Source organism: Amblyomma americanum, chromosome 7 (assembly GCF_052857255.1).
Source record: "Amblyomma americanum isolate KBUSLIRL-KWMA chromosome 7, ASM5285725v1, whole genome shotgun sequence".
Lineage (NCBI taxonomy): Eukaryota > Metazoa > Arthropoda > Arachnida > Ixodida > Ixodidae > Amblyomma > Amblyomma americanum.
The window spans coordinates 20,546,473-20,668,368 of record NC_135503.1 but is presented as its reverse complement, the minus strand read 5'-3'; the positions used below and the strand labels follow the sequence as shown (position 1 = coordinate 20,668,368).

The window sequence follows — 121,896 nt, the reverse complement described above, 5'->3', positions numbered from 1 at the left end:
TGACCCATGGAGCCGGTTGTGCGCCTTAACATTTGTGAAAATGGTCTTTGTAAAGTTGTCAATGCCAATGAACTCTATGAACACTGTCGGCTAAATTGTGATGTTTGGTTTTTGAGGAAAGGAAATGGCACAGTAATAATAATAATAATTGGTTTTTGGGGAAAGGAAATGGTGCAGTATCTGTCTCATATATCTGTGGACCCCCCCCCCCCACCCGCCCGTAAAGAAAGGGATAAAGGAGGGAGTGAAAGAGGAAAGGAAGAGGTGCCGTAGTGGAGGGCTCCAGAATATCGACCACCTGGGGATCTTTAAGGTCAGTGCGCACAGCACAGGAAACTGAAAATTGAAAGTTGCATTTTGAGGAAAGGCGCTGCTCGATGCTACTAGTGGCGCATGCGCAGTTGTGACTATGGAGCGAGAGAGAAAAATGTGCCGTATGTCCTCACTCCTCCTCGCGCATGCGCAGCACGGCTCTCCAGGAATCGCGAAACTGCTCAACCTGCGGCCAGCAAAGCTTTCGCTGTAAAAGCCAGAGCGACCGGGTGCTTTGGGTCACGTGAGTACATCTCACCAATCTTGTGTCGTCTGCACGCCGTTGGTACACAACGGCAGGCGCCGGTCGCCCTGTTTCAGGCGGCGAAGCGACTATATGACAAGAGTTTTGATGTTCTGCTGAAGTTCCGCATTAGCTTCAATCCAACAGAATTGATCAGTATATCGAGCCTCGAAACGTTTCTTCGCGGTTCATGGCAGCAGCTACCCAACGCAGTAATGTCGATGAGCTCACCAGTGACTTCTGCAAATAAATAAAAGGCTTAGCACGAAGCGCCTTGTACAGTGTATGTTGCGCCTGCATTTTGGACGATACTTGCGGCTACGTTTGTGCTGTGCCAATGTGACGTTGGTGTTTATCAGTGCGTGCAGCGCAAAAACCTGTGGGTGCAAGTGGAATGTCTTCGTGGTTGATAGTGGATGTCAGCTAGCGAACTTTTTTGGTGGTGACCACACTGATCAAGCTCGAATGTCACACTGAGGTACCTACCGACCAGACCCCTCGAGGCGTCTGGTCGTTCACAACGATCGTTGTGAACGAATGCACTGAGTGTGGAATATGGATGGGCTTTGACGAAAAGGTATGATGAGCAAATAAAATGCGCCGAACGTTGCTATCGCTCGGACTCAACCAAAAGGCTGTCAGGGTCTACTTCATTCATGTGACCGCTCTTCTTTCACTCCCTCCTTTACCCTTCTCTTACGGCGCGGTTCAGGTGTCCAACGATATATGAGACAGATGCTGCGCCATTTCCTTTCCCCCCAAAAAACCAATTATTATTATTATTATTAAGTATCAGAGCGAAACGCAACCTGGAAGGAGGTTCCACGGGAACCGGTTCTCCAAGCAGCAGAGCGAAACGCTACCTTGAAGGTGATCGCCACGGGAGGATACTGGAGAGTGGCTAGCAGCCTAATGCGCCACCTGCCAATAATAATTGGTTTTTTGTGGAAAGGAAAATGGCGCAGTATCGGTCTCCTATATCGTTGGACACCTCAACCGCGCCGTAAGGGAACGGATAAGGGAGGGAGTGAAAGAAAGGAAGAAGGAGGTGCCGTAGTGGAGGGCTCCGGAATAATTTCGACCACCTGGGGATCTTTAACGTGCACTGACATCGCACAGCACACGAGCGCCTTAGCGTTTTTCCTCCATAAAAACGCAGCCGCCGCGGTCGGGTTCGAACCCGGGAACTCCTGATCCGCCACCTGCCAGCCGTGATGATTTTTTTAATTGGTTTTTGGGGAAAGGAAATGGCGCAGTATCTGTCTCATATATCGTTGGACACCTGAACCATGCCGTAAGGGAAGGGATAAAGGAGGGAGTGAAAGAAGGAAGAAGAGCTGCCGTAGTGGAGGGCTCCGGAATTTCGACCACCTGGGGATCTTTAACGTGCACTGACATCGCACAGCACACGAGCGCCTTAGCGTTTTTCCTCCATAAAAACGCAACCGCCGCGGTCGGGTTCGAACCCGGGAACTCCGGATCAGTAGTCGAGCGCCCTAACCACTGAGCCACCGTGGCGGGTTGTGATGATCTGCACTTTCGCATTATCGGCTATTCTAATCGTCTCAATTGTTTAGGGAAGGAGGGCCATGCTGCCAACGCAGCAAAAACTATTGCGCGCCCATGTCCTGGTCGAGGTCTCAAGTGGATAAGTTGAAGTTGCAGCTCGGTCACTATGGCTGTTACCAACGCGTGGGTAATGTGGACAACGGACTAGTGTGGTACAGCAGGAGGAGCGGCCTAGCTCTCCCATATTGGGGTACGGGGGAGATATGAAATTACGTTGGAGGTAGTGCGGGGATTGGGTGCGTGGCGCATGTACAGGTCCAATATGTGTGAGAGGAGAACCTACGACTACCGTGCAAGCCTGCGAAAGTTCTCTACGGAACCAACCCCTAAAGATACCATCTGGACTCCAGGCCATCAGGGTCTTCGAGGGAATGAGGCTGCATACGCGACTGCCCGAGCTCTCATTTTCCGGGTACCTCATATCGACTCTGATACTTCGGATGTGGGGCAACCTTTATTCCGCTTTTGTGAAATTCTGAAATACTATCACCACGAACATCAACGGTACCCATCCCTGGCAAAAAGACTTGGGAAAGCAGACGAACGCGTGCTCCTCTGACTTTTACGAATACTCTTGTATGCCCGGCTATAATGAAACATTTCAACCCTAAGGTCACTGGCCGGTGCTCGCACTGTGGGTAGGTGGCTGACACCTACAACATGGCGTGGGCCTGCCAGCAGAACACAGCTCTTTCCCGATACCACCACCCTACTCAAGAGAGCTGGGAGGCTGCCTTGCTCCTCCAGGCCCAGCGGCTGCCTTCGTCCAGAGGGCCCGGACGGCGGCTTCTACCGATGAAGAATAAATGGTTTTCACCACCACCACCTTCGCCAGGTTCTCGCCTATAGCTTGAGCATAATATCTCTGCCATTTCTTCTCACCGGGAAAAGCAAAAAGTCTGGAAGTTTTTTTTCTTTGTCACTTATGAGCAACGCTGTACTTATAGCTACTTTATACTACCGATCCACTTAATGGGACTTGACAGTGCACAGTGTGTCGTCTGATACGGCTACAGCCTGCTGAAAGTTGACGAAGAAGAGGGAAACGCGCAATGGGTGGCGTGGCGAGCTCTGTTGGCGAAGATAGCGTTGAATCTGGCACCCGGCGTTTGATCTCGGCTGGTGACGACGCGCTGCCTTCGGTCGGGGAATCCTTCGTTCCCGACAGCGACGACGACTGCTGCAGGAGGCGCTGCGATTACCATCACCACCACCACTACCCGCACTGCCAGAGCAGCTCCCTTCCGGCTGCAGTGAAGACCGAGGTCGGTATTATTTGCTCAAAGATTACAGGTATGGTGTATTAAACGAAGAATCACACGTTAGCCAGAGGTTCACAGCCTCAGGGGCATTTTCGAAGTGGTGCTGTGGTTGCGTAACACCTCGAAACTAGGTGGCCCGAGGGATGACCAAGTGCAATACTGGACTGATTTCAATCACGTGAGGGTCTTTAAAGGGACTCAATAAATGTGCGGTATGCCAGGGATGTTTAAGGTCGCTGTTTCACGAATATCCTACAGCAACAATGTTTAAATGCGTTTTGTAAAATAGCTACTTGTCAAAATTTGAATTTCAGCGACTTCGCGCCTTTGCCTCGTATTTTTTCCGCGCTCAAAGGTCTTCTCCTTTGCCGGCGTCACAAGGCCCCACCACTCGGTTGCACCGCTGGCTGTCCCCCGCTGGTGCGACGCGGCTGACTGGCCGTGTGACGTCTGAAAGAACCTAACCAATAGCCATCTCTGAACAGAAGTACGGAGGAGCTAGCATGATACTGAGGAGGGCACAAGCATGGAGTAATCGCCGTAAGCGCTCGCGCGCGGTTATGTGTTCTGTGCTGCGGGTTAGCCATGGTGTTATGAAACACAACGTAGGGATTGAGCAGCTTAAATTATTCTCGGAAGGTGTTCCAGAGCCCCTTAAATGTGTGCTAATATCGCACAACACGTCGGTTATTTTGCATTTCGCCTCCAGCTAAACACAGTACCAGGGCCAGGATTCGATCCCACTACCTTTGGCTCTGCAGTCGAATGTCATAACCACAGCGTCAGTTGCTGGTGTGGTGTGCGGCGCCCGGCGGCATATTATTCCAGTCGCCGGGTCTCCTGTTGGGAGTAGAGGTGCAGTAGATCTGGCGCACCACACGAATGTTCTAGGCGATGCCTAAAAAACGGCTTCCAAAAGCGCAGTGTGTATAGCGCATGTTCCCAACCGCCAGGAGGCCAGTGCTTCCCGACCTGCCGCTGGGTCAGGCTCGCGTCTTCTACTGTCCGTGTCTTCTCCTCCAACACCAATCGCCGTGGGCGGCCGGACGTTGCTGCCCCGACGCTGTGCCGCCGCAGTTTCGGACAAGTGTCCTGCGCTCTCCGCCAGTGGTACCGCTGCAGCATGGCGCCATCTGCAGGCACACGAAGTAAGAGTAAGGCCGTTATAGAATGTGTACCTCACTGCACGAAATGCTGTAGCTGATCCGGGGCCTGTGGTACGGGCTGCATAGATAGCTTGCACGTGACGATCTACGCGGGAGCCATGATAATGCACCACGCATAGCTTGCACCAACCATCCAAGGTGATGGTGGCGGCGGTAGGCGGACTAGACAAACGCGAGCATCTTCGCCGCCTTCCTTGTCCACCATAGTGGTGGGCACTGCGCAGTCGCTGCAAACCACAGTAAAAAAAGTCTGTAACGTTCATACACGGTGCCCATCGTCCTGGTGATCCCATTTCAGCGCTTTTGATCTTTTGGAATGCAATTCGAGCCGCACACGGCTGAGAGTTCCTGTTCTTCTAAACAAAGAGGCGATGAGTGGCTGCTGTTCGCGACTTTTACTTTTTAGCAGTGTAAATGACAGTGTAGTAACAGTGTAAAGATTTTGACGAGGCCTTATTCGTGATCGCAGCGCTACGTGCTTATAATATGTATAATGTCATAGTTCTCGCCGTTCATGAAGCAACTGGCCTGACCATCCGGCTGTCTGACGGCTGTGAAGAAATTTCGGAACTGTCTGTCACAAGTTCGAACTCTTGTGCAAGATTTTCCGCAAGGGCTAACGCGACTAAATCTGCCCAACGTACTGAAATGCCAGAGCAGACTAGGAACCAGCAGTATACGTACGCACAGTCACCAGTGCCATTCACACTCTTGATGGCGGTGTGCCTGTGCCGGGAACCATGAACACTTATAGAAGATAGATAGATAGATAGATAGATAGATAGATAGATAGATAGATAGATAGATAGATAGATAGATAGATAGATAGATAGATAGATAGATAGATAGATAGATAGATAGATAGATAGATAGATAGATAGATAGATAGATAGATAGATAGATAAAGAGGAGGAGGGAAAGGCAGGGATGTTAACCAGAAAGGGGTTCCGGTTGGCTACCCTGCACTGGGGAAGAGGGATTAGGGGACTAAAAGGAGGAAGAGAGAAGGGAAAAAGGCATAACACACTTATAGAAACTTAGAAAAACTTCACTGCACAGCGAAACCTTCAGCACCATGCATGGGCGCGCGTACTGCCCCTGAGGTAAAAACTTAATCGACCGAGTGGAGTTTTGGCTTCCGACATAAGACAGACGATATCGTAGATTTGAGGGTGAGCACTAAAGCGCTGATAACTTAGGAGCAAAATAAGACAGATGACATAACAGAGAAGCGCGTCCTCTGTCTCCTTCTGCCCTGGTTTACAGCTTCTCTCGGCATTACGCTACTCTCAGATCTGCGATCATCAACTAGTGCCAACCGCAGCGGTGGCCTAGTCGCTTGAACATTCGCCTCGCATGCGGGAGGTGCAGGGTTCGATCCCCAGTGCCGCCGGGCACCCACCGGTGATACAATGAGTGCAAGCTTTCCTCTGCCTGGTGCTCGACATCTCTAAGGTGAAATGCTTGGAAAATGGGTCTGGACCCTACCTTGAGTCGAAGAAAAACCTTCTGCCATGGCGCTCCGGCCACAAATGCCCTTGCGCCATAAAAATTCATCATGATCATCATCAACTAGCGCCGCGTACGAATCTTATTAATAGGTGATGTTTTCGTGCGCACTAGCCGGGCGCGTGAATAATAAACAGTAGCTCCTTGAGGCAGGGACCTAGTGCAGGGCTTCAAAGGACATGTGTGGGGATCTTGCATGCACGGAGACCACATGCATATTCCTGCTAAGGCGATGGCTCAGCCACTAAATTTCTTCCTCACTAGCGTTCCTGTATGCGGTCCACATGAAAGAACATCTGCATGTCCCTTTAGGTGCAGCAGACCTCCAACTCAGTCGTAGGCGGTGGTGCCACACTAGCCGTGCCGTCGACTCCCACGGGCGTGGTCAGCCTGCGGCAGCTGTGGCTGTTCGCGTGCAGTCTACTCTTCGCTGGCGCCGCACTATCCCTGGTGTCTGCCGCACTGGCCGTGGTCTCCTGGCGCCTCCTGCACGAGCCGACGGGAGGAATCGAGCTGGCGCGCAACGCGTCCGCCGTGGGGCGCGCGGTGTACGCCGTAGACAACAGGCGCACGACGGCCGTAGTCGAAGCTTCACTGGCGCCGGCTGGTGAGAACGTGCGGGGCAGCCAAGAGGACAACGCGACCAGGACGCCGCTGTTCACTGCGCCCGGGTGCGCGTCGCCGTTCACTGGAGACGATCTGGCGCTGCCTGTAGCATAGCGACGTGGACATCGAAGAGCTATCGTCATCGATGCACAGCAAGCAGTGTTCGGAATACGCCTCAGGACGACCTCGACCGCTGCTTTTCATTGTACACATATTCTTCTGTATTCTCTGCAGGTATCTCTTCAAGGTGACTAGAGACAAGCATTTCTTTCCTTGAATTAGCGCCGGCCACGCTAAAGCGACAGCCTTGTATGATATGCTGTGTGTTCGATTAAAAAAATTGAAGGACGAATGCGGTAGTCGGTAATGCGAAATGTGAGCGCAGCTCTTCATATGCCACCTGCCACCACTGGCAGGTGGCGTACGCGGAACACTGATAGCCACCCGCCGGGACCTTCGCGTGGCAGCCGCCTTCCGGTTGTCGATTCCTGCGCTCTCGCCGTGGCTTGGTGGCGTTTCGCTCTGCTACTGCCTGCCACGCGCCAGCTCTCACACGGCTACACACGTCACCTGTCACGTGGTGTGTTACGCCGACAACGTCGACGTCGCGGAACACGCTCACAAAAAAATACGGAACGGTCAGACATCTGATACGACAGCTCTGCAAAACCACATGGATTTACACCTTATTAGCGATGCTTTTACTATACTGAATGCTTTTTTTTAAAAAAATACTGAATGCTTTTACTCTAAGTCGAGGCTTCCCGCTTGCGACTGAGATTTTCTGGAGGGTGAACTTGGGCAGAGGTGCGTTAGAGGGTTGCGTTGGGTGAGTGGGCAGTCTCCTAGCTAGGGTGGTGGAGAGGTGGCTGGTGGTTCTGTACGGCAGCTGGCTTATTATCCGCTGTGTCTTTCAATTCGATTTTTCCGTCGAGTTTTTGTTCCGCTGCTGCGTGGATTTCTAGTGAGTGGACACCATGTGGAGATAAGTAGGTTCATTCCAGACAGGTGTAAAAAGGGAGTAAGCTGTCATCTATCTAGCGCACTCCATTTTATGAAAGGGGGTGGTATAGAGGACCGTCTACCCCCTTTTTAGTCCCGTATAGGCGTATTCGTGTTTAGGGTGTATGTTGGCGGTGAATGGCGCTCCTTAAGGGGGGGGGGGGGTGGAGGGTACAGTAGCAGTGCCTTCGCAGTAAAAAATAAAAACATGATGTCACAGCTTTGATGCGTTTATTCTTTTGGTAAACGCATTGGTGCCCCCCGGCATGGGAAGTACCCGTGCTCATCCTACGGTGCGCACGTACTGATTCCAGAAAGCAAGCAGGTCATCGACGACATGCGCAGGGAGTGCTGCCCCTTCGGTGTTGCGAAGGCATGCCTGTGAGCCCGAGAGAAAAAAAAAACTTTTTTTTTTGCCGGCGGCAATTCATCTTCATTCACCGTTAAAGACCTCAAATTACTTCTTCTTTGCACTGGGTGCGTTCATGCTATATACGAGTACAAAAAATGCGGTTTAATTCGTGCTACGCCTAGATTACTGCACTGCTGGAATGAATGCATTCTGTTCAGTTTTTTTTTATCTCAATCTTACAGAAGCAATTCCGCACAAAAAAGGACTAACTAAAGAAACCGTTATGCACTGTTTTGGTAATCCGCTGCTGTGGCTTAGTGGTTAGGGCGCTCAGCTACTGATCCTGAGTACCCGGGTTCGAACCCGACCGCGGCGGCTGTGTTTCGATGGCGGCGAAACGCAGAAGGCGCCCCTGTGCTACGTGATGTCAGTGCACGTTAAAGACGGTAATAATAATAATAATAATAATAATAATAATAATAATAATAATAATAATAATAATAATAATAATAATAATAATAATAATAATAATAACAATAATAATAATAATAACAACAATAATAATAACAATAATATTAACAATAATATTAACAATAATAATAATAATAATAATAATAATAATAATAATAATAATAATAATGTTTTTTTTGGGAAAGGAAATGGCGCAGCATCTGTCTTATATATCGTTGGACACCTGAACCGTGCCGTAAGGGAAGGGATAAAGGAGGGAGTTAAAGAAGAAAGGAAGAAAGAGGTGCCGTAGTGGAGGGCTCCGGAATAATTTCGACCACCTGGGAATCTTTAACGGGCACTGACATATCGCACAGCACACGGGCGCCTTAGCGTTTTCCCTCCATAAAAACGCAGCCGGCACGGTCGGGTTCTAACCAGGGAACCCCGGATCAGCAGCCGAGCGCTCTAACCACTGAGCCACCGCGGCAGGTAGTTAAAGATGCCCAGGTGGTCTAAATTATTCCGGAGCCCTCCACTACGGCACTACTTTCACTCCTTCCTTCCCTTACGGCGCGGTTCAGGTGTCCGCCGAGATGTGAGACAGATACTCTGCCGTTTCCTTTCCCCAACAACCAATTTAATTTTAACTGTTTTCGTTACATCAGCTGTAAGCACCCACTTTCCAATAATGTCAGCGTTCCATGTGAGGTCAATAATAATAATAATTGGTTTTGGGGGAAAGTAAATGGCGCAGTATCTGTCTCATATATCGTTGGACACCTGAACCGCGCCGTAAGGGAAGGAATAAAGGAGGGAGTGAAAGAAGAAAGGAAGAAGAGGTGCCGTAGTGGAGGGCTCCGGAATAATTTCGACCACCTGGGGATCTTTAACGTGCACTGACATCGCACAGCACACGGGCGCCTTAGCGTTTTTCCTCCATAAAAACGCAGCCGCCGCGGTCGGGTTCGAACCAGTCGGGCGGATGCAAGTAACAAAGACGCTAGCGTTGCTTAGTGAGTATATATATAGACTTTTCCTGCAATCTACGAGCCAGCCACTCACACAAACTATCACACAAGATGAGAACGAACGCGGACACTACAAACACGTGCAACCACGGGAATTAGCACTTGCGGGGAAGGCTCTGATAGCGTGCTCGAACCAAAAAGAGAACAAACACATCACTAAGAAAGAAAGGCTGCGTGTTCCAGAAGGAGAAAAAGCTGCAGCGTTTTCATCGGGTTTCTGTGTGGTCACCTCGCGCGGATATTGTGCATTAATATTCGGATAAAATTCATCTCTCGCATGATGTATTTTACATAAAACTTCGCTTTCCTCATTGTGATTGACTGCGTACGAAATTAGCGCCAGTTTTTTCACCAACGCTCTTGTTAGTGTCGCACTAATTGCGAACTATTACATGAGCAAGTGCTCTTTGAGTGAGATACAAGACTTGCATTCCAGGTGGCAGGTGGCTATTGGAGATATCTGCTGCTGCAGCAGCCGGCCTCACCACTTCGGCAGACGTCGTTGATGCTACTCGCGCCTATTCTTTCAACGCTTTCTTTGGAATAATCTCTTTCTGCAAGCTCTTTTGTCAGCGTGCGGCAATGATAATATCTCTCTTGGAGCCAGTCGTCAGGCCCGTATACTTTCCTTCTGTTCCTTCGATCTCAGCAGCAGCAGCAGTCACGTGACAGCAGCAGCAGCGCCGTCGGCTCCCACCGGCACAAATTGCCTCAACGCGCCGCGCTTCCGCTACCCATACTGTTACCTAAAAGGTGTGGGTTCGAATCCTAAACAAACCTATACCTTTCCGCGAGAGTTTCCGTTCTAAGACAGCCGGAGAAATTAAGGGAGGTGAAAATGTATACCGTTAAATTATACATCAGAGGCTGGGGCGTCCGAGCTTACGTGCCGACGACTTCATGGGGGCGATGGAGTGGCTCCGGAGTTGGGCTCGAGCGGTTGCTGGCAGAAGCTGCACGCCGTCGGGCTTCGGCGCTGAAGGCCCTCTTGGCGAACGATGTCGTCCTGAGCGTGCCTCTTCCGTACTGCTTCTCGATTTTTATATCCTCTTCTCCACACTCCCTAGGGGGAGGACGCCCACGCCGGAGGGGAAGGAGGGGGGGCTAGGGCTTTCACTTGGGCGCACAAACATACCACCGCACTTATTGTCTCGCCCCCCTCACGTGTTGAGTCCGAGGGAAAGAAGGTTGTCTTCGCGGTAGCGCATAGCGTCGGCTGTGGTACGGCGCGCTCTGGCCCGCTGACAGTTCCCTTGTCCTGGAATGTGCCCGGGAGGGCCGCCCCTGAAACCGCCACGCCAATTGGGGAGGATAAAGCCTGTTTCCCCGCGGCGGCGGCGGCGGGTCCGGTTGGGTCCGGTTGGGCTTAAATCCCTTCGTTCTGGTTGTCACTCTCAACGAGCATGGCTGGGTAATTGATGATGCCTGTCATCTGGGTCTCCGTCTACGCCGCGCCGTCGAACGTGGAACCTCGTAGCACACACAAGGAATGTCACACTCGCTCACCCTCCAGAAGAATGTTCTCCGAACATTTGAGTCCCTGCAGCTCCCCTTGTCTTTCTGAATCGCCTCGCACAGTGCGTCCGACAAAACACTTTTCGCTGCACTCAACACCACTGCACAACACCATATGCCTCCGCTGTCATAACTGGCGTCTCCAGGGGCAGCACTGATCTTCTTTTACAGATAAACATGAAACTCAGCACCCAAGCCTCTCCTTTCTAGTCCAAACTGGAAGAAATAAATTTACCACAGTTACAAAGGAGCTCCCACTTCTAGCACGATCACGGCACAGACAAAATATAGATAACGAAAGGAAGTAGGGCAGGTTCTGCATGCGCTCCGCATGCTCTCCTGTGAAGGTGTTACTTAATGACAGAAAGGTTTAACTACTAACTCCGATAACTTAACACATACGCATATAGCAATGTTATGAGCTGCGGCATTACACAATTCTGACCAGTTCACAACTCCGCTCTGTTTACACCATTAGTCCGACTTAGCTTTCCGATTTCGCAGCGGATATCGGCCTTCATGAGTCATACTAAGTAAGTCTGTGACCCTTTGTCTGCTTTGGGACTCGCGAGGGCTCGTGGCAGGAGCCTCTCCTGGCGTTTTCTGCGCGGCAACCTCGCGCGCTTCTTCTTCTAGCAATGCATGAAGTAAATCCGGTGGCATTCTGGCCGTCACCTCTGGCGCCTGCCGAACAAATGCAGGAGAGGGCGTTTCTTGCGAACTATCTGCGCGCTCCGCTTCACTTCTGCCCCCATCAAAATCCGCGCTTTCCCTTTCCTCATTTCGTGAATACTGAACCTGTGCCGACTTGAGGCGATTTGCGTGTATCCTTATCAAGCGCCGGTTCACGTCTCGGACTCTGAAGTTTACCGGAGAAAGCTTCTCGACAACCTCGCACGGTCCTCTCCACTTCGTCTGGAACTTACGAGCTAGCCCAATCTGCCTTTGGCAGTTTTCAATGTACACGCTGTCCCCCACATTAAACGGCGCGTCTCTAGCACTGCGATCGTGCACCTCCTTCCTGCGCTTCGCCGCTTTCTTTAAGGCCTCCTTTGCGATGTCCCTCGCCACTTGCAAGCGCGATTCTAGCTCCACCTTATAGTCGTCCAGTGAAGCGTATGGGACACGACGGGGGCCCTCTGGCACTTCACTAGGCTGGTCCGGGTCTCGGCCGTAGAGAAGAAAGAATGGCGATTCGCCCGTGCTCTCGTGTGCTGCGGAATTGTAGGCAAACATTGCATACGGGAGCCACAAGTCCCAGTCCCGCTGGTCGCGCGAAACAAAATGCGACAGGAACCCGGCCACGGTTTGGTTCAGTCGCTCCACCGCGCCGTTGCAAGCCGGATGGTACGGTGTTGTCTGCTTCTTAGCGATCTTAAGCAGCTCGCAAACTCTCCTCATTAGCTGCGACACGAAGTTCGTTCCCCGATCTGTCAAGAGTTGCCTCGGGGGTCCATGTCGGAGCACGATCTGTTCGACAAATGCTCTTGCAACCGTGTCTGCCTTCTGATCTGGGAGTGCTACCGCTTCCGCGTATTTTGAAAGGTGATCGACAAATACTAAAATGTACTTGTTTCCGGAAGTGGTCGTGGGCAATGGGCCCATTATGTCCATACCTGTCCGCTCGAAGGGAGCCGAAACCTCAGAGAACGGCTGAATTGGAGCTGGTCTTCGTCCCTTGGGTGTTTTTCTTTCGAGACAGGAATGACACTTCGCACAGTAGTCTCTAACATCCTGTCGCATGCCACTCCAAAAGTACAAACGCTCCACACACCTGCGTGTCTTCGCTACGCCAAAATGACCGGCGCATGGCGCATCGTGAAACGCGCGAAGAACCCTTTCTGTCCACGACCGAGGTATGACGACTCTCTCCCAAGCGGTTTTCTCTGGTCTCCCTTTCCTGGTTGGCCTCGTGCGCCGACACAGGGTGCCGTCTTTGTCAATGAAATAACTTAGCTGTTCGGGGTGAGACGGTGCGCCCTCTAAGCTTTCGATTATTCGCTTCAGGTCAGGATCTTTGCACTGCTCTGTGCGTAATTCGGCGGGGTTGACTACGGGGACAAACTCATCTATAGCTGCCACGGCAGCTGTGCGGCTGAGTGCATCAGCATTCAGATGTGTCTTTCCTGACTTGTGCTGAACTTCAAAGAAGTATTCCTGCAGGTGTAGATTCCATCTAGCGAGTCGCGAGCTAGGGTCCCTGACACTCATCACCCATTTCAGAGGATGGCAGTCTGTGACTAGCTTGAATTTGCGGCCGTAAAGGTAGCATCTGAAGTGCTTTACTGCCCAGACAACGGCGAGGCACTCCCTTTCCGTAGCTCCGTACTTTTGCTCTGTGGGGCTCAGCTGTCGGCTAGCAAAAGCAACGGGATGTTCTTTGCCCTCGATAACCTGAGATAGCACGGCACCAACTGCGAACTTTGACGCCTCTGTGGCCATAACGAAGGGCAAATTAAAATCCGGGTGGCGCAACAGCGGTGCACTCATTAGCTTCCTTTTCAGGGCCCCAAAAGCATTCTCCGCGTTTTCGTCCCAGCGAAAGGCGACATTTTTGGCTGTTAAGGCGGTGAGCGGCTTAGCGAGCTTGGCGAACTCCTCTATGTGCCTTCGGTAGTAACCGATCAGGCCGAGAAACTGCCGGACCTGGCGGACGCTAGTCGGGGATGGAAAATCCGAGACACACCTTAGTTTCTCAGGTTCCGGTCGCACGCCGTCAGCTGAAACAACGTGCCCGAGGTATTTCACCTCGTTTTTGAGGAATTGGCACTTAGAGGGCTTCAGCTTGAGACCCGCTCCTCTTAGTCGCACCAAAACCTGCTCAATATCGCGCAAATGGTTCTCAAAACTGTCACTGTATATGATAATGTCATCCATATACACGAAGCACAGCCTCCCCAGAAGACCTGCCAGGATAACATCAGCGGTTCTCTGCCAGACAGCAGGGCTGTTGGCCAGACCCATCGGCATTCTTTTCCATTCATAGTGCCCTGAGGGCGTGTTGAATGCCGTTTTCTCGGCATCTGCCGGATTCATTGCTATCTGCCAGAATCCCGCCGCCATGTCCACTACCGTGAAGTACCTGGCAGAGCCCAGCTGAGAAAGCGTCTCCTGTATATTGGGGATGGGGTATGGATCGATGCGAGTTACGGCATTTAGTTTGCGGTAGTCCACTACCAATCGATACGAGCCATCTGGCTTTTCCACCAATAGTGCTGGTGCTCCCCAGGGTGACTTTGAGTGTTCGACAATGCCGCGATCAATCAGGTCCTGCACCTGCCGCTCCATCTCCTCACGTTGGGAGTAAGGAATCCTGTACGCACGCTGGTAAACGGGCGATGAAGTGCCGGTTTCTATCCTGTGCTTTATAACGCCACAGCAGCCCAAATCCAGGTTGGACGCGGCGAATACTTCCGAGTAGTCGTTCAGCAAACCAGCCAGAGCCTCCCTCTCCCTGGATTTTACGTGAGAAAGATCGAACGACACCTTTGGAGCAGCCGAAGGACTAGCGTGCTCTACAGTTGCGAGTACCGTATCGGTGGGCTCACGTTTCTCTATCGCAGAGGTGAAGAAAGCCAATGTTTTGTACTTGGGAAGGCTCAGTGGCTGCTGGCTACAGTTAACCACCCGTAGGGGCACTCTGTGGGCGTCATTAACTGTCACGAGGCACGCGGCTGCCTTCAGGCCATTGCTGAGAGAGTCGACCGGCTCAAGCACTCCCACGGCGCCGCTTTCTACATCTGAAGGCACAAACGCGTACAAAATGTGCTCCGACCAAGGAAGGACGACCGCCTCATCGACCAGCCTGACGGCAACCCGCGAATATACCTTCTCCAATGATCCCACTGTTTGACGGGTGTCAATATCGGTAATGCGAATCTCAGCCCCTCTCCTGTTCAAAAACGGAACTTTTGATCCGCCCGCATTAACCTCTTCCTCAGAGAATGAGACTACTACCTTCCCTTTTCTCAAAAAATCCTGCCCTAATATACCTGACACTCCGTTTGGCAGAGACACCGTGTCTGGGCATACGTAGCAGGGGTGCTCCAATGCAATTCCGCCGAGAGAGAAGTGTAACCGGTAGAGTCCACTTATGCCAAGAGGATCCCCCGTTATGCCTACAAATTTGGTTGCCATACCACCAGACGCTTCCAACACCTCGCGGTCCCCCTTCCTTCGAAGCGTGTTAAAACTGCTCTCCTTAAGCAATGTCACCTTTGACCCCGTATCTATCAACAATTCCATGCAACAACCATTTAACTTGCAACGCACAACAGGGCATGCCTCGTCGGCCACACAAACTACCACCACCTCATCATCCACTGCTCCCTCCCCACGCTCCTCAGGCTGGGGAGGACTATCTAGTTTTTTGTCTCGGTATCTGGAGCCCCGCTGTAGGCTTGCTTAGGGCGTGTCTCGCCTGCTCCTCTTTGTGGCTCCCCACGGCGCACGTTTTGGCAGAACCTGGCGATGTGTCCGCGACCCTGGCAAGCGAAGCACACGATTTCTTCAAAATCTCGCATACCGCGCCTGTAGCTTTGTGGCGGTGTCCGGTTTCCAGCGAATGGGCGCTGTTGAGCGCGCGCTTCAACCTGGCATTCTACCTGCTGAGATAGCAGCTGTTCTAAGCGATCTAACCGCTCTGTCAAGAGAGCAACCTCAGGGTTGAGCACCGCTCTCTCTATGACGCGTACTCTCGCTGCGGCTGTCGTTAACGCCTCATTTTGTTCCTCATCCAATGCAGCCTCCACGGCTTGGTCGAAATTGCTCGGCTTGCGCGAGAGCACGAACCGGCGCACGGGGTCTTGCAGACCAGCCACGAACAAAGCGGTCATTTCCTCTTTAAGTATATCCTCCGCGTATTTCTTCTTAAGCTGGTCTCCTTCCTCCTCCCTGCTTAACGTATCGCGCGCTAAGCGCTGAAGCCGCGACGCAAACGTTCGCACGTCCTCCCCTACCATCTGTCCGGCGTCACGGAACCTCTGTACTCGCACGTGACGTGGTTCAGTGTCAAAATGCTCAAACGCGAGCTTCTTAAATTCTGCAAATGATTTTGTGGATTTTACCTTTTCGTCTCGCCATGCAAAATCATGAGCAGCTCCTGCCATCTTACACCTCGCCATTCCCAGCATTTGAGCATCGGACCATCCTCCCATTTTCCCAATCTCTTCTAGCATGGAAAAGAAATCGCAGATTGGAACCCCTGTCTTATCTCCCGTAAACGTCGGAATGACGCTTCCTAATGCCAGCATGCTTGCTCCGAGCGACGGCTGTGGAGTGGGAGCTCCCTCAGATACAGACATTTTTTTTTCTCAAGCCCTCCAGTGCCTCAAGCCTCTCAAATGGGGGTAAAAGTCCCACAATCAGTCCCGTGATTCCCTTTTGATTACAATTTTGAAGTCATGAATGTCACAGCATTCAGAGGACATTTGCTTTTGAGACCCCACTTCTGACACCAGTGTGATGACCCCTATAATGCGCAGGTCCACACGGGACGGAGAGGCAAAGAGACACCGTATGGCTCAGTTTAAACAGATATATTCAATAATTACACATGATTAAGATTATACATCAGAGGCTGGGGCGTCCGAGCTTACGTGCCGACGACTTCATGGGGGCGATGGAGTGGCTCCGGAGTTGGGCTCGAGCGGTTGCTGGCAGAAGCTGCACGCCGTCGGGCTTCGGCGCTGAAGGCCCTCTTGGCGAACGATGTCGTCCTGAGCGTGCCTCTTCCGTACTGCTTCTCGATTTTTATATCCTCTTCTCCACACTCCCTAGGGGGAGGACGCCCACGCCGGAGGGGAAGGAGGGGGGGCTAGGGCTTTCACTTGGGCGCACAAACATACCACCGCACTTATTGTCTCGCCCCCCTCACGTGTTGAGTCCGAGGGAAAGAAGGTTGTCTTCGCGGTAGCGCATAGCGTCGGCTGTGGTACGGCGCGCTCTGGCCCGCTGACAGTTCCCTTGTCCTGGAATGTGCCCGGGAGGGCCGCCCCTGAAACCGCCACGCCAATTGGGGAGGATAAAGCCTGTTTCCCCGCGGCGGCGGCGGCGGGTCCGGTTGGGTCCGGTTGGGCTTAAATCCCTTCGTTCTGGTTGTCACTCTCAACGAGCATGGCTGGGTAATTGATGATGCCTGTCATCTGGGTCTCCGTCTACGCCGCGCCGTCGAACGTGGAACCTCGTAGCACACACAAGGAATGTCACACTCCTTATTTAGACCGGCAGAGGTTATTTAACGTGTACTGGCATCGCACAGTAGACGTACTCGCGTCCGTCCGTTACATTTTAGGTCACGTGACCTTGTGTCACGTGATCTCTCTGCCACGCTCGCGCCAGCTGCTCTTCTCTGTCGTGAAATGAATTCAAGCGCGGAAAATTCAAATCAGTGCAATGAGTCGCAAACGGCTTTCGCCTCCCGCAGTGAAGAGATATCAAAGTGCCTCCAACGAATTTTTTGTATATACGACCGCTGCTGCCGGGATCGAATCCGCGACCTTAGGATCAACAGCCGAAAGCCAAAGCCACTGAGCCAGCGCGGCGAGTCAAAACAAATGCAATTTCTATGGAGGCGAAATTCTAGAGGCCCGTGTACTGTGCGACGTCAGTGCACGTTAAAGAACCCCAGGTGGTCAAAATTTCCGGAGCCTTTCACTACGGCGTCCCTCATACCCTGAGTCGCTTTGGGACGTTAAACCCAAATAAACCGACAAAACCAGTTGATTATTTCATGCAACGCCACACTCGTAAACTTACCAAAGGAACTTTACTTTCTGGTTATTCGTTTGATATTCATGAAATAGACATTTTTCGTCTTCTTGTCATCATTAGAGAAACACTGTAGTCGGAAATAACGACAAGGTGAACTTACAAGTATGTCGCCTATGGCCTGGGATTGTTCTGGGCTGACGTCCTCAGACACGTAGTGCAGGTAAGCCTGCATCAGAAGTGAGACGAAGGGTTGACCAGGTTAATTGCTCGTCTTTCTGCAGCAGTTTTGCCTAGTGCGAATGCAGCTACGCAGCCTTGTTACAGCGTTTTATTTGTGTCGAATGACCATGACAGCTCTCTTCCTTTTGAACACAACGGTTGGTGAATGCGACGAGGAATGTAGGCACGAGTTCCGTACATGCGGGAGCCGTGTGTTTCAACGCAGTTGTAAATGACGTTCTATGTTATAAAAAAAAAACATGCTTTCGGACAGTCGCAGGAACTCGGTCATTTAGTTCCTTGGAATCGAACAGCGCGAAAGGCAGAAGACAGGAAAATGCGGACAAGAGCCAGCGCCTACTCAAAGTTCCGCACTTTGGTTGGACGTAGTTCCTGTGCATGCTCCTCTAAAGCGCACCGGCTGGAGATATAGTGAGGCCCAGAGCTGGACAGGCTCGCGCAAACGGCGAATGCACACCAACTTTACGGGAAGGCGGGTGATGAGTGTGTCTCGCAAGTGAAGCCTATAGTGCGAGTGCCTGCTGCAGTCTGAGTCACCCAACCCTGATCCTCATAAGCGCGACTTCCACCTCGGCACGGGCTAGGCCACGGGGGAACGTCATCACCTGAAGTTTTTTTGTGTTTCGGTGTTCGTTATTGTCAATACGATGTTGAAATCAAACACGTTAATGTATGACGGTGGCGACGGAGTTGAGGCGGTGAAGCAGGCCACTGAACATTCCTGGCTATATCTGTTCAGAACACCAAGTTGGGCCCACTTTAATTTGGTGAGATCTAAGCAGAGAGATGTCGACTCTGCTGCAGCATGACACGCGGCTGAAACTGACACATCGAAACAGGTGAATGACACGTAGGCCGGCAGTAAAAATCACGATGCGGGCCAGGAAGTAGAAGTCGAGGGATAGCGGCGGCAAAAAAAATCCCCCTTTTCCCCATTTCCTACAACTCCCTTCCAGTAGAGCAACAGTTACACACAGGGTGATGCAGGAGGTTTCATGTCTTTAAAGCAAGATGTCTCGTTTGGCGCCCGCTGGCTATGGCCACAAAGAGAAGTGGAGACCTCAGTAGCCTAGGTGCTGGCATAATGATGAAACAGGGAGAGAGATGGCCATCCTGCCTGAAAGGGCCATGTTGAAGCACGCGGGCGCAAAAGTCGAGGAATGCGAACGTTTGATCTCAGTTGCACTAATTCCTACGGAGAAAGAATTGGCTACAGTAATGCCAGTAAGACGTGACGAAGCAGCAGCTACGAGTCCCCGCATCGATTGGGCAAGGCAAGCTTTTGCGAGGTTTGTGCTGCTTTCGCACCACTTTGTACGACGAGTTGATGTGTGCGTGCTCGTGTGATGGTCCTGTAGATTCCCGACCGACGGCTTCCAGCCGATCCCACGTTGATTAAACGCCAACCTGAATTGCCCATTATAATGAGAAGTGCAGAGCTTCGCTCTACATAGCACAGAACTGTAGTCCTTAGTGCTTTGGCAGTACTGCCACTCAAGGAGTAACGAAAAAGCGTGGAAAAATACTTACAAAGCTTAGGTGACAAAATGAATGTAAGACGATACGGTAGGAAGCAGCAAGGACCGGAGAAGCACTTTGAGTTGACGGTACTCTTCAGAGCGAATGAGGAGGTTCCAGGGGAATAGAAACGTAGGTAAAGGATGTTACACTTGTGGACTGACCGGTGACGTCAGCAAGTTCACAAACATGATGTGAGTGCGGCTAGCGTAGGATAAGCGTGGCTGGAGGTCTTTGCTAGAAGCATTTACTGGGGCAGTGGACTTTACTTGGCTGGTAATGCTGACACTGTCAATTCTCGGTTTTTCTTGCACCTGAGGGAACAAAGTGTGAACTGCCAGGCACTTCGCGGGGCACTTTTGCGGCTGGGTTTTCGAGTTGCAGCCCTCGAGAAAGAGGAGTAGCTATTGTTAGAAAAACAAACAAAAAAATTCTCCAACAAACATCTGTAGATTTGGGCCTGCGTGAGAGCTAGCTACATTACACACAGTGATAGCCTGGTCCAGTAGAGCAGAGCAGATTTTAATAAAAGGTAGTGTAGAGGGACAGAGACTCAGTCCCCTACAAATTAACGGAGCGCGACGCGGACGAAGCGAACAGGCAGGGAACCAGGAATCAACTGCTTCATTCCACTCCGCACGTGGCCCACCACGTAGCCAGGGCGAGCGCATGTCACGAGCCGAAGCGGCGCAGCACTGCTGATGATGATGATAGGGCCGCTACAGGTAGGGTTGATCAGAAATTCGGGCCCAGAAGAGGAATATTTCTCCAACTGCAAAGTTTCTGAGAAAGCTGTATAGCTTTTCTTTGCATCCGTGTGACAGCAATTAAGGTTATGACAAACAGTAACAACTCATTCGATAGTAGTAGCTTACAGTTACTGTACCTTGTTAATGAGCGCCAGGTTCCAGCAGTCGAAGATCTGCAAGCGAATAACAAAGGAACGACGTGAAATATGCCCACCGATACTTTAACTGCACAGACAAGCATATATCTGTTGCAAGATTCGGGTTACCTCCAGCGCCGTATCGGCTTTTGTCGACTGTACGCACGTGTTGTGGATTCTGCAGAATATATCCAACCCCTGAAAGGGAATAGAACATAGTCAATAACAGAAGCTGTTCGACGTGGTGCTAAAGACAATAAGGATGAAAAGATTCATCAGCTACAACTCTGCATGCTGACTGCGAACCTGGGGGCGCACTTTTCTACTTGACCGCCTCGGCGAAAGCTGCGGTTCGAACGAAGCTTTTCGCTTGCAAAGCGGAGAAAGTTGTGCTCTACCGACCGATGAGGGATTGGGAAGGGAAGATAAAGGACAAGTGGCACAGTAAGACCGGAATGAAACGCGAACAGAGCCTTTGAACTAAAAAAATATATATTTTAGCTGCGTGCTTTCAGCTGCAGTATGCAGCCAGCCTGATTCATGTTTCAGGGTAAAGGATCTAAAGTGATCTAACCATTTCTAAATGGGTATCTCGCTGCAAAGCAAAAAAGAACGCCATTCTCGTATGTATGTTCGCGTTTCAGTTCGGCCTGACTGTACATATCGTGGTCATGTGCCATTTCTTCAGAAACAACAACAACAACAACAACAACAACAACAACAACAACAACAACAACAACAACAACAACAACAACAACAACAACAACAACAACAACAACAACAACAACAACAACAACAACAACAACAACAACAACAACAACAACAACAACACCACCACCAACAACACCACCACCAACAACAACAACAACAACAACAACGACGACGACGACGACGGCGACGACGACGACAACAAAGGCAACAACATGGCTCAGAGTTGGTTCACAGTATTCTGTACGGAAGGGGAATGTGAAATTTAAATGTTTTCGGTCAACGCACTGATAAATTATGCTTTAAAAATATATACTAATTTCTAAGTCTTTTCATATTTACGACACTGCCGCGTATTTAGGACACCTATATGACTATGCATGTTTTTTTTTCCTTTCGGCTGTGACAGAAAAATTCTTGGACAGCCTTTTGTAAGGCCACTCCCTCAGGTAGTAGTTCTCTGGCGTTATCTACGAGTATAGCAAGCAATCACATGTTCATAGAGCTTTTGTGACAACTGATATTCGTTTCCGAGTCAGCAGTGTTGCTCGTACTTGTTCGTTTGGATGGTTTGTGCGTCGATTTATTGTTTGCTAGTTCTTTTCACATGACAACGCGCAGTGAAGTGGGCTGTGCTCTCTCTACCCGTGACACTCCCTGTGGTTACTCCTCACTTTGAAGAGTTGGTAACATGGTGGGTATACACGTGCCTGAAAAACCATGGTTCGATCTTTGCTCTCCTCAAGCCGTTCATGTTAGAGCATCGGAAAGGCCAACAAGTTCGACGACCATTTCGTGGCTCAATTCAACTGTAATTTTTGTTTTCCAGCACAATCAAGAAGAGTGCAGCGGATACTGACACGTGTACGCTTTTGGATGGTGCGAAACAGGCGCAAATAAAACGAGATTTAACTCAAAGCTGACCCGCTGCAGTGGCTCAGTGGTTAGGGCGCTCGGCTACTGATCCGGAGTTCCCGGGTTCGAACCCGACCGCGGTGGCTGCGTCTTTATGGAGGCAAAACGCCAAGGCGCCCGTGTGCTGTGCGATGTCAGTGCACGTTAAATATCCCCAGGTGGTCGAAATTATTTCGGAGACCTCCACTGCGGCACCTCTTCCTTCCTTTCTTCTTTCACTCCTTCCTTTACCCCTTCCCTTACGGCGCGGTTCAGGTGTCCGCCGATATGTGAGACAGATACTGCGCCATTTCCTTCCCCCCATAAAAAAAAAAACGATTTTCGTTTTCAACTCAAAGCTAATTGATATGTAGAGAACGGCATAGCGCACATCTTGCAATTGGCCTCTTCGCAGTTGTCGGAGGACGGTGTAAACTTCCTTCTTGCATTGGCTCAGTATTTTTCCGAACTTTGCCTTTATCTCCAACAGCCTCTTTCCCTGAGCTGCAAAAGAGCGAAGGCGAAAGAGCGCGGGTTATTATATTTGTCTACAGTCACATGGCAAAAATCGAGGGAAAGAAGTGCACGATATAATGCAGCGAATATAGATCTGATCCCCTGCAGCTGGGTACTAAAATACAGAATACAATATGTCCTCAGCGATAGGCTTTCGACCAAAATCTTCTACCTCAGCTGTTGTCCGCACACTCACAAAAAGGATAAATTCCGCGTTATACACTTATAAAAAATTGTCTATAGATAGTCTATAGACTTTACTCTATTGCCCTCCTGTAGATATTTATTTTTGTCTATTCATAATCAATAGACTCTCTATAGACAAAGTTTACTAAAAGTGTGTCCATAAATCTATAGATTGTCTATAGACTGTTTATAGGATTTGTATTGCCAATAGACTGTTGTCTAGGATTTGTTTATAGTCTATAGACTTTATAGACAGAAGTCTATGGACAGTCTATAGACTGTCTAAAGAAGCTTATGTAAGGAAATAACAACAAGCTCATTTCTGTTATTTTCTCGGTCAGAAAAAGGCGTTCTACACTGCTGATCCCTGCATCCTATCACAAAAATGGAAACACTATGGCTTCCGTGGCAAGGCTTATTAATTCCTGTCAAGCTACATGAAACAGCGCCATCCGGTAGTTGCAGTTAATAATCCCACGCCATCCTCCGATTAGATACATACAGGTGTACCTTAGGACTCAATACTAGGACCATTATTGCTTTCATCATGTGTGAATGATTTACCGGCGCACAAGATAAATGATTAATGATTAACCATCCGTTCAACATACGTATCCGTGTACGCCTATGAAAAAGCCGTAGTAATCACAGGCGACCATATTGAAGGAATTGAGACCAGAGGCAATGCAGAGCCACCTAACGTATCTCAACGACTTATGCAAAATAAACTAACTGTGAATGTTAAAAAAGCCATATACTAACCTCGTTATAACGAAGCAGTTTATAACGAAATAATGGATATAACGAAGGAATGACGATTTCCCCTTGGAAGGCCGGTAAACACGGTGTGTGACGAAGTAATCGCCGGGCCCCTTCAACTTCGTTACAACGAAGTTAAACTGTACATAGTAACTCATTCTTGCCATAGATCAACCAACCTAGCCAAATAAAAAAAAATTCTGAGGGCACTTAAGTCTGCTTACGTGCAGGAATGCGAAAACATGGCTTTCTAGAACGCGAGTTTTTTTCCGCGGCGGCAGTACGCGTTGTATTTTTGAAAATTTTTAATTTTGATATCTTTTTCTTATGTCTTTATTTATTTTTCTTTGTATTTTTATTTTCCCGATTTTTAGTTTATATTCAATTTTTCTTTCATATTTTATAGTTGATTTATTTTTTACTTTCATTCATTTCTAATGTTCGACTTTTATTGTTTTATTTTTATGTTATTTATTTCAGTTTTAATGACGTAATTTGATTGACAGGTGACGGGGACACTCCCTGTGGACAAACTCTTCCTGCGGACTCATGAGGCAAGTAAAGCTTTCGCCTTAATAAACGACTGTCATTTGGAAAGTGTTTGCTCATTCCAGTACCTTGCCATAATGATAGATGGCCACTTGTATTGATGGCAAAAACAAAACAGCACAAACTTGACGGGATACGCGAGAGAAGGAAGACACCACATGCGCTGACTCGCAACTGAGGGTTTTATGAGAAGAACCACGAGGAACTGCGCACATCACGGTCGCTCGGGAATAGCAGCCTGGGTCGCACAAGGCCCACCGCTGGGAGCACCTGCCATCGCAGGGCAGTGGCGCATCGCTTAACCGCTGCACCACTGCCACAGGAGGGGCATGATGACTCCCAGGGATCTATGATTGTAAATTAGAGAATGACCTTCTGCATACATGGAAATTAGTCTATTATGCTATCGTGTCATACCCTTACGGTGGAGCTTAGGTTGTCCGCTCCAAATTTTTGAGTCAGAACCTTCCATCAAGATCAGATAATCATCAACGTGTCTGAACGCTCTCAGAAGAATAGTCCTCCAGCATGTATGCGATATTATCCGTTTACGTTTTATGCACTGTTTCTTTCCCTATTTATTATTATGGTTTTGTTGCATCACATTTAATACAGATGCCCGTTTACGCGCACGCTTGAACTGGACCCAGTTACTAGCCATCGACTACGGGACCAACAGTTCGTTTGAACCTTTTTTGTATTTTATGAAGACGTAAATAAATTTTGAATTGAATTGAATTACAGATTGCTTCTTAGCCTGGAAATAACTAAGGCGGGTCTGATCATCATCCTTACAGGTTCAATCGAAGCCACGTGTTAGTTATATTTTGCGCCAGTTTTATGAAGCCATTTATTGTCGTCGCTGTAACTTTTAATCGAGGAGAAACTCGCTGCTGAAACACATACTCAATTTCGTGGCATCATAGTTGAACTTAAGTGGAGAAAATAGGCTTAGGCGAGGCACTTGCCTCCTAGAACGAAATAAGCGATGATAGTTTTAAATTTAAAGAAACAGACCAGATTTAAGTGGAGGAAAACAAAAATAAAAAGAATCAAACTTAACCAGGAACAGAATAAAGCCAATAATAAAGTGGGGAAATAAATGCCCATACACTGCGGCTGCAGCCGGTCCAGGACAGGTCTAGTTCTAGAAAACTAGGGATGCCTCTGTCCTTGTTTGGACGCAATGTAACATGATATATAATAATGATGATCAGAGTGAAATAGTTTTCGATAAATTTGACACACTCAGAGAACAGGAAAATTACATCGTGTTTACAACTATCACCTGGGATGAAAATCAGCTTGAAGGCAACTGCACGTGGTTTCGACAGTAATAGTAATATTACAATTTCTTGCGCAGGTGTCTAGCGTTGACTTGTCATCTGCTTAAATTACGTCCCAAGAAAGGAATTGTATACGCAGTTTGATTGCCTCTAAGTACTTCTTTTGGCATGTACACTGACCAAGCATTTTAAGGATGTCGCGGTGGCTCAGTGGTTAGGGCGCTCGACTACTGATCCGGAGTTCCCGGGTTCGAACCCGACCGCGGCGGCTGCGTTTTTATGGAGGAAAAACGCTAAGGCGCCCGTGTGCTGTGCGATGCCAGTGCACGTTAAAGATCCCCAGGTGGTCGAAATTATTCCGGAGCCCTCCACTACGGCACCTCTTGTTCCTTTCTTCTTTCACTCCCTCCTTTATCCCTTCCTTTACGGCGCGGTTCAGGTGTCCAACGATATATGAGACAGATACTGCGCCATTTCCTTTCCCCCAAAAAACCAATTATTATTATTAAGGATGTCGCTATTCTTCAGTAAGCGAAGGGAGCAGCTCACTCACAAACTTGAAATGGTTTGCAGCAAAGGACATCACTTCCGAGAGTCACAATCAGGAGCGTCAGCGCCTTCCATTGCGCCTTGCTCACCATCCTGCTTGTGTGCCGGACGTTGTTTTGCAGTAGAGAGCCGCCCAGAGCGCTAGCCTCGGGCCTATTAATTTCTTCTCTCAATATTTTTGTCTGGGCCGACGCCGAAAATAAACAGAGAAAGTTTCTGCCGCGTTGCAATAAATTGCCGCTCCTGACCAAATATGAGCCTTGATAAATAGCAGTGACCTGACAGCACCTCAGCGCAGACATTTTTCGCTTCGCATATTTATGCGAACAGCAACATATGTTTAAGTGAGAGGGGAAGCTTGACGTGAGAGGTCAGCTGTAGCAGATTTGAGAACACGGTGAGAAAACAGTCGCTGGCCTGCAGGCGTTCTCGATGAACAAAATAAAAAAAGGTTGATTTTCGTAGTTAATAATAATAATTGGTTTTTTGGGGAAAGGAAATGGCGCAGTATCTGTCTCATACATCGTTGGACACCTGAACCGCGCCGTAAGGGAAGGGATAAGGAGGGAGTGAAAGAAGAAAAGAAGAGAGAGGTGCCGTAGTGGAGGGCTCCGGAATAATTTCCACCAACTGGGGATCTTTGACGTGCACTGACATCGCACAGCACACGGGCGCCTTAGCGTTTTTCCTCCATAAAAACGCAGCCGCCGCGGTCGGGTTCGAACCCGGGAACTCCGGATCAGTAGTCGAGCGCCCTAACCACTGAGCCACCGCGGCGGGGCTTGCGTAGTTGGGCGAAATGCGAATTATGTGCACTAGTAGTTCGGTTTTCACTTCGGCTCCGGTGTTCAGATCCAGATCCAGTGTTCTTGGATGGCATTTAATTGTTCGGGTAGCGATAATGGGTTAATGTCTATATATGCGGATTTCGTCAATCTACATTCACAGATCTTTGGGAGTCCTCATGCCACTCCTGGCGCAGTGGTGCCGCGGTCAAGCGATGTACCACTGCCCTTCTATGGAATGTGCTGCCATCGGTGGGAGGTGGAAGTCACAAAGCGGGCTTCAGGCAAACAGACACATAAACAGACAAACACACAACGGTTAGATGCGGGCAATGGCCACTATGAGTGTTAGCGCACTAAAAACAAAGCTCACGAGTCAGCATTCCTCTATTAACCCTGTGATGTCCTTCTTATCACATGTGATGAGGAGCGTGGAAACGTGAATAATTTTTATTTTCTGCTCGCGGTACAATATGAATTGGTAACATACTTGAAGAAACGGCATTTTGCAACACATTTTTAAAGCAAGGTCAGAGCGTCGGCTGCCGGAAATGCGCAAGCCCTCACGAAAGATAAATTCGTGCAGAATCTAACCTCAATGGCTAAACAGCATACAATTTTAGTGGTCGTAATTCTGCACTGGCGGATGATAAACATCTAAGTTTGCTCCTGATTTACTGTATCTGCTTGCGCACACATCGGGGCCAGTTTTATCGACCTTGGACATTTAAAATTCAACAAACTAGATCGTTTATTATGCCGCTATCACCTTTGTCTCGGTAAATCTACTAGTTTTTTTTTTACATTTCTACAATGAAGTTAGCAAATGTGACGGAATCTTGGGACATTATAACCGTTATCCGGCATTTTCAGGGATTAACCTGCTGCAAGGCGCAATCAGATAGTCATTTAAGCACTTCCTGGCTCCAGGTTTCAACGAACGCGCCTTTCTTTCATGACCTTGGTTCGGACTACGGATTTATCTTTTGTAACGCGACAGCGTTAAGGAGCTCGTGTCGCAGAAAAGCCGGTGCCGTCGGCGTCTTTGGCCGTGAGCGAAAAATGGTGCATTTCGGTGGACACCTGAACCGCGCCGTAAGGGAAGGGATTTTAACGCGACAGCGCAAGGATTGATTGATTGGTTGATGGATTGATTGATCGATTTATCAATTGATTGGTCATTGATTGATTGATCGATCGATTTTTTCCCAGTGGCCTGCCTTTGTCTCCTTACTAACGCGATAGCGCTAAAGGCACCATTCCCCGGAAAATTCGGCGTTGGCGTTGTGAGTGAAAAGTCACGAGCATGGCTCTGGCAGACGATCTCCAGAGAGCAACTATAGGAGGCAGGTGGGGCCCCTGGTCACATGACCTTGTGGAATCACCGCAACCTGCCCATCGGATAGTGAGCAAACCTCCAACCGTGGCAGGTGTCAGTTAAATCAATGATTAGTCACAGCAACCTGTGCCGCACAAGGCCCACCGCTGGGAGCACCTGCCATCGTAGGGCAGCGGCGCATCGCTTAACCGCTGCACCACTGCGCCTGGAGGGGTGTATGAGGACTCCCCAAGGGTCTATGAATGTAAAGAATGGACGTCTGCATATATGGCAATGAACCCATTACGCGCCATCGCGTCGCACCCTTAAGGCGGAGCTGAAGTGTCCCCTCCAATTTTTCTTTTTGCTGATTTCGCCCATCATCTGTGCCTTCTTTTTTTGCCCACCCCAGCTTCTTTTAATGTGATAGCGTTACAAGGACCACGAAGGCGAAAATTGTCCGACGTCAGTGTATGTGTGAAACCTGCAACGGCTGCGTTTTTATGGAGGAAAAACGCTAAGGCGCCCGTGTGCTGTGCGATGTCAGTGCACGTTAAAGATCCCCAGGTGGTCGAAATTATTCCGGAGCCCTCCACTACGGCACCTCTCTCTTCCTTTCTTCTTTCACTCCCTCCTTTAGCCCTTCCCTTACGGCGCGGTTCAGGTGTCCAACGATATATGAGACAGATACTGCGCCATTTCATTTCCCCAAAAACCAATTATTATTATTATTAACTGTGGCAGGTGCGGTTGAGGGTGATTTCCTTCTCTCCACATGCCTCCAGCCAACCACCCACCTCTCCGCCCTCTCCAGTTTTAGGGGAGAGGGGGAGACACCGGACTAATAAGGACTTAGCAGAAACGAAAATGACTAAGAATGACCCAGCAAAAATGGATAAAAGTACTGATTACGAATAGAAATGGAATAAGAACAGAATCAGAAATGGAATAAAATGAGGATTGGACTTTATTTTCTCCGCATCAAGCCAATTATACACTCTTATCTTTTTTTTTACTTATGGCTCAGCACGCGTTCGTCACCGCTCTGCTGTGGACGCTTGACCTCCACCCTCCACATTTCCGCAGCTTGCGAGTCCTCGTTCCACGCGGCCTCCAAAGCGATGTCATTGTATTGCTATAGGGATGACAAGAAGCCAGGTGCGCAGCAGCCATCACGTAGTTAGCGCTGCTGGCGCAGAACACGGTTAACAGAAAGATATGGAAAAGGCCTTTGTGCTGCAGTAGGCGTAAATGAGCGCATGATGATGACTGCGACTACGAAGAGGACACAACGTTCGGCCATGCCGTTGACGAAGATTTTGTGCGCTTCGATTTGTATACGAAGTGCTTTTCTCCGGACCTGCCGCGGTGGCTCAGTGGTTAGGGCGCTCGGCTACTGATCCGGAGTAGCCGGGCTCGAACCCGACCGCGGCGGCAACGGCGGCGAACCGCAAAAGCGCCCGTGTGCTGTGCGATGACAGCGCACGCTAAAGATCCCCAGGTGGTCAGAATTATTCCGGAGTCCTCCACTACGGCACCTCTCTCTTCCTTTCTTCTTTGACTCTGCACGTTAAAGATCCCCAGGTGGTCGAAATGATTCCGGAGCCCTCCACTACGGTACCTGTTCCTTTCTTCTTTCACTTCCACCTTTATCCCATCCCTTACGGCGCGGTTCAGGTGTCCAACGATATATGAGACAGATACTGCGCCATTTCCTTTCCCCTAAAACCAGTTATTATAATTTTTTCTAGCGATAGCTACATTACGGTAGCACTTCGAGCCTTCAGCGTGGCGACGCGCCACCATGTGAAGCTGCTCCGCACCACGTGACAGCGTGGCGGCGCAGCCACAGCGCGCCGCCACGCTGTCACGTGGTTGGTCACGTGGTGCGGAGCAGGGTGGCTGCGCCGCCACGTTCTCACGTGGTTGGTCACGTGGTGCGGAGCAGCTGCCGGCGGCGCGGCGCCGTGGCTGATCACGTGTTTCGTCACGTGGTTGGTCACGTGAACAAGTTCCACTCGGCCAGCTGTAGCTATCGCGCCACTGCAGGTTTGACCAGAGCTAAACCACCGCCATTTTTTTTTCTCCAGATTAAGGTCTTCTGAAGGAACTCTTCCTTTAACTATACAGCGGATGCGACACAGTCAGTGCTGCTTATTTTCACATAATGCAGCCCCAAAGGGGCTATAGCAGGAGTGAAGGAACAGAAAATAACGCACATATTAATTGAATACAGCGAAGCAAGAAAGTGATAGTAAAATATGTGCATAGCACTAGCGAAATGGAACAAAACCACCGTGCCAACTATTTGCAAGGACACAGAAAAATTCGTTTAAGTGGAAGGGCACGAGCAGTGCCTTACAGTGAGTTTCAATAATCAATATGAGGAAAAAACTATTTGAAAGCATTACGAGAAATTCGGGACTGCGCCCGGCCAGTTCGCTGAGCCTAGCGGCCTATAGAGGTTCAGTGCCTGCCACTCGGTCAATTTCGTTTTTTTTTCTGGTATAAACGCGCAGCTCAACGAAAGAGACGAGAAAACAAAACGAGGTACACAGCACAAGCGCTGCTTTGTCGTCTCTTTCCTAGTGTAGTGTACTAAACTCTAGTTTTCTAGTGTACTAGAAGCGCTCGTCCCGAATTCCTTGTAATGGTTTTGTATTTGGTTCGATGTTAGGCTCGTGATGTCTTCTCGTTAATGACTGTTTAGCAAAAGCTTTGCTTATACAGTTGAACCTCGTTATCACGAAGTTGAAAGGGCCCGGTGATTTCTACTCCTGCAGGAGCGCTTTGGTCGCCATTTTTAATGCAGAAGCGAAGCAAGCCAGCGTCGATAGTGCCTTCTTCTGCCCGGCGGAAAGCGGAAAGTCATAGTTTATAAGTTATAATTCATAAAATGCATGCATACAGTTGTAAGGAATATTAGAGGGAAAAAAAAGTTTGCAGTTTTTTCTATTGGTTATTGCCTAATTATGCGTGACAAGCAGCCTATATTTTTTTTTCGGTTTTCTAACTAGTTTTCCTTTTTGGCGCATAATATCGGAAAAACAGTCTGAAATTTACTGGTGAAAAAAAACAGACTATTCGCAATGTTGAGCAAGAAGTTTGTTCTCCCTCGTATTTCTCATGACCGTAAGCTTACATTTTGTCTTCGTTGTGTCAGGTCTCACGAAGCCCCCTTTCTGCTTCCTCGCCTACCTTTATGCATCTGTGTGGCCGCACAAGTGCACCTATACAAAGGTCAGACTACACCTGCTCTGCACCTGCGCTCACGCTCTGGGCAAGTACAGCTGTACGTACGCTGAATGTCGTCAAATGGGCCAATGTCCTTAATAAGGGTAGCTCAGTAATACGCGGACTACACTGGAAGGCCGCATCAAAGTATAGCTCACCTGGGCAACAGAGGCAGCCATTTATTTGCATAGAGCCTCAAAGAATGCACTCATGCCTCTATGTGAACTCCGTTAAGAGAAGCACAACCGAAAGGCACGTGCTGCTAAAACACCTTCGCACAACAGGCTTGCGCTGCAGTGTTTAACGCATTCGTATCATTGAGCACGCATTCGTCACGTTGAAGGCATTGTAACGAGTTGTACGCTGGTCGGATGTTTTAGGGGAAACCCCCAAGGTGGAATAGATTTGTAATAAGGGAGTAATTACTCTTTGGCATCCACCCATGCGCAGCCATACGGCTACAAAGAAAAGCTATACAGCTTTCTCATAAACGTCGTAGTCAAAGAAAAATTCGTCCTGGTCCGGGGGTTCGAACCCCCGGACCACCGCTTCACCAGAGCAGTCGCTCTGCCAACTGAGCTAACCGGGACGGCAGGCTTATGGTAGGGCGAGAGCGAATTGATCAATAACTCGAAGTGGGAACAGTGTTGGTCAAATGTTTTAGGGGAATCCCCTATGGTGGAGTAGATTTGTAATAAGGGAGTAATTACTCTTTGGCATCCACCCAAACGCAGGCCAAAAGTATGGAGGCAAAAGTGCTGCACAAAAGTATGGGGACGGCTGAGTGTTATGAAGATCGGGGCAAGATCGCATGCTAAGAAATCGCATTTTAGTGTGGAACATTGCGTACCGTTATCCTTCAAATACTGTCCGAGTGGCACGTGTGTTCATCTTTTCCGCTTAATTTTCTATGACGTGATCGAAGAACCCGGGCCTACATACGCCGTTATACTGTAAGCGAGAAGAAATTTTCTTTCATCTCAATATTTTGCGTTCTTGTTCCGAACTGTAGTGGAATAGCTTGCTCGCCTCCAACATTTGCGATTTTCGACCATGTGAAGCGGGAAGGGGAACGTTATGCTAAATACTTGGCGTTGCTTTACGTGGTCGCACGCACACACCCTCTACTCCCTCCTTCCCAGCAACATACGCACAAGCCAGCACACGTGCAAGTCTGCTACCTTGGCCTCTGATTCGACCCTGTGCCCTTCCCTTTCAAAATTGGTCTGTAGACTGTCTGTAGACCTCTTATAGACTTTATTGCCTTCCAGTAGGTATTTCCTTTTGTCTATTCATAGTCTATAGACTGTCTATCGACAAAAGTCTACTAAAAGTATATGGCCATAAGTGTCTATAAATTGTCTACAGACTGTCTATGGGGTCTGTATTGCCTATAGATTGGTCATAGAATTTGTCTGTAAAAAGTCTATAGACGTTATAGACAAAACTGTATGAACAGCCTACAGACTTTCTAGAGGAATTCTTGTACGGTTAACGCTGAGCATAATCACCCTACACAGAGCACAGACTCACGCGCGAAGAAGGACGATCACGACCCGGCTCTCCTGTTATTGCGCGTGGCTTTTCCGCCGTTTGGAGCCCTGTACAAGCACCCTGCGTGGCACACGCAGGCGAACAGACGGCAACCCGTGTCGCCCGGGGCGGCAAGGCCGTTCTGCGGCGCGCTGTAATGGCCAACTGCCAATTGTGCAATGATGGTGAAGTAGCTAACGTTATACTTCTTTTCTGAACAGATAAGCGACACTTGCTATGTCCAGTGCACGGCGCCTATTTTTTTGAGGTGTAGGTGGCCCTAATGACACGTTCCATATGAGCCGCTAATATAGAATTATGGAAATATGAAGTCCGTGTAATATGAAAAAGCGTATGGAAATCTATATGCTCTTCACAACATTTCTGTATGGTGGCCATAAACTTTTGATATGATTTCTATATAGTATGCATGACGTCTTGTGAAGTCCGAAAGCTCCCATATGCGCTTTCTATATAATCCACATCGACTCCGTATCGACTCCATTTACTCCGTATGACTTCATATATATAGCCGCCGCGGTGGCTGAGTGGTTATGGCGCTCGGCTGCTGGCCCGAAAGACGCGGGTTCGATCCCGGCCGCGGTGGTCGAATTTCGATGGAGGCGAAATTCTAGAGGCACGTGTGCTGTGCGATGTCAGTGCACGTTAAAGAACCCCAGGTGGTCGAAATTTCCGGAGCCCTTCACTACGGCGTCCCTCATAGCCTTAGTCGCTTTGGGACGTTAAACCCCGATAAACTAAACTGACTCCATATAATTCATATAGAAACATGGAAAAATGACATTCGTCATATGGAAAAATTCAGTACGGGAGCCCTTTCCAAGTGCAGGTCATGGAGTCGTGCCTTGATAGCTCTTGTTACGAGGGGCTGGACAGCTTCCAGCAAGTATATTACTATACGTCGCGTCATCCACGCAAAATTATTCCGGCTGGGTGAAGAGCCGTCGCCTCGGAGGCCAGAGATGTCCTTTCTTCCTTGTTCTCATCCAAAAGCGAGGGCAGCCCAGCGAGTGTACGTAGCGAGGTCGTCGATGGCTTGCATGGAGGTATTCAGGGTGGCTGCTCGAGCGACGCAGAACTGCAGCACACACGAAAGAAGGATGAAAAAAAAAACCAAATACAGGAAAAGAACTGTTAGTGATGATAATTTTAATGGTGCAAGGGCAGCCGTGATCAAAGAGCGCCACGACACAAGGGGCTCTGGTCTGCACAATATGGGTTTCGTTTATTGTTTATTAAGGTTTAACGTCCCAAAGCGGCTCGGGCTATGAGGGACGCCGTAGTGAAGGGCTCCGGATAATTTCGACCATCTGGGGTTCTTTAACGTGCACTGACATCGCATGGTACACGGGCCTCAAGGATTTATTTTGTTGTGGTCCCGGGTTCGAACCCCGGACTCCAGGACGAATTTTTCTTTAATTCCGAAGTTTCTGGGAAAGCTGTATGGCTTTCCTTTGTAGCCGTATGGCTGCGCTTAGGTCGATTCCAATGAGTAATTACTCCCTTATTACAGATGTCCACCTTGGGGGATTACCCTAAACATTTGACCCACAGGTGATTTCAATGTTAAACGCATTCTTTTTAATGGACTCAGTATCGGTACTTTACGGAAAAAGGTTATAATTTGCGAGTGCTAACTTTCAGCTATGATTTATTCTGAGAAAATCTCTACATGATGTCTATCCACGGATTTTATCGATTAAGGATAACACGTCACGCGAAAACTTCATGCTCAATCAGCATCAAATTTTAAGTAGCAAAATTATTACCTCCAAATTATATAGACGTCCCTCAAGCGCTAACTAGAAGCACCTATTTATTAGCGCTTTCATTCAATGCTCGTTATTTCGATCCAAGACAAACGTTTTTCGCCAATATTTACGTCAAGACTTCAAGAAAGCCGATTCGTTAGATTTCCAACGCAAAAATACCAGCGGCAAATTTTTTACAGGCGCAAAATTTTGTACATAGTGCAGCAGTGGCCGAGAATCTTAATATCGAAATAACAGAATTCGTCAAACACTGCGGGATCGTAGAATCACCTTCGGCTCCGTCGCTGCACACTGCAGAAATTCATTAAAAAAGTTACATTACTACGGGCGACAAAATCTACCTGCATGAAAATGGCAGGGGACTTGTTTATAGTACCAAGCCCATTCTTTTAAGAAGTACATTTACTGAGTTCATTAGTTCGCCTACAAAACAGCTCTGTTTGTGACATGAGGGATGTTAATTTAGCATGAAACAGTGAAATCGCTGGTAGGTGCAACTCACTTTTAGAAGAAGCTACAAGTTCGCTTTGCCTGCAATTGTGTACACGGTACCTTAAAGGGTTAAAAACGGCTCCTTGCGGGATGTGTAACGTGCAGAACAGCGCGGCACTGCATCATCGCTGGAAACTAGGGCCTTTATGTTATTTTTTCTTATCTTTTGGTTTAACTAACCTCGAAACAACACAAGAAATATTCCCCAATGCAACAACAAAAACATCACGAGGACCAAGAAAAATGAAAGGAAGACAATGTCATTGCAGAAAGCGGTGAAGCGTTCGCTGTTGTATAGTTTGGCTATGCTCAAACCAGTTCGCTTGGACAGCTCAACACGAGCACGTACAGTTGGGGACAAAAGTCTCTGAACCGCATGCTCCGTAAACGAAGCCGATAGCTCCATTATTAGCCGCCAGGTGGAGCTGAAAGAGCAGGATTTTAACTTTAACCTCCACAAGTGTGGTCTCCAGCCGGTGGCTTATAATAGAGCTATCGCCTTCATTTACGGAGGATGCGGTCCAGAAACTTTTGTCCCCAACTGTACAACGGAAAATGACAATTTCGACGGCTGTGTCATTTTGATTTTCGAAATAAGAAAAAAATATCACAGTACTCGCTTTCTCTACGCCGATTTCTGCTAACGCTCCAACAGTCGTCCGCCGCTATGGACGAGGGTGGCACTGGTGACCACTCTCAAGATAAGCTTACGCGTAACACAAATAGCCCCGAAAGTAGAAGGTTGAACAGACGCCACCGTAGCTCAGTTGGGAGAGACCGGACGCGAAGTTCGGAGGTCGTCGGTTCGGATCCCACCAATGGCATGTAATTGCTCTGTCGTCTACTTTCTAATCTCTTATCTCTAATTCATAAAATGATTACGCCATAAATTTCTCACTGATTGACGCTACAAATGAAAATATAGAAGCATTCCCCTCTGCTTTCGTTGGTTTCAGTGACTGTTAGCTTTCTTAATATGTACGTCTTAACGGGACCCTAATTTTCCCAACCTTATCTGCTCATTTCACTTTAAGGTTATTCCATTTGACCCCCGATTTCGGAACCCTATTGGTTCTTTGGATGCGGTCTGCAGATATGATTTGAATTGATTTTAACAAGCACAATAAGTGAATTAAGTGCTTTAAGATCGGGAGGTTTGTGTGACATACCCAAAAATTCTGGGCAAAAGCATTTTTGAGCGGGAAAGAGCTTATGTACGCAATTTTTTTTATACATTGTAAGATTTCATTGTAACAATCAATATATCCGCAGATCTCCCGTCGGCAAGCTTGAATTTTTTTGCTGTTAACGTTTTTTTGCTATCGTCAAAAGCGTTCTTCATTGGTGTTCTATGGCAGCTTTAACTTCTCCATGCAAGGAATGTAAAAACTTTAAAACAAAGAAATTGCTACGCATCGACAGAATGGGTCATTGCCTTCAATATTTCCATGAGTACCTTACAATTTTCCAATACTCAAAATTTTTGTCCAAAAATGTTGAACATGTTCATTTCGGTGGCTTCTTGCTGCTATTGTTTCGAGAAGAGAGGCACGAAATTCAATAACTGTCGCGAGCGGCTCATCTCTATGCAATAAAATAAAAGCCGCGCAAGCGAAGGGAGTCCACTAAAAACTGTGCTTATTTATCGAGCTTAGTTATTGCTTCATTAAGTTGACTTCGGTGTGAAAACAATAGCACACCCGTGTGCGCACACACATCTGCAAGGTTGAGAAGCTTTTGTTACAACGGCCGTTATGTCGTTATGAACCTAGTATGGCGCAACGCGCAACATAGTGACGTATCCGCGTGGCCACCTTCGTCTAAGAATGCCAAGCATGACTTGGCAACTACTGCCCATAGATGTCCAGACATGTCAGGCGTGTGATTGTGAATACCTTATTCGACAGAAGGACAACATAGATAACAGCAGAGATTCTGGGCTCAGTTTACCAAAATATCTTACTAGGAGCAATGTTAAGCAATGAGTTTTACCATTCCGTCAACCATCTTTTTTCTGGCTTCATCAGATATGTTGAGATGCGTGTAGAACAATCCAGTCTGTATCGAAAAAAAAATCCTTTTAGTCATGCAATGTTTCTGCTCCAACTTTTTAAAGGGATCCCACTAGAGCGAAATCCCCAGTTTTCATCTTTTTTTTTTTTGTTGAAAGATGCAGACCTTCAGCTACCACAGCAGCGCACTATACAGCGCTAGACCGTCTAGAGTAGCTGAATAAATTTTGACTTTGAGGCTTAGTTTAGCCTTCAGAAAGCAAGAAGATGCTGCTTTTCAATCATCTAAACTTCACACGAGATCGCGCAAACCCGCTAGGCCTCGTTGTTTCGTACAAGAAAATTATATCACGTTGCTGAAGGTTTTGACAGCTGCCACCTTTTGAGTCAGTTCGTTTTTATAAACCATTCACTAAAACCAGCATACATTCAGCTCTTCTCAGTATAGAAATATAGTCGTCGGGAGCACTCACTGGAAGCCCTACGGATGATTCGTTTCAGTGCCTGGTATTTGAGATATGCGGTATGCTGTATCAGCGGACACCTGAACCGCGCCGTAAGGGTAGGGATAAAAGAGGGATTGAAAGAAGAAAGGAAGAAGGAGGGGCCGTAGTAGAGGGCTCCGGAAATATTTAGACCACCTGGGGATCTCTAACGTGCACTGACATCGCACACCATACGGGCGCCTTAGCGTTGTGCCTCCATAAAAACGCAGCCGCCACAGTCAGTCGAGCCCGGCTACTCCGGATCAGTAGCCGAGCGCTCCAACCACTGAGCCACCGCGGCGGTTATGCTGTAAGATTACCGTTTCGAATTGTAATGCAAAGAAAGAAATTTTAGCTCGTAAACATAACTGTCGCTGTCAACGAGCTGCTTCCATATGTTGGAGAAGATAATGCTGCTGTCGAAGACAGATCAGTCACCAAGAACACCGCGTTTTACTATTGTACATACTTTCGGTTTTAGATGAATTGCTTTAGGCTTCAGCAAAAGCCAAAACGTGGTAGCCGTTTCATGGTGTCTTGCTGGAGACCACGGCGGTTTTGATGAAGAAACGACGCTCAGAGCACATTCGTGCAAGGGAAATAGGTAGAGCGCAGGTATACGTTGAATATACGCGACAGATTTAAAAATCCTGTGCTTCTGGCTCCAGCAGACCCGCCGCGGTGGCTCAGTGGTTAGGGTGCTCGACTACTGATCCGGAGTTCCCGGGTTCGAACCCGACCGCGGCGGCTGCGTTTTTATGGAGGAAAAACGCTAAGGCGCCCGTGTGCTGTGCGATGTCAGTGCACGTTAAAGATCCCCAGGTGGTCGAAATTATTCCGGAGCCCTCCACTACGGCACCTAATTCTTCCTTTCTTCTTTCAGTCGCTCCTTTATCTCTTCCCTTGCGACGCGGTTCAGGTGTCCAACGATATATGAGACAGATACTGCGCCATTTCCTTTCCCCCCCAAAAAACCAATTATTATTATTATTACTCCAGCAGATTGTTCGCGGAAAAAATTAAAACTCCTTCATCACTTTGGCCGCTCGCCTACTACGAAGTACTATGCTTTATCGATGCAAGCGCTCTCATGCTCTGAATGCCAAATAACAAAAACTGTTGTCATTATCGCAGTTCTTGGTACTTTATGCACAATGCAATAAAAAACCAAGGTAGTTCACTCTGCTTTTAATTTGTTTGTTGTGCCACTTGTTTCAAAATTTTAGATCAACAATCTAACATGGAAACTGGCGTCGGCTGCTCGGTGCTAGATGAGTACTAAAAATTTTGCGCTTACCCGATCCATGGCTGCACCAAATCCACAGGCTAAAAGCTGCAAAGAAATTGACAAAAAAATTGAAAAGTGTGCTTTCGGAACAGTGTACCCTACTCCCAGCCTAAAAGTGTCGAATACGAATAGGTCAGTCCTGGCCAAAGCTGCAACAACGTGATTCGTGTGGATCGTTTGGTATAACGAGGTTGCGACCTATGTGCCTATACGCAGCATTGACATTCTACAAATTTCATGAATTTGGAGCAGCACCCGCTGAGCGAGCTAAGATGTTTGTCATTCTTGATCACTCCCGACCCACGGATCAGTCAGAATAGACTTTTATCTTTATAGCCTTGGTAAATGTTACGCCGGCATAGATAATGTGATATAGTCAAATAAATAATAGTTCAGTGCTTTCAATACCCGTGGACTTCGATTGGCTGTGCAGTTTTAAACTGAGCGAATGAACTCTGCACTGCTCCCTCAGTGTCTACGCCATGGTTGAACAAGTGTCTTATGATTGAATGTCACCCGTACCTGCCGCGGAGTCTGCTGTGGTATGGAATCTCGGCACGAGTTGTAGTAATGGCAGATGATGGCCACAACCTGCGGGAAAGGATCGATCGACCAATCAATCAATCAATCAATCAATCAAACAATCAATCAATCAATCAATCAATCAATCAATCAATCAATCAATCAATCAATCAATCAATCAATCAATCAATCAATCAATCAACATGCCGCACCTACTGCGTTTAAAATCCCCCTGATATCACAGTACTAGACAATGAGGCATTATAGCATCAGTAATACACCAAGCATTTTGAAGTGTTCTGGAAGCAGCATGAGCTCCAATTGATAGAACACAGAGAAAGGAGGAAAAATATAACTTCAGCATTGCCACAGTGGGTAGGTGTAAGCACCAGCGAAGCTGATGCAACCTCTTCATCTGGTGTGCTACCCACAAAATGGAGACTGGTGACAGGTGGTAAAACTGAAACCATCACAAGAGCACACCAAGCGTGAAAGACAAGAGCATGTGTTAGAATGGGCAAGAAATAGAAAGAAAAATAAAAGTGCCGCCCGCGGAAAGGCAAGGACAATAGGAGCATGCAGGAGGTGCGGGATTCAATGCCCAGTGCCGCCGGATAGCCACCGCTAATGCAATAGGTACAAGCTTGCTCCTGGCCTGGTGCTCGGCTTCTCGGGGCTGAAATGCTTGGAAAGTGAGCCTTTGACACCACCTTATGTTTAGACATATACCTTGTGCCATGGCGCTCTTTGGCCAAAGCTTCCTCTTCGTCATTAAAATTCAACACCATCATCATCAAGTACAAGAAGAGTCCAAACGAAAAATATAACAACATTTAGTCGTTAAGCTGTTCAGTTTGCTGTTGAAGCCAAACAGTAAGGTATGTAGAAGGGATGTACAATACATGTCTCGAGGTCTTTGCGCAAGATAAGTCACCAGGGGCAGTAAGATGGGAATAAGATAGAATTTTTTTTTTTTTGCTGAAAGAGGCAGGCGAGTGGGATGAGGGTTGGACTCAGTGGGTTAACGTCCATATATGCAGAATTCGTCATTATTTACTTAACATTCATATATGGCGGCGAGTCCCTCATACCACTACCAGTGCAGTGGCGTAGCGGCTAAGAGATGCGCCATCGGGTAGTAACTCGGGTTGCAGGGCAACGGCACAAAATAGTAAGTAAAGTACGTCAAGGTTCTTCGTCGGGGCTGGTGAGCGTATGAGTGCTTTTTGACTAAAAAATCAGCCACAGCCGCGATGCTACACGCATCCTTTTCAGAAGGGAGTCAGCTGCCTTCCTACCACATCCTAGCAAAGCCAGCGGGCGAACAGGGACCAACCGGGTGGCGATTACCGTTGGGAACTGTTTTGGAGGGAACAGCTTGGCCGAAGCTTCAAGGTGTTTCTTGCATAGCTGCATGAGCCGCCCGAAAGTCGCCTTGGCTTCCATCAGTCTTCTTCTGTTAGCTGCACAGTGCCAGGAAGGAAGATAAGTTATACCATATTCGCTGAGCCGCCGCCGCGGTGGCTGAGTGGTTATGGCGCTCGGCTGCTGGCCCGAAAGACGTGGGTTCGATCCCGGCCGCGGCGGCCGAATTTCGGTGGAGGCGAAATTCTAGAGGCCCGTGTACTGTGCGATGTCAGTGCACGTTAAAGAACCCCAGGTGGACGAAATTTCCGGAGCTCTTCACTACGGCGTCTCTCATAGCCTGAGTCGCTTTGGGATGTTAAACCCCCATAAACCATAAACCAAACCATATTCGCTGAGCCGACACGGCAGTAACAGCGGGAGAACGACGACAGCTAAGATGAAACAAAGCACCTGTTTGCGTAACTCGTTAAAAGCCAGAGATTGTCTCTGCCCTACCTTGCCTTGATAACGATGTCCGATCAATATGGGTGCTTCTTATTGCGAGGTGAAGTTGCTGGATTACAGTTGTCTGTTTATTCACTTTTAGTGTAAAAATCTCGAACGCATCTCTCAGCTCCAGTGCTTTGTTTTTTTATTTATTTACATCGCGAAAGCTTGGAAAGAAGCACATAAGTTGGAGGAAGCCAAGGATCGACTTCTACATAGTATTCGCCGGTAGCTATCAGCAAGTGCCTGGAAGTACAAGGTGCCTGCTTCCGAGGTCTTATTCCGCAACGATTCTTCACCACAAGTCATTGTTCTGCCTGTTTACCAATTATCGCAGCCACTTTTCAAGTTAAGGCTGGTAGCCAGGCATCAATAGATGTTGCCGGCTGTGATAAAAGAGGCGATGCCTGCGGATGGAAAAGAGGCAGCAGGAAAAAGCATTGAAAGAATCACTAAAAAATTGGAGGGGAAACTTAAGCTCCGTGCACCATAAGTGTTTGACGTGATAGAGTACTGAGTTAATTCCCATATATGCAGAAGGTAATTCTCTACTTTAGATTCATGGATCTCTGGGAGTCCTCATACCACTCCTGGCGCAGTGGTGCAGCGGTTAAGCGATGCGCCACTGCCCTGGAATAGCAGGTGGTGCTATTGGTGGGCTTTGTGCGGCCAAGGTTGCTCTTTCCGAGCGACCAATCATTAATTTAACTGCCACCTGTCATGGCGTGCAGTATGCTCACTATCTGGTGAGCAGGTTGTGATGACGCTGCAAGGTCACGTGACCTAGGTGGCCCGCTTGCCTCCTAGGTTGTTCTCTGGGCACCACCTGCCAGAGCCATGTCCGTGATTTGTCGCTCACAACGCCGACACCGGATTACGTGGACAACGGGGCCTTAAACGCTATCGCGTTAAGATGTGAAACCCATTGTTGCCCTTTTTCGATAGGTGACAGAGCGGAAGGGCTGTTTCTTGAAATGAAGCGAAACTCCCCGATTACCGCACCGAGATATGATCGGCTGTGCCGTCTCAAGGACGAAGTAAATATAAGATAGGAAGCGAATATATTTGCTATGTGTGCCTGAAAGACACGGATGAATTTCAATACTACAGGAAAGCGGGGACGCCGTGAGCGTTATCAGCAACCTTTGATTGAAATAAAAATCACGCTCATATATGCATAACTGTTCCCATGACTCTAACCGTCACACGACCCCTACAAACAGTTGCATCTCGCTTAAGAACCGAGCGGTTATCGTCCACTAACATCAAAAACGCATTCCTGTTCTTTCAAACGATTCTTTTTCTCTCTTTGCTACTGTTTGGGTCGTGTCGCGAGCTACCGGCAAGGCAGAATTGACAAGCGACAAGACGTATATAGCCATATGCTACAGTCGCGAGTGACAACGTTAGCCCAATGACGTCACCGGAGCGTCGACAACCGCAGCGCGCGACTGGTGCGGCGTCGTGCTTTGCAAACACACATGACCCTTTTGATGTCGGCGTGTTCGTAACCGCAGTGCCGAGCGTTTTTATCTGGCGCTCCGGCCGTTCGTCACTGGTGCTAATCACTGCACGATAAAGCCCGAAATGGTTGGTATAGACCTTTTCACTGTTCACAGCTTGGTTGAGCACTCGTGGGTGTTGGACTGTGCAGCGCATGCGCAGTAGATGCCTGTATGAAACCCGCCAATCAGAATTCTGCTGCCACAGTCCAGTGGTAATTAGGCTGCCCCCAAAAATGCAAACGTGAAAAGGTCTATAGGAATATTATGCTTAGGGTCCCAAAGTGACGCATGGGTTAGGTTATGAGGGACATCGTGCTAGACAGCTACGGATAAATTCCGATCACCTGGGGTTTCTTAAAGGGGCAGTGAGGACGAATAAAGGTTAGCCTGCATCGCTAGGGCACCCCGCTGTAATCGCAGAGACCACTTTTACAGAAAGCGGAGCTTTTATACAAGCTAGAGAAGTCCCGACTACGAAACACAGATGTCGCTATCATCGGCAGATTTCACAAGTAAACTGCATGCGTTGACATTTCGCCCAAAAAGTCGCGCAACAATGTAGCAAGGAGTGGGGTCCATTTGTGAGAGAAAAAGGTTAAGAAAAGAGAATCTCACGGATGTGGAAACCACTGCAGCCCGATGCTTCGCGGTGTAAAAACGCAGCCACCAAGAAGAGCAGAAGAACGAAGAACACTGCCGACGCATGACGCATGGTTGAGGGCGGAGTGAGTGACAGAGCCGAGTTTTTTGCAGAACTACGTTGGAAGAGTTCAGCTATCGGCAGCTGTGAAGTTCCACCCCACTTTAGCCTTGCGCACCGCACTGCTATACCTGCTCTGAGAGGTAACAGGACTGCTGTTCGCTAGACGCAGCGCCGGCTGCGCTCGTGTTCGTACTCGCAAAAAAGTAAGTTTTAATACTTCGAAGGACTGGAAGGAAGGCGACGTCCCAACTACCCTCCAAGCCACCTCATCAAGTATTTTTCTTTTTTCTTGGTGGAAATTAAGGGCATGGTAGCGGCAAGAATTGATCTGGCCTTCGCACCTGTCACTGGAGTAGATACACGTTTTTCAACCTTCATTGTTTGATACAAGAGAGCACCAACACTGCCTGGCCCCGAAAGGTCCGTGTTTACACAGCCCTCCGCGAAACGAGGCGACGGCAGCAAAAATTCGAAATAAGTAACCCTCGACCCTCTCATCAAGTCTAATTAAACGTGGGGCTGTAGATAAAGCTTGATTTGGAGAAAGAGAAAAAGATATGTTTTTAATGAGAAGGTGTTCTTTAACTGTGGCTAGAGATGAGACATACGCAAGATGGACGCATGAAAAACGTAACGTGTGCAATAGGCACAATTGCACACTCGCGTATAAGGTTTGTAGGTCGCGCAGGCGAAAATGTCTGTAGAGTACAGTACCTGCAGTGTCGTTGTTCTGCCCGGCCGCATGACGCTCTCCTCTTCCGTTTCCCAATTGGGGATAGAGACACTGGGAAGCCTATCAGTGACTCTAAATGGGTCAATAGCGTCGCGCCGCCTCTCGTTCACGGCGCCAAGATACCCTCGAACAGGCACTTCTACCAGCTTTTCAGAGTTCTGTGCATTTCCTATCGACCGGAGTATTTTCATCAATAGTGAAAAACTGTCTGCATTAGTGAAAAGTGGTAGCGTTTTAACGTAGCTAAACCGAGCAGAGTTACGAGAGCGTGTGTTTAGCCTGGTTGGCTCATGGTTTTGCTTTGCTGGGTCGTCGGCATGCCTGACGACAATATTAGACTCGGGTTAACTTTTGATCAAGGTTAAGCTGATCTGATCTGTTTGCGCCGCAGATGGAAGTTGATGAAGAAGACGACGTGCAATGTACAAAAAGTATGGTGGGGCAGCCAAAAAAGAATGTTAACCAATAGGCCCCTGCCTGTGCCACTACGTATAACAGACCAACGTGCAATGTACAGCGCGAGAGTGTGTTGCAGTTTAACACGAGGCGCGATCGCCTGCGGGAATAGCATAGTGCACAGCGAAGCTGATCTGTTCGCGCGGCCGCGGGTTCGAAACCCAGTCACGGCAATATTTATTTTATTTCTGCAGGGCCTGTTGCTATGCTAGGTTTGTTGAAGGTCACTCTCCCATTGGTTACAGCTTGCGCGACGGTTCTCCAAACTAACCCGAGCTTACCCGAGTTACTTCGAGGCTTCACACTAGATTCTGGGTTGGAACCGCGTTAAGTGGTACTTTGGCACTAAAAAAAACTTGAGGGAACACTTAAGCCCCGCTTTAAGTGTTTGACGCGATAGCGTTAATAGCTTAATGTCCATACATGAGGAATTGGTCATTGTCGACTTTTCATTCATAAATCCCTGGTAGTCCTCATACCACTCCAGACGCAGTGGTTCAGCGGTTAAGCGATGCGCCACTGCCCTGCGATGGCAGGTGTATCCACTGCTGGGACTTCTGCGACCCAGGTTGCTCTCCCCGAGCAACCTCTCGCGACCAGTTACTAATTTAAGTGCCACCTGGGCCGTTGCTCACAGTCCGGTGGGCAGGTTGTGATGGCGCCTCAAGATCACCTGACCTAGGTGTCAGACCTTCCACCCCGTGTTGTTTCTCTGGGGATATTTCGTGGATTTTTCGCTCGCGGTCAGTGACGCCGACGACGACGCCGGCTTTTCTGCGACAAGAGCACCTTAATAACGCTGTCGCATTAGAAGAGTAATGACTTGGCACAATTGGTAATGTTGCTTAGATTACATAAAAGAAAAAGCAGCAAAAAAGAAGAATACAATCTGCACAAAGCGACGAAGACAAAGGATGCGAATGATCTCCCCATGGGTGTATGCCATGTTTACTGATGTAAACAACAACAACGACGGCGACGACAACAACATATCCTGCTCAGACTGCTCGACTGCTCGAATAAAAATGGTTTAAACATTAGCTCTAAAAGGTCAAAAGCTATGCTGCTGTTCGGTTTATGGGGGTTTAACGTCCCAAAGCAACTCAGGCTATGAGAGACGCCGTAGTGAAGGGCTCCAGAAATTTGGACCACCTGGGGTTCTTTAACGTGCACTGACATCGCACAGTACACGGTTCTTTAGTATTTCGACTCCATCGAAATTCGACCTCCGCGGCCGGGATCGAACCCGCATCTTTCGGGCCAGCAGCCGAGCGCCGTAACCACTCAGCCGCCGCGGCGGCCTGAAAGCTATGCTGCTCGAACCAAAAATAAGCACGTAAGCTTGACTAAGAGGCTATCAAATTAAATGGAATGCTGCATCTCCTCCGCCGGATTTCTCTAAGACAGGTGGTGCCACGTCCACTACCACCCGACTCCTTACACGCTCTGTGCTCCAGCCAAGATTGATATACCAGCCCAGTTCCATCACTTGACACGCGCCGAGTGGGATCGCTTGAAATCAATCAATTGACCAGCAATGCGTGTTTTTTATGGGCCTCCCCCGTCCTAACCACATTCATGCCCTCCAGGCCGAGGCGTAATTAAAAACGCGTGATGAATTTATTCACCGGCGTCGCCAAACTCGGTGCATAAAATTCCGCACTATCCCTGAAGCCGCAGCTCTTGCAAAGTATGTGGAAGACAGCTCTGTGTCTCCCGTATTTGCCTGCCCTTCACGACCGCCTTGACTTTATCAGCAGGTTACGGACAATCGACCTATGACCCCATAAACAAACCATCCGTTAGCCACTCCTTATAAAAATGGTCTATAGGTAGCCTATAGACTTCTTGTAGACTCTATATCCTTCCTATAGATATTTCTTTTTGTATATTCATAGACTATAGACTGTCTATAGACAAAAGTCTACTAAAAGTGTATGGCCATAAATCTATGGTTTGTCTAAAGACTGTCTATAGGATTTGTATTGTCTATAGACTGTTCTCTAGGGTTCGTCTATAGAGAGTCTATACACTGCATAGACAGAACTCTATGGACAGTCGATAGACTGTGTAAAGAAGTTCTTGTAAGGGACCTGAGTGAACGAGTAGGCCTGCTGTTGTCCGAGTCAATTTCTTCTTCAAAATTTTCGTTTTTGCTCAGTCATTCTTCGTGCGGCGTCTCCCTCGTCTCCCATACAGGTGGAGACGGAAAAGGGGAGAGGGGAAATCTACCAAAACACCACCTAGCAGGCGGAGGCTTCACACAGACGCCGACGACGCCAGAGTGTTTTCGCTTTCATGGCCCTCCTAGTGCTTTCGCATTGAAAGTAGATGATTACCAGTGATCAGTTACAGAAAAAAGTAATTGAATTAGCCAGAACGCTGCCGTTTAAAAATTGATTAATTACAGAATTAAAAGGTAATGCAATTGATAACAATTAAGTAACCAATTACTTGTAAAGAGTTATGTGCAACTCTGGGCGTACGACGCTGCGTGACATCTTTGTTACTGACCAGTTTTCATAAAATTATTTACTCATATTTTGTTGTTCTCGCGTAAATCATGCTGGTAAGAATGCGGAGCGCGTATTGTATTGAGTCTCAGTATAAAATAAATAAAACAGTGGTTGCTATTTTGTAAGTAGCATACCACACTTTAATTTTAACAAGCCATAGCTCTTGCTATTCTGTTCGGAGAATATTGTTTTGTATCTGCGACGTCACTGCCGCCACAATGATTCCCTGACCTAGTCAAGCTGTGCAGACAATTTTTTTCCTAAGAGGCCATCAGCATTGTACAGAGGGTTGAAAATAAACTTGATTTGATTTGAACACCAAGTCATAAAAAGAAATTAGTCATTAGATTTTTTTTTTCAGGATATTTCTCCTAAAAAAGATTGCAAAATTGACAGGTTTATTCATGCAGCCCTCAATGATCTGATTGAGTACGATTACTAAATGCGAAATTACTGAAGCAATTCTCTTACTTGATTGCTGAACGCGCCGGAATGAAAACTCCATAAAAGAGGGTGGTGCAGCTTCTCTGGCTTCATTCATTATTATTCTGGCAAAACCACGTCTCAAAATGGCCGGTTCCTGCTGGTCATCTCGTCAACGAATTAATGTTTATTATGCATCCAAATTGTGCAAGGCTTCTGTAGTGTGTGTGGTATACTATGCCGCAAAACGTTTGTCTATGATTCGGATAGACAAATGAATATGGGGAGGTAGGTGGGCCACTAAGTTGGCTGGTACCGAGGAAAACATGCAGAATAACTAGGTCAGTACACAGAGGCCTTATTTTATTAAGACCTGTGACGTAGGTAGCAAATGATTAAGCCGATTAGCAGAGGATAAGCCGATTAGGCGATCCAGTTGACGATTACCGGATGACCAAGATCTGCCGCACGCCGTCGCTTGTGCATAATCTGTGTGCCGACTCCAGACAAACCGGAAGCCAACTTTCACCGATAAGACTGCTTCCCCGTTTTTGCTCCTTAGTCCTAATGAAATTCACACGAAAATACAACTACTGCGTTTTGATGATTATGAATTTTTATGGCGCAAGGGCACCTGCGGCCGAAGAGCGCCATGACACAAGGTTTCTTTTTCTTTTACTCAACGTGGAGTCAAAGACCCATTTCTCAAGAATTTCAACCTAAATAAGCCGAGTACTAGGCAGGGGAACGCTTGTACCCATTATATCACCGGTGAGTACCCGGCGGCATTGGTGATCGAACCCTGCACCATGCGTTTTGAATGTCCTGTACTTATATACACTGACGGAAGTAGCGACTGGAATTTCAAGTGCACGGGCATTTCGACGTTCATGTTTTGCGTGCCTCTAAAGTTTCGAAATTTTCTTGCCTAATTACAATAAATAGCTAGTTCAAAATGTCAGCATGGAGCACGAGTGGGCACTTATCGGCGTCTAACATCGTAATTTCGCGCAAGAACCGTTATCACGAATCGGCTTTTAGGCCATCAAAATTACCCGGGCGCCCTGTCAAAACTGTGGCACCCAAGTATAGACGTCCAAGTAAGCGCTCCGAAGAGAGATGCAGTTTTTTCAACCGCTGTTGCCGGCCACCCTCTCCGCGTACTTAAACACTATACGCGACTGAGATCAGCAGATAGCGTCCTGCTTAATTTCTCTTTAGCATACCTGCGAAAACTTCGGTCTAATCAAGAGTTATCGACTCATGACTGGCAGTTTGGGAGCGTTTTTCTTCGGTATATTTCAAAGCGGCTACTCGTACCCCCCCAGTGCTTTTTGCCAAGTGTAAATACCATCGCTGATACGTGCCAGTGGTGGAAGTAAACGTTGGTACAAGCTGTTCGCTGTAAGCTATACGGCGTGCAAGCGATTTGCGGCACACAGTTTTACTTGTGTACACTCTAAACAGAAAGCAGCAAAAGGGAGTAAGTTGTCCTCTAACACAGTACTCCCTTTTGTAAAAGGGTGTGCGCTAGAGGACAGTTTACTCCCTTTTTACTCCAATAAAGGTGTAATCGTGTTTAGAGTGTAGATTTCACGATGCCCGCACTGACCAGAAACATCGCGCATGCCAGCGCCGATTGCGGGACTTTATTATTTGTTTATTTTTAGGCTCCAAAGAAATTGCGGAAGCAAGATCTGCTAGAGGCCTGACACCGCGATAGTTTCTGCCAATATGCATTGCTATCGAACTTTTGTTGGCGCATGACATGTGGGCAACTAGATGAAAAAAAAAAATGAGACTTCGTCCCGAAGTCCTTATATGCCGTGTACAAGGATGACGCTTTCGTTGTGACTAAATGTTTATTTATTGATTTTATTGCACGAAGCGTCTTGGAGCCCCGGCCCACATGAAGGGCTTCTGAGCAGTGCTCACAGCCATCACAATTTATCAAAGGAGTGCCGCAAGGCAAAAAACAAAACTGCGCAGATATTGGGCGACGGCAGGATTATTCCACTCTGCGTGTATACATAGAGCCAAAAGATTGCAATGCTTGAAACATACGAAGTAAAAATCTGGAGAAAAGACAGAGATAGAAACTCTCAGTTTACGCTCTCGAGATATGATCGTGTTTCATGATGCATACCGAATGTTTCCTGAAATGTTACTTTAAGTTCGCATGAAGCACTCCGCGACGCGGGGCCCTCGGCTCTCTGGAGAGACTTCAAGCGTAGAGAGCGTGCTCGCGGAGTCTCGTCGAGTCAGGCTCTCTGGTGCGTGACGTCATGAACCGTCAGTTTTCACTCACGCTCAATTCTGTGTGTGTGTTTTTAAAATTTTTTATAGAATCGAGGGGAGCTTGCTGGCGGCTAATATAATGTCATGCGTCAAGTGATTCGACAGATAATGATGGTGCTTGGAGTCGTTCGAAACTTATGATGTTCCCTTCGGAGACGGTTTATGTTATACTATGAAGAAAAATCTGAAAATTTGCGTGTGTATACTTAGAACCCGCTATTTTACAAAAATAACATGAATAAATGAAAACCTTTAGGAATACACGCACGCCGGACACTTCCATGCTCACGGAGACACAGCCTTATTTAAAGAAAACACATTTTTCCCCAAATAATTAAATTATTTTATTTGTAATTCCAAACTGCACAGTTGCAGTGTCGTTTAGTAAAACATTCCACCGTGTGTGAGAAGAAATAAGTGACAGCCCCGGACAGCACTTCCTAGGCGCGCCGTGCAACTTGGCGGTATCCATCTCTGTTTCTTGGTTTGGGAAAAACGATTCTTATTTCTAGACACGAAATGGCGGCACGGATTTCAAATGTAACCAGCATCACTGACGTCCTGAAGACAACGCTAGAGGCTTCGAGCAAAAATGTGAAAAGTGGCGTCCACAAACGTGGATACCCTGTCAAAGGGGGATATGAATATGCCTGGGCACGGCACTGTTGTAAAGCAGTCCGAAAACTTGCAGTAAATAAATATATGGTTAGCACTAAGGTCAGGACCGTTCAAAGCATCCACGGAGATGTGAAAGGAATCTCTCTGTGGGGAGAAGCATGCTTTCTTTCTTGGTCAAGCCTACGATCACAGAGATATAGATGGACAGATAAAGAGGAGGAGGGAAAGACAGGGATGTTAACCAGAAAGGGGTTCCGGTTGGCTACCCTGCACTGGGGAAGAGGGATTAGAGGACTAAAAGGAGGAAGAGAGAACGGAAAAAGGCATAACACACACACACACGCACAACGCTGTCACAATTTGTCACTCAATCCAGTCGCTCTCAAGTAGGCAAAGAGTGCCTTGTATGCCTTGAGGGCAGTCGACTGCTGTGGCCACGGACCGAGGATCTTTTGCTCTGTTAATGGGCGAGGATCGAGGCGGTCCAGGGCACAGCACAGTATATGTCTTGCACTTGCAAATGCAGGGCACTCACAGAGAAGATGAGCGATGGTCTCCTCACAACCACAGCTCTCACAGGCAGGGCTGTCGGCCATCCCCATCCGGAAAGCATAGTGGTTGGTAAATGCAACACCGATCCATAAACGGCATAACAGATCACAGAGAAACCTACGTTCATGCTATACTCTTACGTGCAGGTAGTTATGTTGGTGCCACGCGCCAAGGTAGCACAAAAGCTGTGGCGAGCGAAGTCGCGGGTTTGATTCCCTGCCACGGCGGCTGCATTTCGATGGAGGATAAGTTCAAAAATGTCGTCGAGCTTATATTTCGTTGTGCACTGAAAGAACTACGGTCGGTAGAAATTAAACCAGAGCTATACGCTACAACGTGTCATAGGCCACAGCGTTGCTGTGACGCTTCAAACCGAATTAAAAATATTTTATTAGTTACAAAAAAATATTCCAAGATGTGAAGAATGTGGGCAAGGGTCGGAAAATCATGACTTTGGAGGAACCCTTGCCAGTTCGGTAGATCATAACAAATAATAACCGCCGATGCAGGGTATTTGGTTTGAATTAAATAAAAAAAGAAACGAAAGAGCAAGAACAGATTCGAATTCGATAAAAAGGACAGGAGTATTAAGAATATAAAGTTTGCAACGCGAAAAATTTTTGTTTTATTAGAAAGGTGCCACGAAGAGGCAATCTTCATTGAAAAAGGCGATGTATTCCGGAATGAAATGACAAGAAAAGATGCAGTCATTTTTTCATAGTTTTTATACAAAATTTTGGAAGCGAAAAACTGTTTTCAGCTGCAAACCCACTGAAATTGTTCAGATAACCGTTTTACAGCTTTACGTCCTACAACATATAAAACGAGGAATATCTTCGCTTATCATAATTCTTTGTCATGTCTATCATATAGAAAAGTCATTAGTGTGAAAAAAAAAAACTTCCTCGTCTGTGTCATTTAGTCGGATGTTTCAATTCCAGATGCCGTCACTCACGCATGAGTGAACTACTCACGTTTCGTCATGCGAAGTGTGCGCTGTCGGCACGTGCAAATACGTATGGATGCCGCATCATCTTCAAGTGCTATAATCAACCCTGACATTCTTGCTCCGTTTTGATTATTCTGAGGAATTACAGAGCGGAAAAGCACAAAACAGCCACAAGCGATCTTCCATTTCAGTAGAACTCGGCGACAGGAAGCGTGCTAATCACTAGTGTCATTCCTTAGGAATAACGCCAACAGTGAAGATAAAGCAACGAGTAATCAAACGAGCGACATGCAAGCAACAAAAGGAACGCGCATGCCCACTGCACAACCGTTTCTTTTCACTAATACGCACAGAAACACTTCGACGTGGTTACGAAAGCACGGCGAATCAAGGTGTCAGTGCCCCTTCGCCACAGCTCGATCACCATGTCCGTTCACGTATTCCTGAAGGCGGTACTGTTCCTGATGAATTTCATCTACTGGTTCTTCGGATGCACGACCTTGCTCATGGGTGTATACCTGTTCACGGTCAAAGTGCGCATACTACGTCGTTACATCGACCTGACCTTCGACCCCGCCGTCTTCTTCATCGTTGTCGGCTGCCTCGTCTTCCTCATAGCCGGACTCGGCTGCGTCGGAGCTATTCGCGAAAACACGCGCCTCCTGCGCCTGTACGGCTTCTTCCTGTCGGGCATTGTGGTCACCGCAGTCCTGGTAGCCATGCTCGGCTTCCTCTGGTCCACCTACAGTCCGCCCAGGAGCTCGCGCCTCGAGAGCATTCTGCGGCGAGCCATAGTCATCTACCGGGACGACCCGGACATGGAACACCTCATCAACACGCTGCAGTCTTCACTGCGTTGCTGCGGCATCTCGTCCCGCGGCTACATGGACTGGCAGCAGAACCCCTACTTCAACTGCACGGTGTGGAACCCCAGCCGCGAGCGGTGCGGCGTGCCGTACTCCTGCTGCCGGAATCCGGGCCGCCTGCCGAACGTCATGTGCGGCTACGGTCTGACGGACACGAAAAAGAAACCGCTCGAATCGGTCGAGCGCGTGATATACACGGAAGGTTGTTTGCGGGCGGTGGCTAACATGATGCGAGAGAACTCTGTGCTAGTCAGCGTGCTGTCCGCGGTGACCGTGGGATCTCTGACGGTGGGCATCGCTGGTGCGTGGCTTTTGACGCAGTCTATAACGGCGGCCAGGAGGGCCGCGCTCCAGGGGAACGCGGCCGCTCCTCATGCTCCTCGCCGGGAGTCTGCAGTGTGAGGCGAAGGAAGACTTACGAAAAAAAAAAAAACGAAGGCGGCTCATTGCTGTTCGCGCCTTTTGTGTCCCTGAGGTGTGTACATGATTTTAATCATGCGTTAATGTTCATAGTTTTAGTGCATTTTATGTTTCCGGCTTAACAGTTATCTTAACAGTTTGTTTTGAAAAGCAGTGACTGTTCCTGTGCGCGCCAAACGAATGCATGGATATGTCGCAGGCAGTTCGTGTCAAAGGCGGAACATTCTATCAGTTTATTTCGGGCTTTGAGTTAAATCTAAAAAAAAATTCTTACTTTTATTGGACCGTGGCTATCGGGACGGCAGTAACAATATGGTTACGCCGAAGCGTCGTGATCTGTTAATTGTTTGTGCCGCTTTCTTTTTTTTCTTACTGATACAGCAAGTTAGGCATTATCGTTGCTGGCTTATAGCCCAGTACTTTTAGTTGAGGTTGGATCTTTCTTCAGCATTCCAGAATTTTAGAAATGCTGTTTGTCAGCTACCGCCTTTCTGCCAATTTGATACTGCTGGTCAGGTATGAAAATGATCAATAAAATAATGATAAAGTACGCAAGGCTCTTGGCACGTTTTTCTGCCGAACAATTCTGCGCTTATTCACGACACAATCGGCACATGTTGTGTTCATTTTATACCTTCGCTTCTGAAGCGGTTCCTTTTGGACATCGAAAGGGCCTGTTATATGTGCGCTGTGACCCGTTTAACCGCGTCATTAGGCGACATTCCGAACATTACAAGGTGAAAATCTCTTTTGAAGTCGATTGTTCAACCACGCCATTGACGTTTTTGACACGTCTTCAAACATGCCTCTAAAAGCCACTATACACAGTAAAAAGAAAACACTTATGCCCCTGGAAGACCGCACAAACGGTAGCATATCCGTGGTTTTCTACAGCTCTTTTTTTCATCGGTGTTTCAAAAAACTGCATTAGACTTCAAGGAGGACCACAACATTTTCACGGGAATTTCTTCGCCGCTGCTAAATGACCCGTGAATGATTTCGAGCAGGACGAAGTCTCGCTTCCGCAAACGTATTGAAAGCGAAAACCCCTGGAATGCTGCTTTAACATTAAGCCTCGTTGTCGCCTGAAATTCTGCTGAGGTTTTCAACTTCTTTTTGCTTTCGTGTGAACATGGGATAGCGGAAAGCTATTGGTAAGTTTGTTTAAGTCCAAGTTCTGAGCAGACGTGCTGAACGCTTTTCTTTTTCTTCTGCCGAGTTAATGCCTTGCGGTGAAGAATGCCGTCAGCTGCAACAGTGACGTGCCTGTTGTAGTCACGAAAAATAAAATTCTGAAAACAAACAGGAACAAGTTCCTCGTCCGGTATTTGCTCTGCAACTGAGTCAGGTTAAAAAAAATGTAGCATATAACAATCATTGATATTTTGTTGAGCTTTCCGTTCGTGGTCAGTTAGGCGTAGAGCTCGAAACATCCCACGTATAACCAATGCGAACATGTCAATTTTGCGTACTTACAGCAATTTTTTGCGTGTTTGCTAGTTCCGCTTAGCCTTCATAAAAGAAACTGGTGAGAATGCTAAAGGGTTAACGCGGTTTTCCGTAAAACTAGAACGGAAATCTCTTGAAAGACTTTATTAGCAATGTCGGACCCGGAAGGCCCTGATGTTGAGCTGAAAGGGAAAGTCTGCGAATCGGGGAGTTTTCGTCACAGGTCACTGACGCCTGGCTGTTAATGCGGCGATTTTTTTTTTTTGGTCGCTGTGGTTGGAAGCGTTCACCCGTGAGTTTGGACGCCTTGTATGCTTTCAGCTTATGACGGTGACCCTTCGGGAGGCTACGCGCAAGAAAAATGATGTGTGGGGTTTAACGTCCCGAAGCGACGCACGTGGGTGGACGGGTGTGGGTGTGGGGGGCTGTGAGGGACGCCGTAGTGGAGGGCTTCAGGTTAATTCAGAACACCCGAGAATCTTTAACGTGCTCTGTCATCGAACGACACAGGGGCGTTTCTGAATTTCGCTTACAAAGAAATGCGATCACCACGGTCAGGATTCGATCTCATGACCTTGAGATCGTCAGGATTCGATCTCATGACCTTGAGATCAGCAGCCGAGCGCTAAAGCCACTGAGCCACCACGACGGATATGAAAGTAAAAAAATAGATCAAGCTTTAATACGTTAGTTGTCGGGATGCAGCCTCCAAAGGTGAATTGCCTGCCGCCGCGGTAGCTCAGCGGTTATGGCGCTCGGCTGCTGGCCCGAAAGACGCGGGTTCGATCCCTGTCGAGGAGGTCCCATTTCGATTGGGGAAGATATTCTAGAGACCTGTGCACTGTTCGATGTCAGTGCACGTTAAAGAACCCTAGCTAGTCGAAACTTCCGGAGCCCTTCATTACGGCGTCCTCCATAGCATGAGTTGCTTTGGGACGTTAAACCCACATAAACCATAACCGAAACCAAAGCTGAATTGCGAGCAGAGTTACGTGATTGACAGAAACATTTATTGTGAGTTAGCATGGACGAAATGGCGTTGCCTTTTCCTTATGAACGCTCGATAACCTATTCGTTGCACCTGGAGTAACGGAGGCCATGACGGTGTTCTACAGATAGTTTCTGCAATGCATGTTGGAGGAGGTTGCGATAAGTGGATTTGGTAAAGTGCTGGTCTCAAGCACGGCGGCCAATTTCACATCAGTGCAGTACATCTATACCGGCGACATTAGTGCCGGCTTCCACAGGGCCCTGTGCCCGATGGATATTTATTTTCAGTGCGTAGCTGTTTGTAGTTCTCGTGACGAGTGTGAGCATAACTGCAGCATCAGGTCGTAATGTACACGAATTATCCCTCGACATAAATAGCATGACTCGAAATAAGCGGCTGGCGTTTCAATCTTTCGTTAGAGCCTTATGCGTACCATGAGTGTGGGATTCTTCCTGCCTCTTTGACATTTTTTAAAAATAGCTTTGTTACCCAGCCAAAAAACGCAACTGACACAATCTCGGCCGCTTCTTTCGTAAAAACGTAGTCTCAACTTTTTTTTTTTAACTTTCTATCCCCTGAATTCCTTCCGCCTTTCGCGACTTCTGCCTCATGCCACACTTCTCGAAAAAAAAAAAGTTTTGCGATGCAGTATGCCGAAATTCGGTACCTAAATTTCTGCGCAGTTTAGCCGGCGCTGTGCAGGCGAGGTCTGCAAGCTTGTGGCCGCCTTCTTCTCCTTTGTCTTCTCACAATAATTTCAGCCTTCCTTTCAGGGGTACAGACACAAAAGTTCGAACTCAAACAAACGATAAAATCAATGACGTCAATGAGCACTTCAGCGCTGCCACCGACCGAGACCGAAATGGCTGGTACAAAATCATTTGTAATTGGCTATTTGGTGTTTTGGGCTCATTTTCATGATTACTAGGCCGGTAGGCCTCTTTCAAGGCAGAAATAAAAAGAACACACACACCGACAAAAAAGCTTTGTGTCTCCACCCTTTCATTTAAATTTCTGCCGCATAGTTAGAAAGCAGGCAACTGTTAATGACCGGTCCTATTTTTTTCTATATTAGTCATTTAGAGCGTCTGACATCCCGCACGTTTCTCGAGTACCATACCATGCGACTCCTACGTGCCGTAAGGATAGCTTCTCCGCACACAAGTTGTTCCGACAGGTAAGCTGACTTAACTACTTTCGATACCTTCGGACGTAATTTTCCATGCGGGGTAGTATGCGTGCCGCAAGGCACAATTTTGATGAATTGTCTGCCATGATGAAAACAATTCCACCTAACGTCGTATTTTATTACATTGAGCCTATATTAATGTGACGGCCTCGCACTGCGGAACAGATAACCAACTACAAACTACTTCCGTGCAGTCTGCATTATATGCCAGTGCGTAGTATTAACGTCTTGAAAGGCAGCTTGTGCTTAATGCAGCGATATAGACAATACAGTGTGTAACTATCGTTGTTATTGTTTTAAACAAGCCCTTATGCATTCGTTCGTTACTTCAGTAGTAAGCAGTCGTGCGGTAGTAACGGTGACGTAGCGTCTACGCCATGTCTACGTCGAGTTCTTGCCTATTCTCGGCGCCTCAGCTTTTTATTCCCGGTAATATCGCACTTTCCATGCGAGGTTGGTCAGTCGTACGCATGAGGAACGCGGTCGCCAAGAGCAGGCACAGCTACAGACATTTAATGCATGTGACGGCTGTGGGTTAGGTAAATGGTCGTCACTGCTGAAGTTGCAAAAGAAGAACACTGTGGCGATACCTAATCAGTTTTATAAACCACTTGAAATGGCTGATGCTGAATGCTTAAATTTACACCGTTAAATGGGTTGAAGAGCGCGTAAATCTTAATAAAATTACACTCTTCAATGGAACGTGGAACATCTGCTGGTTTAGCTAAACAAATACCATAGTGATTCCGCGACCCCGTCATACATTCTCATGCCATCACACGCCTCAATGCGCGGGAACATCAAAGTTCGGGGCACATGTACCCATGCTTCAAAAAACGGCAACCAATCAGGAGGTTGATCCAGCGCAGCATGAACCTCCCGCACCAAGGTTCACTGTTCTCGGAGGAGAGAGGGTGTTTTGTAGCGATGGCTGCACTACGCCCCCTCTTCGAGCCTTCAGCGTGGCCACCGTGGCCACCCCTGGTCACGTGGATGATCACGTGGTGCGGAGCAGCTGCTGCTGCTGGCGGCGCGACGCGCCGACGAAACCGTGCTGCAACAGCTGCGCGCATGCGCCGTGTCAAGTGGGACGAAGATGGAGAAGGAACGCCCAGCGAAACGGAATGGAATGGGAGTGGAACTGGCCTGATGTAGCTATCGCGTCACTCCAGGTTTAAACAGAGCTAAACCACCGCCAGTTTTTTCATGCGATTAATAATTAAAAAGTTCGCCGATACCCGAGTCTTTGGAGGCGCCGGCTTCGCACCTAGAAGGCAAGAATTCAAACTCCACCTTAGAGTGTGCCTTTAAGCCTTTATTTTATTATCGTGATCACGAGTTTTCTACCGGCGTGGATGTACAGACTGTCGGGCAAAAATATGTGGACAAGGGAGATGAAAATGTAGCCGTTAAACGCATGTCTGCATTAAAAAAACACAATCATGCTCTATTGAAAGAAAACACTGCATTTTTTAATAGCTTAGTTTTTTTTTTTTGAAAGGGCACCTGAAGTTCGTCATATCTATATTTAACTTTTTATGTTGATTTCTAAGCATTATCCCGTGCAAAAATTTCAGAGGTGGAGCAATGAGCTGTTTGTTCTAAAAACTCCATAGACAAGATGCTCGAACCAATACTGTTGCTGCGTGGGCTATAGCTAATTTTTCGATGAGTTCGAAGCTTTTTGCGCGGTTCAGACTTAATAATAATAATAATTGGTTTTTTGGGGAAAGGAAATGGCGCAGTATCTGTCTCATATATCGTTGGACACCTGAACCGCGCCGTAAGGGAAGGGATAAAGGAGGGAGTGAAAGAAGAAAGGAAGAAGAGGTGCCGTAGTGGAGGGCTCCGGAATAATTTCGACCACCTGGGGATCTTTAGCGTGCACTGACATCGCACAGCACACGGGCGCCTTAGCGTTTTTCCTCCATAAAAACGCAGCCGCCGCGGTCGGATTCGAACCCGGGAACTCCGCGAATTCGTATTTGAAAGTGCACTGTTGAGATAAGTGTGCTCAAAAGTATCGCAGATTTGGAGACAGCTTCATCATTATTTTGGTCAACAGACTGTTCAGTTTGTTAGGACGAAGTGATAGACCGTCGGTTGGCGAAGGAGGTAGGCCCCATTTGGCCTAGTGAGCAAATCTTGATTCACAATGGTCCCGCGAAGGGTTCGCACGAGCTCTTATTTCTAATCTTTTTCTCTTCTTAAAAGCTATTCAGCGAACACGACAATTTGATCCAAAAACTACAAGAAAATAAAGAAACGATGCATTCAGCAGAGTCACTCTGCGTCTTTAGCTCCTGAGAACATTGGCGAGCCTCACGCATGGGTCGGATCACCGTTACAAATTAATAATGCCCTGTTGTCACTGCTCGAACATATATATTGATTGCGAGAACGCACGATGTAACGATACACATTTGTTTCGTAGCCTCACACCAGGTTAAAAAACGTAGCAACAAATCATATCCGCATCGATGTTTTGCTTTCGTATGACGTGACATCTTGTGCCTTCGACATCACAAACGTTCTAAAAAGTTGCATGGCTTTTGCACATATTGACACAAATAATTGGTCATATTTATGGTTAAATGACACTGCTAATTACCAAATAAAACCACATCTTTTCCTACAAATATATAGTAGAAAGCCTCTTACAAGTTCAGTCATGCAGTCGTGAAGGAACAAGTAAGACATACCTCAGCTTAATAATCGATTTCGTTACATGCAACAGAACCGAACCAAACTACAACCACACGGGTTGCAGCATCAAAGCAACCCTCATTGAACAAGCCAAGCGTATCACGGCGCAAACATTTCTAGCCAAATACGAACGTTGAACATTCGAATGTTGACGGTAGCAGAACACACGAAGTGGCTCGGCTGATATTTGCAAGGAAGGAGAAAATAAATAATAAAAAAGAAAACGCGTTTCTTTGGCAATGCTGTCCAAGACAGACGATGGCGACAGGTGGATACGGGAAGTTGTTTTCGTTTTGTTTTTGTCTAGAGCCGTCGGCTCAAGGTGTCTTCTATGGTTTGGCCGTCCGCGAGGTCACTGACCTCCGACCATTGACTGCGGAGGCAGCGTGGGATAACTTCTCTTCCGGCGTACAACGAACGAGCGCATTTTGGCTGCTGGCAAAGGAACAACCTCGGCTCACACATCTCCATACAATTCCCGGCTGTCTCCCGAGTGCCCGTGTTTCCTCAGAGCGTTCTTGCCTGTCGCATCTAGAAAGCTCCAGCTGTCCGCCCAGGCGTAATTAGCCTGTGGTCGTAGCGGAAAGGCTCGCCACCTGGAGCTGCAAGTACAACTGCTTCCTCACTGTGTGCCGCCACGTTAATCCTTCAACTCACTGCTTTATCTTCTGCCTGAATGGTATTTGTAAATTTTTGGAGGTATCTACAAAGTTCGAGACTTGTGCAGAATTAAAAGCAGTTGAGTTGCAAATATTCTAGTTAGGTTTTTTTTATGCCAGGCCCTCTTATACCTTTATGCGCCACTGTGAATGTACGTCGTAAATAACATGAACGTTATGAACGGGGATCAATTTTATTAGTCTGGATCAAATAATCATTCACAGATGTTCAAAGTTTCTCTTCATTAGTTCTATAAATATTATAGAACAAAAGTAAGTGCGTGTGTATCAGGTAACTACAAATAATTATGACCGAGTTTCGATTAAGCCTGAATGCTATGATACCTTGGAACATGTAAAGTGATACACTCTGCACACTGCTCTCGTATGTTTTTTCTACCCGCTATAAATTTCCTAATTCCAGGTCATCTTGCCGTTCTTTCTTTGTATTTGTTCACGCAGACCACGTGATTCTGACGTAGTCAGTCTGAACAAGACAAAAACGCCCATCAATTTTGCTGCTGTCTAGCTGACTTCCGAGTCACGCCAGTCACGACGGATAACTTTTAAGTACAGCCCTTGGTTTGCTTAGATGGCGTAGAGCGCCCCGAACGCATTCATGAAATGGAAGTACCTTCTCACCTGTTTCTAATGCTTTTTCGTGCTGCTTCCTGTTTACATATTACGTGTTCGATGTGCAGCCCCCTTATCGCTGGGTTCAGCTCTTTGGCAATCAGCTCGTTGTTTTTCGCACTCGCACCACATTCGCGTAAACCATAGAACTGAAAAAAAAATATTTCAGATCTTTACAAGTAATGCAAACATTAACTGCGGTGCTGCTGATAAGAAAAAAATAGGATTCAAACCTGCACCGCATAATATATCCCTAGTAATGCCATAGGAAACAAAAAGTGATTTTTGAGATGCTGTTGGAATCCATCTCTGTAGTTGGTGCGACTTCGACTTAAAAAGAAATGACCTGCTCCAGAGTAAGAATCAAGTAGCGAGCAACATAGGGTGCATCGATAGCTGCGAAGTAAAGAGCAACATAGGGTGCATCTATAGCTGCGAGGTAAAGAGCAACATTTTCACAAAAGCCACAGAAAGTATGCTTTGTGTGATTGCACCTGAACAACAAGAATTCTGCATAAACCTGAAAATTCTTTTGGTAAGTAGCACTGAATACTGAATATATTAGGCATGCCTGCCTGCCTGCCTGCCTGCCTGCCTGCCTGCCTGCCTGCCTGCCTGCCTGCCTTTCCTGTCTTGCATATATATATATATATAGTGAAAAGGTCAGAACTGGTTCGATTATCTAGGTTTATTCACCAACGGTTTCAGACAATGGACCGTCCTTCATCAGGGTTAAGTCGCATGAATACACAGATGTGCGCATTTACGGTCATAAATGCAGAGGGAGATTCTTGCTTAGGTATTCTCGGCGAAAATCCAACCCTCTCAGCTCTGCTGCATGTCTGTCACCTCTGTATTTTAACTAGCTTTTTTAACTTGTTTCACATCCATTCTCCTTTCCCCTTAGTGGACGCCGACACAGAGAGAGAGAGAGAAGTGCCTCCTCTCCCTCTGCATTTAGGACCGTAAATGCGCACATCTGTGTATTCATTCGACTTAACCCTGATGAAGGACGGTCCACCGTCTGGAACCGTTGGTGAATAAACCTAGATAATCGAACCAGTTGTGACCTTTTCACTGTGCAAGTTTTCACTGGCCCGTTGAGCAACCCTGACTGCTTCCACTATATATATATATATATATATATATATATATATATATATATATATATATATATATATATATATATATATATATATATATATATATATATATATATATATATATATATATATATATATATATATATATATATATATATGCACCGGGAGGTTCTTGCTTTTCCTTAATCCTCTCTCTCTCCCTCTCTATATCTTTTCGTTTTTTGGCAAATTAATAAAAGGTTTGCAACAAGAAGATTTCTGGGACGAATGACCAAGTGTGTGATTGTTCTCACATTCGGTGAGGACACTCGTTGAATGAATTAGCTTAAGCGGGTCATCCATCACGTACGCAATGGAATTCGACTTCTTGGTGAATTGTAGCGAGGGACACGCGGCGTGCAACAAGACAACGCAGGACACGTTTAGATGGGGCTGCGGCAACACGCAACATGGCAAACTCGATTGTTGAAATATACATGGTGCCGCGGTTTCCGAAGTACCTGTATGTCCCAAGAAACCGACGAAGTACATGAGGGATGCGTAGATGAAAGATAAGCAAATTAACGCAAGGTTGTTAGTGGTAACGAGGGGAGAGGTGGGCGGGACTTGGAGCAGCCATGAGAGAAAAACAAATTTAAATACACCGGAAAAGCAGTTCTTTGTCTTGCTAACGCCGAGTTCCTCCAGTCTTCAGCAATTGCCGTCTCTGTGAGGCTTACTTGCATGTTGAAGAAAAGGTAACGAAGAAAAGCAAAAAGAAGGAAAAGTAAGCCCATCCTTTTGCAACCGAAGCAGCTGCACGGTGAATTGAAAGGCTGCCATTTGCTGCTTTGCCGTCATCGCCTAGGAGTTCTGCCGCTCGCGGACGACCTCTTACCTTTTCTTTCGCACTGCCGGCTGCGTCAGCTTCAAGCATGAAAATAAAAGAGAGGAGGACGCGAAGGTAAACGATTCTAGTCAAGGAACTGCGGTTCTACCTGCGCCGCTGCCGCTATTTCAGGCAGTCAGTCGGAAAAGCCCTGGAATAATAAAAATAAAACAAGAGGCAGAAATTCTTTTAAGTTTACAGATAGGAATGAACTAAAATTGTTACACCGGCTTTATTGAGGGACGTTCGGTGTTCCAGGTGTACCGTTTTTTTTTTATTACCGCAAACAGATGAAAGTGACTCAAGAGGGACACGTTTTGTCCATGCGCTTGAAAAGTAAGTTCGCAATGTACGCTTCTGCAGGGGAAACGCGTGATTGTTGTTGCTGCTTGACAGCCGCTAACAATATTGAGGGCGGGAACTGCCTGTGGCAGCTATAAACTTGCTTGCAAGAACCCTCTCGTTTTTGCTCTCTACTGGCGCTGTCTTTATTCTCTACTGGAAACGACCATGTTGTTTTTGGGTGGGAGATAATTTTGAAAACACTCAATTTGGAAGTCAGAACAATATTCAATACGTCATTTCCTGTTGAATCTGTGAGCACTGCCAGCATCGTGTAGAGCATGCTTAATGCGCCGTACTTCCGCAACTTCAGTCGTTCGTCACGACTAGACTACTAATTTTCGTCCGGAGTTCTGAAGGGGTTCTCAGTGTATAAAAGAAAAAAAAATAGTAATAAAATATGCGATTTAATTTTGAGAAGCGGCACATGGATTATGAGGGATATCGTAATGAAGGGCTTCGGATTGACATCGACCACGTGTTTTGTTTTTTTTTTTTCGCCTTGAGTTTCGCCTCCACCGAAACGCGCCCACAGTGGCCGGGATCGAATCCATGTCCCCGGGCTTGGCAGTCGAGAGCCCTAACCACGCAAACGCCACAGTGGGGCGAAGAAAATAATAATAAACAAAAACTACACACTTGAATATGTAGTGCGAAACCCAGACTTGGGTCCGCTTATGATTCGATATCAAAAAACTAATTGCCTTTGTCAGAGATTTGCTATACAAACGAGGAACGTGATGTTCAAGTTTTGGTTCTAACGGCGCTAGAAATGAAAAATAAAAAATCCCGCTTCATGGTTCGTGGCTTGAAAAGGGCGCGTGGGAGATATTTATTGAAGTCCGGCAGCAGCGGAGTTCCCGGGGGATGTGAGGGCTGGACTGAAGCCAATTACCTCACAATGCAGCCGGCACGGTACAGGAACACGCTATGCTTCTGAAATCCTAAGAACACGATGCCTGCTTTCAGCGAGAAGCGAGGACATGCACTCAGTATGATCGAGCCTTCATTTCCAGCTTCTTGATGTAAAAGGGTTCTTGAAGCAGCCGAGAGTGGACGCGTTTTCCTGTTCACTGCGTTCGACTGATTCCGCGTATAGTACGCTTACCTGCAGGCGCCTGAAGTGGGCGGTGAGTCCCAAAGAGAGCAGCGCTCGTACGAGTCTCGAGGCCTCCATTTAGTGCGCCCTCGTGGGTTCAGACGTTCTTTGAGTGCGCACCTTCAAGTAGCGCGTTGCTGCTAGTTATAACAAGTTTTCTGTCGATTTCGACTGCTCCTTTATTAGTGTTCTCAGCGTGGGCGCTTGCGTGTGCGGGCTGCTGCTTCTGTTGCTGGATGCTTCAAGTCTTGTACGTGTTTTATTTGCGTGTTTGTGTTTCATTTCTCAGGTCAAGTCAGAGTCTTCTTAGTTGCCCGGTACCCAGGAATTCATTCAAGGCGAACATGGAGCGTATGGTTGGGCGGACAGGTATTGTAGCAGAGTGTTTACGATATGCGGAGGGAGTTTCTGAGATTCGAATGCATTTAGTGCAGTCCGACAGCGTGAACGTATGGTGACGGCGGGCGACAAGTGATAGTGAAGGGTAATCGCTTCTGCTATGGCCAAAGTCTCTGCGTCGGTTGGGGAGGACACTTCTCTGTGGAAATGTGTAGAGGTGCTCCGAGGGCCGACGACTGCCGTAACAGCTTTGTGCTGGAGGGTATGGGCGCCGGTGTAAAATCTATGGGGACGCTTAAATTAACTTAAGAGTGGAATACGCTAGATAACAGGTATGCCACAGCTTCTGTTGGAACTTCTGTGTTTTTGCGTCAGCTTCTCTGCTTTGTCCGCGCATCAAACAGCATATTCGGGCTGCTAGCTGCAGTCGGTGTGCTGTGCTCATGAGCCGGTGGGTAGCGCCTGACGACGTCACAAGGTCACGTGGTCTGCATTGACTAATTATTAATTCAATTTCCACCTGCCACAATGGGTAGCTTGCTCACAATCTGGTGGCCATGTTACCACCTGCTACGGTGGACAGGTTGTGATGACGTCGCACGGTCCCATGACCTCTCTCCACCACCCAGAGAATTCCTTGACCGGGCGGTGGATTTTGCATTGACGTGAACTCTAATGTCATCGCATGAATGAGCGCACCGGTTTTCATTATGTCTTGTTAAACCAAAGCGAATTTCAGTTTGTGCCGTTTGACTACAACGCGAACAAGCTAGCAAACGATCGTGATGACGTCTATCTTGGGTGTCCCTGAGTAGCTTAAGCGGTGCCATAGTATACAACGGTTAGCCATCGATACGCTAATCCGCCGAAATAGTTGCCGATACTGGCTTTCTTTGTGGGTACTACCGCACGCATCTGCCTACATTTTTTTTTTAAGGTATCGGTTTGTGTCCATGCGTTGGATGTGTTCCGCCGCTTATTTGGTCGCCGCGCCAAATGAACCTGGGACAACCAGTACCTCCCGCAGTTTGTTCATTCGGCTTTTACATCATTCCATCCGAGCCGGTGAGTCACTCCCGAAGAAGGCACTTTGGTTCTTCCGACTGGCAGCTCTTCGGGGTACAGCGGGCTCTGTCCTCTTACCGCCGTTTCTAGATCAGGGTATAGCTGTGAAACCGAAAGCGCCTTCAATGCCAGAAAAGTGGGACCCGGCAGTTATGCGAAAGGGACGGCGCTGTGATCGAACTGGTCGCGTCATCTCATCACGCCATAATGTAAACTGTGCTCAGAGCGTCATCGGACACAAAATTCTCAACGTTGCTTTAGAGCTGTATGATGCGGTCACGAAGGCTTTTTTGGCACATTGGGTTGCGATGCCACAGAAGTAATTAAAACTCATTTTGCTTTATCTACCTCGGTAGAGTATTTTATTTGAAACGTTCGTTGCCAACGCAATTTACACCTACTTTTTTTGCCAAAAACAAATAAAAATGCCATACTAATTAAATATGAGCGAAATATTTCCGCCAGAAATACTTCCTTGAATAAACTATTTTAAAATACAAGGAATATAATGATGTTATTAGAGAGGTATCTAATGAACCTGGTACAAATAACCAGCTAAAAACCTGCCTGCCACGGTATTGAATAGTTGAAGAAGTTTTGTCGATTACACATGTCCGCTCTTACTGGACTGTTGAATCGCGTTCCAGCGCTATGTGGCCGTGCACAGAAGAACGAACGGTCATCCTTTGCTTCCTTAGCAGGTAAGCTGCCCAAGACTACTCTAGCAGCTTCGCTGTTCCCCCATGCTGACCACGTGGTCTGGTCTCAGTGCGTCACTAGCGACGCTTTCGGGAAATGTGACCAGAGGCAAAGTTACCCCTTACAAAATTTTCTTTGGGCAGTCTATAGACTGTCGATAGACACTTGTCAATACTCTATAGAATTTCTATAGACAAATACTATAAACTACTGTAGAGGCAATACAAACCCTACATACAGTCTATAAGCAATCTATAGATTTATGGCCGTATACTTAGGTAATTTTTTCTATAGACAGTCTATTGACTAATGAAGACCCACCATGAAACCATGAACACCATGAAAGGAAATACCCACAGAAAAGGCAAGAGTCTATTTGAAGACTATAGATAGTCTATGGGTAATTTTTATGAGGGTCGTAGCGCGTTCGCCAACTTTCCATAACTAAAGAAACGTTGCTTATTACTCAAGATGTGACTAAAGAAACGGCCAGCCCTAACGTACGTTTTTAGTTTTCGCTTATTCTTTTTTGTTTTATGCGTGTTTTCCAGTCAGTGCGCTTTTAACTTAGATAAGAGCAGACTGCTTCCCTCACGTCTAGGCTTAGATTGAGCACTCCCGGCACTTGCCTTGCTTTTCACAAAATCGGAGATGACAGCGACAGGCGTGCTGGCATTAGTCAACCTGACGCCTCGGTTTCCTACTCACCGATCTGTCTTCGCGCGTGCAGCTATTTTTAGCCCCAGTGTGAGGACAGGAAAAGGGCAGCAAAATAAATGCCGGAATGGCGTTCTTGGCGACGGGGTCTTCATCTGAGCCAAGGTAATACTACCGTTTGTTTAGATTTATACTTGCCTGTAACTAAATTGGTCTGACGTCTGTTTAATTTGTTTTCAGAGGTGTGTTACTATAAGAGGTGCGTTACTATAAGCCACAATTTGTTGGACCACAGCGTCGAGGGTAACAGCGTTTTGGAAATTCTAAAAACTGATATGGATATTACTTACGGTGAGCTACAGGCCTCTCAATAATTAAGGAGCCTACTAATAATACTTGAAAAGTTAGCTATTCAATATTAATTAACCAGCCATCTAGTCAGCACGTCTTAGCTTCGATATACTACACCGCTGACAATGCTATACCAAAAAAAGCGGTCTTCTAACTCGAAAAGCCTAATTTTAAAAATTATTTTAAAAAGTCTTCGGTGAAGCACCCTGTATAGAGTGCCTCCATGCTAGAGCCTTCTCTGGAAAATCGTGGCACGTTCTACGTGGTTTACGATTTCATTGTACGAGCTGTAGTTAGGAGGTAACTAGCACACGCCTATCGCGCTGTCATTACTTTCCGTTCACAACGCTCATCGTATTCTCCCTCCCTTTGCTCTCCGTTTTACCTTTCCCCTACCCCCAACCCCCCTTCCTTTTTAGTTTCTTGAAGCCTCTCCCCCTCCGTCATAACAGGCACGCTAAACTGCTCTTACAGAGCACTTCCTTCAAACACAGATAGTGTCCAGCGGGCAGACCGAAGGACCGCACAACGCTTTCTTCGCAAAATGCTGACATGGCAGCGCTTAGAATGATGAGGTGCGTTTATATCGCCGCCGCTGCGCCGGGGAATGTTGCCTCTTTCCGGAAGAACCAGAAGGGGGGCCTCCGGATACTGCGTCGCCTGTGCCTGCTTATAGCTTCTTCCATAGTTTCCTTTTTGTACCGCTCTTTGATCAAGCCTCGACAGAGCGTTTTCTAGACGCTGAGGATGGCTGGCTCGCGCGAAGGAAAAAACAAGAAGCCCAAACGTGGACGCGGAGAATTGCCAGTGTCACGTCCAGAAAAACGGCACTGTGCCCCTAACAGTAACGGTTCCTAATGTGGAAAAAAGAGCAATTTTAATCTTGTTTTACGAGCTGGAGGGAACCAGGCTAAGCACGTCTCTATAACCGAGTTGTTGCGCGGCCCTCTGTTAGGTTGCATTCATAAAGACAGAGAACGCGAGAGAGAGATAGAAAGAGAGAGAGAGATAACAGCGGTTGAATGGGCTTGAAAGAAGTGATTGGAGTGCAATAAGCGGGTCACGTACAGCTTGACGAGTGGTTCGGAGGAAACAGGATAAAGAAATTATTCCATTCTCACTGCCGTGCGATTTTGTCGGAAACGCGTATGTAGCGAAGGCTTGATATCTAGTCGCAGACAGTGCGTTTATATACCATCGTCTTCAGCGGACTTTGTGGGTTTCTTTTTCCCTTATGGATTACGCGCCACTCACATGGCAGTTAGCATGCAAAAGAAATTACAATAACGACTAAGAAAGTGTTATTTAATAGTTAAATTTACACGGAAATTGTCTTTTCTTCATTTACCTCAAAAGCCTCGAGTACGGAGCATGATAGATGGTCATGAGAGTTACATAACGATGCTCTGGATTGTGTTCTAGAAATGAATAGGGTTTATTTGATGCACGGCGTCCAGCGGGAGAACACAGCAGTCTCGCCGTATCTTGTTTATTCACGTGTTAACTTTGCAGCGATTAGAAACCCGGAGGTCGTGCCTGCTTGCGTAACATGCACCCAGCATAACTCCTTTAATGGAGGTCAGGGGTTGTTGTGGGGAACCTCCATGTGTTTCTACAGTCTAAGTACAGGGTTGGTGAAAAGTTCCCATGCCACAGGGCCTGCTTTTCAGCGGCGTATTCTGCCATTTATGATAGCAATAAAGCTATCAAGGTTCACAGAGGTGAGAATAATACTTCTCCTATAACCTACAGACGTTTTGGGATTCCGGGGTGTCATAACTGCCCGACTACAGTGCTCGAAAGCAGATCCTGTGGCCTAGGAACGTTTGACCGACTCTACTTATACTTTCTCTACGCCCTAGCAACGCAATTGTGTCAACAGCCAAGAAGCGATGCAAGTGATGTACAGTGTGCATGGTGACCCTGAATTGAACTGTTTATGTAGCTAAAGGAAAAAGTGTGGTACCGAAGTTTCATTCAATAGATGCTGTCCAGAACATTTCAACAAATGTGCCGTCAGATCGCCGTTTGCAGGCTTTTGCCGTCCGCGTATGCTAGTATACATTGTATTCACTGCGCAAAAAGCTTACGTATCACATGACTCCAGTAAAGAAAATAAATAAAAATATCCGTGAAATTGTCCATGGCCTCGAGGTGGCTTGCAACGGCAATCGTCGAGAACGAAATTTCCTTTTTTTTGTTTGTTGCCGACATTAAGCGAAAATGATTGGTCTCCTTTACCGAAAGCCGATGGCGACTCTTTTATATCACACTACAGTAACAGGAAGCTTTCGGACAGAGGTTATTGCAGCCATTCACCGCACTCCGTTTTTCACTTTACACCTCTGCAATCTAAAAAGCGGCCGAACTGTGAAGAGCAGGTGACACCAATACGCTTCACATTTAAAGTGTTCAGTGGGGCATCAATAAATCGATAAGTACTTCGGTACCGGCGAACGTTCTTACAGCGCATCAATGGACTCGTTACGCCGCAGACCGTAAGCTATAAAAGCAATTTAGCATCGTTTTAGTTCGTCCCGGTTTCTATATCGCATCGATGGCAGAATTCAACGCACGTTACTGGATCGCTGCAGCATTGATAGTGTTAAAATAGTCGGCGCCTTGGTGTCGAAGACAGCGCACATTCGCGCGCTACATTGTGACCCCCTTCCTGTGTGTAGGTTTAGGACTGGAGCCGAATGAATTTCCGTATCGAAGACAGCAGTACAAGGCCGCTGAAGCTGCGCCACGAGATTGTTGTACCTAGAGCTTCGTTTTGGTCTGCTGTCAACGGTGACTGAACGGACCTAGACTGCAGAACAAACGAAGGGTAAAACCTTTCCTGAGACGTTGTCTGGCGTTGATCTAGGCTATGATGTGATAGCTATTAAGGGCCCAGTGTGGTTTATTAGATCGATCCCTGGAGCTGCGCGAGCTCTATTGTGGCCCACAGTGGGACATCAACCCTTCATTTTTTTTCGTGGTCTTTGCTTCGGTGTTGGCTTGTGTGGCGTAACTAAAAACGTCTTTAATGATTTAATTAATGGATTCGAGAGATGGGAAAACGAGGCAAAAAATGGCGCAGAGCTCCTTGCCTGAAAGCAGGCTGTCCAAACACTCCTTCCGTTTGTATGCTTGGATGCTGAACCATGATGCGAGTGCAGCAGCTATGCCGAAGTGGTGAACCTGCCAAGCTACTCCATAGTGGGTGTTATCCATTCACTTTGTGTTCACCCGAGCATCGTTCTGATAGCAGAGGAAGAGAGGAAGCCCGTTACTGGGGCCTATCGGCAATGCTTCCTTTTTCTTCGCGCTGGTCCATCGCATGACGCGATTCTGCCTTACAAAATTTTCTATAGACAGTCCGTAGACTGTCTATAGACTAGTCTATCAAGCCTACAGACTTTCTATAAACAAATCCTATAGACTAGTCTATAGATTTATGGCCACACAATTCTAGCAGACTTGTCTATTGTATAGCCACAACTCTACAGATCGTCTAATAGACACAGGTCTATGGACGATCTATAGACTTTTGGCCATACAGTTCCTGTAGATTTCTGTCTATAGACAAAAGTCTACTAGTCCAGTAGACATAAGTCTACAGACAAATTACATACGTATATGGCCTGGCAGTGGAATAGACCTTTGTCTATAGACAGTCTGTATACCTTTGTCTAATAAACCTTTAGTAGACCATCGTCTATAGGCAGACAGTCTACAACCATTGAAAAAGGTCACCACACGACACGGTCTTCACAAACGAGATGCCGGTCAATATACTTACAAATTTAGTTTATTTCCGAGCTATCCAGGCTGGGAATATGCGATCATCATCAGGCTGACAACGCCCGTTGAAGGGCAAAGGCCTCTTCTGTGTCTCTCCGATTAACCCTGTCTTTTACCAACTGCGGCCACCGTATCCACAGCAAAATTCTTAAACTCATCCGCCCACCTTCTGCCGCCCACTGCTATGCTTGCCTTCCCTTGGAATCCACTCCGTTACCCTTAAGGAGCAGCGGTTATCTTGCCTTCGCAGTACATGCCCTGCCTAAGCCCACTTCTTCCTCTTGATTTCGACTAGGATGTCATTAACCCGCGTTTGTTCCCTCACCCGCTCTGCCCGCTCTGCCCGCTTCCGGTCTCTTAACGTTACACCTATCATTTTTCTTTCCATAGCTCGCTGCGTTGTCGTTATCTTAAGCTGATCGGAACAGAATACTCATACATCAGCACGCGCTCTCAGAAACAAGCGGGTTGCAGCGCATCCATGCCGCGCTCATTATCAGAAAAATTGGCGGTGGCTTAGCTCTGGTTAAACCTGGAGTGACGCGATAGCTACAGCTGGCCGAGTGGAACTTGCTCAGTCGAAATGCAAAGTCGGTCTTTCGCCACTCCGTTTCGCTGGGCGTTCCTCCCTCATCTTCGTCCCGCTTGACACGGCGCATGCGCACCGCTGTTGCAGCTCGGATTCGCCGCGGCGCGCCGCGCCACCGGCAGCAGATGCTCCGCACTACGTGACCAACCACGTGACTAGCCACGTGACCGTGGCGGCGCCGCCACGGTCACGTGCCGCCGCCACGCTGAAGGCTCGAAATGCTACTGTAATGTGGCTATCGCTACAAAAACTGAAACAGCACGTAGTGGCTGCAGCCGCACCGTTTCAAAAGCAGACGTGAGCTTGAGACAACATACGCATTACTGTCACGATGAAACACCCTTTCAAATTCATCTAGTTTTTCCTTCAAGTGAAGCTCGAAGAGAACAGTAAAGAGGTGGTTCTTGCATGCAGGCAACCTAACCTAACGCTGCTAGAAAAATCAACGAAAGCAACGATCGCGCTCAAAGTAGGAACTATTTCAATGAAATAATTAACGTCTTCATCAACCGGCGCAGCCATAATAACACAGCGCGAGCTGAATTGCATTCGTGGCGCAAATAAGCACCGTGATTACATTGACGTTTTCATAGTGCAGCAGTCTGAGATCAGAAACGCATACTCTGCCTCTCGCACAAATGCTATTGGAGAAATTTGTGCAAGCGTGAGCGGGGTTCATGAACTAGCCCCACGGAACGGAGTGCCATCTCTCGTCGAGACCACCTTCGCTAAGCTTTCAAAATGAAGTTCCCGCAGGCCGGCGGCGGTGGCCAAAGGCTCGGATAACAGGGATGGACGAATCCATACGCGAGCAACGAGAACAAGCAATGCACACTTGTCAATGAACAGACTCCATGGTCAGGACAGGCGATAACATAAAGATTAAAAAATAAATATAATCCACCTCAGAACGTGATGTGCGTTTCCGGATGTGCCAAGCAAATCGAGCTCACACGGAGCTAACCAAAGCGTAGCTCCATTTCGGCCGTCGTTCACTGACGAAGCGATATCTCCGGCCGCGCATACCTTGCAACGCGATAAAGCCAGTAGACAGCTCGCGAGGAGCGGCTTGCCATCTCCGGTTTCGCACCGGCTGCCTTTCCGCGCGTTATCAAAGACATAGCGGCCCAGAGATAAGCGGCATAGTCCAGAACACGATGGCTTCCGCTGCTTATAACGCTGTTTAAAAACCAGGATAGGACGTTTGTCGATGCGCACATAATCTGTTCTGCACACACAGCTCTGCTTAGAGTGGTTTAGTAAACCGAACGAATAAAAAATAATCGTGTAGACTTACCGCAAGTGGACGATGAAGTTGGATTTCGATGAAAACGGAATCCACGAGAGAGCACGCCGAAGACACCGACCGCGCACACAGTTGCTTGCAGCCGAATGATTTTCCGCCGTCTCGTGGTAAAATGGGTAAAACGTGATTCAGAAACTCATTTCACGGTCGTATCTTTACCGCTCGCACTCGTGCCGAGTACAGCTTGATCTGGTGTCCAAGACCACAGAGGGCAATTGGTTTATATGTTGAAATTTTCCACTTCCACTTTAAAAAATCTTGTTTTCGCAAAAACAAAACCGAAACCTTTCTGCTTTGTCCACACGCACCGCATCTCCCACCGAATAGTAGGTGGCACACTTTTCAAATAATAATTAAAAAGTGGCATAGCATAACGTTTTTTTGCATGTGCTTGTTTAGAAAACTGGTATGGGCGACATCAGCGTGTCATCAGCTCCGAAGTAGCAGGTGTATGGGGAGGAACTAAAGAAACTGGCTTTGCGATTGCTGCGTCGAAACACTTTTTCACGATAATGCCAACAGCAAAGGTATAAATGACAGATGTTAATCGCGCAGATGACTGTGCTTTTTGAGTCTCTCCTAGCGGTGTTTCTAAGACATGAGCACATCCTTGGATTCTCACATCCGTGTTTCCCCTTTAATTTGCGGACGTTTTAAAGAGAAGTGTAGAATCGCTGATAATAATAATAATAATAATAATAATAATAATAATAATAATAATAATAATAATAATAATAATAATAATAATAATAATAATAATTGGTTTTGGGGGAAAGGAAATGGCGCAGTATCTCTCATATATCGTTGGACACCTGAACCGCGCCGTAAGGGAAGGGATAAAGGAGGGAGTGAAAGAAGAAACGAAGAAAGAGGTGCCGTAGTGGAGGGCTCCGGAATAATTTCACCACCTGGGGATCTTTGTTTATGAATTAAGCGTGGCGGACAGTAACGATCGAAAGATGGAATGGAATTGTCTGGAGCGATTCCTTCAAGGGTGAGCGTGTTAGTTTGATAATACAGTTTGCGGGCACCCTTACTTCAGAATGGATGCCTTTCCTTGCTTTACCTGTTAGCCTTAGATATTATTGAATTGTGTACGCAATATACGTCACGGCACAACGAAAAGGAGCTTTTTAAGGCTTCTAAAAACAACATAGAGGAGGGGGTCGCATCGTCCTCACTGAATATTTTTTTTAATTCCCGAAATAGCGAAGGAGGTGGAAGATTCTAGCCATAGTTGCGGTCACCGATACAGTTCCCATCAGCATGCAGGGCAAAAAGAAATTGACATTGTTCTAGACTTAGTCGAAAGACAGTGCATAGATTGCCAGAAAATATGAAATTGGGGTTGTTATAGACTGACCTATAGACTATAGACTATCTATACTATAGATAGTCTGTACTACAAAACTGTTAACGACTTTAGTCTACAGATCGTCTACAGGTCGTCTATAGACGGAAAGACATTAAGACTGTTATAGACTTAGCCTATAGATAGTCCATAGAATGTCTATAGCCAAATGAAAATTAAGGCCTTATAGACTTATTCTATAGTCTGTAAAGTCTACATAGACAAGGTAACATTCGGCCTATCATAGACTTCAGCCCATAGACAGTCTATAGAACATCTATATCAAAAAGTAAATTAAGGCGGTTATATTTTAGTCTATAGATGGTTTATAGACTCTATAGATGAAAGGAAATTAAGTTAGTTCTAGTGTTCAGTCTATAAACTGTCTAGATAGTCTGTAGACGACATGAAATTACAACGGTTATATACTTCAGTGTATATATAGTCTATAGGAAAAAATAAATTAAGGCGATTATAGATTTCAGTCTATAAATAGTCTATAGACTATCTATAGACAAAAGGAAATTAAGGCAGTTATAAATTATAGTCTATAGATAGTCTATAGACCAGCTATAGACTAAGGCAAATTAGTGCTGTTATATACTTTAGTCTATAGACAAAATGAAATTAAGGCGGTTATAGACCAGTCTGTAAACGAAAGGAAATTAAGGCGGTTATAGGCTTGTCTATAGACGGTCTATAGACTGTCTATAGACAAAGGGAAATAAAGTCGGTTATAGACCTTAGTCTATAGATAATCTATAGGCCGTCTATAGACCAAGGAAAATTAGGGCCGTTGTATACTTTATTCTATAGACCGTCTATAGACAAAAGGAAATTAAGGCGGTTATAGACTTTCGACTATAGATAGTCTACAGACTATCTATAGAAAAAAGAAATTAAGGTGGTTATATACTTTTGTCTCTAGATGGTCTATAGACTGTCTATAGACAGATGGAAAAGTCTAAAGGATGTCTACAGAGTCTATAAAAAGCGTATAGAAATATATGTAAACCATTTTTATACGGGCTAGTCGAACTATTGTTTCATTAGCTGTATCGTATGGCTTCGAGGATTCAAATTTATCGCAAATCGGCAGCTAAACTGTGTTCGTTCATAGAAACCTAATCGTAAGGCTTAACTACAAAGTTACACTTCAATTAGAGACCTCGAATAGGACAAATGGGACAAACTGACCCTGATGGGTGAAAATAATTTCTGTGTTCCGAGGCAATGCGCAGCCGCAATGGAATATTTTTGCCAGAAAGCCCCTTCCACACTAGACACAGAACGATTCGTATATATAAATGAAACCTGTAAGATACTCTTTCAATGTTATTGTTAATTCACCGTCAAGGATACTATTTCGAAGTTATTGTTAATTCACCGTCAAAGTTACTATTTCACAGTTATTGTTTATTCACCGTGAAAGACACGAACTTAATGAATTAAAGTCGTGCCGCCAGTGACCTGCCCCGAATAACTTTAGATGGCAGAGAGAGAGAGGTAGAGAAGAGACAGAAAGAAGGAAAACTTTGAGGACCCTTATAACGCATTAAGAATGGAATGCGATAGCATTCGAGATCTCCATTGCTGATATTTCAATTGGTGCTACTTTGGTGTTTGTGTGTTTTGTGTAATGGGCATCCTTCGCTAGCCGAAGCCAAGAACTGGTTGTAAGCGTTTTTACCCGCCATTTTTTATTGTTCTATATTTTAAAGATTTGTCATGTGGCATAAGAAGAGGCTGTCGACAATTGCGTCTCTTTCTTCTCTCCTCCTTCTCTTTCTTTATTCTGTTTCTTCCGTGGGCAAGCTGTGATGACGTCACAAGGTCACGTGACCTCTATCAGCTAATTTCGTGTCACACGTCGCCATTCTTACGGAATTTGTACTCTAATGCTATCCCAATAAAAACTGTTCTTGAGGAGCCCTCATGCAAAATTTCTACCTTCACACATTTTCCGTCGGAACTATTTATCTCGGAACTATAGACCCCTTTCTGCTATCCTGCTGCCGCTTCTCCTCTCTAACGAGGGGTCTGCTAGAAATGCCGCTTCACCACACGACCTGGCTTTGTCTACTGGGATTGTTCTTCCTTTAAAGCTTCTGCGTTTGAACCCAGTAACAAGAATGCGTATTCTGCCATACGCAGCTACTGATCCGGAGTTCCCGGGTTCGATCCCGACCGCGGCGGCTGCGTTTTTATGGAGGAAAAACGCTAAGGCGCCCGTGTGCTGTGCGATGTCAGTGCACGTTAAAGATCCCCAGGTGGTCGAAATTATTCCGGAGCCCTCCACTACGGCACCCCTTTCTTCCTTTCGTCTTTCGCTCCCTCCTTTATCCCTTCCCTTACGGCGCGGTTCAGGTGTCCAACGATATATGAGACAGATACTGCGCCATTTCCTTTCCACCAAAAACCAATTATTATTATTATTATTAATAAGCAGCTTTCCTTTAGATTCAAAACAGCTCCGTTCCGAAAAGTTTCCTTTATTTCTATTTCTGCTAGAATTCATGCCTTCATGATTCATTCATGATATCTTCCTATTTTTTTCCAATATCCCTCAAAAGAAAAGTATATAACAGTTTTATCATACCGGTACTCACCTATGGGGCAAAAATGTGGAGACTAACGAAAAGGCGTGATCTTAAATTAAGGACAACGCAGCGTGCTATGGAAAAAAAAAATGATTGTTGCAACTTTAGGACACCATAAGAAAGCACAATGGGTCAGGAAGCAAACGCGAGTTAATGACATCCTAGTCGAAATCAAGAGGAATAAATGGGCTTGGGCAGGGCATGTAATACGCAGGCAAGATAACCTCTGGTTGGTGAGGGTAACGGACTGGACTCCAAGTGAAAGCAAGCGTGGCAGGGCATAGCAAAGTTAGGTGGGTGGATGAAATCAAGAAGTTTGCGGGGATAAGGTGGCCGTGTATGGCCCAGGACAGGGATGATAGGAGAGCTATGGTAGAGACCTTTGTCCCGCAGTGGGCGCAGTTAGCCTGATGATGATCATTTCTTGCATGCGAAACCTTCTTCCTACCTTTGAATTATAGTCATATATCTCACAGAAATCAATTTCTTAATTACATTGATAAGTATGCCTTCTGCTTTTGAATAAGTGGTCGCAAAATATTTTTAACCTCCAGCTAGTTACGATCGGTGTCTGGGCCCATCGCCCACATAGGTCCGCGCGATTCCTCACTTAACGTGGCCAGTTGTGCTGTCTGGGCACCGACGTCCGTAAGGAACATAGATGGAGCCTATAGAGTTCCTTATATTGCTTTGACGTGACGTCGGAAGTTTTGCGTTGGTAAGTATGCATGCGTACGCGTGTGTGTGCCCATAACTGTTGAATATTGGACAAAAAGGATAAAAGAGGAAAGCATATTGCACTTCTTTAAGCAGAAATGCCTGTAGCGGATATATCGACACATTTTTTTTTGTCCTCGAAATTTTGTGCATGGTTAGAAGTGTGCGCCATCTGCGGCAGTGGGCGCACTCAAGGAGAGGGCGGTAGAGGTGCGGTAAAGTTTTTGCTATAATTTACCCTTATAAACTATCAACAACACGTCCGTCATAATAAACCGTATGGTGCCGACGTGGAAGTAGTTGCACACGTTACAGCATCGAAAGCATACACGTACAGCCTTTGTCAAAAGTTTAGAGCCCAGTGGGTTGGCTTTTGTGCCACACTGTGTGGCTTGTAATGTCTCCCCAGTGTTCTAAATCTCCTGACGGTAAGGAGATATCAGGTCTTGTCCCCTCCAATCGGTAGGACTTCCAGAAATGCTACAGGAGCCACATAATATGGCTTAGAAGCAAACCTCCTGGGCTCTAAACTTTTGACAAAGACTGTACCTGCCGCAGATTTTCATCCATACCAGCAGACGATGCACTGCGCCTTTCTTTTCTTCCATCTGCTTTTCTTGGTGTTATGTGTTCGTGTTTTACGATGGCTATGAATGTGAAACAGGCAGCATTTTACTGCAGCGTCTGGTTGATCGCAGTTAGCAAAGCGGTCATCTCGATTGCCCATGCGTGAAATGAAGCTGTCAAGACTGCGAATCGCCACTGGGGCACGGCCGCCGCAGGTCGCCGACCAAGAATGGGGCGCAGAGAGTAGGTGGGGCAGCTCGCGCAATTACGGCCTTTGTAAGCGCCACAGGAGCATTTATCGACTACGTGCAGCTCATAGCAATCGCGGTGCTACGATGAGCACGTCGCTGAGCTCTCAGTCTCTTCCTGTATCGCGCTGTCGCTCAGACTCATGAATACATCTCGGGTGCCTGCCCCGAAGAGCCCAATGCACGTTCTGGGCCGGGTATCGAGGTGCGGTTCATGTATGAAAGCAATCTCCCGCCAAGATTGGACGGCAATGAAGAAGCTCCGTCAAGTCAAGCGCACACTTGCTGTATGTTTACTATGGAGACCAGTCTGGCAACTTGGGCAGTGTTTACTGGCCAGTCCATGGATGTACTCATCCAAGGGCCAGTCATTGCACTCGGAGAGCTGACCTCGATTTGCCCACCAAGAACAAACAGGTGCCAGCCAAAAAAAAAAAAATCACTGGGTATGGAGATATATCTACATGTTAATGACGAATCAACGCAGCGTGCTTTCAAATCACCGCATTTTGGCCGTTTTTAATTTCTCCTTACCGCGCAAGCAGATATTTGTTTCTTACAAGCTGAACAATGCAAAGTATTGGGAAGCAGTTCACGCAGTGTGGGTACGCGTGGAGCCATCGCATATACTATAATATTTAGCTAAACCAAACCATTACCTAAACAATGGCGGGCACGTGCTACCAAGGCGCGTGGAATCAATGCAAAAGCAATCAGCTCTTTTACCATCAACTGTAAACGGAAGCGCGAATACGCCTCTTAAAAGGCGTCTCTTCTGTTTCGTTTTCAGACGACGCAGACAAGCTGCCGAGCGTTTTCCGGGTCGTGAGTTCCCAGGAAGGGAGCGGATTTCACGTGACCCAGATACCTTTAACACAAGACACGTAGAGTCCGGTGGAGACAAAATGCACAAAGAAGAAGAAAAAAGGACAAAGGAAAGCGTTTTCCCATTACAAGTAGTGAGTAATCGATCGCTGATGCTACTGTGGCCACGACGCCGTAGCTGCTTCGAGGCATCGCATAGGTTGCATGAACCCATTTTTCGACTCGGTCACAGTACATCGCCAGCTTGGTCTCGGAAAAACCGTGCAACAGCAAAAGAGCTGGAGCTTGAATCCCCTAATAAAGGGACAAATTCACGAAGCTCCTAAGGCGCAAGTATAGGGACCGTTGTCGCCGTTCGCGTTGGCTGGGGGTGTACGGTGGGAAGATGGCTGGTGCTTCTGAAGGGTGGAGGCTACATTTCCGAAGGCTACGGCCGCAAAACGCCGGCTACTTCCGCCGTAAAAAGCTGTTACCACAACGACGTGCCTTGCTGCATTGGGAATAGTTACACACATTCCTAGCGCTGACAGCTAGATATGAAATTTTTTGCCAAATCGACACGAACAGGATGATAAACTTAAACTGACAAAAAGGATGATAACCACCCTCCGGTTATGCCGACTATTACTACTACTGCTACTACTACTACGACGACGACGACGCCAAATCCAGGAGGAGGGCCTTTAACAGCTGTCGCTGTAAAACGAACACAGTCTTCGTAGCTTCATTCAGGGTGTTATCATTGCATTAATAGTTTCATAAACCATGTAGCACTAGATCAACGGTCGTACCCTTGGGGTAAATGGGGATAAATTATTTCATGCTCCACTGCTGTGTGCATGCGCTCAGGAGCCATTGATAATACTGGAGCATTGGATTTGAAACATGAAAATTGCGCAGGAGAGCAGACACGAAGGAGAGGTATACACGACGCGTGCAGGTCCTTTCTGCGTTGATCTAATATACTGCGCCTTATTGTCTCGTCTCCTGCGCAGTTTTCATTTCTCAAATCGAATTCTACGTTCCGTACGGATCTGTAGTCGTCTGCACGTTTTCTCGGGAATCAGGCGCATTGAGGCCCGGAGCACCGGCCTCAACTAGAACGTGGAAAGCCACGGCTCCCGGGCTTTGATAAGTGTTCCAAGACGTATCGCGTGTCCTCAGCGAGGCACAGCCTCCGTCTGCGTCCCCAGAGCCCGAATGCTCGTCAGTACACGCGCGGTGCGGCCGCGGAAGGCGCTTTACCTCAAACAGGTTTGCGCGCACCGCTCGACCCTAAACGCTCGCCGCGCGCGGTGGCCTCTCGGGGAAGCACGTCCCACGCGCCGGGGCGCGCTAATGGATAAAGCTTCGTTTACGGCTCTCGCCGCTAATTGCGCCGCCGCTCGACCCGGACCAGTCTAGGTGGCGCTGCCTGGTCCCGCGGGGCGGTGTTGGCCGCTCGCACGTGAGCAAACGTCGCCCCGCCCACCCCGGAGCAGATATTGACGGCTACGCCTATATGTGCGCGGCAGACCCCTCTCATGCATGCTTGGCTGTTCCCAAGGAGGAAGAAAAGGCCTTTGAGACGTGGTTATGTGTGTGTGTAAAGGGGGGGGGGGGCGCAATTTCTCATCTCTTTCTGTTCGACGAGCGCGCGCAACTCAGTGCTCAGGACGAGTGCTGTGATTGTTCTCGGTGATGAAGTGTGGCACGAGCTACTTTTCGCGTAGCGTAGTTGCGGCGGCGCTTCGCTTTGTGCCAACTCCGTGGCCGAGCGTACGCGCGTATAATGAGTGCACCAGAAGCTGCTCCTAAAGCAATCATAGCGCGTGTTACTAATGGCTCATACCTGCATGCGCGATGGAATCGCGGCTCCATGCAGAAATGGGCAGCCTGGCGCCGGTGCTTCGTACGTTTCATGCTTGTCAAAGCAACAAACGAGCGCGCGAGGATCATTGCTTTGGAGGGGCTGCTTAAAGATGAAGTTGTGCGCTCATCTGCTGCAGCCTGGCGGACGTGAGCCCAAAGAAAGTGGTCGAGTAATGTATAGAGCGACGCTCTTGGGCCAAGCGTTTACTTTGTTGAACTGCCCAGAGGAGAATGCTTCCTTTTTATTTCACTGAAGCTATTTTCAAAGCGATAGCTTTAAGGGTGGTCCCATTCTGCAGAAAATTCACCGGCGTCTGCTGTAGTTGGGGAATAATCCCGATTGGTTGAAAACGTGGTTACGTCACACATGAAGTGGCGGATTCGAAATGTGATTAAAGCGTTAGAAAACTGCTGACTAGAAGACCACGGCCTGACTCAAATGTCATTAAGACAAGTAAGTAAATAAGGTAAATAAACTGTGCTTAGAGAAAATTAGAGTACTTAGTCAGGAATCGAACCCTTATCCATTAGGTTGTGTCAGACACGCTACCCATAGGCCACGCAGGAACATTTTTTTACTTTATTGCATACACGTATAACAAATTCATAGATTAATAGCCTTACTTAACTAGGCCGCATCCTACGAACCCGTCATAACATAGTCACACCAGCCACCTGCAGGCTATCACTCCGCCAGAACTTAACATTTCCGGGATACACCGACATGCATCGAGTAAAGACAGCCAGACAGGAGGTCGGCCCTGCGAAGCATATACCCCCCGCACCAAAGCACAATGCTCTCTGAACAGACACTTCGATGAGCGCGGCAGCTTCGCGTGGCGATCTATTACGCGGCTCTCCCACAGGCGTTTAGTAAACAGTCCCATGAGCACAAAAAGATCACTTTGAATCTTAGAACGTTCCATTGTAGACAGTAATCTTATTGTATAGGGCGTGATCTCAGTGTCCTTTTCAAGAGCCCGTTGAAGAGCCACCCCCGCCCCCCTCCCCCCAAGAAAAAAAAAAAGGCGGCATCACAACGAAACACAAAGCAATGTAAATAGCCTCTGCTGCTGACACAAGCGGCATTACCCTGACCATGGCACAAATGTCCTTTCAGCACGAAACCGCGTTTTGACATGTAACGTCGACAAGTTTAAAAAAGAAAGTCTTTGCGGGCAGTTTAAGACACATTCGTTCAGCTTGGTTAAAACGGGGTGTCAGCGCTGTCGCGTTCTACCCTTAAAGACATAGCTTAAGCGTTCTCCAGTTGTTTTAATGACCTTAACTGCGTTCAACAAATAAAGAAGGCAGGAAAGCTTTGGAAGAGCCGAACACTGAAGTCTGCGCTTTCCTACGACGAATGAACGGTTTATCCTAGGTACGAGAGGCCTTGTACAAACGTTAGATATTCAGGTGACGCTGCCTTATCTCTGTATACGAATGCTGCGTAGCTTTCGAGGAGGAAGCAGAGAGAAGAGAGGCAGAATTAATTAACGTATTTTGCCGATAATGACATCCGCAGGCTACGTAACTGTTTAAACGTTGAAGCTCCCAGCAGTCCGGAGGATACGGCTACATCACTACAGACACATCCACACCCCCCAGTCTACCGATATCTTTTTCGACAGCGTTGACCCTACGCTTGGGGAGACGGGGCTAAACTCACCGAAAGAGAAGCATGCCTAGCTTTCGTGGACGGATGGATGGATGGATAAGGCTGAACCCTTTAAATCAGGCGGTAGCTCAAGCCAGCTAGCCATGACTCGTAAAATTTTACTCTTCTCTTGATTTGAGCCACCAATCAGATAATCTGAGGACATCCTGCAGCTTGCGCCATCTGTTGGCCGCTAGTGTAGCTCAGTAGGGAATAGTTTAAACTTGCAATTTTGAGAAAACTAGCGAGTCTCGTGACATTCTGCGCGAACTTGGTGATTATTATAGCTGATACTTTATCCTATAAATCTAACTTAAAAATTGCTTCCGGCGCTCATACCAGCTATTTTCGACCACATTTAAAAACCAATGGGATGCACCGAAAATTCGAAATTCCCGCTGTGATTTTTAATGTTCAGCGCCGCGCATCACATGGTGGCAACCGCGCAAACTAGGGCCGTTTCTCCAGATTTCCTGGGCTTGAAATTTGGAAAGTTCATTTTATTGCGTAAACAGAACGTGCCCGTGATTATTGACTACCAGTAGAAAATCAAAACAGAGAACGTCCGCAGTGCATCTAGCGAATGGCGTTTACTCCCGTGTCTCCTAAATATTTGAATAGCGCCTGCATGGAATATTAAGCTGACGTAAGTCACGTAAGTTGAGACCGTGGTTCTGGAATCTCGGCCTTCGTTACGGCGGCGTCCCTGACTGAACGTAAGGTGCGGACTAAAGTCCGGAAAATGCAGTATGAGGATACCAAGTGCGAAAATTGGCCTTGACGCCAGTGCATACGGTGCGCTCACGTCGGTTTGCGCTGAGCGCGGTTTATTTGGCCACCGGTTGCCGTTCATCGCGCGCCGCAACTCGCAGTGCGCGCACAGGATCTTTACGCACCCGGCCGGTCGTAAATTGTGGGCCGCGCCATGCCGCTGCGCCGCGCCTCCGACGACCCCGGTGTATTCGTTATGCGACGGCCCCCTTCCGCACTCGCCGGCAGCGGCGGACCGCTTGGCTCGGGTCTTCCAGGAGCGCGTGAATTGCCGGTGTGCTCTGTGTCGTATTCTACCGGGTTCGGGAGAAGTATGTTCCCTGTCCATAGACCATGCGTGCGCGCTCGGGCAAGCGGATGCGATGCTTTTGTACACGGAAGGCACACTGGGTGGCAGGTTCGCTAACGAGTGCGCACCTGGGTAATTGCGCAAGCAACGCGCTGCAGGCACAGCAGCCAGCACTTGAATCTCATTTTGTGCACCTCTTCCAGCTCGTTTCCCAATTTGCTTCAGCATCGCTATACGGATGCTGAGGCGGGGCTTTGCTATAGCACAGCCCTCAGTGTTCAAGGAGAGGTCGTTCTTTTTCCGCAGTTCGTGCTGTTGTAGTTGCCGGTATAGGTTTGAGGCAGGAATGCAAGGCGATCTTTCAGCGCCTTTGTAAGGCAGGTAGTGCTAGTTGTAGACAGCACTGTCATGAAAAACAAAAAAGAATAAAAGAATAAAAACCGGACAAGCTCTGTGAGTAGGAGAAACAAGAAGGCGGTTGAAGGGTATTGTGTAAGTTTTAAGTGCGAGAGTGACTGGCAGATTTTCTCCACGAAAACTAGCGATCACTGCGTGCATGCATGGCCGGAGCAGTCGCCGCATCGCTGGAGGAAAGAAAATGGTATACAACACAGTTAGGTGCCAAACTTGAGATCAAAGGAAGGGATTATTATTTTCTTAACCCTTTGCAACATGAGTACGTTTCCATTATGCCTTCTTACAGCTTTGCAACAGGCCTCATACCCATACAGCATTACAACATAACCCACGCAACGCGCTCTGTTGTGAATTTGTGACAGTCACTGCTGCCTTTCCGAACCGATATAATCGATAGAAGACATAAGGAGTTAAACACGTTTCATGGAAATGTGCATGCTCGATAACGTCTAGTCTCGAGCCCTAGGCCACTCGCAAGTGACGAAAAGGAACTACGCGGGGCTCCGTTCCAGTGCTGTAGAGGCAGGTGTGGCGACTATTCTACGCATACTCAGCGAGTAATGCTCTGGTTACTATGGGTCGGCCAACCAAACAAAGAGTCTTGTGCGATCAGTTATGGAGCTACTATCAAACTGTGGCTTGTGAAATGAAATCCTTGAAAAAAAAATACAGCCGTTTCCCTTAAGGGGTATACAAAGAGTAGTCAGTGCTAGCTGGTTCGGGAAATGGTTAACACAACGGTGACGTCACGCATAACTACCACTGAACTGTCAGTGAACAAACAAAATAGCCTTAGTAATCCACAATTGATTGGGGTGTTTCGCGGATGAGCTAGGGGAAGTGTACTCTGCATCAGGACCTGGGATAACCCGTTCGGTTCGTAATTGGTCGCGCTCGTTGGCTTTAGGGTGCAATCTAGGCTATAGAAAGGCCGTAGGGTGTTCGTACCCGAACCGGTAACTTTCTATTATAGCTAACAAACGTTTACGCGGGTCCCGTGTACTGTGCGATGTCAGTGCACGTTAAAAAACCCCAGGTGGTCAAAATTGTCCGGAGCCCTCCACTACGGCGTTCCTCACAGCTTGAGTCGCTTGGGGACATTAAAACCCGTAAACCAAACCAAACAAAACCAAAGCCCAGGAGCTGTAGTTACGCCTGCGCCTGGTCTATAGCGCGCCGCGGAAGGTACAGCGCTGGCGTCTCCAGTCGAACGAACAAGTACAAAACAAAGGCCAACAGAGGACAAGCACTGTCCTGTGGGGATCTTTGCTTTGTGTACTTGGCTCTTTACACTTAATACGCTCACAGTACATCGCAGCACGTTTCGAACTAGCTCAACTATCCGTTTTCCAGCCATGTGCTTGACGCCAGGTAGCAGCATCGCAGTGGCGACCAATGATATGGACGGCGTAGGAAACGGCCGAATCCGTGCCTCTCCTCCTCTAGCTTTACTGGTTGAAACAACAACAACAACAACAACAACAACAACAACAACAACAACAACAACAACAACAACAACAACAACAACAACAACAACAACAACAACAACAACAACAACGACGACGACGACGACGACGACGACGACAACAACAACGATAATAATAATAATAATAATAATAATAATAATAATAATAATAATAATAATAATAATAATAATAATAATAATAATAATAATAATAATAATAATAATAATAATAATAATAATAGGTTTTGGTGGAAAGGAAATGGCGCAGCATCTGTCTCATATATCTTTGGACACCAGAACCGCGCCTTAAGGGAAGGGATGAAGGAGGGAGCGAAAGAAGAAAGGAAGAAAGAGGTGCCGTAGTGGATGGTTCCGGAATAATTTCGACCACCTGAGGATATTTAACGTGCACTGACATGGCTGAAAACAAACCGCCAATTTCCACAGAAGACACGCATGTGACAGATGGCGGGAGCTGTCAACGACACCTGCACCTTCGCTGGCGCAGTTGGCGCCTTGCGGAACGGGATCGCGCCTGCCTCTCCCACGTCATTTTGTCTTCAACCAGTTTTCAAGAGACGAATTCTCGCCCCTCCCCAAACATCGCCATATTTGTGAAAAAGATGGATTATGGGATGCATTAACGTTGCTATTTATTTCTAGTTGGAGGTAAATGATTTAAGTTCAAGAAGTTTCGACATGCTGCACATGAAAAAAAAAATGGCTTTTGATTTTTTAGGACATCAAAAGTCGCAGTATCTGTCTCACATCTCGGCGGAAACCTGATCTGCGTCGTAAGGGAAAGGATAAAGTAGGGACAGAAAGAAGAAAGGAAGAAAGAGGTGCCGTAGTGGAAGGCTCCGGAACAATTTCGACCACCTGGGCACCTTTTAACGTGCACTGACATCGAACAGCACACGGGCGCCTTTTGCGTTTCGCCTCCATTGAAACGCGGCCGCCGCGGCGGGTTCGAACCCGGGAACGAAAACCATTTTCTGCCGGAACAGTTGGCGACACGGCTTGCGCGCGACGCTGTCCCACCGACGTCAACACTCGCGCATTCTCGGTGCTGCGTGTCGCTTTCAAATACATTCCTTTACCGCGCAGTTAATGCGCTGGCCCCAATTTGTGAGAACGGCTCAAGCGGCCAATCCAGAGATTGCAAGCTTGCCCAAGCGTAACTATTTCCCCTCCCAAGTCCTGAACCACGAACTCTTCCTATATGGCGTATTGCGGTGAATGGAATAGTGCGCGCGCTGATTAATCTTCCCGGCCTTTGTTTTGCTCTGTAGCCCCTCCCACCGATTCCACCAGCCCCCTATGAGCCCAGTAATTCTTGCGCGCTGCATAACCACAAGGGGCGGCAGTATTCATGATGGTGTCCAGTACACCCCGTACTCGCACGTTCTGAGTTCATTAGTTAGTTTTGCTCTTGCTTAACAGCTGCCGACGCGGGAGACAAGTGAGACATCAAGGTTGGTTACCGGGCGCTCATGATTAGGTCGAGACGCCATTTAATTAACTTTGCCTGCGAGAATATTAAGCTCGCGACTGCGTAAGAAAGCAGGGTCACCTTTCTCCTCTTTGTTTCGCGTAGGCTGTAGATCACTTTGAAAAATTGTCCAAGCGTCGATTAGTTTCCTGGTGGAGACCGCTGGCGTGGCTCGCGATAATTACTGCTGTCTTCAAAATTAATGGGCCAAAGTTGACAAACTAAGTAGCAAGACAGCCGGTGCATTACGCCGCACTCTATGAGGAAGAGATTCCCACGTGCCTCTGAGGAGACAGGGGACGTCGCCGCTGTTGTCTCTTTCTTGCACCCTAAACACAAATAAGCCTTATATGGGACTTAAAAGGGCGTAAGCTGATCTCTAGCGCATTCCTTTTTAGGGACAAGGTATGCTGCCCAAGTTCCCCAGCAGATTTCGGTCACTAAATATACGGAAAGCTCGCTCTTGGAAACGGAAGCATGTTACCGCTCCAAAATGTAAAAAAAAAAAGTTGATGCAGTTAGCAATGGGAGGAAGCTTTAAACGAGGCACCAGAGCTCTTTCTTTAGGTTAGCAAACAAAGGAGGTTGAAATCTCAGTTAAAATTTTTGTAACTTCTAGAACGTTCCATGTCTTGAAGAGGAAATTTGTTTCTGTTGCCAACCGTGAGTGTTCCGTATTTTTAATGACGGAAATCTACCCCAGGGCTTCGGCAGCGTACCCTGCCCCTAAAAAGAATGCGCGTAAGAGGACGGCTTACTCCCTTTTTATTCCTTTCGTGCCTACAGTGTGGTGCTCTGTTCGGCCCATGAGTGTCTGTGATCCTTCTTGCGACATGTGCACGCGCGTGCGCATGTGCTGCACTCTAAGTACGAATACGCCTATATGGGAGTAAAAAGTGAGTAAAACTGTCCTCTAGAGCACTCCCTTTCATGAAAGGGAGTGAGCTAGAGGACAGTTTACACCCTTTTTACTCCTTTCTGCTCAGAGTGTAAGTGTTGCTTCGGGGACCTACGCTACTTGTAAAAGGCTGAGTGTTCTCGACAGGCTGGCTGCTCCGGTCCGTTTGAATGCAACACTACTTACAACACAGAGCGTGGCAAAAGCTTGTTTCTCTTCCTTCCCACTTCAGCTTATAATATAGCGAGGAGCAGCCTCTTAATAAGCTTCATAGGAAATTCCACGTTTGCTTCTTCGGTGAGCAGTGGCGCTTACACGTTCACAAACATTGTTCGCCTTACAAAACGGTTGTGGGGATCCGGAGCAGCGGCCACTGTACCTCAAGGTGACGAGCACCCTACGCGATGTGCCGAGGTGAAGTCGCAGGGGTATAGCCTGTCTCGTTCTCCTCTGCTTCAGTTTCTGAGTAATGTGAAACTGTTATTAAACTAAATTATTTCCCCAGGGGAATTAAAGCCGTAATATTTCCTGGTGCTTCCCTCTGTTTCATAAACATGACCACTCGTTTCATCGATTACAGATGCGAAGCGCAGTCTCCGCTAAAAAGCAGCGGCCATAGAAGCCAGCGCGACGGAGGTCGCGGTGAGAGCAATGCACCCTGGCCAATCTCCCGCCTGTGATTGGTTTGGTTTTGGTTTATGGGGGTTTTAACGTCCCAAAGCGACTCAGGCTATGAGAGACGCCGTAGTGAAGGGCTCCGGAAATTTCGACGACCTTGAGTTCTTTAGCGTGCACTGACATCGCACAGTACACGGGCCTCTAGAATTTCGCCTCCATCGAAATTCGACCGCCGCGGCCGGGATCGAACCCGCGTCTTTTGGGCCAGCAGCCGAGCGCCGTAACCACTCAGCCACCGCGGCGGCTCTCTTCCGCCTTGAGTATGTGCCGTTAAGCTTGAGGACATTATCATCATCAGGTGATCAGTAGCGCACCTGATTGCATGTCGTCGAGCAGACGCATGCTCACAGTGAGCAGAAAAAAAATTCTTTGGAACATTCAGTTTCGTGCAAAAAAGAAAACTTACGACAAGGACGACAACGAAAGGAACACGAACAACATGAACAATACCGACAAAAAGACAAAGAAAAAGCAGCATGAACAAGAACGGCAACCAAGACATCAGAAAAGGCGAGGGCGACAAAAACAGCGCTGACTACGACGGCAAAACAAGAGGACAAAGCAGGAGAATCAATAACGACGACCACAACAGCAAGAACAGCAACAAGGATAACGACGGAGACAAAAACAACAGCAGCGAACGACGACAAAGATAGCAACAAGAAAATCAGAAACAGCAAAAGTTGGAAGCGCAACAACATTAACAGCAGCAATGACAAGCCCAGCAGCAACAGTCGAATATACGATAAATAAACAAAGCTGAAAAAAAAAACGTGTTACGGTGCGAGAACAATTATATATAAACTGGTTTTTCGGTGTTAGGAATGCAAGTAACTATCCTAGAACGACAATGTAACTGATATCAAAGAAGGCGTCAAATATATATACAAGAGGTCAAATTCACAAAGCAATCCGCTCGTAAGAATTGTTCGCGACTGGCCACCGCTTGGCTCTCGTATACTCTGTTGCCTTTCAATGTCAGCGCGCTGCAAAGACAATAGCGAACTGTTTTCTCGAAACATCTGCCTAGTTCGTTTGACCCTAATTAGCCGGTGTCCGCGAGCTAACCAAGGCTTCAATAATCACTTGGCTGCTGCAACGCGGTACGAGTAACGGTGTTCTCGGAAGAGAGCGATGTTTTGTCCAGCGCAACCGCCTCTTCTTGCTTCTCCTCCAAGTTCCTGCGTCGTCTTACGGGACGTGGGTGGTACATGTATCCGGGTGGTACATGTGGGTGGTACATGTATCCTTCACCGCCGCTCACTTTGGCTCCTGCCACGCTCTGCGGGTTCTGATTCTGTTTCCGCAGGGAAAGTTTTTCCCGAGCGACGACGAATATCGGCGACGAACACCAGTTCAGTGGCGAGTCTTTGTCGTGGGCGGATGCGCTTGCCTGGGTTGGCACTGTAGCACCCTGTGCGTGGGCGCCGCTGAGAAATATCTCTCATAATTCCCGCTGTCGTCTTCCCTTGCTTCCGGGTGGCTTCTGCGCTTGCCGCCGGTGCGTAGTGCCGTGCTCGAAAGCTTCGGTTCCACGGGCTCTCTTTGGTAACTGCGCAGTGAATATCGGGTGGCGGGTTGTCCGCTGCTTTTTTAATCTTCGCGGCTTAGCCCGTGTTTTTATGCAAAGCGTGCCGCTATTGTTTTGCTCATAACGCAGCGAGACTCCACTCACTCACTCACTCACTCACTCACTCACTCACTCACTCACTCACTCACTCACTCACTCTCACTCACTCACTCACTCACTCACTCACTCACTCACTCACTCACTCACTCACTCACTCACTCACTCACTCACTAATTTACCCGAGTAGCTTACCCGAGTGCCCGAGCTTACCCATGTAGCTCTGGTTAGCTCAGGTTGGTTCGGAATGCAAACAAGGTGATAAGATTCTTGCTCGGAGTTGGTACGTCTGAAGTAGTGCTTTCGTACTAATATTTTTTATATTAAATAATGCCTGAAAATTTATTCCGAGGAGGAAGTCATTGAAGAGAGAAGATTGACGCTACCATATATGACATTTATTTCTATTTTATTGAAAAACTACGGTGCCTTTTTTTTTCTCCCTTTATGTTGTTGCGGCATATTCACTTTAGTGTCATTCGAGTTGGTTTCTCAACTGGCTTCATGGTTTTCGCGACAGAAAAGGAGCGCAAAAAGATATAACAGCGTGTAAACGATAAGGATGAAAGTGTGCATTGTACGTTACCGATTTATTTATTATTTTTCTGTCCTTTTGCCGGAACGCGAGAAGCTCTAGCAAAAACGTGCACATGCTTCGCCTCATTAGCTGCGCCCCAACTTTCCGACAACATAAATTTAATATTTCTAATATGATCCAAACTTAATTTATTTTATATCTCCCTTCTTGGTCTTATTTGTCACCTCCACGCAATGAGGCATACCTAAAACCGCAGGGTATATTTTAATATACGTGATGTACGCCAGCATGCACCCGACTCAGCGCTTGCAGAAGCCGGCTCTATGCATGATACCATGCTGTACTGCTATTTTGTTTCTCGCAAGGAATTGATGGATGCTTGCGCAAGAGGGCGGTCTATGCCTGTAATACATTCAGTCTGGAAGTCTGCACATTGAGAGAAAAAAATATGTGGGGGTTAAAACTGTTTTCGTATCACGTTCAAGGGACGACACTGTGGCGTTGACGTGGCGGTTGACGTCGTTGGCCTAGCTGTGACCCCGCGTGGTGTGTTGCAAGCTGATAGCGTTGCCATTCAAGCTTTCACCCCGGCGTTTGGCAGTGTGAAGGATAGCTTTTCTATGCAGAAAAGAGAGTGATAGAGTTGATTTGAATATAAAAATTGCTACATACCCTGGTTACTAACGGTGTACTCTGCGTACAAAAACTTAAATTCTTGAACTGGTCATTCAGGAGCGTAACAATATATGAAGAAGGGTAAAATTTTATATCACAGGCGTTCACATGAGAATGATGACCTGAATCTGCATAAAAAAAATGCCTATTCTAAATTAGAAAAAAATCTAGCTACACGCTGCGAACGCCAGCTGTAAGTTCTCCAGAATTGTACAGAAGTGAGCAGGCATGTCTAAAGCGCTCGAGCTGTGGTCGACGGAGAAAAAGATGCTAAATTTTAGAGGGGGTTATAGTTTCTCAGCAGTAGCCTTACTTTGTGCCGCTACCTGCGACGTAATATCTTTTTGGAAGGTAATACCATCTCGACTATTTTCTGCTCTGCCTTCTGTTTTGGCTTTATGCGTGCTCCGAATGTTCTCTGCGTCACAAAGTGGTTATAAATAAGAACCCAGAGAAAAAGAAGAAACGAAGATTTCTGTGCCTGACACGTGTTTAGTTGGGCGTTAAAGCGCGTTGCTAGTCAGCGCTTGTGTCGCTCTCATCTATCATTTCTCCTTCGCCATTTCCTGTTGCGCATTCTGCACCAACGGACCCAAATTAGCACACTTGTAAAAAATACATACTGCCTCTTATTCTGGGCACCCGAGGTCTCACTGTCTCGCTCTCACTGCTCAGCGCAATCGATCACCCCACCCCACAGGACCTCGATCCTACCACGGCGTTTCCCGCAGCCGTAGAGCGCAGGAACTCCGGGCTTGAGCGATTGGGCACAACTGGCTCTCGTCTTTGTCTAAGCAGGGGGCAACGGCCTTCGACGATTGTCGAGTGCTTTTGGACAGACTGCGCGATGCGTTCTCTAAATCTTTGGTTGTAAGTACCTATTCAGCCGGTTTTGAGCTAGGCATGGAAAGCACGCAACGGCGTGAAAACATGAGGGCAAGGCAAACGCAGTTTCGTTGGGTTCGAGACGGCGGTTTGTGAAAAGAGATCCGGGTTATAACTTTGTTTATTCATGTTATCTGATAAGAGGAACAACAAAACTAGGCTGCACATGCTGACTGGATCACTCACTCACTCATTCACTAACGCACGCACTCAAGCACGCACGCACGCACGCACTCACCCACCCACACTCACTCAGTCTCACTCACGCACTCACGCACGCACGCACGCACGCACTCGCTCACTCACTTACTCACACTCACTCAGTCTCACTAACCCACTCACTCACACTCTCTCACTCACTCACCCACTCGCACTCTCTCTCACTCACTCACTCAGTCTCACTCACTCACTCACTCACTCACCCACCCACTCACTCACTCACTCACTCACTCACTCACTCACTCACTCACTCACTCACTCGCCCACTCACTCGCCCACTCACTGCCCTCATTCACTCACTCGCCCACCGCACTCACTCACTCGCCCACTACACTCACTCACTCGCCCACTTCACTCACTCACTCGCCCACTTCACTCACTCACTCGCCCACTGCACTCACTCACTCGCCCACCCACTCACTCACTCGCCCACCGCACTCACTCACTCGCCCACTACACTCACTCACTCGCCCACTTCACTCACTCACTCGCCCACTACACTCACTCACTCGCCCACTTCACTCACTCACTCGCCCACCCACTCACTCACTCACTCACTCACTGACTTGCACTCACTCACTCACTCACTCACTCACTCACTCACTCACTCACTCACTCACTCACTCACTCACTCACTCACTGATAAACACCGCCCAGTCTGACCTCCCAGTCCAACCCGTGGAAGGTGAGTGCAGAACGTAGCGAGGACGCACCGAGGGGGTCTGTCCCATTCTGAAGGAGCAGCACGTAAGCCTTCCTGCCAGCTCTGGCAACCCCTTACAGCGGCCTCTTACTGCTGACCAGGGCGCCCCTCTCCCCAAGGGCATCGCTGCCAAAGCCCCTAGCGCTCGCACACTCGCTGAAAAGCGGCCATTCCACTTCAGCTCAAGTGGGGGCGCAGCTTGGGCGCACTCGTGTTACTGTTGTCTTTAACTCATTTCAACAGAAAAAAAGGCAGACGCCGACCAAAGGTTTTTGTCAAAACAGACGTTTCGGCTTCCATACGGAAGCCTTGTTCACCTTTGTTTTTTCTGTTGAAAAGAGTTACTTACTACCAGACCAGACGAGATTTCGTCAGACCTTAGATTTCATACTGTTGTCTTTCTTAAGACGTAGTGCATTTTATAAAACATTCGTCTTTCACTGCCGCATTTCCCCGGCGTTTTCCCCGTGACCTGTCAGGTGGTGGGCAGTGCAAACCAAAAAACTGCGCATTTATTAATCGCAAACTGGCAACCTTCGCCGTCCCACCGAAGGATGTAGGTAAAGCAATTAGTCCCGGCCGTAGCGTACCAAGCAAACATCGACGAAAGACTTCTCACGTATGGCCAAGAACTGCGCCCGTTCCTGGAAAATGGGCTGTCTTCTCTCTGGGAAAGCGTCTCTTGCGATGACACGACCGGGCCTGCTCGATGGCACGACTGCCTCGACTCTGCTTGCCGCGCTTAATCAGCGCAGTCATCCATCTCGCACAGGAGCCAAACCGATGGGAATCGCCGGAGGCCGCCTTCCTGTCTCCTGCAGCGTCGTCCGGAAAACGCACAGCAGCACCTAATAGATGGTAAGGACGCCAAGCACCATTCTCTACCATTCCACACTCCATTTGGAGGCATCGTCAGGCGAGCATTCACTTACGCTAGGGGGGGGGGGGGGGGGGGGGGGGGGGGGTTAGTGCTGCATGCAATTGAGGTTCGCTGACCCGCACGAAAAATAAGCATGAACAAAAAAAAAAACTCATATGTGATTGAAGCGTTTTTAGGTGGGGTTAGCGTTTGCAGATAATAAGAATCCTGTTGCAGGTTCTTTGAGATCATGAATGGAAGTTTACGAATACTCCTAAGAGAAAAGTGTACAACAGATGTATCATACCGGTGCTCACCTACGGGGCAGAAACGTGGAGTCTAGGGAAAAGGGTTCAGCTTAAGTTAAGGAAAACGCAGCGAGCTACGGAATGATAAATGATAGGAGTAACGTTAAGAGACCCGAAGCGGGCGGAGTGGGTGAGGGAACAAACACGGGTAAATGACATCCTAGCCGAAATCAAGATGAAGAAATGGGCTTGGGCAGGGCACGTAATGCGAAGGCAAGATAACCGCTGGTCCTTAAGGGTAACGGAGTGGATTCCAAGAGAAAGTAAGCGCAGCAGGGGGCGGCAGAAGGTTAGGTGGGTGGATGAGATTAAGAAGTTTTCAGGCAAAGGGTGGATGCAGCTGGCAAAGGATAGGGTTAATTGGAGAGACATGGGAGAGGCCTTTGTCTTGCAGTGGGCGTTGTCGGGCTGACAATGATTATGATGAGGATGATGATGCGTCGAGAGCCGCTGATGCACGTGTTATCGATAGACATCGTCGTTGTGTTCATTGTTGACTGTTCGCCTCAGCATCATCCTCCAGTGAGGGCGCCGTGTGACTGACGTTACGCAGGGGTGACCCTACACGCGCAGTGACTTCTCAGCACAGGTGCGAAAAAACGCGGTGATGTCAAAGACTAAGTCTCCTCTTTGTAAGGGTTTGAGAATATTCAAACATCTTTTTTTGAACAAGCACTATTTGATTGGCTAAGGTTGATCAACCTTAGCTATGAGCCAAATAGAAAAAAACAAAACTACTTCTTCTACCTGATGGCTCGGCGAATCGAATACCAGGATATTTGATTCATCGAGCCATCAAATAGAAGTAGTTTTGTTTATTCTAGTTGGCTCATAGCTAAGGTTCAAAATTGTTCGAAACGACTCGAATAATTGGCACGAAGTCCGAGTAAGAGCCGCGGCATGTTTCTTCGACGCTTGTTAAAGTAACAGAAACCGCACCGACGCCGCATAGCGTGGTGCGATGATCGGTACGCATGGTACGGAGCGGCTTTCAGAGCGGGTTGTGTGGCAGCGTTCACAATTCTCATACATGACCTCCGAGATCGAACGATCGACAGGGCTCACTTAGGTTCAGTAAACCCTGCCCTGATGCCCGATTTCGGAGGCAATGGCTCATCGTAGCCTTCGTCCGTCACATGTAATGAGACCCCGTAGAGCTAGTTCATTTTCTTTCGTCTTCAACAGAAAAATGCGATTTTCATACTCGTATAACTCGTCAGTCATCGTTTTAATATCCTCACAACGTGTTCCTGCACCCTAGTGGAGATCACTATATCTCTCTCTCTATATATCTATATATATATGTATCTATATATATGTGTCTATATATATATCTATATCTGTATCCATATCTATATATCTATATATTATAGCTATATCTGCATAAGTTATAGCGCCTTACCGCAGTCTCGCAGCTAGCACTTCGCTCTTAGCACTATTGTTCACTTTGTGCGATTATTCGCAAAAGTAGTAGCGAATATTTCTAAAAATATTCGGTTCGTAGTCGCTTTGGTTGTATTACTATTCCATTCGTAATCGATTCGGTAGCAATGTTACACTATTCGGATTCGATTCGGTTTCGAAAGAATACTATTCGCGCACCCGTACCGATCTGATGCTCGGCTAAGCAATAATGAAAACTGCATTTCTGAAACCGTTGGAACGAACCCCGCTGCATTCATGCTTAGATATAGTAAACGCGCTCTCGTTTTTCTTAAACCGGGAATAATTTCGACCACTTGGGGATCTTTAACGGGCACTGACATCGCACAGCGCCCGTGTGCTGTGCGATGTCAGTGCACGTTAAAGATCCCCAGGTGGTCAAAATTATTCCGGAGCCCTCCACTACGGCACCTCTCTCTTCCTTTCTTCTTTCACTCCCTCCTTTATCCCTTCACTTACGGCGCGGTTCAGGTGTCCAACGATATATGAGACAGATACTGCGCCGTTTCCTTTCCCCCAAAACCATTATTATTATTATTATTATTATTATTATTATTATTATTATTATTATTATTATTATTATTATTATTATTATTATTATTTCAAGGAATGCTCCATAATTTCACACTGAACGTGCATTGTGCCGACAAGATTAGTAATGCGCTTACACTAAACTCATTCAGTAAACCGTCTCTAAACGCATCACTGTAAACCAAATGCACGCACGCTCATGCAAGCGTTAGTATAGGAGCTTCAAGTGTTAAAATAATGACAGGGTGAAGGTTTAAACGGTGTTTAGACAAGCCTTTAACGCGATAGCGTTAAGGCTTCAGTTGTGCAGGAAATCTGGTGTCGTTGCTGTGCGATGTCAGTGCACGTTAAAGATCCCCAGGTGGTCGAAATTATTCCGGAGCCCTCCGCTACGGCACCTCCTTCTTCCCTTCTTCTTTCACTCCCTCCCTTGTCCCTTCCCTTACGGCGCGGCTCAGGTGTCCAACGATATATGAGACAGATACTGCGCCATTTCCTTTCCCCCAAAACCAGTTATTATTATTATTATTATTATTATTATTATTATTATTATTATTATTATTATTATTATTATTATTATTATTATTATTATTATTATTATTATTATTATTATTATTATTATTATTATTATCATCATCATCATCGGCATTGTGAGCGAAAAATTCCCAGAGAAGAAACCTAGGAGGCAGGTGGACCCCCTAGGTCACGTGACCTTGTGGCGTCATCACAACCTGCCCACAGGATTGTGAGCCAACTGACCACAGTGGCAGGTGGCAGTTCAATTAATAATTGGTCGCTGGGTCGCACAAGCCTCACCAGTGGCCCCAACAGGTGGCAGGTGTCGCCACCGGTGGGACATGGGAGACCTCGGTTGCTCTTCCAGAGCAACCTCTCGCGATGAATCATTAATTTACCTGCCACCTGCCACGATGATCAGTTGGCTCACAATCCGGTGGGCAGGTCGTGATGACACCGCAAGGTCAGCGGCGGCGCGAACAGATCAGCTTAGATGACCAGTGCACGAGAGCGCTACACAGCGCGCATCATAGCCTTAGTTGTTGCTTTTGTGCCACTATACTCCGTTTAACTATCGCCGCAGCTGATCACGCCTCGTGTTAAACTGCAGCACACACACTCGCGCTTCTTTGCCAACCAGGCTAAACACACGCTTTCGCGCGTCTACTCTGTTGAACTACGTTCAAACAATACCACTTTTCTGGCTCACGGCCAACAACGCCGACGTCGACGCCGGCTTTCCCGCAACACGTTCAAGAGAAACAAACCAGCGAAAAAAAAAAACTCAGGACCAGGAGAACACATACACAGACTGTGGCCGGTCTGTGTCTGTCTTCTCCTGGTCAGACAGTCTGTGTGTCTTCTCCTTGTCCTGCGTCTTTTTTCACTGGTTTGTTTCTATTTAACATGCACCAACTCGCCCAGCAATTCACGCTTCTTTCTGCAACACGGGACGCTTAACGATATCACGTTAAAATTCTGCCAAGCTTTTTCATGTATTTGATGATATGGATGCGTTAATGTTTTGTATTTTAAACATTTTGCAGTTTTACGTCTGAAATGAGACCCGCAAGGCAGAAAAAAAGAAAAGAAAACGTCACACGGGTTGGGTCACTAGAACACACCGGAGCACTCAAGCGTCATAAAAGGTCGTGGTGCAGGCGCTGACCGTGCTACTCCTTCCGGATGGCCGCGAGGGTGAATGAAGCTCGTCCTTTCGCCCGACTCCGCGGGGTGTCGTCCGAGGCTGCAGTTCTTAATCAGCGCCGGTCATCCATCTCCGGCCGAGGCCAAATCTGAGCCCAGCTCCGAGGCCTGGGCTCCGGCCGAGGAACTCGCAAGGCCAGCGCTTCCTCTCCCAACGCCTTGTCCGGCGAGCACGTGCCGTCCAGCGCCGAGCTGGTGGCGCAATTTGGGCCCAGCTTCAATTTATTTTCCCCCGGTGGACGGCTCTGTCCACCAACCGGAGTCGGTTGCAGCCAAGTTGACGGCCGCAATCTTAAGTTGCCATTATTCTTCACTCAACGGCGCTAAAGCAGAGCTAGCGAAGACGACGGGGGCAACTTGTGTCAGAGTTGCAGCTTTCTTCAGGTCGAGGAATCCGCCTGAAAGAGTGCCGCAGAGTCGGTTTCTGAGTCGGCATTGTCGTTAAACATGGGTGGTGCTTGAAGTGTGAGTAATACGTTGAGGAATAACAGTGACAGAGGTTGCCCGTAGTTATTTTGGCACCTAGAATAGCGAGAGGAAGCGGGGATGATGCACTGATCGGATTGTGATCAAAGTAAGCCGCAGACGTACTGTATATCTATAAGCCTATCGGACAGGCAAGGGGAAGTGAACTTTTGAGTGGCTGTCAATCGGCGTTAGTGACGTTAGTGTCTATCACTATAAACACGAATATGGTTATATGAGAGTAAAAAAAAATATAGTAAGCTGTCCACTAGCGCACTGGAGGGGAGCTGCACTGGAAGACAGCTAGCTCCCTTTTGTCAGGCGGAAACCTTTTAAATGGCATTGAGGACAAATTGTTTCCTATTAAGTAAAGATCTGGGAATGTCGTGCATGTGACTTCAGATTTTGAGAGCAGTTTCATCTCTTTTCAAGACTATTTTTTGTGAGTCCACATTTTAATTTGCACTATTTGTTGTTGTAGTTTATATTTATAATATTTCTGTAGTCTCGCGTTTTATTTACGTTTTAAAAGTAATTGTTTTAGTCTCTCAGCGCGGCCTTTTAAAGGAAATGCACCTGCGACTCAGATTTACTGCATCTCGACGTAAAAGATCCGCCTTTCACAATAAACCGCTCTCGTCTGCACTGAGCTTTGTCACCTCGGCGGCGTACGCGGAAGTTAACCTTCACACTCCGATCATTCCGCTTGATTTCTCTGTGCAATTAGCGACGCTTGTTACGGCTTCATCGCCGTATATAAAACCCGGCCTGCTAAGTCAGCGGATGACAGGACACGTTTTCATCACGCAGCTGCATCGATAAGTGACAGCGCTTCTAAAGCGCGCACCTGTCCACTAACACTGTGGACAAACAGGACTAGTGCGAACAGGTTTAATCATCGGCGGCGGTGATTCCTCCCTGGCCTCACTGTCTGACAAGCTTAGGAGGCTGGACAATGCTCACTTACGTTCAGCGCCTCAGCCCACACTTATTACTGTCTGCCGTGATTAAAAAGAAGCCAAGTGAGGAAAAAAATGCAGAAAACTTGCTTAGCGAAACGCCAGCCACCAGGGGGCCTTGCCGTTGCCTTAAGGAAGACGTAGCTTTTTTTGTTGTTGTTGCCGACTTGTTTCGCGAAAGAAAACGAGTAATCCGGTTTATGCTGCACCTTTCGTTAATGTCATTTTCTCTGTGACACATTATATTCACCGCTTACCGGAGCAAGTTGTGCTGACTCCGGAAAGCAGGGAGAATGCATTTGTTGATTTTTTGCTGCACCTCTACTCGTTTCTCTCTCTCTCTCTCTCTCTTTATTTGCTCAAGAGCAAAAAAATGCGAAAGGTGAAATGTCTGCGTAATGGACGTGCAGCACCAAGCTTAATTTTGATGTCGCGTTCGAAGCTCGTAGCGCCGTTCCTTTTGCGGGTTTTCGTCATTTTGTTTCCCATAACTCAAGACGCTTCGGTTGTACAGGCTCAGGTCAGAAAGATCGTTGTACAGGTCACTTCAATATGCAAGCGAACAAACTTTGAGCACTCAATTAACGATTACTCCGTAATTATGTGTAACCAGCACACTTTCTCTCGTTTTTCTAACTAGCTTTCCTCTTGGCATATAATTTCCGAAGTCATTTTCAACTGTAGGGGAGAGGGAGCCAAAAATTTAGTGATTTTCGAAAATTTTTTTCTTTTTTATATCGGAGGGATCTGTACATCGATTCAATAACTAACGTTTTTGAGTTATAACTCTGTGTCAGAGATCTGAGTATGAAGTGTTGATCTGAAACCCCCTTAGCACTCGCTTCCTCTAGCGCTTCATATTGTGTGCATTTATACGTCACTAAGAAGGGAGAAATTTATTGTAACTTTCAGCGAGTGCACTTATCCTTGTGATGTATCACTTAGGTGACTGTATTGCACGGCAACGTTATTTGTTCTTCTTTACTGATGCCGGAAGTAGAATGTTGGGCTATTTCGAGCTGCAAATTTTTAACGCGCTGATAAATTTACAATCTATACTCTTGTTTCGAGGAGAATCCTTCTTAGAGAACTTAAGTGTAATATAACAGCATCTGCGATAGCTTTATCAAGCAAGTAAACATCAAAACGAAAGTCAAGCATGATGTACACCCAGGATACGGACACGAGAAGTGGCGGCATAAGTTAAACACGTTTACCGTGCTTTTCGGCAACTTGAGGAGCACGTCTTTGCTTGAAAATCCCACAACATACATCGGAGTACGCTGGCAACGCCCAGCTTACAGGTCTCTATTTTACCTTTTGAAACACCTGTATCGAGGCTACGCACGTGAATAGCGGAGAGTGATGGACTGAGTAAGCAAGTTCGTTGTTCCCACTTCGAGGCTGGTGTGTTCTGCGATGAGTGTCATTAAAGGTCTCCGGCTGACGAGTTACTGATGACACTAACGCCAGGCGACAGCCAAAGTTCACTTCGCCTAGCCAGTCTGACCGGGTTGTTAAGCATATAGTAGGTCTCCGGAGAACTTTGATCCGACACAGTGTGGGATTGGCGCATTTTAGCCTTATATATCAGAACATCTGGACCTGATTTACCTCGTGCCGGAGTGTAGCTGCTGTTACTATCGTTGTGGGTAATGCTTTTCAGACATTTTTGGGACATTTTTGGGACATTTATGGGACATTTTTGGGACATTTTTGGACATTTTGGGACAGTTTTCAGACAAGTGGCACTACAGCATTCCACACTCCACGCTGTGAACAAAGCAGCAGTTTTTAGAGACCACTGACGAGCACTGACGCCAGGTCAGCACATACGAACCAAATGATCAATCAGCTGACCCTATCGAGAAACTGTCAAATGCCAAATGACCTAACCGAGTGTTTACCGCTAGGCCTGCAGATCAACGCCAAATAGAAGAATTACACTGAACTTGTTATTCTTTTCAACTACTTAATATAGAAAAGGCGCGCAATCACAATCACACCCTCACGAAAAATTCACTTCCCGCTCAGGGAAGATGCACCAACAGTTAACAAATGCTCACCAATCGCAAAAAGGCCTACCGTGGTGTGGATAAAACGAGTTTTATTTCTTTCGCTAACCAAACGAGTGCATAAACCACTCTGTAATAGCTGCCATGTCGTAGAGAGTCTCCATTGGCAGGTCCATTGCACCTGTCTGGCTGAAACATATCTGTGAAGAAAAAAGAACATAACACACAATTTAAAGAAAGGGAACAGGTGACTCCTGTGATAAAACAAGGGGCTGACTTTGGTAGGCCCATCTCGATGTATAGTTTGTTAAACTTTGGCAAGCATGACTAATATATGGCATTGCCAACCTAACTATCGAAAATTGAAATGCCGTTCGCCCCTGCTTCGATTTTTTTTTGCACGTTAGGTAGTTCCCGGATACACATTACCGATTTACTTGGTCAGTGTGAATTCCCATGGACCGTATGAGGGTGGGATTTTCGCGATGTAGGACAAGCCTTCTTCAACAGTGTAAAAGAAAAAAAAAACAATCTACAATTGCTTGCCAATGTCGGTATCTGGTCTAATTTTGCCTTCAGAAAGGTAGTAAGCATGCCCCGAAACATCGGATAGTTATAAACACGAGCATTAAAGTGAGTTTATGCACTTGCCAATCCTTCGTACGTCAAATTCATCAGCTTCTCGGTGTCTCCGAGCTCTGTGAAGAATGGTGAGCTCTGCAAAAAAGCCCATTAGTTTAAAGATCAGGTGCGTCAAAGGGTGTTGCTCTCAGTCTCCGCGCTCTCAATATTTTCAACGTAGCTCAATATTTTCAATACCAACGTACCTTGTTGGTAACGGAGCTTAGCAGACACTCAAGAAACTGAAAAAGACGCAGTGCTGATTATGTCACACGTGGGTGATGCTCCCATAAGCCGATGTGGTCTCTCCAGGAAGATGTCAATCACAATACAACAATTTCACGTTAACAGGCTGTGTTATAAAAGAATGATCGGTTACCAGGGCGCTATTTCAGACAGTTCTGGCAGTAGGCCTGTCAACGTGTCACAGAATGAGTACCTATGCCCTTTATGACAAAGAATAGAAGACCTTGCGTTCACACACTGAAGGTAAACTGAAACTTCACAGTGTTGCTAAACTGTTTCGATTGATATTGTAATATTTCGGTCAACGAGCCTCTTTTATTATGAATGACGAAAACAAATAGAAAACATCTTTAACCTTTTAATGAATAATTGAATAATCTTTCTGATTAGTTGCTTCCGAAGAAAGCTGAATGTAAGTTTGTTGTGCGCCATGCATTTCCAGTCCTTCATAACGAACTTAACCCGCGCACTTAAGGGACAAAAACGCAATATAGGAGGACCTGTATCAACAGCTTTGACTCCGCGGATGGGGAGGGGGGGGGGGATGCAGCCAAAAGTTGCCATTCCGCATAAAAGTAATTGTAACAGAGTGCTTTAGTTAAGCGGAAACGAGGCGAAAACCAACTTTAATGTCAAAAACATGCTACAATATGAAACAAAGTGCCTTTTCAGCCGATTTTCAGCCTTGAATAATTTCATGCAGTGCGCCATCTATAAGGAGCCCTACGGACAAGGCACTTGTCTGGCGACAAAGCTCTGGTACTAAATATCCTTCAACACTGTTAGAAGTTTTCGCAGTATCTATGAGAGCACCAATGCTTGTAATAAAGATTGCCCGCCTTTCTTGTCGTTCTGGGTTGGAACATGCAGTTGCTTACCATTTGTTGTGGCTTCTGTTGAACACCTTCCCTGACCTTTTGGTCGACTTCGTCAAAGCAGCTTTTGTATACCGCACAAATGACTGATAGTCTCTAGGCAAATCGAGAATGATATTAAAAATAACTAGCGGATCAGGATTTCATAATACCGTCACGGTCGTGGAATGCTGCTTCAAATCACTTCGACTTTGCGAACTGGACACCTGCTGTCCAGCCCTGTATCTTTTTTTTTCGTGAGGGCTGAGCTCACAGTTTTGTTGCAAAGCGACCACATGAAGTTTGTATCGAATTTGAAAGGCGTACAAACACAAAAAATTGTTAAGCGACCGCTTTTTTGCTTTGAAAGGGTACTACAGGCCTAGTAATCATTAAATGTGCTCAGAACACCAGTGCGAAGGGTGAATAATTAATTAGAAACGATTTATCGCCGGCTGTTTTGGTCTTGGTTGGCGCCAGCGCTGAAGTGCATCTTGACGTCACGGTCGAACTGCCAACCTGGTCTACCCCATTTCCGCTTACGTCGGCGTCGCCGGCAAGAACCGGTTGTTCCTGTGAACAACCACTTGGTTCGGTGACGTCACAATAATTTGGGCAAGTGCACCTCGACGTCACTCGATGCGGATGCAAATGCATGCAAATGCCGAGCGGCTTCTCGGACAACGTTCAAAAGCGTATTAAATCATGTTCCTCTCAAAGCCTGCGACTGAAACTTATCGATGGCACCTCCTTATGCCCGTGAAACAAATCATGTTGTTTGCGTTAGAAATTTTGCGTCTGCACCTCTTTAAAAGAAACCAATGAAATTCTGGTAGCCACAAGCATCAAGTGCCTTATATTGAGTGCTCTAGCAAAAATATTACAGGATTGCACTTAAATCTGCTAAAGCGAGAAAATGTGAAATCCTTTTCCTTTCCTTTCTTTCTCCCTCCATTTTCGAGTTTATTCTTATTTATTTGAAATTTTCTCGTTATTTTTTTAATGTTATTGTTCTTATATCTTCTAATTTCAATATTTGATTTTATTTTTAATTTTATTTAATAATAAGTAAGTCTTATTACGCATTTGCATCGTTTTTCGTCTCATCAGTCGCACAAAACCTGCATCAAACGCAGCATTTATTTCCATTATTGCAATTTAATTATTTAGCTAATTACAATTCATCAACCAAACTTTTTCCATTTCAAGATCTACTCACGCGCTACCCAACACAATCAAACTTTTGCACATTTATCTCCACAGAACGACATAATCTTGCGGATAAAAATTTGCGGACACTTTTTGCGGACGCGACATAACCATATAATGCTTTCGCATTAAAAGCAAAAATTAAATGGAAGAAATAAAGATCTGTGAAAGCAATCTAAAGCTATGCATTAAACTGTGCTAAAGCTGTGCGTTAAACTGTGCTTGCGTATACAAGTACTGTCGCGCGCTCATGAAATGCGTTGTATAACCTAACACGGTCACCTTGGGTACAAAGACTTGAACAATGCTAATAGTAAGCAGAATTCTGATCTTCTCTCAAGGTCTAAGAAAGCCGTGACGTAAGCTATCGTACATACCCGGCCGACGTTGTTCTTCGGCGTAAGCGCAGCCATTTTTGCGAGCTCCTTGCTGCAATCCCTCATTATTTTCCCGAAGTGCGACCTCGCGTCTAGGAAGCGCTTTCCAGACGCTGAAACACGCAACGTATTCCGATAAAGACGAGGAGGAGTCCATTTTGCCCGGAGGGCGGCTTAAACATATCGTGGCAACAATGTAAGTTCGAAGTCGAGTTCCAATTAGAACTCCAAAAGGACTGAAAATGTGTTCGAATTATACGTAGTTCAAATTAAGGGAAGGTGTTTTATAGTGTTGACGGAGCCTGTCTTGGTCTTCACGGGACTGAATGGTCCGAAACCACAAAAGAAATTTTTGTCCTCCTGTCGTTACGACAGATTTTTCTGTAGTATTGCGAAGTTGTCTGTTGCGACAGAACTTGCTCTATTGTTACGACGGGAGACTGCTCAATACTACAGAAAATTCTGTAGTTACTACAAGAATTTCTTTTGTGAGTTCTCAGAATACTCCGCGTGTCCACCGATAAATGTGAGGCTGCTACTGCAGCACATCCTTTGCTCAAAGACAATTTCAATCTTAGTTACTTATGCGCCATAGTAAACCATTGACAGCAACACGATACGATACGATACAGCACACGAGACCAGCGCTAGATATCCGAAATGGCCTAGGCGATTCGTGCAGAGTACACCTTTATTAACGCTCGTAACTGCGCAAACAATCTGGAAAAGATTGCGTCTGTAGTCTTCTTTGAGTAAGGAAAAAAAAAACGAAGTTGAAAGTATTGAAATGTGCCTCTCTTTTCGCGCATATGTTTTACCCAACTATTTAAATAACGATATACTGTGTGCTAAAAGAGAGGCTTTCAGGTCGAAAAAGTATGCACAGCATGGCGCAGCCCAAGGGTTAATGAATAAACATGACTCCCTAGCCTCAAAAAATAGGGTTTTTGACGCAATAATAATTAATAATTGGTTTTTGGTGGAAAGGAAATGGCGCAGTATCTGTCTCATATATCGTTGGACACCTGAACCGCGCCGTAAGGGAAGGGATAGAGGAGGGAGTGAAAGAAGAGAGGAACAAATAGGTCCGTAGTGGAGGGCTCCGGAATAATTTCGACCACCTGGGGATCTTTAACTTGCACTGACACAGCACAGCACACGGGCGCCTTAGCGTTTTTCCTCCATAAAAACGCAGCCGCCGCGGTCGGGTTCGAACCCGGGAACTCCGGATCAGTAGTCGAGCGCCCTAACCACTGAGCCACCGCGGCGGGTAATGCAGGCGAAGCAAATCTGTTTTTTTTTTAAAGCAGCAATTGCTGGCAGCAATAGACGGCTGTGTAGAAATGAAACTTCCAAAGCCGGCGGCTTGCGGAAAATGACCGCGGTATTCTGTTCATAGTGTAATCTGGTGAGCCGCGTTCGATATATACTTACGAATATTAAGCTGCCCGCAATGTCTAGTCGTGGCGGTTGCGCATAGAAAGATAAAGAACAATAGGCTCCACTGGGCTCCCAATAGAGTCGACATCTCTCGATCGGCTGACTTAGGGTTTGTGCGCAAGGTGCGCTCGTCTACCGAGTCACGCGCCGAGGAACAGTTTCATGGCACAATGAGGCTGCGCACACACTGCACCAGTCCGAGGTCGCAGTACTCAATAAAAAGCGAAAGGCGATACTCGGAGAGGGCGGATGATACGTTTCTTTCAATCTCAATCAACGCACTTCCTACCTCCCGTGCTCAGTGTAGTCGACGCATCTTTTTGAAGAATGAGCAACGTATAAGCTAGGCGCTGAGAGCAGAGGGCGCATCTTTGTGTGCTTTGTTGCCAGCTGTAAAAGAAGTGCGAAGATAAGGCGAGCAGCAGAAATAAGCTCGCAGCGACAGGTGGTGCCTTGAAGTCATTCTCGAAAATTAATGGCAAGAAGATTTTTTTTCTTTGTTATTTCGGTCAGCTACGAGCTTAGAATTGAACTCTGTTTTCTGATTATGTTGCAGCAAGGATATCCACGATGGTTGTCCAGCTTGGGCTTAAGGCGGGAAAGGTTCGCAGAAACATTTTACCGAGCGATGATAGCGGAGAGTGTTGTTCGTTAGTTAGAGTGCAGAATAAGGTTTTGTACCAGTCGGACACCTTTCGAGGAACTCTTGAACTGATTAGAGGACGTTGGATTTATGGGACAGTGGTAGAGAGCTTAATTCAGGTAACTGACCACACCACGTTTACAGGAGGCGTATTCGTAACGAAACGCTGAAAACGTCTCGCAAGACTGACTGCATCTACATAAGCTCGCGGGAATATTTAAAAAGACAGCACACGAAATGAAGATACGGTACGAAAACGCTGTTGTTTGAGTGAAGCTGTGGTGGGTGCTAGCTGGAAAGTTTTATTGGACAAATGCTTGATCACACAACATTTGTCCTTCATGCGTGTGTGTTCCGTCTTTGTTCCGCGTCTAACTTTTAATACGCTGAAAATAGGAGCACAAGCTACAGCGACTACCTGGCTCGTCTTTCTTCCTGGACAAAAATGGGCAACAGCGCCGTACGGTTGCCTTATAAAGGAAGAAAAAAAATGCATTCAGATACCGTGACATGAAAAATCTTATTCTGTGGTTCACGTAGGGGCCTTATTATAGATTTAGTTGACTCGCATGCATAATTGATTTCAGTCCGTATAAAATTGACATGAAACACTGAACCTTTTACTGGATCTTTTTCATCAAATAACGGTTAACTTGGTAGAAATGATCAGTTCTGTCGTTTTCCTGTACTTTTTTTTAAGGTTTCCTTCTCGTCATATTGGAGAGTAATACGCCCCTACGTTAGAACACCGCGATGATCCGGCATACAATAGTTGACGAATCGTACCAACCCGCGGAATGGTCGCATATTCATATCAGAAACGAGGAAAGGTGCCCGCAGATACTGAGCAGCAACTAACCGGGTATTTAGAAATAGCGCCTTTCTTCATTTATTCGCCTTGAATTCCTTCTTTTTCGTGCTATTGTATTCTTCCCGTAGGTGCAATTACATATCAGTATCCACGTGGTTGCAGTCATATACCTACGGTTCTTCCGCAAGAAAGTTAAAATTTGCAAATGTTTTTCAGCGTTTACAATACCTCCACGAATATTTCCGAAATGCGAAGCTCCAGAACTGACATTCATGACAGGGCTGATTAGTTCAAGTACAAAAATAAACAACCGCAACAATGAAACACGTAACCTGTGGCCTAATTCTAATGAATTTATTGTGCAATTCAGCTCAGTTTATTTTTCTTAAGGACCTCTATCCACGGGGTTTACGTAAAAGGTGAAGTTATATACAAACATGACACGACATGGTTTACTTTAAAACCAGTAAATCAATTGCATTATTTCTTGAGCAGACGTTGAGGGACAGGTGATGGTTGAAACCTTCTCAGTCAGTTGCTGCAGAAAAAAAAAAAGAGGCTGAGAAAGGAATGGTGTAGGAGCAGGGGCGTAAAACTTGAAGCGGATGTCTGGTGCGTTGATATATGCGAGTCCGGCGTACAAAGTAAGGTGCTGGTTGCAATGAGGTACAGTCAAACCTCGTTATAAAGATACGTTTTATAACGAAATAATGGATATAACGTAGGAATGACGATTCCACTTGGAAGCGCGGTAACACGGGCTATAACGAATACAAGGATATAACGAAGTAATCGCCGGGCCTCTTGAACTTTGTTATAACGAAGTTCGACTATATTGAAAAATTCGTGAAAAAGGCAGAGGCTAGCAATGTACCGGGGAGGGGGTGATGCGGACACTTAACGCCTGTTTTAGCGAGCGCCGATCCCTAGCAGTTTAGCGCTACTCTCCTACACAAGATGGCGCCTACCATCCAAGCTGTTTGTCTTATTTCAATGATACGCGAGCAAGGAGAATGGAAAACTGCCCATGGGTGAGCTGTTTATCGCTCCCCACACGGGCGTGTGCAAGGGTTGATCACAATGGGCGATTTCCGCGCTCCAGTGCTGAATTCATCGCTAGCAGCGGGGCGATAGGATAGGCTGAGAGTGGAATGAAAACAAAAGAGCGCGGCGGCAGACCCACTAGGTTGAACCAAGGGTGGAGGCGGAAATCTCGCACAAAGATTCTCTCCTTTCCCTATCTCTCGCTCTCTTTTTCTCGACTAGTTCGGGAGCTTCTCTTCTGTTTTGACCGCCTTCGCATTGTTCCTAATCTCGCGAGCGTCAGGGCGGTCGACGTAGTACGCCCGACGGGTTTGCATTGTGAGGGAGATCCACAGCGCTGTTATAGAAGCGTGCGTGCTTGCGCGCACACGCCAGAGGGGCCGGGTCCGAGATGAGCCGTCTCTGGTGGATCCGGCGAAAGTCCCCCGGCACGCCGAGAACAAAAGGCAGCCTACCCTTTGCCTCGTATCCCGCCCGCCCTTTTTAATTCCCGCCACTTCAATTTTGTCTCGCAAGGTCATTAGGCTTAGCCCGAGAAGCGTCATTAACCTTAAACTGAAAGGGCAGAAGAGGGGCCGATACTGAGCATACACTGAACTTCGCCAAAAAGGGAGGCGGGGCGGGGGGTGGAAGCGTTTCTTGTTTTCTTATTTGTCCACACTGCATTTTTTAAAGCAATGCTTTGCTCTATCTCTCTCAGCTTGGTCAATATGGGTGAAGAAGTAGGCAAGCCTGCAGTTGTGTGCGAGGTTATCGACAGGGCAACCCTATCTGAGTATGGGACATCTTGCACGGCCCAACTTAGTTCATTGTCCTGGGCGCTCTTTCTGCTAAATGTTTTGGTTAATCTACTAGGCGCATTATTTATGGGCTTCGTTTAGATAGGAAGGTTCACTTTCATTCAGCGCTGCCTGAGATATGCCGCGTGTTTCACCTAAGGTGTAAGATGTTCTGCAATTTTTAAAAAATAGGTTTTTTGAGCTATATAGAAGAGCTCCTTTTTCGCCATAGCATCGTCAGCGGTGGTGTGCAAGGGGAAAAATTACATGTAGTTCCTGCGAAATTCATTGTCTAACCGTTCGCTACGGTAGTACTGCACAAGTTGCAGTACGAACTGTGATAGCGACGCCCTTATTTGCTGGAATATATTTTTTTGCACAGGCAATAAAAACGTGAATGTTTTCTTGAAGTCAAGACGCATGCAAACCAATACGTGCTTACTAGTAGGCTGGTCAACAACTACTGAATAGTTAATTTTTAACTATTACCATTGATGTTCTTATTTACTGAGAGCCGTGTAGGCCACCGTAAGTGATATCCAGTTCAGTTTTTAGAATTTCCAAAACGATGTTACCCTCGGCGCTGTGGCTCAACAAATTGTACTTACATGGCGCCAAAATAAGCGTGGTTTCAAGATGCTCGCAGGCATAGTAAACCCCCCAGTGCTCGTAACTCATCGAAATATCCAAAATTTCTTGAGCCACAGCACCGAGGGTAATCACGTTTTTTAAATGATAAAAACTGATATGGCTATTGCTGTGGGCTGCTCGCCTCACAATAAATAAGAAGAGTAACAGTAATAGATAAAAAGATGAATATTTAATAGTAGCTAGCCGAGCACAACTCAGCTGTATTCTGAAGCACTACACCGCTGAATATGCTATAACGATAAAGGGGCTCTTCTAACTCAACAAGCCATTTTTAAAAATTGCAATACATCTTAAGCGTGCCACCCGGTTTGAACCTGCGAAAAAGCACTCGATATATAAAAAAAACCGTTTCTATCTGGTCCTAGTGCAATGCAACCCAGCTTCCTCGCTTGGCGGTAATTTGACTCAGGATGTAACGAAGTTCAATCCGTGGTTTGCCGTCGAGACGCACTATGCACGATATATTTGCATAATGTTCATGCATAAAGCTCCTAAAATGTAGCCTGAGTAGTGCAGTATTGAAATGCTTGAAGTGTTCATATGCGTGATATCCGCTATCGGGCTCATTCACAAAGCGTATTACTACCACTGTGCGTCTACTTTAAACATTAAATATGTATTGAAACCAAGTTGCTGCAGCGTGGGCAATTCCTGTGATTACAACTGCTTTCTATATTATATCTTCTATTTTACTCGTACGAATACCCTTTCTATGGCTGCAGTGCGCCGAAACGAATTAAAGAGACACTAAGGAAAAATTCCAGACGGCCTGCATCGATAGATTATAATGTTCCCGTGACAAATAGGGCACTTTACCTAAAATTGGGTTTTGATCAGCTAGAAGTGTCCAGAAAACGAAATAGAGGTGTCTTCATCACCGGCAATTCTCGCAAGAAAACTGCGTGCGTGTAGACAGTTTTTTGCGCGCGGATCTCTGAGACTAGACTGCACCGCTGTTCACTTCCAGACATTGATAACGGAGTCCTTTTCTCTCTTGACGTAACATGTTTGAATCGAGTGTTGGGAAAATTTTCAAACGCAATTTCCTCAGGAAAAAACGCGTGTTTTGTTGCCGGACGAGCATCACCCTAGCAATAATAATAATAATAATAATAATAATAATAATAATAATAATAATAATAATAATAATAATAATAATAATAATAATAATAATAATAATAATAATAATAATAATAATAATAATAATAATAATAATAATAATAATAATAGGGATTTAATAAAAATAGCAGTTGCGTACTGTTGGGGGTACTATTAAACCCTTAGGAGGCTTTTCACAAGTCTTTTAGAGCAATGCTTAAATGTCAGCGACCGGATTGCACTGCGTTTTAAGGATCTCTCTCTCTGATTCTCAAGCATCACGTGAGCAGATGGAGGTTAGTGCTGGTGTCTTGCTGGACGACCGTTCCTTCGGTGTTAATCAGAACCGATAAAAACGCGAGAAGCAGACGACATGCGACAATAATTTCTTTCCTGTGAGATTGCACGAGCAACTTTACGCATAAGCGAAATACGTCAGACAGCGAATCGTGGACCATTTACCCTGCTTCACCGCCAGAAATGAAGAGCGCCTGCTGCAGTGAAGGGCAGTTTTACTATATCTTCATATAGCTTGCAATGATACTCATAATAGTGTCAAACTCTGAAAGACATACGCTCTACAATAGCGCACATTCCATGCATGACTCTCCGCGTTCTGCTCGCCAAGAAATTTTAATTCTGATGTCCACCTTATATGAATAATTATCATTAACATCCATATAGGCCTTCATATACTTTATCTGTAGCCGTGTATGGCTGCGCTCGGGTGGTCGTTATGGCAGTTATTAATGCATTCGAAGCCCCATAGGGCAAAATGCGTCGTTAGTGATAAAATTCGTTAATTGCCTGGAGGAGAATGACGTCACCAGACCGGAAAGAACGTCGTTTCCGGTAAAGGCATCAACAGCTGCTGATGCTGCCTCATTGCCACCGCATAATGCAGTTTGGTGTCCGTGTGAGTTTACCTCCCAAAAGTTGGGCTGAGGCTTAGCTGAAGTGTTAAGCCTGGATATCTCGAAGCGAAAAGCTTCGTGGCGATGCTCGTGGTTTAGCTTAAGGTTTCGTACATAGGGTTACAATTTGGGTATACCTTTCTACCTTTTCCAAAACGTGCTGTCTTAGGTATACAAAGCTTTTACAATCGTTATACAAGGCTATTAACATCTTCAACTCCCACGCTATCATTTCTGGGTCTTCTCCTCCTTCCATGGCGAAAGGTCAGACGACGGAGTCAGCGCGCGGTGGCTACGACGGCTGCGGCAGCAGCGGCCACCTGCGCTCCGCGTGACGTCACTCGGTTTCGCGCATGCGCAGCTGTGGCAGATATGTAGTGTGGCTCACGCGAAGCCTGGTGTTGACGAGCCTAGTGAAGCTTTTCGCTTCAATAACATATACTCTTTTATCTGGTGTTTAACCAGGAAAAGATCGGGTTCTCCGTGTTGCGTGCACACCGCTTGTACCTTATGCGCGACTCGGTATTTTCAGCTGCCGTCCATTCTCATTGTTGATTTGTGCCTTCATAGATGGGAGCTCGTAGAGCGCCAAAGTGAACTTTTCCCGGTTACATGCCTTATATGTGCTGACGTACGAAAAAGTGTGGCAAGAACAAGTTCGTCATATGGCAGATCATGAATTTGTTCAAATTTACTTCTTGTAGGTAGCAATGTTCTGTTGTTGTTGTTGTTTTTTTGCATCAAACTGCTCTAGCTCGTCTTCTGGGCGACAAATAATCATACTGGCGACATCACTGAAACTGCCAGAGTAAGCAAGAGTAAGAAATTATTGAAGCAATTACAATTATCAGCTAAGACACCTATTATAACCAGAAACGCATTTTAAGCTAAGGACAAGCTCTACTTCAAGGACAGCATCTTGTTTATCCTACGCCTGGTCGAGAGTCGTTCGGTATTTGCTCTTCTTGCGACATCCATCTCTGCGAGAATTAACTTCCCGCTCTTAATTCCGACATGTGCAGTAAATTGGCGTCGGCGCCCCACGACATACAGGGAGAACTTACGAAATAGCCTGGGTGTTTCACCGCAATCTTGGATGCTTCACGCAGATGCTTAATTGCGTGCACCCATTTGTCCACCGAGCGACTACAGTAAGAAACGTCTAGCAAATTATAAGAGTGATTCGGGGCCCCGTAAGAAGCGACGGTAAAGGAGTACTTGAACTTTTGCAGTTTTCTGTAGCGCCTCAGTGACGCACTAAATCAAAAAAGAAAAATGGTCTCGGTGAGGCAGCCTTCGCTTAGCTGACTGAAACGCTGGGCGTTCAGCTGGCGCCTTCTCCTTCGGAAGCGAACAGCTCTCGGCGCGGAAGTTTTGCCACCCGGATAATTCGGAATTAGACGTGGGTGTTTACGATAAAAGCTTGCTAAGTAGAATAACAAGATAGCAATTATGTGGGCGACATGCTGTGCTCCGCCATGAATGCTTTCACCACACTACCTCCGATGTCCCAAGGTGCTTTCGACATCCGACAAATAATGTTGCGGCGGAGAAATGACACGCCGTGGTGGACGCTAATAAGGGAGGCGTTATTTTATGAATGATGCTCAGTGCAGTTAATGCGTTGCATGCTCGCCACTCCACTTTATGAATGTAAGTTGTCTCGGGCTCGTCCCGCTGTATCATCATCTTGTGGGAAACCGCTGAAATGTTCTGCCTCTGCCAACACCAAACATAGGCATCTGCGTTTTTTATTAATGGCGAAGAAATAAGTCTGAGCATTTCCACTTTTTGCTTGCAGCCGCGACATCTTGTGGTCCGAAAACAAAACGCAGGTTGCGTCGGTCAGGCTCCTATTTGTTCTCTTCATTTGTACAACGTCGTTCAAACGCCTATTCATGCTCTTCATTCGAACTTATCATGACTTTTTTTTAACTTCTGTGCTGAAATTGCGTACGATACTTTTGGTGAGAAAGCACTATTCCGATGGGCTAACCGCGAGCAAGGTATTGCGATGTTTGTGGGTTTGTGCCAGGTGAAATGAATAAATAAAAATAGTTCAAATAAATAAGCGCGACTGGGATTCGAACCCGGGGCGGCGCGAACAGATCAGCTTCGCTGGTCGCTGCGCGAGAGCACAAGGTTATCACCGCTTTTTTTGTTTTCTTGATTGAACTAAGCTACCACCGCAGCCTGACACGCCTCGTGTTAAACTGAAACACACTCTAGAGCCGTGCATTGCACGTTGTCTTCTTCATTAACAATTACTATACTATCAAACTAATATTCGCGCTTTGAGTTTTGCGGCGATGGTGAAAGAGACATGTACGCTGCATGCGTTGCCGTGGACAACGCTGGGGCAGAAACACGGCACTGGAGCATAGGCCGCCGGCGTAAGTATTAGGTAAATTGGCACTGACGATGGAAAAGTTGAATACACGCATAACTGGCTACCCGGTTTAGTGGGCACCTCAATCACGCTTTCAGGTACGTGGCAGTGGTGTCCACTTGCAAAACACAGTACTTTCATACTATGCTTCGTGCTTAGCAATGCTAAACCACCAGCCATTTTTTTTTTACCCGCAAGAAGCACCTCTACAACAAGGTCGTAAGCGCTTTTAGGCCATAGCATTGCAGCCTTTTTCTGAGATTGCATTTCAGTGTATCTTTGCACACACCTCTAAGAGGTCAGTCAAGAACTTCCGGCTATTCCGGCACCGAACGTTGAGCATATCATACTTCACGGCAACACTGTAGCGAACACGACTGCGCCTAAGCACCGCTGTGAGGTAAAAGCTGGAGGGTTCAGATCTGACGCGATGCCGTCGACGTCTTCGCTTACGCAAGGGCTCAGTTCTCAAGCGTAGCACCAGCCCGTCACTTATGAATCCATGTATTCGAGATACGGTGCGCACCGTCCGGTAAGTGCAGTCAGAACGAGCCTGAGCAAATCGACCAAACAGAGCTGCTAATGAAAGTTGGAGGGGCGGCACGCTTTGACGGTGCGCACTTAGATTCGCCGCTCCGATAGACCGTGGACGCCCGTGGCGCGAAGGGGCAAACGGTGTCTCGTCTATAGCATCCGGCGCCTTCCTCCGTCGCCGGCGCCCACGGGAGGCGAGCGGCAATTTGCGCGCGCGCCGGCGGTTCCCCGCGGTCACCTCTTAGCCGACCCTGAAGGCGGCCAGCCTTATAATCAAGCCGCAACCTCTGCGATGCTCGCCGCCATCACGGATTGCATGAAGCGCCATGCTGTGGGTGCTCCGGGGGTCGTCTTCTTCCTGGGCCGGCGTTCGCCCACGGGTCCCGGCAAGGGTCCGGGCGGCGTGACTTGGGCGCCGGGAAAGATTTACGACCGCCGACGGGCCGCCGGTGCCGCTCGCGGGACGCCTATTAGACGTCGGCGCTCCTCTGGCTGCGTAAGCACCTGAAAACACCTGAAGGCAAACATGGACGATTAGACACGCGAAAAGCAACCTCTGCCCCCTGCTCCTTGCTCCACCAACCCATCGCCGCCGCCTTGCCTTCAAACACACCAAGCAAATCGTCGACAAGAGGGAGGCTTACGAGCGGAGGACCGCCTAACTTGTGAGGTTTGTTGAGGCTGTCGTGCGCAGTTTGTTTATTTTTTGTTCTCACTTTGTTTTCTTTTCTTTTTTAGTATGGAGAGAAGGCGAGGTGAATAAACAGCGATAAATACTGCGTCTTTTTAAAGTGAACACTCTTCGCTGATCAGGCGCCGGTATCGGTTTTTAAATGACTCCGCTTTCTCTCTCTCTCTCCTATAAAAATTCACAGTGCGCGTTGACAAAGAGCGGCCTATAGTTCCTTCTCAATTGCTCCCGAAAAAAAAAAAGCGAATGATTGCGCTTGTTCTGGGGCCTGTGTGAAAAAAGAAATCAAAGGTGGCCTCGTTCTAACAGAGCAGAGAGCACGTAGTTAAAGTTTTGCCAGGATTAAATACAAGTAGACAGTACTCAACATTCTTTTAAAGTATAGGGATTACAGTTGACGTATACTATTAGTATGTTAGCAACGCAGAGTAACGCCCTGTTATCTTCAACCGCGCCGCGTTGCTCGGAGTGGCGAATTACCTTGCATAAGTTGTTTCCCTCGCGAAAGTTTGTCCTTCCAGGGAAAGAAGTAAGCATTGTGGAAAGGGAAAAAAGAATTTGTAGGTGAATTTTTTCTCCGAACCCTCTCGTTTGAAGATAATTAAGAGGAAGTGTGTTCAGGCTGGGAGAAAGGGCAGTTATTAACGTAGCGTTTAAATTGCCAACTAGGTATTCATAATTTGAAGTGTCTTTTTTTCGAAATCAACGTAATCCACCGAGACGTTAACCATTGAAAACGTGGAAGTGTGTTATCCGCACAAACCATACCGCTATCCAAGTTGTTATGTTTATTAGATAACTGTTAGAGTAACTCTCAATCACGATGTAATAAAAAATTCCTCAAATAATTGAGTATGTATCAGCATGTAAATTTTGCATTCGACTCTTTTCAACGTGAAACTATGTTTTGGCTCAGTTTCGGTCAGAAAACATTATTCTACAGTAGTTATCATGCTCTGTTTATGAAAATAATCCTTAAAATGGATTATTCTGTTAATACAGCAGAAAAACAAGCGCTGTGTGACTGCCTTCTGTTCTGCTGCTCATACTTCGGAAGCTGAAAAGTATACCATGTATTGAATCCCAAATCTCAATTGTGGCATCCAAAATCCTTGAGTGGCGACGGAATGATACACGCGTACAGAACGCAAAACGATATGACAACGGCTTGTATTGTCGTTTCCTCTCTGCCTCTGTTATTTCTCTCATAATAATTAATTTAGAAAGCCTCTATCAACCAGTGCAACAAAACGCTTTAACGTTAGTTCGCTGTAGCAGAGGCGCATTTCTGCTTCATCGACGATGGGCCTAATGATCTTATCGCTATCGTCGTCTGCTCGGCTCAGATATTCCACCGATCTCTTCATATCCTTGGCAGTCGATGGGAAACAAACACTGGGAAAGGAATAAATGAGACCACGGTACAAAACAATCCGACCTATGATGCTCAAGCTGACATAGAAAGCTAAGGAGTGGATTTGGCTCATTTTGACCCGTACATGAGCAGAATATGGCTCATTTTTTGATTTGACATAAAATTCGCGCTCAGATATTTAGGTGTTAATGGGGCAACCTTTCTTCTCACAACTTTCGCAAAAATAAGATCTATGTGTGAGCTTTGCATCAAAACAAAATTGGCTTGCTTTCGTTATCTGGTTTGGCTCATTTAGAAAAAAAAACTCATTTATATTGAATCAGCCATTATGAGTAACCGTAACCGTGGCTTCCTTTTCTCCTGAAAGAAGCGTGTGGTGCGGCAGTGTTCCGTTTGATCAGTCTGACAAAATTTGTTTAATTTGTATTTTACTCCACGAGTTGAATTCGCATCACTGTAATTCTTGGATCACACCTGCACACAGATCGGTATCTTGAAATCAAACAGCTTGAGATGGTGCAGGGAATGAATAGAGGGTTGCGTAGAGCAGGCATGTAATTTAATCATAATGGATGGGTAATTTATTTGCTTATTGTTAGTGTCCAGTAACTATTGGTGAGGTCGCGATTTTAACCTGACTGCATTTTGTGCAGCTTTGTAAACAAAGTCGCAGACGATACAGACTGCGTTGCTGTCGTCGTCTGTTCCTCATCCCTCCCCCTCCCGCTCCCCCTACCCCCGCGCCGTTTTTTTTTACAGAATTGGAAATTCTATAAATGTGTATCTTTAGTGGAAGCGGAAAGATAACAGTGAATGACTCTTGTTATGGGAGTGTAGTTAGCTTAGAATCAAGTGCCTTTAGTAAAAACTCCTAAACATTTAGCGGGTTGGGCGGGTCGAGCGCAATTGAGAAAGCACTAATAAAATGATGCTTGCCCAGGTCGTGGCTTCAATAACGTGCATGTTTACTTTATTTAAAATTTTGGTGGAAGGGCGAGATTCAGTGGAAGGCCCCTAACATCGCATAATCAAGTCACAAAATAGCACTATGGCTTGGTTTAATGGGTCTACAGATGAGATAGGAGAAGAGGGAAATAAGGCAGAACTGTTAACCAGGAGGGTGTTCTGGTTGACTGCCCTGCACTGCGGAAGAAGGATGGCGGAATTGAGAATGAAAAGAGAGCAGGGTGCGAGGGACACAGTCTCAACTCGTCCCTCAAGACAGTCGCTCTCGGCAAGCAAAACAGTGCCTTGTAGGCATTGAGGGAAGTCGATTGCTGTGGCCGCGGTCCCAGGATCTTATCCTCTGCTCAAGGGCGACGATCGAGGCTGTCTAGGGCACAACGCAGCGTACGTCTTTCGGTCGCCACTAACACAATAAAATATTCTGATAATGGTCCAGGTGATTTTCTTAGCAGGTTCGAGTCTGCTATCGTACTCTGCTCCTGTAACAGCAAAACATTGCATCACGGTTACTTCTATAAGGCAGCTCTGCGGGACACACCGGGACGTGCACCAAGCTGTTGCTGATGCTGCTGCTGTATCAAAATCCCGAGAAGGCTGGCGTTTCTGCTCAGTCTGAATGGTGCACGCTCGTGGCGGCGCAAGCCGTGAACAGTTGCTTCAATGTCGAATTTATATTTATGCTAACAGATTTTTTGGTTGCGTCTTGTTTTCCTGCGGCAGTTTTCTTTACAGACAGACAGACGGACAGACAGACAGACAGACAGACAGACAGACAGACAGACAGACAGACAGACAGACAGACAGACAGACAGACAGACAGACAGACAGACAGACAGACAGACAGACAGACGGACGGACGGACGGACGGACGGACAGACAGACAGACGGACGGACGGACGGACGGACGGACGGACGGACGGACGGACGGACGGACGGACAGACAGACAGACAGACAGACAGACAGACAGACAGACAGACAGACAGACAGACAGACAGACAGACAGACAGACAGACAGACAGACAGACAGACAGACAGACAGACAGACAGACAGACAGACAGACAGACAGACAGACAGACAGACAGACAGACAGACAGACAGACAGACAGACAGACAGAGAAAGGAATTTTAATGAGAGGAAAGGAGGAGAGATCGGCCGGTGGTAATATTACCTTGGCCTGCTACTACACACAATTTTTTTCTATAGATTACGGAAAGGCAAGTGTACCTAAATGGCTGTTAACTCTTGTAATTTCGCAAACAGTTTAGGTAAATCATATTGTTAAACCAAGTACACTATCTGTGCTGGTGTTTTTCTTTTCCTTTTCTTCAAGTCTACCTAATAGTTCAGTGCGCGGAATATGACAAAAAGAGTACCTTCTATAGCCTTTACCCCCTCCTAGAGTGCTTTGTTTTCGTCGGCGCGGCTAGAAGACCAGATCGCCTTCATCAGCCAGACTCAAAATATACAGAGATTTTGATTTGAGCTAATCCATAATATCATTCTTCCTCTCTTTAATATTACAAAAAAACAATCCTAATTGAGCTCAGCTTTATTTCTCAGAATTCCTAGTCATACGATAAATCGATCAGTGCACCTGAAGCACAGTCTGAATACGGAATTTAAAATCGAAATGAAGGTTTTTCGCCGTACCCTGACCTTTACACCCTTAACGTACTTTCACGGGGCCCTGAACAAGCTCCTAGAAATGTGCGTCGTGGTGAACACGGCTTTAGAATATAATCAGCGGATGCTTTCGAGTGACTGAGAGTATGCCCACTGAATAAAAAGGGACGCAAAACATTTACTGCCACACATTTCCGAACTGAAACACTTCAATACAACAAAATTTAAAAAGCGCTCTCTTGGTCGGGACTTTTGTTCGAACAAGTGAACCTACAAAGCGCGACTGGCGTGCGGCATCGGCTTACGGTTTGCGACTTGACAAGGCGTCGGGATTATGTTTTGGCTTATGCTGTTCGTTTCGTGTATTCCGGGGCTAGGTTCCCGTCTTGGGCTGTCCACTGACGCGACCGTTGACCTCGCATCGCCACCGACAGAAGGGACAGACTGGGGATAACCTCTCCAATGCCGATTGCCTCGTCTGTGGCAAAAGCGAAACCCCGTGCCCCCAACTCTCCCCACTCAGCCCGAATGGCGTCAACCCGTCTTTATTTTTCTTTTTTCGCCTTCTTCATTCTTCTCTGTTCAGACGCTGGACTTATTTACGTGCCTCTAAGACCCGCCTCTGGCCTCGCTGCTTCAGGAGAGCTTGAACCTGAGTTCCGTGGCGCAATTACGCTGTCGACTGGAAATGAAAGGACGGTCACATTCTTCGCGCAACCAAGTGACCGACGCGATTACCACTGCGGAAACGTTGAGGAACTTTTTGTTCTAGCGCTTTGTGCTGTAAGCGTGACGTTGCGTTTTCGTCTTCTCGAGGTGTCTTTCATGAGCTATTGTGCGTTCCGACGAAGTCAACTCGCATCTTGCCAGCCTTTTGAAATGCCTTCGCTCACCTTTTCGGCTTGTTTGCTCTTTTACATGCACCTTCCTACTCTTAAGCGTGGATGCCTCAGTTTTGTCAACTTTTTCTTTATTGTCGGCTTTTATTTTTCGACAAGTGACTTCGCGGCTCGTTAAGACAAGGTGGCTATAGAGCACAGCCGGTTACAGTTTCCTGAGTATTCAGTTAATTTACAAGCGTACGATGAGCAGCCAAAAGTTCCCCATCTTTTTTTTTCTTATGTATCTCTAGGTACAGCTGTTCACATTCGTCTTTCGTGCTTTCTCCTAAGGCATTCGCACGGTATACGTAGATTACGAGCTGACAGCATACAAAACACTACAAGTTACCACTGGCGACAGGAAAACAATAATTCTTTTACGTTACAGGACAAAAAGCCTGCGCAAAGAACTGGGAGCCATTCTACCGGATTTCAGATTCGAGTCGAATGACAACTATATGCAATTAGGGTGCTAGGCACTATGGCCCACTGCAAGTAGCTTTAATTGAAATGTATCCAGCAATGTTTAAAATATCGATCTTCTGCTCATATTGACTTCCGTCTGTTTTAGAAGGACGCATCTTTGGTAAGGCGTGTTATGACGTCGTTATAATGCCTACGAATTAATGCCTAAGAAGAGTTAACTGACGGGCTAGTTGGTTCTCAGCTAGTACTTTAATCTCATTTAACGCAAGACACATACCGAACAAAAGAAGGGAGCACACAAGGCGAAACACGGGCCCCCGTGTTTCGTCTTGTGTGTTCCTTTCTTTTGTCTGGTGTGTGTCTTGTGCTAAATCAGATGAACATAAAAGAAGAATGAACTTTCCCAGGAATCACTGATCACGTAAATGTTGCAATGATCGTAAACTTTAAATTTTCAGCAGTTCGTACCTGGAAATGTTGCTGCTACATGTGATTGGTTTGGCTTTTTTTATGCCCGGGCACCTGGCCAGAGGCTTA

At 46.9% G+C, this 121,896-nt stretch overlaps 4 protein-coding genes across 6 annotated transcripts; 2 read left to right on the top strand and 2 right to left on the bottom strand.

Moving 5' to 3' along the window:
- Nucleotides 1–3,171: 3,171 nt before the first annotated feature.
- LOC144096981 (uncharacterized) lies at nucleotides 3,172–7,053 on the top strand. The gene is made up of 3 exons (XM_077629787.1): nucleotides 3,172–3,390; nucleotides 4,341–4,535; nucleotides 6,375–7,053. The coding sequence occupies exons 1-3, from the start codon at nucleotides 3,178–3,180 to the stop codon at nucleotides 6,780–6,782; spliced, it is 816 nt and encodes a 271-aa protein (XP_077485913.1). The 5' UTR covers nucleotides 3,172–3,177; the 3' UTR covers nucleotides 6,783–7,053.
- Nucleotides 7,054–7,893: 840 nt separating this feature from the next.
- Nucleotides 7,894–72,697, bottom strand: LOC144096980 (uncharacterized). 3 transcript variants are annotated; one of them, XM_077629786.1, is made up of 9 exons: nucleotides 72,608–72,697; nucleotides 40,633–40,745; nucleotides 39,283–39,351; nucleotides 38,770–38,805; nucleotides 36,968–37,033; nucleotides 20,503–20,571; nucleotides 20,374–20,409; nucleotides 17,890–17,955; nucleotides 7,894–8,049 (listed from the first exon to the last, which is right to left on the bottom strand). In XM_077629786.1, exons 2-9 carry the CDS (start codon nucleotides 40,726–40,728, stop codon nucleotides 7,954–7,956), a joined length of 534 nt encoding a protein of 177 aa, XP_077485912.1. In that variant the 5' UTR covers nucleotides 40,729–40,745; nucleotides 72,608–72,697; the 3' UTR covers nucleotides 7,894–7,953. The 3 variants fall into 3 exon arrangements, with proteins under 3 accessions (XP_077485912.1, XP_077485911.1, XP_077485910.1); XM_077629785.1 differs by lacking the exon at nucleotides 72,608–72,697 and adding an exon at nucleotides 60,812–60,939; XM_077629784.1 differs by lacking the exon at nucleotides 72,608–72,697 and adding an exon at nucleotides 43,257–43,474.
- On the top strand, nucleotides 52,315–53,157 carry LOC144097013 (tetraspanin-33-like). Its single transcript, XM_077629808.1, has one exon. The coding sequence runs from the start codon at nucleotides 52,315–52,317 to the stop codon at nucleotides 53,155–53,157; it is 843 nt and encodes a 280-aa protein (XP_077485934.1).
- A 29,191-nt stretch (nucleotides 72,698–101,888) lies between the features above and the next one.
- Nucleotides 101,889–106,702, bottom strand: LOC144097012 (uncharacterized). Its single transcript, XM_077629807.1, has 6 exons — nucleotides 106,526–106,702; nucleotides 105,092–105,204; nucleotides 103,530–103,622; nucleotides 102,612–102,647; nucleotides 102,436–102,501; nucleotides 101,889–101,984 (listed from the first exon to the last, which is right to left on the bottom strand). The coding sequence occupies exons 1-6, from the start codon at nucleotides 106,617–106,619 to the stop codon at nucleotides 101,889–101,891; spliced, it is 498 nt and encodes a 165-aa protein (XP_077485933.1). The 5' UTR covers nucleotides 106,620–106,702.
- Between the last annotated feature and the right edge of the window lie 15,194 nt (nucleotides 106,703–121,896).

Excerpts from the sequence above, each read along its gene's own strand:
- LOC144096981 (XM_077629787.1), top strand. The coding sequence starts at position 3,178 with ATGGGTGGCGTGGCGAGCTCTGTTGGCGAAGATAGCGTTGAATCTGGC. Across the intron at positions 3,391-4,340 it reads CGGCTGCAGTGAAGACCGAG|GAGGCCAGTGCTTCCCGACC; the intron begins GTCGGTATTATT and ends CCCAACCGCCAG. Across the intron at positions 4,536-6,374 it reads GCCATCTGCAGGCACACGAA|GTGCAGCAGACCTCCAACTC; the intron begins GTAAGAGTAAGG and ends ATGTCCCTTTAG.
- LOC144096980 (XM_077629784.1), bottom strand. The coding sequence starts at position 43,353 with ATGCGTCATGCGTCGGCAGTGTTCTTCGTTCTTCTGCTCTTCTTGGTG. Across the intron at positions 20,410-20,502 it reads AAGCCGATACGGCGCTGGAG|ATCTTCGACTGCTGGAACCT; the intron begins GTAACCCGAATC and ends ATTCGCTTGCAG. Across the intron at positions 8,050-17,889 it reads AGGCCATAGGCGACATACTT|GCATGCCTTCGCAACACCGA; the intron begins GTAAGTTCACCT and ends TCGGGCTCACAG.
- LOC144097013 (XM_077629808.1), top strand. The coding sequence starts at position 52,315 with ATGTCCGTTCACGTATTCCTGAAGGCGGTACTGTTCCTGATGAATTTC.
- LOC144097012 (XM_077629807.1), bottom strand. The coding sequence starts at position 106,619 with ATGTCGACTCTATTGGGAGCCCAGTGGAGCCTATTGTTCTTTATCTTT. Across the intron at positions 105,205-106,525 it reads TTGCGGGCAGCTTAATATTC|CGTCTGGAAAGCGCTTCCTA; the intron begins GTAAGTATATAT and ends TGCGTGTTTCAG. Across the intron at positions 103,623-105,091 it reads CGAAGAACAACGTCGGCCGG|AGACTATCAGTCATTTGTGC; the intron begins GTATGTACGATA and ends CGATTTGCCTAG.